The sequence below is a fragment of the Sceloporus occidentalis genome, unplaced genomic scaffold, assembly GCF_023333645.1.
Source record: "Sceloporus occidentalis isolate IW3139 unplaced genomic scaffold, rSceOcc1.0.p SCAF_1, whole genome shotgun sequence".
NCBI lineage: Eukaryota > Metazoa > Chordata > Lepidosauria > Squamata > Phrynosomatidae > Sceloporus > Sceloporus occidentalis.
The window spans coordinates 179,387,922-179,489,205 of NW_028316981.1; the positions used below are offsets into that span (position 1 = coordinate 179,387,922).

General features: G+C 44.9%; 1 protein-coding gene across 1 annotated transcript; it reads left to right on the forward strand.

The window, feature by feature from the left end:
- Window positions 1–20,545: 20,545 nt before the first annotated feature.
- On the forward strand, window positions 20,546–90,941 carry KCND1 (potassium voltage-gated channel subfamily D member 1). Its single transcript, XM_089484419.1, has 6 exons — window positions 20,546–22,089; window positions 70,501–70,663; window positions 70,796–70,879; window positions 72,631–72,726; window positions 74,560–74,807; window positions 84,795–90,941. The coding sequence occupies exons 1-6, from the start codon at window positions 20,975–20,977 to the stop codon at window positions 85,012–85,014; spliced, it is 1,926 nt and encodes a 641-aa protein (XP_089340545.1). The 5' UTR covers window positions 20,546–20,974; the 3' UTR covers window positions 85,015–90,941.
- The last annotated feature ends 10,343 nt before the right edge of the window (window positions 90,942–101,284 follow it).

The following is a 101,284-nucleotide window of genomic DNA, read 5'->3' on the forward strand; positions in this document are numbered from 1 at the left end:
GCTCTGATACCTTTAGGGCATTTAGACCAGGCTGTTGTATATACAGTTGTTCCTCCATATTCGCTAGGGTTAGGGGAACAAGACCCCCGTGAATATGGAAAAACCGCAAATAACAAAAACACCACGTTTTTACCTGAAGGACACCTCTCTAGGAATCTCTAGGTCCTCCAGTGCAACTCTGTGGTCAATGTCCAACATACACTGACCATAGAATGGCACTGGAGTAGCTACAAATGGTCTTTCAGTGCAACTTTTAGTTAAAGTTGACCACAGAGTTGCACTGGAGGACCTAGACAGTCCTAGAGAGGACATATTAATGAAATCCCTGAATAATCAAATCCACAAATATCAAAGCCGCAAATATGGAGGGATGACTGTATTAGACATCCTATTGGAAGATGCCACAGGCATGAGGGATCATATGGCCTTCTAGATCTCATTGGACTGCAGTTCCCAGCATTCTCTACGACTGGCAGTGTTAGATTCATAAAATCATAGAGTTGGAAGAGATCACAAGGGCCATCCAGCCCAACCTCTTGCCATGCAGGAAATCACAATGAAGGCATCCCTGACAAATGGCCATCCAGCCTCCGTTTAAAAGCCTCTAAAGCAGGAAATGGTCAAACATCCTACTGACAGGAAGTTCTTCCTAATGTTGAGGTGGAATCTCTCTTCCTGATGTTTGAATCCATTGCTCTAGGTCCAGTTCTTTGGAGCTGCAGAAAACAAGCTTGCTCCATCTTCTGTCTGAAATCTCTTCAAATATTTAGGGCTATCATATCACATCTTAACCGTATCCTCTCCAGGTCTTTCCTGGGATCTGCTTGGGAGTTGCACTGTCCCAATTTGGCAGTTGACAATCCCAATTAATCCTCTGTCACACTTTTTAAATGTCCCAGTTTCTCTCTCCTCCTCCCACTTTCCCTCTTTGTCTTACTTCAGTTACTGTAAACTGAGCTCAAAGTGCAAATGTAATTAGGACTGGATTCAGCACGAGGGAGAGGAGAAGGGCAGAATCTTGTTCTTCCCAGAAGGCTTAGGCAAAAGCAAACTGCTGCAGTCTCTCCTCACTTGTGTGTTCTTCCTCAATAATAACTTTTGTCCTCCTGTCCACACTTTGATGTTACTTGGCCACATGAGTTCCAATGTTCATCTGTGAAATGTTGAAGGGTAGAGGCTCATAGGATTCTCACCTGCTCCAGTGAGATGCAGCCCTGTTCTCTTTCACCTTCTTTCTCTCCAGGTGCACATTTGTGTGTTCCTACCTTTAAAAAGGAGAGCAATTTGGGGTGGGGTGGAAGATGGGGCGATAATAATAAGCCTTCTGCCTGCACTGGTTGTTTTTCTGGGGCGCATCTCTCCCAAGCACTGACATATCAGGGTCACTGTCACCCACCTGTCGCTGAGGCTGGCTTTGAAGGATCCAGATTAAAGAGCGGTGGCTGTCACAGATTCTGAGCTAATTGAAAGATGACGTGGGCACGGCAGGGTGGGAAGGAGAGGGAGGAAGGATGCTACCTCTTTGTAGAAGAGTAGTTGGGAGTAGTGAATGGGGGGAGGAGGCTGGCTTCAGCCCAGTCCTATTTTGGGAAGGTGGGAGTGCTTTGAGTGGGCTGGAGAATAAGAGCACAAAGGGGAGGGAGGTTATCTAGAGGATCATTAGAGAGAATGCAACAAGAGCAGCACATCATTTGTTCCAAAACAAAATCATGATAACCAAAATCTACTCCAAGGCTCGGCATGCTACAGTGGCAAGGAAGCTGTGGCCCTCCAGATATTGTCTGACTGCAACTTCCTAGCCAGGACAGCCCATGGTGGTGTGTGTGCCTGATGAAGGTTGTATCCAACAACAACTGAGGGACGACGGTACACTTCCCATCCCTCCTATCTAGGCTGCTGGAAGGTTCCATCTTGTCCCCAGGTTCTTTAGCGTCTACTTGAAACTGCTCAGAGAGATGAGCTCAAAGATTTGAAGTAGGATATCCTCTTATCAAATGATTTGTTGCTATGTGCCGCCAAGTTGAGTCTGACCTATCGCGAACCTATCGGGGGGGTTTCCTAAGCAAGTTGTGTTCAGATGGATTTGGCATTGCCTTTTTCTGAGATTGAGAGAGAGTGACTTGCACTAAAAGTTACTTAGGGAACTCCATGGCTGAGCGGCAATTTAAACCAGTTCTCCCCAAGTCTTAGGGCCCAAACAGACAGACCAAAATAAAGCTGTTTTGGGTCACTTTGGAAGTATGCTGTTTAAATGACACACACATCTTAAGAGGCCAGAAGCTGCACCAAAGCTGCACTCCAGTTCTTAGGACTAGAACACAGCATTGGTGCAGCTTCCAGACTCTTAGGACACATGCATCATTTAAACAGCATACCTCCAAAGTTACCCGAAGCAGCTTTATTTTGACCTGTCTGTCAGGCCCTTAGTCCATCACACAAACTGTTACACCACATGCATTTCTCCTTCTCATTTTTCAGCACTGGGCAGAGGACATCTTCATTTTTTGAGAGAGGAGCAACACCCCTTGAGGATGTACTCAATTCACTACTAAAAATGTACACATCACACTAAGAACGAACATTCCTTTCCCACTGTCTGATCCTGGGCAGGCAGTGGAGTTTTGGAGGAGTTCTAGAGTAAGGATGAAACTACTAAAGTGTAAGCCATATAAAAAAGAAGTTATTATCTTACACTGGTTTGTTGGGATGCAGTTCTTCACAAATTTTTTTTCTCAAAAGAGGCAACAAGCAATTTTAGCAAGTTTCTTCCTGTTGCAAAATAAATTTAAAAACACAATTTTTGAAAACTATTCACAATTCAGGATTTGTTTTATGCAAAATTCACATGTGGTTGTTTGCTGCACAAAATAATCACGTGCAAGTTTCTGATATAGAATTTGAATCAATGATAGCATTTTCTGCACAAGTAACAAAACTTTCTGTGCAGAAAACAATATTTCTCTCCAGAAATATTCTTTGTGCCAAAAATGGTCTGCACCGTTATGCAAATTTTGAATAAAATCAGTCCTGAAATGAGAAGATTCTTATCAGTTCAGGATCTTTCTCAGCGGGATGTCTAACCATTAAAAATATGTTTTTCAACCATATGTTAAGTATTTTTTCCCTTTCTACTGGTCTGCTATATAAATGCTTGATTATACTGGAGATCTAGGAAGATCTTTCAGTCTATGTTGGAAGGATTTTAATTTCATCTTGAAGCCAACAGGTTCACAAATGGAGTTGGAGTTCCTGAAATATCTACTTATGGATACAGACACAGGTACCTTTTGCCAGCTCCATCTAATAGGGCCGCCCCTCCAGTGAGACTAAGTAAGGTACTCACTTCAAGCAGCAGCTTTGAGGTGTCATGAAAAAGGCAGCAAATTGTTAGTTACTTCATTGATATTTGTTCAGCCAGGGATGAGAGAGGTGAGAAAAATCAGAATCTAGCTTCAGTCATCCATGACCAAGCTTCAAGTTGGATTTCTGCCGTACATTCTATGTTGAGCTGCCATTAAACACAGTCCAGAAAATGGTCCAGAATGCTATTTGTGATCACTGATGACTGATCACACTGTGCAAGTTTTGTCACAGCTTAATCAGTTAAAAGTGTGTTTTTGTACTCCCTTCTCAGTGTTGTTTTTGGCCTTCAAATTCTATAAAACCTGAGACCAGTGTCACTAGTCAGGACCAATTTGAGGTTTACATTTAGTTTTTCAGGCCCCCATCATTGAATCCCATCTAGACCAACTTTTCAAGCCCATATCTGGACCAACCTGAGAGCTGCATTCAGTTTTTTGGGCCTCTATCATTGAATTTTTGCCAAAATTAAGTGGAGTTGCTGGGGACAAGGGGCTTGTCTCCATGGGCCATTTGCTTCAGTTTCCTCCTGTCCTGATGTCCTCCAGTTAGACAATTCAGGGCCAAAGGCTCAGTTTGAGTGTGGACTGTCCCCACATGGGAAGGACAGCCCTGCAGTGAACCCAGGTCATTCCTTCCTTGATCTGCTTTTTAAAAACTCGCCACTTGCTTTGGATCTTCCCAGAAAATCTGGAGCACTCTGGAGTGACACTAGGCAGCTGTCTACATAGCATACCATGGTGCTGCCCACCAGCAGCAGTGTGAGTTCCTCCTCTGAGATCACAATAAGGTGCCCACCCATGTAACTGATGCTGGGCACATCATTTCTGCCCTCAGTCGGAGCAACTTGCACCAGCAGTTGGGAAACTGATTGGCACAGTGAGATACTGTGTAGATAGCTGCCTGGTACTGCTGTGGAGTGCCCAGATAACAGGGAGAAATTGTGCAGCTTCAGGGCCAGAATAATCCAGAGGCAGCCCAGAATATTCTGGCCAGTGTAGACTCACCCTAGACAGAGAAGGAGAGGCCTCTTCATCTCTGAGAGCCCTCAGTGATCCAAATTTTTGCCATCTCTGCCTGGGTTTCTGGTAAATGTCTTGATACACTTCAATCCAGAACTTGTACCCAGGGCTTATGTTGAGATTCAGTTTTCAGTGCCAGAGCTGAGTCCAGCTTATAGAAAGTTGTAATGAAGAAAAATATCTGTTGACAGGCAAAATTCCTTCACTCCGGCCTACATCAGCCGAACCTGAGCACAGCTGCTGAATCAGAGTGCTGTTGGATCATGTTGTTGTTCCGTTATTAACTGCCTTCGAGTCAATCACGACTCATGGCAACTCTGTAGATGAAGCATCTCCAAGATCCCCACTTCTCTGCTTAGGTCCTGTAGATTTAGGCTTATGACCTCCCTGGTTGAGTCCATCCATCTGGCACGTGTTCTTCCTCTCTTTCCACTACCTTCTACCTTTCCTAGCATTATTGTTTTTTCTAGTGAGTCATGCTTTCTTGTGATGTGGCCAAAGTACAACAGCCTCAGTCTACTCATCTTGGCCTTAATTTGATCATCTTGGCTTCCAGGGAGAGTCCAAGTTTGATCTGTTCAAGGATCCATTTGTTTGTCTTTTTAGCTGTCCATGGTATCCTCAGCAGTCTTCTCCAACAACACATCTTAAATGAGTTGATTCTCTATCTAGCTATCTGCTTTCTTTACTGTCCAACTCTCACATTTGTACATGGTAAAGGGGAATACAGTGGCTTGGACAATTCTGACGTTAGTGACCAGTTGTACACCTTTACACTTTAGGATCTTGTCCAGTTCTTTCACAGATGACCTTCCCATTCCTAGCCTCCTTCTTATTTCTTGACTGCAGTTCCCGCTCTGATCCAAGTATGGGAAATCTTTAACTATTTAAGTTTCTTCACCGTCTTGGTTGAATTTGTGTCGATCCTCCATGATCATTATTTTTGTTTTCATTATGTTCAGCGGTAAGTCTGCTTTAGCACTTTCTTCTTTGGCCTTCCTTAGTAATTGTTTCAAGTCTATTATATTTTCCGCTAATAGTATGGTGTCATCCACATATTTGTCCCCTCACCTGTCTATTCTTCCCCGCCTATGTTTCTGCCTATTTTTTGTTGTTTAATGTTTTTAATGTTTTTAATTGTTTTTATACTATTACTGTTTAATTCTGTTTTAGTACTGGGAATGGGGGGGAGGGTAGGTCTAGGGTTTGATTTTTTAACTCTATTGTAATCTGATGTATTTTATTGTTGTAACCCGCCCGGATTCTTTGTGATTGGGCGGGCTAGAAATAAACATATTATTATTATTATTACATATCTTAGATTGTTGTTGTTCCTCCTATCTTCACTTGTCTTTCTTTTGAGTCTAAACCTGCTTTTCGTATGATATTTTCTGCATACATTTTGAACAGGCAGGATGATAAAATATAGCCTTGCCTCACCCCTTTGCCAATTGGGAACCATTCTGTTTCTTCATATTCTGTTATAACAAAATTGTCCTAAGTACATATTTCTCATCAGGACTATCAAATATATTGGCACTCCCATGTTTTAAGACCATTGCACAGTTTTTTATGATCTATGCGGTCAAAGGTTTTGCTATAGTCTATAAAGTACATGCTGATTTTCTCTGGAATTCCTTGGTGTGCTCCATTAACCATTGTATATTTGCAGTGTGGTTCTAGTGCCTCTGCCTTTCCTGAACTCTGCTTGGACTTCTGGGATTTCTCCATCCATGTATGATTGAAGTCTGTGTTACAGAATATTAAGCATAATTTTGCTTGTATAGGAGATTGGTGTTATGGATCTTAGTAAAGGTTAATTTGGTCCTGCCAGAATAAGGTTCATGTTTTAGTGGAATCCTTAGCAAAGTGTTTTTGTTGGACCCTCTCCTACGTCCGTTCTCACCCTCCCCAAGCAGACACCAAGCTTGGTCATGTTCCTCATCTCATCTTCTGTCTGAGGTAGTTGCCTCACTGTCTCAGGGCAGGACTGGCAGAGAGGGATGATTAATAGCAAACCACAAGATCTTCCTATAGACAGAAGTGGTACAACCCACTCTGCTTCTTCATTTTGTATGTTGCATGTTGTGTAAACTGATCCAAAGGTAATCAACTAAGCACCATAACCACATCTTCTGTAAGCAAACTGCATAAACTCACCATGAGTTTGATTCAACCTTAGCTCTGTATGGAGATGCCTGATTCAGAGCATTACCTCTCTTTTTAAGACCAAACCACCTTGTTGATCCTAAATCACACTGCCTATGTACTGAGATCTGTAGTCCTGGTTGGGATATGACTCTAGCATTTCTTCAAGGACTATAATCCTGTATTCTGGATTAGCACCTTTCTAACCTTGATGGGGCTACCTTCCCTGACTCAGCCAGCATCTCCTAATAGCTGTTGTTATTGTGGCAGTGTTGGTTGTTTCTCCTCTTTTCCTTTCTTTTTTTTGAGGGGAGGGGGGAGGGTTGCCTTTGGTTGTATGCCAGCCTTGGAACTGGGAGGGTGGGGTTGGCTTCTGGCCAGTGTAATGAACAGCTCTTAGCCAGAACCTGTATTGATCGCTGCTAAGTGCTGGTTGTTCCCTTATTGCTGATTCAGAGGTTGATTCATGCTGGAATGTCCAGCTCAAGAGGAGGAATGGGGGGGGGGGGGGTCAGATGGGGAAGGCCGCTGCCGTTGCTAGAATGGCTAGTGATGTAGCCCATCGGCTGGCTTCTTAAGGAGTTCCCCAGCTCAAGTGGAAGCTAATGAATCAGACAGTCCAGAGGAAAATCTTAGGCCTGTGTTCAAAGGGAGAGAGCATAAACAAAGTAGGCATTTTGAGGATTAATGCGAGATCACTGGCCATCTCTGAATTGGGCAGCTCTTTAATCAAAGGGGGAAGACTTGTGGCCTCCAGATATTTGGGAGCTTATACTTCACACAGCCCTTTACACTGGCCATGTACCATAGAGCTAATAGGAAGTTTGGCTTAAAACATCTGTAAGGACCAAGGTCCTCTCTGCCCCACCTTGGCCTAGCTTAGCAAAAGCTACAAGAAGAATTCTGAGGTCAGTTATGTTTTCTGAAACGCAAGGAATGCATTTCCACGGCCACTGATATGTAATGGCTTTTGTCATGAGTGTGCTGCTTTCTCGGTTGGTGTATTCACATCATTTATTGTTGTGCCTTTGGTTTTGCTTACTCTCACACTCCATGGTAGATTTTCTAGTCTTAAAGCAGCAGAAAGCACCCATTCTTTCATGCGTACTATTTGTCTCACACGTCCACTGCACAATGCGATTGTCAGTCGTAAAGGCTGTGTACTTGTTGAATCATTATTTTTTACAGCTTTTAAAAATTAAAATGATGACGAGGGTGATAAGAACACACAAGACATCATCTTCTAATGCATACATTCTAAATTTGAACTTAGGCAAACAAACAGTATGATCAAATATGATCCTGAAGCTTATAATTCCAAAATGTGACAAAACACATTTCTAAGTACCCTTTTGAGACACTTTATTCTCTCTTGCTTTTGTACAGTCAGTAATTTCCCTCAAATAGCAACCTCCACATCCCAAACCTTTTCTTAAAATGAATCTGACAAGGGAGAAGCTTCGTTGGATATCATGCAGTAAAATTTTTGGCTGCTGTCAGCAAATTAATAATCATCTTTAAATCAGACATTTCTACACAGCTTTTAAATAACTCGAAAGCACCTTTAGCAGATCCATTAGTATTTTATACTCTTTTAAAATCTCAATATGATGCTAAATCAAAGAGCAGTATGATTTAATTTTCCTACAATAATAAAATAAGACTGACTATATGCACATTATTTTATTAACTGCCAAATCATTCCTGTTTTTTGAGTGGGGGCTTTTGGGAAGGGGTTCCACCTATATCTTTTAACAGAGCCAGACATATGCAAATGCAAAATGCAAAAAGGAAAAACAATATAATTTTTCCATGTTAGTTGTATTATATCTGTAGCAGAAAAGTTCCATCTCCTTAGTTTCTACATGTTTTGCCACCCATAGGAACAGGAGATCTCACTGAATGAAAGCTGCCAAGCCTAGTATATTTGGTTGTTGCAAGATGGGATCCGAAAGAACTAGTAGTGATGATTTAGTGCACCAAGACAGGTGGTTTGGCACAAAATCCATTATTTGGGGCTCTCATGATTTATAGGTAGACTGGAACACTCGATGGCTGTGTCCTTGTTTAGTGGACAGAATTCAGATGATCCACATATATTTTTTTCTGCTTAGGCTGAACATTAGCAAAGTCATAGTAGTGGGTGCTGGTGGCAGCAAAAAGGGAGGGCGTGATGGTTTTGTTCCTGTACTTGGACCAACAGCATGTTATGCAGAAATCAAGCAAGTAAAGCTTTTCTGTGTGACTTTTCCCTCATTCATGCCCGGAAAAGCTTCACCTGCTGAATTCACCTGCCAGAAGAGATTCAACAGCTCACTACGCTGTCTGAATTTAAAACAGCATTAAAGACCAGTCTCTTCCAGCAGGCCTATCCAGATGGTTTTTAAACTGTACATTTTAAAAAATGAATTTCTAAATGGGGACTGTGTTAATGTGTACGTGGCTTGTTTGTTCTTTTAAACTGATGTCTGTTTTGAATGGATGTTGTGTATTTTTTAGTCTGTTGTCATTCCCAGCTTTGATCCATGGGGAGAGGCGGGTAAAAATTAATAATATTGAAAGTAATAATAATAATAATAATGTGCCAACTTTCTTTTCGGTTGCTGAAAAGTTGTGAGAGTCTTCAGAGGCAGCAAAAAAAGGCGCAATCTTATGTGTTGCTTGAGTTTTGACCCCAAAGAGATGAGGCCTAATAGAAATGTGGATACATTATGAGGAAAGTTGTTTGGATATGTCTGCCAAAGCGGCTCACGCAGGGGAACTCTTGGCTCTCCAGCTCTGTGGACTTCTGCTTCCAGAAGCCTCAGCCAATACGGCCAATGGCAAGGTATTAGAGGCAGGGAGTTCTAGTTCAATCATCCCGAGGGTTCTTCCGTCCTTCTCCTGCAGACCTGTTTCTAGACTGCAAGTAGGGCTTCATAAATATCTTGGTGCTTCAGAGGAAAGTTGAAGATGAAACTTTGCTATACTGTATTAGGGAGACAAGGCACAGTCCCTGTATTAGGGAGGCGTTAGCTACAGGAATAGATGTGCTATTCTCTGGAGTTTTTGCCTGGGGCAAAATAATTATATAACTTGTCTGAACTGAATATATCTGAAACATTAAAAGGCAGGGCTGGCTTTGCAATTAGGCTGAGGTAGATACCTTAGGCAGCAGATCTGTGGGTGACCTTCCCTTTGCCCCTAAAGCTATTTTTCCACTTTGGGTGCAGTAGTGGGCAACCTTAGACCCTGAGGCCAAATCTGGCCCTTCTGAAGTCCTAATCTAGCATTCTGGGATTCCCCAGGTGGATTCCTTTCACATTGTACAGTTATGGTACTTTGATCCCACTTTAACTTCTATGGCTTTATTTTATTGTTATGCCATTTATTGTAGCACACCTTTCTTGAGGAAGCAGTAGAACTCCCTGGCAGTGAATTCTGAATACCTCATGAAACTACAGATCCCAGGTTTTCACAGGCTGGAACCATGGTAATTAAAGTGGGGTTACACGAAGCATGAAGGAGATGCAAAACATTGCTTTGTTTCCCAAATTTTGTATTTGAGATGTCCTCCAGATAACGTCAGGAACGTATTGTATCCTTACTTCCATGTTTATGAAAACCTTCTAACGCACAGCTTGTTTCTCATAGAAACATATTTGCAATCTGGGTTTATAATTTTTATAAACTACAGATTTTGATGCTGGTTATCCTGAGAACTTGATACCATCATCCTCACTAAAGAATTGCAGGGTTGTTGCAATTATTGTATTTGTTTTATCACATGTTAATGCAGTTTTGAACATATCTCATTTTTCCTGAGAGATTTTCTTCCTTGTGCCAAATTCTTATCTCTTCTGACCCAAAGGCGCCATGATACATAAATAAGAATAAATTGTGTAAGTTTCCGTGTAACTTGGCTCCTGATAAAGATTTTGTGGAAAGCTGGAAATGGGTTCGGTGACCATCATTGAACTTGGTCTTAGCTAAATTAAATGGATGCATTCCAGATCTATTTGTTAGCTGGCACATAAGTAACCAAGGTATTTTCATATAGACATCTTATGAATATGTTCTGAAACTGTTCTTTACAATTCTGGGCTTCATGTGTTTGTATGTTAGAAAAATGTGACACTTATAATTTTGTTGTTGATGTTGTTGTTTTTGTTGTTGTTGTTGCATGCCTTCAAGTCATTTCTGACTTTTGGCAACCCTAAGGTTTTCTTGGCAGAATTTCTCAGAGAGGTTTTTCCTTTGCCTTCCTCTAATGTTGAGAGAGGATGACTTGTCCAAGGCCACCCAGTAGGTTTCCATGGCTGAGCAGGGATTCAAACTCTGGTCTCCAGAGTCGTAATCCAATGTTACCCAAAAAGGTGGAGTGGGCGACTGGGGGTCCTCACCAACTGTGTCAGTATCTCCTTAAATGCTGGAGGAATTGTATTCCTCAGAGGAGGCCTACAAGAGATTGAGTAACCAATAGGACCTTTCCATTTGTGTATACTAGTACTAACTTCTGGAAGACTCCAAGGTTAATTAAATAATAATGTTTTATTTAGAAATATGCAAGAGAGCACATATACAGTGCCATTTCAATCTGAAATGCCATATAAGGCTAACAGACATGGAGGTATGGAAATTGGATAGCAGAGGCTTAGGTTGTAGAGAGGGTGATATTCACCAGTCCTATGATGGACGCGGTGGCTTGGAGGTTAAGATGCTGACTCTGATGAGCACAAATTCAGCAAATCGGCAGTTTGAAATCCAAGCGCCGCACAACAGAGTGAGCTCCCATCCCTAGTCCAGCTTCTGATAACCTAGCGGTTCAAAAGCATGTAAAAGTACAAGTGGATAAATAGGTACCGCTTCAGTGGGAAGGTAACAGTGTTCCATGCAGTCATGCTGGCCACATGATAACAGAGTCATCTTTGGCAACGCTGGCTCCCACGGCTAAGTAACAGAGATAAGCATTCATGGCTAGACAATCATGTCAAAAGGGAAACCCTTAGTTTTATTGTTATAGAAGCATAGAAAGCGTGGTGTGGCTCGGACAGTGTCCGAGGGCAATACCGGAATAGGCAGCTCTGTCTGGACAGAGCTCCAGTGGTTGCTCACCTCAATCACAATCTGGATATGTGTGGGGTGGATATTTATACCCTACCTGGTATAAGAAGTACTTAACATTTTCACACAAAGTACAAAGAGTTTGAGTGCCTTCTCATATGATTGACAGAATGGCGCAATTTTGGTTGATGGTCTTAACTTTGGATTACAGTGATTAGAGCTAGGACAACCCCCCTCCCAAAATGGATAGATAAGGAAGTTTGCTAGGAACACAGCAGTGGGGAGGTAAGAGGTATGGATTTGCTTGCCTTAGTGCAATGAGACCTCTTTGGTCTCCAGTGCAAGAGGATATGTGAACAGCCTGGAGGCATGGCAGAGCAAACATATGGCAGTTTATCTCCCCCACCTTCCCAGAGCCCCTAATGCCCTTGCCCACCACCCCCCAAAAAGTCTAAAATAGCTGGAAGAGACATTACATCAGGTCCAGCACAGCAAAATGTATGTGTGTTTCCCCCTTGAGGGGGTGCAGCAGATAAAATAGCCTCCCCACCTCACAGTTGCCCACCCCTGATATAGTTAGATCTTTAGCACCTTGAGAGCCTCAGCTTCCTACTGTTTTAAAGGGACAAGATTTTGTTGGGCTTTTAAGAACTATGTAAATGGCAGAAATCAACAGGTAATTTTTGCCCCCATGCTGAGAGTGAATAGTCTGCCTGTTGATTCCTAGCTGTCCGGCAGGTGTCAAATGTGTAAAGTGATTCCTTCTGTCAACCTGAATTATTTCTACAGTGCGGATGCAACCTCTATTGGAAGCAGAGGAGAGGATACGCAGCTAGCAGCACTCACTTCCTTGCATGGTTATTTATGCATAATAATAATAATAATAATAATAATATATTTAATAATAATAATAAATTTTATTTGTACTTCCTGCCTCTTCCTGCAGATCGAGGTGGGATTACAGCAAAGAATAAAAACCACAATACAATACAAAATACAATATTATCTAAAAATACAGTCAGTAAAACAACAATATTACTACCAATCATAAAAAGGCCAAATTGTTGTCAATTTATATCCCGCCTCTCTGCCCATGACAATCGAGGCAGTTTACATATTAAAAAATACATACAACGCAGTCAGGGAGATGCTGAACTTTTCCTCCTCTTTTGCGGAAGAAGAGAGCCTGCGTGGTATAGTGGTTTGAGTGTTGGTAACTCTGAAGACCAAGATTCGGATCCCCGCTAAGCCATAAAAGTCTGCTGTGTAACATTGGGCAAGTCTTATTCTCTCAGCCTCAGAGGAGGACAGTGGTGGCAACCCCACTCTGATGAAACTTGCCAAGAAAACCACACTTTAGGGTTGTTATAAACTGGAAAGAACTTGAAGGCACACAACAACAAAACAGCAAAGCTTCACCATAAGCTCTGAAGGTGGCGTGGGTGAGTCTTCTTGGCCCACAAGGAGGGCAGAAGTGGCCAGGGTGACCAAAGATCCTCCTTTTCCAGGACATGTCCTGGGAAAGGAGGGCATCTAGTCAACATGGACAAGATGGTCTTTTTGGCATCATGCAGTTCTTTATGCAAGGTGACTAGATTTCATAACTGCAAAGAAGGACAAGGTAGGATATTACAAAATAAAAGCTAAAAACACCAATATAAATATAAATTCATTTCATATGGTTTATTTACAGCTATATCACACACACTGTGTTTTATTATGGGCCCAACTGTATTTTTCGGATGAATCTTTCTTAATTAAAATGAACTCTGAACAAGATAAAGGCTTAATGCTGAAACTAAGGGGGGAAAACCTTTCAACATTTGTGTGGTGTCCTTAAGCAGTCTATTGCTGTCCTTTCCCCCTGATTAAAAAAACGTGCCCAAGCTCTGGGTGCGAGTTTTGTCTGCTCTTAGGGAAAAAGAATCCATCCTATCCCCTTATTTGCAGAAAGTACAGGCTGCGAAGCAGACACATTTCTTGAAGGGGGACAGGAAACATGATGCTACTTAATGGGCTTCTTAGTCATGCTCAAAATGGAGGACGTTTTGGAATTCTTCCTGGAAAGCAGGTTGAAATGGAGGACATGTTGTGGAAAAGGAAGACTTCTGGTCACCCTGTCTCTGAACCACATGGTTTACAGTCTGGAGTGCTGCCCCTCTTACAGCTTTCCAGATAATGGATCTTTTTCCTGCTGTAACTTAATCCATCATCCCCAAGGCCTCCAACTTAGATACTGAGCTGCTGGCTCTTGTCCCTGATTCTTACAATGGCCACCACTTCTTCTTGAACTGACATCTAGTTCATACAGTCAGGAAAACTGAGTGGTAATCCTTACACTAAAGGCATCAGATTCTGTCTGATCTTGGAAGCTAAGCAGGTTTAGCTCTGATTTGTACTTGGATGGAAGACCACCAAGGAATACTAGGTGCTGTTGGCTACATTTCAGAGGAAGGGACTGGGAGAACCTCCTCTGAGCATTATTTACCTAAAAAAACCTCTGAAATTCAAGGGGTTGCCATAAGTTCACAGCTAACTTGAAGGCTCATACACACATGCTGCTTTGAGCTTCAGGTGGAAAGGGGAAAGTGCATGATTTAATGCTCTCCTCCATGAATGGACAGAGGCAGCCCCACATACACTCAAAGAAAACATGCAGTGGGCAAAGGGATTCTTGCTATTTGTGTGTGTGTGTGTGTGTGTGTGTGTGTGTGTGTGAGAGAGAGAGAGAGAGAGAGAGAGAGAGAGAGAGAGAGATTTTCTCTTGTCATTCCACTCATGTAGTATTTAGAAATGCAGCCCTCCTTGTTCTCTCAAAGTATTAAGTGTACAGTCCAAATAAAGTGTTACCACTTGAATTATCTGGTTGTACAAACTCACCCAAAGTGTAATATGGGGAGGTCCCTAAAATTGTTGGGTGAAAAATCCATCACCCTGAGTTTAATGCATTCTAATTGGTTTTGGAAATGTAGTCCGTGCCCATAGCCAAACTCTAGCCTTGGTTTTATGATACCCGTGGCAAGAGGAAAGTCAGGTTCTTCATAGACATCCTCTTCTCTTTTTAAAAAATCAATTTCTGTTCCCAAATGCCACATCTGGATTACTTTTGTGCTACTTGCCATGCTGTGGATTACCCACCATCTTTGAGGGTGCACTTATACTGTAGAAATAGTGCTATTTAACACCACTTTAAGTGCTGTGGCTCCATCCCATCCTGGGATTAGTAGTTTTACAAGGTCTTTAGCCTTCACTGCCAAAGTATGCTGGTGCCTCACACAACTCCAAGTCCCAGGATATTGTAGGCTAGAGCCTTGACAGTTAAAGTGGCATCAAACTGCATTATTTGTACAGTGTAGATGCGCCCTTAGCCCTACAATGCATGGGTAATAATAACCCTTTGAAGATGCTGATGGCTTTTCCTTCTTGCTGTTCTGCTCTTGGAAATAGTTAAACTGAAAGCAGAGGTGAGGAATTGGTGACCCTCCAAATGCTGTTGGTTTCTAATTATCATTGGCTCCAGTCAGCATGGCCAAGGATGATGAGAGTTGTAGTCCAGCAACATCTGGACAGTGAGAGGTTCCTCATCCCAATATGAGGAAAGGAGCCACTTATGAGTCAAATGCAGGGCATGTGCTATCATTAAGCCAACAAGGCACAGGGCACAGACCTAAGAGGGACACAGTACCAACCTTTGAGGGGCACAAGATTAGCAACGTGTGTGATTTGGTGTGCCTGAAACGGAATTTTTTTTAAAGGGGCTTACGTTTTAGCAACACAGAGAATTGTGCATTAAAACATTTTCTTTTGTGTTTGAAAAAGCCCATCAAAGATTGTTGCATTATTTAGTCTTGCAATTTAAAACAAACTCAACAGTTTTGAGTTTCGTGCTTTTCATTTTTTTCTCCAAGACATCTATCTGTTTTTGAAAATTTTTAAGTTAGCAAATTTTGGAGATGGGTGCAAGTAGCTAGCCTTGCCTAGGATACAAATAGCCTGGCACCAGCACTGGATGGATGCAGCTCTTTGGGACCCAGTTTTGCATTCCTTGCAGCCCCCAGAAGATCCCCTCCTTAAAAATTCAGACTTAAGAAATGAAGCCACAGGTGCCCTGGATGGTCTTAGATAAACCATCATTCTCTCAGTGCCTGTATGGGGGAAATAACACAATCCTACCTATCAGGGTTAGTCTTACCAGAATCACAAAGGATAGGAAACAATTTGAACACTCAGCGGGTTAGGAAAAAAAATTAACATGTTAATTAGTGTTGTTGTTGTTACTATTTATTAATGTTCTCCCTCAAGTATACCATCTGTGCCTCAGATTCTGCTGACAATCTGAAGCTTTTAAAATCAGATCTCCTAGCATTTGGATTTGGCAATGTTGTTCTTTATCCTTTCTTCTCTCTCTCTCTCTCTTTCTCTGGCTCAATGATCTGACCAGTGTAATCCAGTGTGTCCACCCTTTTCTCCCCTTGTGCCAACATTTTACTTCTCTCCTTGACAAGAAACAAGTCATTATCTTCTCTTTTCGCGATGTAGGCTTTGACTGGTGTGGGCCAATAGAAGTTTCCCCAGGGAATAGTTTAACCCAGTTCCCTTGCACTCAGGATGGTTCCCTTAGAAAATGCGCTCTGGGGTGACAAGAGAGATGAATGGGAAGGACCCACATGAACACCTCTCTCCCTTGTGAGTCTTGATCAGAGATTTATTTCTTTTTTCTTCAAGGCTGAAGCTGTTTCTTTGTTTCAAGTTCCATGTTTGTGTGAAAATTAAAAACACATCCAAATTGCTCAGATGAATAAAGACACAAGGACTTCTAATCAGACAAGAAGGGATCGCTGTTGGGTCAGTCGCAGTTAAATGTGTCTCTTTGAAACCTAGCCATTTGTGATGAGATGTTGGACTCTTTGTTAAAAAGGAACTAAATGGTTTCCAGGTTGGTAGAACTGCATGAAAAGCAATTCCACCAAAGGAAGAACTTCCTGAGAGAAAGAGCTGTTTGACAGCAGAATATACTGCTTTGGAGAGTAGTAGAGTCTCCTTCTTTGAAGGTTTTCTTAAACAAGAGATTTTGATGATGTATTCCTGCATGGCAAGGGGTGGGAATGGATGACCCTTGTGGGCTCTTCCGACTCTAGGATTCTATGAATAAAGGTGGAATTCAAAGATATAGCCAATATAGTCTGTAGAATCAGTCTGTAGAGAGATCTTGTAGCACCTTTGGGACTGACTGAAAGAAAGAAGTTGGCAGCATGAGGTTTCCTTCAGTCTACTTCCTCTAAATGTATCTGAGGAAGTAGACTGAAGTCTACGAAAGCTCATGCTGCCAACTTTTTTCTTTCAATTAGTCTCAGAGGTGCTACAAGGTCTCTCTACATATGAATAAGAGTGCTCCAGTTCTTGTAGGACCATAGAAGCAGCCCATGTCTTGAAATGCAACTTTCCTTCACACGGAGAGGTGGTAATAAGGGAACAACTTTCCTGCCAGTCCTTTTATTTTATTTAGCTTGCTGCTTTGTATCAGCCAAAGGCATCTGGGTTGTTGCTGGTTTTGAAGGCGGCAGTCCTAGCAGTTGTGGGTTTCACGGTGATGCAGACGTTCAAATGCATGTTGCTGGTGAGTTGAGATAACTGGGGCGCATCAGCCATGATGTCCCCCTTCGTGGGACAGGGGCTGTGTCTGTTTCTTTCTTTTTCCTTTTTGGCAACTGGCCGTCTCTGCTGTGTGATGTTCATTGGTGGTGATAGAGTATTGATTGATTTTGTTTGCAGAGAGCTATTTCTGTCAGGAGGCCCTCAGAGAAACATGCATCAATTAAAAAACATCAAACCGACAAAGCAGCACACTATAAAATCATAAAAAGGTCCCCACGACCATCAAAAATAATGCGTCCTTTCATTCTTGCATGTTAATTCATATTGTTCTTTAAGATCATGACTCTGGGACAGGACATACGTTTGGGGTTATTGCATTTTGGGCTAGTTGAAACTGTGGATAAAGAAGCAACATTTTTAAATATCTATCTATCGATCTATTGGTCAGTCTGTCGCAGGGTGACCAAATGTCCTAACCGCAAAGGAGGACAGGTCACCACAAAATGCAGGATATTTTTTGTGGGTTTTTTGGGCCATGTGGCCATGCTCTAGAAGAGCTTGTTTCTGATGCTCCTCTGGGCATTTGGAGGTCCTCCGGTGCGATTCAATGCCCAACCTCTTGGCTGATGGTTGGCCACTGAGTTGGGCTGGAGGACCCAAATGTTCCTAGAGAGGTGTGCTCTTAGGTTGAAAGAAAAAGAATTGGTGTTTATTTTTAAACTTGTGGTTGGGGGGGGGTGTCCTGTGCCCCTGACCCCAGAAAATATGGAGAGCATACCTGCTTCTTAGTCCTGCTGCAAATGGAGGGCCTCTTGGGGATTCCTCCTGGAGGAGAGAAGGCTGAAATGGAGGCAAAGGAGGAGCTATAGTCACTCAGGCCTGTCTGATGAGAAACTCCCTGCAAGTGGAAAACTAGCCTGTCAGGGAGGAAGGGAAGCCCAGCCTAGTCACAGACAGGGGAGCCCCAAAGCTGCAGAGAGGATGCTCTGGGAGGGAGAGCCGGAGGAGGAGGAGGAGGAGGAGAAGGGGGGAAAGGGGGCAGGAGAACCTCCTTACCCTTCTCTAAGCCCCAGGGGCACCCCATTTGAAAGCCTCTTCTCTGCTCCCCAGATCCAAGACATTTAGCCACACACACATCACCCCCACCCAGCCCTCTCCTCCTCCTCCTCCTCCTCCTCCTCCCCTTCTTCTCCTTCTCCTTCTCCCCCCCCCCCCCAGGGGGCTTTCCCCAGCCCTGCTGCCTTCCTCCTTAGCCTTCTTCCCTGGAGAAGCCCTGCTTTTCCTTGCCTGCGGATCCCCTTCTGCTTGCCTGTCTCCTTCTCTTTCTGGCGATCTTGCTCCTCTCTCTCCTGCATCCCTTTGTTTTCCATCTCTCTCTCTCTGCACCTTTTCTTCTTCCCGCCTTCTTCCTCATGGGCTGCATCCGCACTGCAGGGATAACCCACTTTGACCCCGCTTGAAGTGCCATGGCTCCATGCTGCTCTGGAATCCTGGGGATGGTCATTTGGGGGGTGGGGGCCAGAGCCAAGCCCTGCATCCTGTTGCACTCCTCCCTCGGTGCCTGCCTCGCTCTCTCTCTCTCTCTCTTTCTCTCTCTTGCGATGCAGCCCCTGGCGCCTGCCAACCCCTCCCTCCCTGCCTGCCTGCCTGCCTCCTCCTGGTTGCAGCTCTCACACACATCGCCCCACACTCCACACACGCTACGCGCCAGCGCCAGGGCAAGGCCAGGAGCAGCAGGAGGGCGAGCCATGAGCATCGGGGGCCCCGGGCACCACGGGAGACCCCTCGGCCGCCCCTGCCCCGCCTGGACCCTCCGCAGCCCCCGGGGGCCCAGCCCACCCCAAGGGACAGCAGCCCTCCCGCTGCCGCCACCGCCGCCAACGAGGGACGCAGCCAGCATCGCCCGGGAAGAGCTCCGCAAAGGTCTCCTCCTCCCTCGCCTTCCCTGCCACACACCTGCCCTTTCCACCTCTTCATTTCTTTCCCTTCTTCCTCCCTCCCTCCCTCCCTCCCTTCTCCTCTTCTTTACCTACTTCCCCCTTTCCTTCTTTCTTCTTTACCTCTTTTCCCCTTCCTTCTTTCCTTCTTTATTCCTTCCTTCCTCTTTACCTCCTTCCTAATTTTTTCCTCCTTCCCCCTTCCTTCCTTCCTCTTTACCTTCTTCCCCATTTCCTTCGTTCCTTCCTTCCTTCTTCTTTACCTCCTCCCCTTCCTTCTTTTTTATTCCTTTATTCCTTCCTTCCTTCCTTCCTTCCTCAGTTCTCCTCCTTTCCATCTCAGAGGTGGGGTGGGCCAGTGTTGTTCCTCCTTGTTGTGAGAGCCTGCTTCTTGATGCCTGCCCTGCCTGTGCCAATAGGTGCCTTCTCCCCCTCCCTCCCTCCCTCCCTGCCCCCAGCCCCCTCCCTCCAAGGGAAGACCTTCCTGGGCAATCTGGGGCCCAAAGGGTTAATGGGAAAGTTTCCTCATCCTTTGGATGCTGGATGCCCCTCTTTCTTTGGGGCTGTTTTGCCTTCTTATCTGCAGGAAGGGGGGAACCTTCTCCTCCCCTGAATGTCTTTAAACAACAAGCCACTCATTGGCTTTGGCCAGTTCTTTCATGACTAAAGCTCTCCTTTCCACAGCTCAGATGCAAAATGGTTAACAGTCACCATCCTGAAAGGAGTCCCCTGTGACTCCTGTCCCACTCTGAAGCAAGTCCTCCTTGCTTTTCCAGCAGCCCACAGTTCCCTAAAGCCTAGCTGGGGAAAGGGATGATGGCCCTGGGAGAGTTCATTCCCAGCTGCCCTCCTGGATCCCAAGTCTTGCAGGAATCGTGGGTCTCGTGATCCCGCCCTGCTTATAGGTCTCGCTTTCCTTCCAGGAATGGAGCCAGGAGCTCTCACTCCCATGCTGTAAGGTTACTCAGATTATATTATTCCATACGCTGTTTCTAATCTTCTGCTTTAGAAATTTGGCTAGTTTATAACTTCAGAACTGCAGCATTTGTCCCAACAATTGCACCCTTGTTGCATGCTGTTGTCTGTCTCTCATAGTTCTCTCTCACTCACTCTCTCTGTGTTTGTCTCTCTTTTCCTTCTCCTTCTCATTACTACAGCAGTGTGTGATCTTCCCTTGTAAAAGTGACCAGATCAACTGACTCCCTTTTCTACTCCTTCCCCATTGTATCTTCCCATCCGTTCTCTTGCTGTATCTCTCCCAGTGGGAATGAAGACTCTGAGGAGGATGTACAGCCGAGGAATACGGCAAGATACTCTTGAAGATCTCCAGAGAAGACTCTCCATTCCTCTTCATGTTGCACAGAACCACCACATGGACTGATCTGCCTGGCAATGGCGGGACTATGAAGAGCACCACTCGCATCTGCATTATCTTCTCCCCACAACCTTTACAATTTATCATAGTATTTTCAGGGCAATATCTTAATTAACTTGAATAAAAAGATGGATGTTTTTTGACTGGGAGACCTCTAGTTACATCTGGACTTGTTGAAAAACACTTGGATGTTATGGTACTGGGAAGGGTGGGGTGGATGGGATAAAAGCATCCTTCCTCATTGGGATAACATTTGCATATCCCTGGATTTTCATGCCTGAGGCAGAACTAGGTTGGATAGCCATGTCCCTATTGGGGCCCTCTGAGCCGTTGATTCTTGGTTACAACTGAGCAAAACAACAGATAAAGTCTTCCAAGGCATCCTTCCTTTGGACAATCCTTGTTTGCTGAAAAGTCTTGTGCCAGTTGGGAACACTGTTGGGTTTTTATGGTGACGGCATCTTTATAAAAGTTCTCTACCAACTCTTTGCAAGATGGCTGCAGGAGTGGCAGCGTGGCTGCCTTTTGCCCGAGCGGCGGCTGTGGGCTGGCTCCCACTGGCCAAGAAGCCAATGCCCAAGCCTCCTCCAGACAAGAAACGCCGCACCGATGAGATTTTGGTGGTCAACGTCAGTGGGAAACGCTTCCAGACTTGGAAGAATACCTTGGACCGTTATCCGGATACCCTGCTGGGCAGCTCGGAGAAAGAATTCTTCTATGATGAAGACAGCACGGAGTACTTCTTTGATCGCGACCCGGAGATGTTCCGCCACATCCTCAACTTCTATCGCACAGGCAGGCTCCACTACCCCCGCCATGAGTGTATCCAGGCCTTCGATGAAGAGCTGTCCTTCTATGGCATCATCCCAGAGCTCATCGGTGACTGCTGCTTGGAGGAGTACCGGGACCGCAAAAAAGAGAATGCGGAACGGCTTGCGGAGGATGAAGAGGCTGAGATTGCCACTGACACGGGTTTGCCGCCAGACAGCACGTTCCGCCAACGGCTCTGGAGAGCATTCGAGAACCCACACACCAGCACTATGGCTCTGGTCTTCTATTATGTGACCGGGTTTTTCATCGCTGTCTCGGTCATTGCCAATGTGGTGGAAACCATTCCATGCCGGCCACCTCCCGGGAGGAAGAGGAATCAACCCTGTGGAGAACGGTTCCCCAATGCTTTCTTCTGCATGGACACTGCCTGTGTCCTCATCTTCACCTTTGAGTATCTCATGAGGCTCTTTGCGGCCCCAAGCCGATTCAAGTTCATGAAGAGCGTGATGAGCATCATCGATGTGGTGGCCATCATGCCCTACTACATTGGACTCGTGATGCCAGAAAATGAAAATGTCAGCGGGGCCTTTGTAACTCTGAGAGTCTTCCGGGTTTTCCGTATCTTCAAGTTCTCCCGCCACTCTCAAGGACTGAGGATCCTGGGCTACACCCTCAAGAGCTGTGCCTCAGAGCTGGGCTTCCTCCTCTTCTCCCTCACCATGGCCATCATCATCTTTGCCACTGTTATGTTCTATGCTGAGAAGGGCACTAAGGAGACCAACTTCACCAGCATCCCTGCTGCCTTCTGGTACACAATCGTCACTATGACCACACTTGGGTGAGTTGTGCACATCCGCAACGTGCTCCCAAGAGGCTGGGCCTCTGCTCCCAACACCATCACCCAAGTCTCCTTTGCTCTGCTCCCTGGGAGGACTTCTCTAACCACTTTTCCTTAAAGGACCTGATTTCTAGATTCCTCTATGGCCACCCTGGTTTCCCCCATTTTGAAAGTACCCTGATGCAAACTTGCCCTAAAAGTTTTTTTTTTAAAATTCTATATAGCTGTGGGGTATGGTGGGGACTCCTTGACCCTTTAGATGTTTGGGGCTTCAATTCCCAGAAGTCACTCAGTATGGACCGGTAATAGATTGTGGGAATTGTAGTCCAGCAAACATCGGGGCGGGGGGGACACTCTGCTCTCTGTTTTTCATGAAATGTTGGGATTTTGTCTTGTTTTCAACTGGAAATCATATCCAAGTAGTCATGCCTTGAAACCACACATGGGCAAAAAGGACCATGCTCAAATGTGCCAGAGATATCTCTTTCTGTCTCCCTAGGTTGATTTTAAATGCAAGTCTCCTGATAATTGGCCCTGCTTATCTTTTCCCCAGACTCACAACTTCCACAAAGTGAGGGAAGCAGAGTGCCAGTACCAAAGAGAAGAGTGGCCTTGCCTCCTGATATCTGGATGGTTCTGAAAGCTTTTTGTAGTATTGTCTTGAAAGGAGCAAGGCAAAACATGTTGGGAGTCTTGAGGCAAGGTATAAAGACACCCAGAAGGAAGATGGTGAGGATCTGAGTGGGGCCTGTTGGTTTCAGGAGTTACAATTAGAAAAGAGGATGGAGGGAACAGGGGAGGGAGAAAGAAGATGGCAAAGTTAAGGTTTTCATTAAGGTGTGTGGGAAGGTATGGAACTTTTTTTTTTGTCTAGTATGAGTGAGAACTTTATCCTGCATTTCCCAGAATCACATCTCCTCCAGTGAACTGCTCAGATCTCATTTTTGGAAGGCATTCTGACATGCTTAGACTGCAAGCATTTGCTGCGTAATTCTGTAGCACTATGTTCAGCTTTTTTCCTCTGAAATGCTGAATTCAGAAATAGTAATTTTAGGAGTGCATCATCATGCTGAAAATCAAAATCTCTTCGTGTGTGTGCACACATACACATATCTGATCTTCATAAATTGGTATGGGAATTCTGGTGTTTGAAAATGTTGGCTGTCGTGAGGGGTTTGTTTTCTTGGACCAAATTATTGCCTCTCATTTTGTTTGGATTCTGTTGGATGTCATCCATGGCATCAGGACAAGAGTAGAAAATATGGTAGCGCAATAGATTTCTACATAATGTTTCAGTTCCAGAATACAGTAGGGTTATCCTCTCCCCCTCCCCACTACATAAGGTTACTATAAGTTGTTGCAGTTGCTGGTATCATCATTTATATTTATTAATTGATTTGATTTGATTTATATCCCACTTTTCTCCCAGAACTGGGACCCAAGGAGGCTCACTGCTGATTTAAAATAGCTACAAATAAAAGCACAATCAATTACAGTCTTAAAACACAATTAAACCACCTGGAGTATTAAAAGACAGATAAGGTTAAGAACTGCATAAAAAGCACAATCATTAGAAAATAGAAAAATTTGAAAGCAGTGCACCTAACTATTGAAAGTCCTGTCTTCAGCAGTCACCCAATCGAAAACCTGACTGAACAGGGAGTCCTTTGCCTCCAGGCACTTTGTCGGTTGTCTTTGCCCCCAAAAATCTACATTACAGTATTAATGTAGACAATCTGAGGAAACAGCAGAAAGAGTGGAGCAAAATTAATAAGGGATTAAGTTAGGACTGGAAGAATGCTGTAGAAGTAGTGGTGTTTTAGGCTCCTGATCAGTTTTTGGAAGGGTTTGTTAGAAGCCTTGGGCTCTGCCCCCTGGGATTATTAGCAAAGAGCCTCTGTGTTTCTCATCTATTAATAATCATAATTTGTGGCGTCCATTTATGCAGGGCCTGAAAATGGATTCCCAGATGCACCTGGATGTTTTATGGTCAGGGTGCTGTGGTGCTCAGGGTTGCATCAAAGTTGGCAAGATTTAAAATCTATCTGAGGAAGGTTATGAAAGTGTACTAACAGTATGGAAGGCTTTGATTTCCGTTTGTTTCGTTCCCTTCCTTTCGAGGATAGAGTGCATGATGGGTTCTCCATTTTATCCTTTCAACAACTCTGTGAGGTAGATTTAGCCTGAATGAGCACAGCTGGCCCTTCAAAAAGTTGCAGTGGTAGCTGTGTTGGCAATAAAATCCCAAATCCATGGTGATATCATCAAAAGGCACAAAAAGCATTGTGCCTGATATGGAAACAGTCTGTCTTCTTCATCAGGCAAAGATGATAATTAAGCTGGCCCAAAGTGAGCCTTCCATCATGCAGGGTTTCAAGCTCAGATTTGCTCCACTAGAGACCAATATTCTCAGCATGATGAGCCACGTTGGCTTGAAAGGGACTCAGTGCTGTTTCAGGGCAGTCAGGTGGAAAATGTGAGTGGGGAAAATGTGGGAAATATGTGTGTTGACCGAAAGAGAGAGGATATATGACTCCAGGTTATAGTAAGATTTAGCAAGTCCCTTTCTGTCTCTAGGTGAGAAAAAAAGAGGTTCTAGATTCTAGAAAGTAACAGTTGGGGCCTGTCCATCAGGTTGCCACATCAAACCTGCTATATGCTGGAAATTTTTACAACCCAGACCATTACCCCCACCCACCTACTCACAAGGCAGCACTTAACACCCCCCTTCACCTTACCAACCACATCCCCTGAGCTACCAGGCTCCTGTCTCAGGAACCAGAGGCCTAGCAACTCTGTGGGTATCATTTCCTTTCCTCATTCTTTACCATTGCTCTAGCCACTTGTAACTCTATGGGGCGGTTGTGAATTTGCCTCCTTTTGCTCCTTTGGGTCAGCCTGAACCTTCCTGAAGAGCCATGAGGAACAAACAAAACTATACCTGGGCCTATACCTGGACATTGTGTTGACACAAGTGGGCATGGCACCAAGGACTGCAGGCTAGGAGTCCCAGCAGTGATGCAGTGTAGTCTGCACACATTTTTGTTAGAGGATTTAACTGAAAAGTCTGCATGTGATGTTATGTGGCTATGCTGGAGTCTCATGTAGATTTCAAGCTTGGTTCTGCCTTTACATACTGATGAGCTGCTATTCACCTGCATATCTCCAGGTGTCCTGAATTCTTTGCTGCCACTCTTAGTACTTTTTTCCATGCCATCAATTGCTTGGCATATTTTTGTTTTGCTCAAGAGCAGCCAGTCTCTTGTCTCCCTACATAGCAGGAATGGTGAATGCAAGATCCTTCAGATATTAATGGACTGCAGCTCCCATCAGTCCTAGTCAGAATGGCTAATGAGGAGGCATGATGGCACAGTGGTTAAATGCCTGTACTACAGCCACTCACTCACAAACCACAAGGTGGTGAGTTCAATACCAGCCAGGGGCTTCAGGTTGACTCAGCCTGGCATCCTTCTGTAGGTTGCTAAAATGAGCACCCAGCTTGTTGGGGGCAATTAGCTTACACTGTGTAAACCACTTAGTACAGTAAGCAGTATAGAAATGCATTTGCTATGATGGGAACTGCAGTCTGGGTAATACCTAGAGGACCACAGTTACTCACCCCACCTGCAAAGTTTCAATCCTACTCTGCCATATCTCCCTATTTAGTATGAAACCTTGAAGGTTATCGCATCAGTGCCTGAAACGTTTCTGTTCTGTTCCCAAAACGTTTCAAGATGTAACGTTATGGGAACGGATATTATCGCATTCGAAAATGTAAAGCGTTCCGAGAACGTAACGGGAACACAATTTACCGCATTTGTCCTTATAGGAAGCGTGATAAGTATGAGAACGTTTCAATATTTGCACATGCGTATTTGTAACAGTGTATTCTTGTTCATGAGTACCACATACACAGAACAAAAGGCTTTTACTGGGAGCTATTTGTGCAAACACAACCTAATCTTTTTATATACAAGATACATATAGACACACACACACACACACATATAGTCCGCAATCTATCTATACAATATATATATATATATATATATATATATATATATATATATAATGCATATATATGTATATATTGTGTGTAATATATTTATATTATATATAATATATATTTTGTATATATTACATATTTAAAATATGTATATTGTATATATATTGTATGTATACTTTTAGACACACACACACACACACACATATATATATATATATATAAATGTTATACATATACATAAACATAGGGTTGCCATCCCTGGGGACCTCAAAACTGGGAAAATGTAGGACAATGTTTTAAAATGTAGGACTTTTAAAAAAAAATTCCTGGCCAGGAAATTTTAAAAAGAAGGTCCTACATTTTTAAACCTTGTCCAGGGCCAGGCTGGAGCTGGGGAGACAGCCTCTCTCAAGTCCCAGCCAGGCTTTGGAGGACTCTGCAGTCGAAGAGCCCCATCCAGGGCCAGGCTAGAGCTGGGGAGACAGCCTCTCTCAAGCTCCAGCCAGGCTTTGGAGGACTCTGCAGTCGAAGAGCCCCATCCAGGGCCAGGCTAGAGCTGGGGAGACAGCCTCTCTCAAGCTCCAGCCAGGCTTTGGAGGACTCTGCAGTCGAGGAGCCCCATCCAGGGCCAGGCTAGAGCTTGGGAAACAGAATGCAGGGAGGGAAGTCCTTTCAGCCAATCACAACAAGGCAGAACATGGGAACGGAAGTAAGACCGGATTACATTACCGCTCTGACATTTCTTGGACCGTTTTAAAAACGTTTCCACAAGCTTGGATCACTTTCTCATCCGTTCCCTCCGAGGAACACATATGGAACACTTTGAGGGGTATGTAGAACGTGATGGGAACCCGATGGGGACAAAAACGTGCGGTAAAGTTGAAAGTGTTCCGTTCCAATCGGGTTCCAAAAATGTTCTCGGAACGCGATGCGATAAACTCCCTTGTCTGGCCATCCATCATCTCATTCCTCCACAGCAAGGGCAGAAATCATGAGGCCTCCAGATATTGTTAGACTGCAACTCCCAAATGATCCCAGCTACCACAGCCTATCCTCTGGGAGTTGCTGTCCAACAACATCAAGAGGACCCTATAATTGCCACCCTCATTCTATAATATTAAGCTCTCTGCTGTATCGCCTGCTGTTTTTCAGCGTCATTACAGAAACTAGCTAACTCCCTCACTGCCTTACCCCATAATTTGAAGAGAAGACAGAGGGAACAATTGGGAGGAAGAGATTTAGTTGGAATCCAAGACAAATGTCAAGGAAAGAGAACTGCCACCATGGATAGTCCTTCCATGAAGAAATGGCCTCAGGTGGCAGATATTGGGAGAAGAATGCAACAGCGGGGTACTGGAACAGGGACCAGTGTTCCACACAGCCTGGCCAGTTTCCTTCAAACTAGTCTGTTTCCCTCAGGTTCAGTTCCATTATCAGCAATAAATAAGACTGAACTGCTATTCGGTACTTGGAATGGAAACAAGCACCCTTGTGCTTTTTTGCCTCAGTCACCAAAATATCTTGCTGTGGACAGAAGGCTCTCCAGAAGCCACTGCTTCTGACATGGTCTGCAATCCCAGATACCCAGGTTGGTTGTAGTATTCAGTAGCGAGGAAGTTTCAGTTTGTACATGGTCAGAGTCACTTTTAGAATGACTTCACTGGTGCCAGGAATGAATCCCACCCTTTCAAACAAGTGCTAGAACTATGCTTTGGCAAATACTCCCTCAGAATTAATCCTTACAGGGACGAGGGCAAGATTTTAGCTGAGTACCAGCTGGCCTTGGTGTGCGTTATATGCCTGCCTCTGCTCAGGGAATGAGTGATCATTTTCGCAGATCACTGGAGAAATGAGGAAAGTGGGGTGTTATTTATTATCTTAGCACTTGGAACTACCAGATCCTGCTTGAGGCTGAGAGTCTGGATGACAGATGAGCTGACAGAGTAGCTGGAGCTGGCTTCCGATCTTTCATGCCCCAGAGACTTAGCAAACTTATGGGACAGCCAGAAATACTATGGGTCTGTAGGGCCAAAGGACATGTGTAAAAAGAAGGGACATTTTGGCAGATGCTTTTTTTCTCCTCCAATCTAGTGAGTTAGCATTGCTCTGCAGTGGTGTTTTCAACAGATAAATGGGTGCCTCTGGAGCTGAGACAAATACCAAGCTTGGGTTGGGGATATACTCTGGAAAAATGTGGGTACACAGGAAAGGAGGCAATGTCTGCGACTGAAGGCTGGGCCTTTGGATTGTCAGGAGCCTGTTTTTGGGGTGGAGGGGAGCTGAAAAACAGGTGGTGACTGGTTGGGATAGAAAGAAGAATCATCTTTCTTTTACACAGAGCCCTGTCCAAACTTAATGAGAATCCACTGGTTGCTGTAACATTTCCCTGGTGTCAGCAGCTGAGCTAGCAAGAACTCCTCTTTAGCTTCTCCTCTCTCCCCATCCTCTTTCATACCTCCCTGGCTCCCACCAGGCCACTGCCGAGAACTACAGTCCCTAGTAAATCCAAACCCTGATTCCCAACTCCTTTTCTCATTCTCTGCCAGGCTTAAAAGTTGGAGCCCTGGATCTGGCATTCTACCTCTCCTATCGCCTCCTGAAGTCCAGCAGTTCCCGTTATTGGGAAGCTTAATTACCCGCCTAGTTCCCATCCGCTCAATTAAGTTTTAATAACTTGCTTGTATGTGTGCCAAGGAGGCACCCGCTGTCGGCAACTCCTTGCACCCCCCCCCCCTTCCCAGCACTGATGAGCTGCCCATGTAAATACACCCTAAAGCACATTAACAAATGGCAGGCAGCTTATGTCTCCTGTGGATCTTTCCTTTCTGCACAAAGGGGCAGAAAGGTGTCTTAGCCAGTTTCTCCCCACGGAACTGAGTCAGAAAAACGGGGGGTTCTGGGAATCCTATTCTGTAACTATCCTTCTGCACCCAGAATAAAGGTTCTTCTGTTCCTCACTGCAATCTCCACTGGCTGTTCTCCAACTGCCCTCATGGAGCTCTTCCCTTGCTTTTATGCTGGGTGATTGTGGACTGGTCTTTGGCAGTTGGATACCTTTTAAGCGGCAGAATATTAACATTGGCTCACTATTACCAAGACAACCACAGCTTTAGCCTAACAGTGTTACTTCCTGCTTCTTTATCTAAGTGAGGCATTTGCCTCTCACCTGCTTCCTCTACTCTTAAACTTCCCAAATGCATCTGAGGAAGTAGACTGAAGTCTGCGAAAGCTCACACTGCCAATTTCTTTTTCAGTTAATCTCAAAAGTGCTACAAGATTTTTCTATGTACTGATTCGACAGACTAACATGGATATATCTTTGAATTCTTAAACTTCCCTGTGAGTCCCTAATTCATATCCTCCAACTGTCCTGATTTGGTAGAGACATTCCCAAATAATCCTCTGTCGTCCCACTTTTTCAGCTGTTTTCAAAATGTCCCAGTTTCTCTCTGCTCCTCCCACTTTCCCCCTTTGTCCTCTACTTACTTCATTTAATGCAAACTGAGTTCAAAATGCACTAATAGTTTGCACCTAGTTGATTCCACAGGGAGGAGAGGAATGGAGAGGATTCTTGTGCTTCCAAGTAGGCCCAAGCAAAAGCAAATACAGTGGGTCTTTGGGGTTGGTTTCCAGGACCCATTGTGGATACTAAAATCTGTGAATGCTTAAGTCCCATTATATATAAAATGGCATAATAAAATGGTGTCCCTTGTGGTAAAATAAAGGCTTACTTTTTGGATTTTTAAAAAAATATTTGCAAGCCATGGATGGTTGAATCTGGGGATGAGAATCTGTTGATATGGAGGGCCGACTGAAGCTTGTCTGATCTTCCACATTTGCTGCTTTGACCACACTTAGATGTTATTTGGCCATATGTGCCCCGGTTTTCATCTGTGAAATGTTGGAGGATATGCTAACAGTCATTGCTTCACCAAATTATACCTCTCCATTTCCGCCCTTCAGCAAAATGGTAGTGTACAGTAGTAGGACTGCTGTGTAGAGTGTTTTATAACTGGGTTCAAAATCCACCATCCTTGAATCTAGAGCACGTTTGGTAGAACTTAATTTTCCTGCCAGAAAACCTGAGAGCCACCAACAGAGATTGGCACAAAAGATAAATGCCTTTAGATTTTTTAAAAAATTCCAGGTATTTGTTTTGTGTTTTGGATCTCACAGCTCTCCATACAAAAGACAGTCTTGATTGATCCCAAGTTGCACATTTCAGTAGTATAGTTCTGGGAGACATAGGGAGCAATTCTGTGGTTGCTGTTCTTAAACAATTAGAAATAAAAAAATCTTTTCTGATCTACTGCAAAGCAACCAGCAGGGACGTAGCCAAGGGGAGGGGGGGTCTTGGGTCTGGACCCCCCCTTCCATTAGAAAAATGAATGGTGTGTGCTGTTGCGCCGCCACACTCAAGCCCCATTATAATGGTTGCACTTAGTCTGCCCCCCCCTTCCTAAAATCCTAGCTACATCCCTGCACCCAGAGATCCAAAAGTAGATCTAGCTCTGTCTTCTGCCCACCCCTCTCTTAAGGTCACTGCACTGGATAAGTCAATGTCTCATTGTCTCTGCTCTCCATTTGTAAAAGGGGAATAGTACTGAATGACTTCACAGTATGAATGTTAACCTTTAATGCAATAAATAAGGTAAAGCACTTACGAGTGCTGCCTGCAGCCAAACAATTGGCTGGTTAATTTGAATCAATACATGACACTGATCTGCTATCTCTAGACCTTGCTGCCCATCTGCTTGCTTGCCAGGGCACTGTGTTGTTTTGCAGTGAAAGAAGTTTCCTTTCTCTCTGATCTGGCCTTTGTTCACCTCCCTCCAAGCCCTGGCTTTCGACAGAATCCCGCAATCACCTGAGGCAGCAGGTGCTAGTGAGGCACATGGATCTGTTCTAAGGTTAATTCAGGTTTTAAAGGATCTAAATAATGTGCTCAATGAATTTGGGGCAGAGGACTCAGCAATGGAAACTAAAATCTGGCATTGATTTACGACCTCTCTGACATGGCAGCCAAGCCACCAGCTGCCTCTGATGGCATTCTCTTACCTGTTCTTCTTGTACTGCACAGCTAGTTGTCTCTGTTGGAGAACAAAGCAGAGCATGCCATGCAACCTGTCCTCTGGCCTTCTAAGCTAATTGGCTACCTGTCCTGTAGTGGGCACTACTCTCTCATTGCCACTGTTCAACTTCCAGTCCAGCACCTGTAGTTGCCTTGGATCCCATCCTGGCAGAAAGGCAGAGTATAAATCCAGTAAATATAAATAAATGTTCCCTGAATGTGAGTGGTGCCATCATTTTCTCTTTGGCCTCAGACAACATCTTGGGCTGTCCTTTTCACCATCACAGTTTTGACAGGTATCTGCTTTTCAACGGAGGCCACTTCTTTTTCTGCTATCTTGACTCTTGCATAGTCTCCCTTAGCTGTTCAGAAGCCCTCACCCCCAAGTTCTGTCAATAGCATATAGACTTTCTTGCCCGTAGAAGAAGGGGCCCGTGTGGCCTCCAGATCTTCTGGGACTGCAGCTCCCAGCAGCACTAGGCAGCACAACCAATGATGAAGAATCCTGGGCATTGAAGTTCCAACAATATGTGGAGGACTTTATGGTTCCTATGCTGCCTTAGAAAGTACAAGTTTGCAGAAATGCTCTCTTTTCATTGGCCACCTTTCCTGTGTTCCCTTTCCTGCTCTTTCAGTCCATTGCATAATTTTCTGTCAGGCTTATAGTATTTGGGCTTCCTAACCCCTAGCTTCTAATTTTTGGAAAACCTCTTTCTATTACATTCATCTTTCTAGTCCTCAGTCTTGCTCAGCTAGCCTGTGCCAAGGACAAAATCTCTTCACACGTGGCAATATAAATCAAAGACTGCACTGGGGAGCAGCAGTCTTCTGTGTAAACAGTCCCTTGCCTCAGAGCGCTGGCTGCATCAGCAGAGGCTGGCAGGGAAAAAGGCCTTCCTCAAGGCACAACTAGCTGTTCCTACCCCCCCTCTGCCCCCATGTAGCTCCATCTCAGCCTCAAGCCATACCTTTGAACCAAAACCACACCTTAAAATTTTCCCCCCTCCCTTTTCATCTGCGGCTTCTCTGCGGCAATTTTCACCTGCTGGGACACTATGTTAAGGGTGATTCCAACACTGGGCTTCCCCCAGTCCAGATGCAGACCGGTCAGCAATTCTGAACATTTTTCTCGTTGCTGAGTAATTTCTCTTTATGGCCCAAGTCACTTAATGTGTAACCAAAGGGAGAGGAATGAAATAAATAAATTTCCAGGCAGTAAAGAAGCGTCAGTAGGAATTGAATTATTTATGGCAGGGTTGGGGAGAGAGAACTGGCTGCCACTGAAAATGGCATTCTGATCAAACACTTACAATGTAAAGGGCTGCCTGAGGACAGGGAATAGACTAGAAACAGACAAGGGATGAAGATGGGCAAAGGGGGAGCCCAGGAATTGTTGGGAAGGGGGGCGGGTTTAGGGAAGGATGAAGTGGAACTAAAGCTACAGTTAAACCCAAAGCAGTTAACAGTGACATTTACTGTTGTGTGCCTTCAAGTTGTTTCTGACTTATGGTGACCCAAAGGCAAATCTATCATGGGTTTTTCTGGGGCTGAGAGCATGTGACTTGCCCAAACTCACCCAGTGGGTTTCCATGGCCTAAAGGGGCTTCGAACCCTGATCTCTAGTCTCCTGAGTCCGACACTCATACCACTACATAGTGGCTCTTTAACAGCGAGGTCTCTTCCAGCTCTATGATTCTGAGTGCTATATTCTCCAACATTTGCACAGATGAAAATTGAGAAACATGTGGTCAAGCATCTTCAGAATGTAGTGAAGAGGGCGAACATTATTAATTAGAAAGAACACACTTGGTTTTCTTGTGCCTGAGCCTACTGGGAAGGGCAAGATTCTGCCCCTTCATCTCCTTTCCTCTCCTGTTGAGTTTATTGGGTGCAAAATACTTGAACTTAGTTTGCAGCAATTGAAGAAATTTGAAGTAAACACAGGGAAAATTGGGGGAAGGAGAGAGAAACTGGGACATTTTAAAAGCAGCTGAAAATCGGGGACAACAAAAGATTAATCAGAACTGTCCCTATTAAATTGGGATAACTGGAATGTATGAACTGACCATTCAGGTGTTGTTGGACTGCAGCTGCCGTCAGCACTCACCAGCACAACCTTTGGAAAGGGTTAATGGAAGCTGCTGTCCAACAACCTCTGGAGACCTCATAGTTGCCAGCCCCTGTGTTAAATCATGTTCATAGAGAGTGTGGCTACTGAAGCCTTTAAAAGTCAACAAACGAAAGATCCAGCCAGTTCCACCCACCTGCCAATGTGCAGAGGGTTTGTCCTGGCTCCGTTTTGGCTCTCCAGCTTCTTCCATAGATTCTTCCTCTCAGGCTTTGCCCAGCACTGGCTTTGCCCCAGAAAGCCAATATTTCTGAAATCAAAAGCTGCCCATCCAATATTGGCAGAACCCTTGTTTTTCCAGCATTTAAAAATGCAGGCATAAGATCCATTAAAACTAGACGTTACTGTATATGAAATTGTTTGGAAATAGCCAGCTACCCTACCCTAGTACTGACTGCAGCAGTATCAGCTGGCAACCCCTCCATCCCTCCCTCTTCCAGCTACCAGATTGCTCCTAAAGCCAAACAAAATGGAAATGTCCAGCTTTGGACTGGACAGAATTTATTGTCCAATTAGGACAGAAGTCACAGGTTGCATTGAAAAAGTGACTGATCCCTGCAACCTGTTTTTAGTGCTAGGGCATCCATGAATAATAAAAGGTGATAGATATGTGAAGTGCATTCTCTCCCCCAGCTATCATAGAGAGTGTGGCTATGATGCACACTCTACAGTGTAGATACAAGGTGCATCTACACTGTAGAAATAATGCAGTTTGTCACCACTTTAAGTCTTGTAGCTGCATCCTATGAAGTTTTGGGGTTTGTGGTTTTACAAGGTCTTTAGCCTTCTCTGCCAAAAAGACCTGGTGCCTCGCAAAACTACAAATACCAGGAGGTTGCAGGATGGGGCCATGGCAGTTGAAGTGGTATCAAACTATGTTTTCTACAGTGCGACTGGGTGACCTTGAGCACATCACATGCTCTCAGCCTCAGGGGAAGGCAGTGGGCAAATCTCCTATGAACAAATCTTGCCAAGAAAACCTTGTGATAGGTTTGCCTTAGGCCAGGTCACCCTAAGTCGAAAATGACTTGGAGGCATACAACAGCTGGACCCACAGTTAGACTTACCTGGTGGAGAAAACCTCCTAGTCTGACTGCTGCCAGGGCTGTTCATAGTCTGTACTTATTAAATGCAAATTCTGTAACAAAATAACCCAAAATTCTGTACCACAAAAAGTAGATCTATCATTTCTATCAAATCATGTTTGTCTCCCATCACCACCTGTTTTGAATAGTATATTTTACACTTGCGAGTCATAGGTATTGGAGCAGTGTGGAATAGTGAAGCTTCTGATTCCTAAGTATTTTATCCAGCACCCACTGGGTTTTAGCAGAGGTGTCAGTAAAAACTAGAGATGTTTCCTGTCCATCTAATGGTTGCAAAAGCAGGAATTTCAGCAAGCGTTGCATGTCACCTAGTTGTGTGATAAGCCACACCTGCTAAAATCCTTGTTCTACACAACCATCAAAGCTACAATGAAAGCCATCTTCAGTTTTCAATATGGCAACCCAAGGTGTCAGAGATTTAACAGGCTTTGTATCCATAAGGACTAGAAACATTTATTTTGCCATGAAAGCTGAGATTCTCAGGGAAATGTACTATGTGTTCACAACCACATTTTGTGGGTCTCCTGCATTCCCATAAAATCATGGCATGAAACACAGGCCTGACTTTGGGGACAGATTTGAGCAGGGGCATGACTCTGTGTAGAAATTAATCTCTGTCAGAATTTTGTAATTGTGGAGCTGCGGTTGGGGATGTGTGCCCTTGAAGTATGATGCCAGCTATTGAGGTCAAGATGAAGCGAGGGCTCTTAGCCGATTGTGAAGAAGAAGCAATATCACCAGAACTTGCGGAGGAGGGAATTCATAATCTCTGAGAGAGCACCAGGCTTGCAGGGCCTTGTGGTTAGAGACAGAGGTGAAGGGCAATGGGGGCAGCAGGCCTTGAAGAAAGAGTTTAGTTCCTTTTAACTTGACCTTTGGCTATCCTGAGCCCTAATCTTATTTGCTGAATCACTAACCCTGTCATCCTTTGAATGCTGTGTTAGCTGCCAGGTTGTAGAGTCACTGGGCAGGACTCTGAAGTCCCTCATAAGTAGCCACCTCCACAGCAGGCCAAACTGATCGTTCATCATGATCCAGTACTCCGAGGTCTCCAACTGTCTCCCTTGGGGCTCCTTAGACAGAAATCTTTCCTGACAGTGCCAGTTCTGGACTCTCAACCTCTGGCCCTTGAGACAGTATGGTGCATGTAATCTGTCACTGGGCTACAGCTAACCTTGGCCCTAAGGAGCACAGCATTTGCCTGTGTTTGCAGGTGTTTATGGGCCTGTGCCAGTCAGGCAGTATGAGGCGGCTGCTTCAAGCAGAAGATCTGCATTGTCACAGAAGGGCAGCAAATGTTACCTAGCTATTTAATGTATTATTGTCTCCTTAGAGTCTGGAAGTGGGGAGAGCTGCTGGTGAAATTTTCCACTCCAAGTTCCAAAGTAATCTGACTGGCGCTGGATATTGTGTTCCTTGATTTTGGGGTCTAGAATGAACACCATTTGCCCTTATGATTTAGGCAGAAAAATGTCTTGGCCCTAGCCTGATACCTACGTAGAGTTTGGTCCTATAATTTAACAGTTTTAAAGAGGATCATGCCCATAGAATTCCACATATCCTTGCCACACTAATACAGTGGGTGCTTGGTATCTCTGGGGTTTGGTTCCAGGACCCCCTCATAGATACCAAAAGCCATGGAGTCTCAAGTCTCATGATATACAGTGGCATAATAAAATGGTGACCATTATATAAAATGGCAAAATCAAAGTTTGTCTTTTGGAATTTATATATATTTTAGTATGTCCAAGCCATGGATGAGTGACTCCATAGATAAAGAATCTGTGGACACAGAGGGCTGACTGTATTACTAGGGTGCAGGAGTAACCTAAAACATTTAGGTGTGGAAATCTAAAAGACACACCTGTCATAAAGAAATGTCTGCAAAATGAATGAGAGATGTGCAAGGGCACATTTCAATGGGCTGAAACAGAAGGTTGTTGCTGTTGACTGATATGTTTCCCCTTTACTGCCCTCTCTAATTTATTCATGTGTTTGTTACATTTAGATTCCACTTTCCTCAGTGAGTTCATGATGGTGCCCATGGTGGTCCCCTCTCCCATTTGAACCTCACAACAACCCTGTGAGGTAGGCTGAGAAGTGTGCTTTCTTCTGCAGCAGCAACATTTGTAACATTGCAATGTAAATGTGTGTGCGTGCCTTCAAGTCGCCTGAATTTTATAGGGCTTTCTTCGGGAAGGAATACTCAGAGGTGGTTTTGTTAGTTCCTTCCTTTAAAATATAGCCAACAGCACCCAGGGTTTGTTAGTGGTTTCCTATCCAAATACTAACCAGAGCTGACCAAGTTAGCATGAAGCAAACTCCTCAGACCACATGCTGCTCCCTTAGCTCTAAAAACATAAAATAAAAATACTTTCATTCTACACTTGGGTGACTTATATATTTGGGATCTATTTGACATTCAGGCCAGTCAGTGCTGACTGACTCAGTGAAAGCTTAACCTAAACTTATTCAGATGTTCATGAGGACTTATGCTTGCATTTATGGGCATAAGATAACTACTACAGAGCGAATCAGGCCTTTATAGGTTCCTTCAGAAACAAGTTGCCAAGATGAGGGAAGACAGCTGATCAGGGACTCTTTATATCAGCTAGTAGCAACAGATTGGTCTTTTCGCATCACCCAACTCATTGACACCTAGGTGGGTTGAAGCCAGACATAGGTCCAAAACACACTGCAGAAATAATCCAGTTTGAGACCCACTTAACTGCCCTGGCTCAGTGCTAGGGAATCCTGGGAATGGTAATTTTGTGAGACATTGAGCCTTCTCTGTCAGACAGCTCTGCTGCTACAATAAACTACAATTCTCAGGATTCCCTAGCACTGAATTAGGTCTCAAACTGGATTATTTCTACGGTGTGTTTTGGACCATAGCCATATTGGTTGGCAGTCTCAGTATGCAAAGGGATCTTGTAGCACCTTTGAGACTAATTCAGTGGAAGATGTTGTAGCATAAGCTTTTGTAGACTTGGGGGCTCAATAGACCACTCCTTTGAAGCAGCTTGCAGTCACCCCTTTTCTTGCCGGATCAGGGCAGTGGTGACTACACACTGTGGAAAGGGCACTCTAGCTGCAGCAGCAGTGGCTTTTTGACGCTTCTTCGGCGTAGCACATGTAAAGGCTGCACTGAAGATGCAGCGTGATGCCGCCTGCTGTCTGGTCAGGTGGGCGGCATGGGGGTGGAGTCGATGCGGCTGGTGTTCGTACACCACACCCCCATGTCCCCCCACATCAGTATATAACACCAGTCTGTTGAGCCCCTCAGTCTAAAATTTACTCAGATGCATGGAGTGAATGTCCTGGGCACCAGTTAACTCTGTGCATCTGAGGAACTAGACCAAGTAAACCAAATCTACAAAAACATATGCTACCAACATCTTTTGCTCAGTCTCAAAGATGCTACCAGATTCCTTGGCATACTCATTGACAGTTAGTGTCACCTGTCTCTCTCAATGAAAAGCAAGCTGAGCTCAAAGGGGTATCTGAACCTTTGGGGAAAAGAAGCTCAGCCAACTACATTGTTCCCCTTCAAAATATCCTACAACTGTTTTCTTTTATTCGTCACAGCTACTGTCATCGCTTGCTTTCTGTGTAGAACTAAACTCACATGTTTGAGCCAAGGACAATGGCTTGCTCTGTTGGCACTTCTCAGAAGATTCTAGTAGCTGTTTAAAAATGTCTTGAGCCAAGTATTGTCTTAATTTTAATTTCATAACATAACATAATGTGTCTAGTGAAAGTTTTCTATGGAGCTGCATTTTGTCAATGAAATTTCCCTTGAAAAAGAATGAAATACAGTGGGATATGGAATACTTGGTTACTTCCATACATATTTTGAGCACATTACAGAATCTTCTGTTTAAGCAGAGCTCAGTGTTATCACCCTCCTTTCTAGATCTTTTGTAGTTCATCTGCTCTCTACTTGTGATTCTGGCTGCATCTACATTGCAGTTTGATACTGCTTTAGTTGCCATGTCTCAGTGTTATGCAATGTTGTGATTTGTATTTTTGTAAGATCATAAGCCTTCTCTGTAAGAGCACTCTGGTGCCACAACAAACGACAGACCCACGATTCCATAGGATGGAGCCATGACAGCTGAACTGGTGTCAAACTGAATTAATTCTGCAGTGTGACAGCAGCCTTTATCTGTGATGATGATATTCCTGAAGAGGATTGGTGGGAAAGGAGATTTTCCTTTAAGCAGAGGAGTGAGGCTGCTTTATTTCAGTGTGCTATAAATGAAGTGATTCTCACTTTTTGAGTGAAATCTAAATAAAGACTTTGTAGTAGCATATGTATCAAAGTACAGTGGGCTCTTGATATCTGCTGGGGCTTTGTTCCAGGAACCTCCATGGATACCAAAATCTGTGTTTGCTCAACAACTATTATATACAATGGGATAGTAAAATGTTGTCCCTTATAAAAAATGGAAAAATCAAACTTTGATTTTTGGAATTTATAGATGTTTAACATATTTTTCAAACCATTGAATCAGTGGATAAGGAATCTGTAGATATGGAGGGCCGACTTTAATCTCAACAGTGTTGGTAGCACAGCTCTAATTAAATTCATATGTAATCTCCAGATACTGTTACACTGCATTGTTACACTGCCTTGAGTCCCATTTGTAGGAGAAAGTCCAGATATAAATTCAATGAATCAGTCAATAACAGGAAGCATAGTCGATGATGAGGGCTGAAATATCTGGAGGTCCACACATCTCCATTTCCTGCTATATTGCACCATGTTTGCAAAGGAACTACTGGAACTTATAGAGACAAGGAGGGAACCCAGAGCTCAGGAACAAGATAGAGGGAAGAGGTGAGCTGAGCAGGCAATGGACTGGCTGAGAAGAAGTTGAGGCACAGGCAGGTGGTGATGAAGAAGACCTGGGGAAATGGGCGAAGGAGAAAGGAACCTGGAGCAAGATGTGGGAAGGGACTCTGAAGGAACCTCAGAGCTCCTCTGGTTATTTATTTATTTGACTTTATATCCAACCTTTCTCCCAGAATGGGAATCATTTAAGGATGGCTGTATGCCAGGGAGTGGGAGGATTGGAGACAGAACTACTCTCCCAGAGGGGTAGCCACCCATGTTTGAAGGTAGCCAAAACCAGCAAGGAGCCTTGTGGTTTCCAACAGATTTAGTGCTATATATAGAGTTGCTAGAGTAAAAACTGGAGATGATTCCTATTCCTTTAATGATTGTTTAGAAGAGAGAATTCATTTTTAAATGTATTTATTTATTTAGTAGAAGAGGGGATTTCAGCAAGTGTTGCTTGTTTTCTGGTGGCATAACAAACAATGCCTGTTGAAATTCCTCTTTTATCCAACTGTTAAAAGTACAGAGGCCCTCTCTAGTTTTCTTTCTGGCCACTCTAAGGAAGAACAGCTTGCCTTAACATAGTGTCCCACAACTATGTTGTGCCATAACTCCTCTCATTCCCAAACAGCATGGCCTTTGGGCCTATGGCAGTGCTTATGCTTCTTCAACAAGTTTGTAAGGCTGCAACTCTGTACCATTTAGATTGAAAAGTATCTGCCAAAATTAATGGCGTAAGTCCCACAGAAAGAAAAGTCAACTTAAGCCAGAACTTCACAGTAAGCATCAATATTCAGGCTTCCATAGAAATTTGTCCTGTCTCAACCTGAGTATTACATTTGGGATCCATGTTGGAATTCTTGTAATTGATCTTAAAAATTTGGTTTGTGCTACTTTGAATGAGTTGTAATCATTAAGCGTGTACACCTGACAGCCATACAGCATCTAGGAAATTATTTTGCTGACGAATACTTGGATGGCTGCGGGGACATATTGGCCACCTTTAGAATAGAAAAAGGAAAGAAGTGCTTTGGTACTTCTTTGGGCACTTGCGATGGCATGCTTCGTTTACAGATTCCATGATCCTGCTGACTGGAAGGTTATCCCTAAGTATTTGTATGAGGTAACCCGATCTATTTGATGGCCGTCGATCTGCCACTTATGTTTGGTCTTTTTCTTATTAAATACCATAACCTTTGTTCTGTTGTAGTTTATAGTCAACAGTTCATCTTTACAGTAGGTAGCAAGAACGCTTAAGAGGCGTCTCAGACCTATTCTTGTCTGCGATAGAAGCGCCAGATCATCGGCATATAATAGCACAGTTATCGGCCTATCTGCTAAACGAGGGGGGTGAGATTTTATCGATTCTAAGTGATGAACTAAAAAGTTGATATAGAAGTTGAATAAGATGGGGGCTAGTATGCAGCCCTGTCTTACTCCAACATAGGTGGGTATTTTTCTTGTTAAATGTCCGGCAGGGGTACATCGGACTTTCATATAGGTTTTTTCGTAAAGCTTCTTCATAAGCACCACCTATCTCTTATCGATACTATGAGATTCCAGTTTTTTCCAAAGATTTTCCCTTGAGATTGAATCGAAAGCTTGCTTGAAGTCTATGAATGCGGTATGAAGATCTTCATTAGCTGGTGTACCATTTACCTGGGAGTAAGTGCCATTGAACTCAGTAGGGGCTTAATTCCAGGTATATATGGATAGGATTAGTTCTGTTAGGTTTGTTTAAGGATTTACTAATAGAGATCCTGGCCAAGAAATAGAGATGGTGAAAGATAGGTGAGAGAGTAGGCAGAAAGGTGGGGAAAAAAAGTAAATTCACATATTGGTTTTATTTATTTATGGCCTTTTATTTGCCTTGTGGTCTATTCTGTTGCTTCTGCCAGATTTTGCACTATGTCTGAGTTCCCATAGAAATGTGCTGTAGACAGCAAGGCTGCCTAAAGACATTTTGCTGCCTGAGACAAAGAAGAAAAGGGCCTCCCTTCTCATTTCATGAACAAAAGTAGACTGGAGTTGTAATTGAATTTATGTCAACTCTGACAGTTAGATAATGTCCTCCACCACACCTGAGCAGCCAGTTAATTCAAATGAGACAGACCTGGTTAAATGTCATACATGGCCCGCTCCCTGAATGGAAGGAAACAGCTGCAAGGGCCACGGTGTATCCACACTGCACCATTATAGTGTTATGATAGCACTTTCACTGTCATGACTCCTTGCTATGAAATCCTGGGATTTAGTGAGTTACTTAGAATTCTGTGCTAGAGAACTCTGTGGTGGTTGTTAAAGGAAATAGGGACTAGAATTGTCTTGAGCAGAAAAGTCTATGTACTACAAATTCCAAGATTCCGTAGGATGGAGCCATAGCATCATAGGAGCATGGCGTCAAAGTGCTGTAACTGTGCAATGTGGATACACTCCTGAAGGAACAGCCAGGAAGGTACTCTGCTGCCCCACAACATCCACTGCTTGAGAAAGGTCTCTCACTATTACCCAATGATAGTGCCAGACCTATACAGAACTTTCCCTAATTTATACGCTACAAGATCAAAATAGCCCCCGGATTAAACAAAGAAGCCCTTCACTGTCAGCCTTACCTGTTAAAATTGACCTCTGCTGGCTAAACAACTCAATGGCTTTAGTGAATTGCTCTGCAGATTTAAGCCCATTAAGGCCTGCAGCCCTTTCTACTTGCCAAGCCAGGATAGTACGAAAGTGCCTTGCCACTCCACTACTGCGTCCTGGGCAGTCTCTGTGTTTCTGACTCATCCTTAGGCAAAGATGCGGGAAAATAGACTCTTTCTGAGCTCCATGTGAAACAATGGAGACACACACACACATACTGACAAACCAAATCATTTCTAGACATATACACACACTCACGCCTGCCCCCAAATCTTAGCTCCTAGTGGCAGATGCTGCCGCTACCAATCCAGCAGGGGCTCCACGGACTTCCGCAGCCCCCAGCTGAACCATGGGCCCTGGCAGCATTGTGTGTGGACGTGCCAGCAATGCTTGCCCAAAGCTGCTTGTTTTTGAGTCCCCCTCCCCTGCCTGACAGCCCTGGATTGGAGGCCTATGGATCCCGTCAGTCAAGAACCCTTGGCTCTGCTACCCATTACTCTTTCGCCCCCTGTGCTGTGGCAATCTGCAACACAAGGTTACTGCATCCTCTTTCCACTGGAGCGGAAATGCTGTGAGCTGGTACCTAGGGATTATATGAATATTTCATGCCATCCGTATTTATAATCTGTGCCAGCAAAATATATCCTTCTCCAATGTGGAGAGGAGGGATCCGTGGTGTACATTTTACCTCCCTTGTATCACTCCCGCTTCCTCTCACCCTTGCAGAAGTCTGCAGAGGCAAAAGAGATCAAGTTAGGTCATGAGTTTCTAATTGCCAATTTGTCTTTGCTTTGATTTTAATCCCCGGCCATCCAGAGAGGCAAAGACTGAAGTCTAAATGGTATGAACGGGGAGCCTTCTGTCACTTTGGAGGATGTGGCGGCTCAAAACTTTTTTTTGCTGCCCAAACCTGCGGTGTGCTTCAGCAGCCCAAAGGGTACACCCAGGAACAAGGGATGCACGTTGTTCAAGTCCCACTCCCAACGCCATTTGTAGCATTGCAAAAGACCTTGGGCTGCACCTATTGGGTCACAAATTGTTCCACTGAAGCCCTCTAATACATTACCCTTTGGATTGGTTGTGGAGTCAGAAGCTGATACTTCCTATAGGAAAAAAAACAATGTACCATGGGTATTCCCATACTTGAAGCTCATCTTTCAGAGGCTGTGATAGTTCAAGAATGGGAACCATGTTGCTGCTAGAAGGGCTACAAGAGATCCCAAGAATTGGTCCTGATAGGACCGTTCTCCTAGACCAAGGATGGGGGAACCTGTGGCCCTCCAGACGGTGTTGGACTTCAGTTCCCATCAACCTCAGACACACAGTCTGTGGTGCTCATAGATAATGGGAGTTGTAATGGGGGCTTTACAGTAGGTTTCCTACTCAAGTTCTAGATTCTAGAACATTAAGATTTAATTTCCTGCTTGTTTTCCATGTTGCAATGTGTTGCCAAAATCTAGTGGTAGTTTCAAAGAGAGGCATGGACCACTAAAATAGCCTTGCAGGCTACATGTTGCCCAGTCCACCTCTCATCTCCATTCAAGGAGCTGAGACCCACAGGTTAATCATAATTTGAGCAGTGCTATGCCCAGTCTTTTGAAAGGGATCAGGGCTTGGACAAGATGCCTTCAGTATCCCCCTCCACCATCACTGAGTGGATCCCTCTCCTCCTTGTCTCTGTCATTACTCTGTCATCTGTGTGCCTTCTCTCTTTTTGGACACTGTTTGGAGAGCTTAGAAAAGTTACTTTTAGGCTACAGCTTTTGAGCCAGAATCCCTTCAGCTTGTAATAACTTTTCCAAGCTCTGCAAAAGTACACTGGCGACAAGGGTCAAAGCAAGTGGAGGTTGCTGCTGCTCATAGTGCAGACAGACAGGTAGCAGCTGCAAGGCAGAATATGGGCAGAACACAGGATCTGAGGTTTAGCAATGAGCCCTCACAATGGATTGGGCCTTGGCAGGTGTCCAGTATATCAGACCCCTGATACCAATCCTGAGCCTGACTTGTGTTCATCAAATCTTTTAGCACCTCTCACCTCCACCCCCCACCCCCCAAAAAGCAGGGAGACTGAAAGATGGTGGGATACAGAAAGGAAGAGAATGAGAATTTCTGTGCTAGGATTTTTAGTTCTCTCCTATCTGACATAACTTTTCCTCTGCCCGGTAGCCCCTCCAAATAATCATGCACACTCACATGCATACACGGAACTATGATTTCTAGGGCTCCCTTGGGAGAAGGGATGACTGTTCAACCAACTAGTTTGTCTGCAGTGCAGATATGCCCTGAGAAAGGCAGAGAGAAGGAATAAAAGAAAGAGAAGAGAGTGAAGGGTATATGTGGTTATGTTCCCCCCCCCCCCTAATTGGATCCCATTTCCAAATTGAGCTTGAAAGTGGGGCCTGATTCCCCAAAACCAGATACCTCCTACAATGCCCACATTTTATGTTTGAGCGACTTTCTTTTACAGGTGCCACAAGATTCTTCACTCTCATTATGCTGTAGTGTTACCAAAGTCCTTCCCTAAACTACCTACTACCTATCTCCCTTCTTTCCTTCTTTTTCTTTCCTTCTCTTTTCCTTTCATCTTTCTTTCTTTCTTTTGTTATGTTGCAAAAAGACCTCTTGCTGCTCAAAGTCCAGGCAAACTACCTGATTTTCTGGAATCTAGACTCAGAAACCATGCAGAACTAGGAAGCCAGTTAAGATTAGCAGCTTTAGACATTTAGATCTGTTGTCATGAACAGGTCTATAGTACCTTTTTAAAAATTGCCATTGACAATGAATAAGGGATGGCTTTGAATGCCTGCAGTCCCAGTACAGTGTTTTGTTGTACTATATATGATGCAGAGCTTGAAAGAGTTACATCTTTTGAGGGCTGCACTTCCCCAGATGCCCCAGGCAGTGTGACCTCTGAATCTAGAAACTCTGCACATGAATGACTTTTCAGAGTTTGCTTTTATCATATACTGGGTCTCCCATTTTCTGCTTTGCAAGCAGGCCCTGGTGAGGTTGGTGTCCATATGATTCATTTTATCTGGGATGGTTTACAGTTCGGCTCTCCTGCATTGGAGTGTTTGCTGATACTGCAGAGGCAGAGCAACTGAGAATCTCTTAAAGTTATCTACTCACATATGGTCTCTCCCAACCAACAGTTTGAAACCTACTCTCCATGGCCTACTGGAAACATGTGTGCGTGCGCCTCAGATAGAGCAGCAAATGGCATTTATCCATCTGCATTGGACCAGGTTATTTGGGAACATGAGGCAGAAAGCCCAAAAGATCTCTCTCCCTGCCCTGATAGTAATAAATAAATAATACAGTCTTTGCCCCATTCCTGACAGTTAAAGCTTACTGTCTGAGGTAGCCACCTCACTCTGCCCAATGGCAAGGACTATGTCATGATTCTACTCAACCTACTCACTGAACATAAGCATGTAGCCATCATTTGGGTGCCTTTTATAGGCCCATGTTACCATGCAGGGGCATACAAGAACTGGCCTTTTGAGGCATGCTTTCTTTTCTTGTCACAATTACATTAATTCATTGTTTATTACATTTTTATCTCAATTATTCCTCAAAAGAAACTAGTGTCCTCTTTTGCTTTTTAACTCATTTAATCTGACGATAAACCTGTAAAATAGGTTAGGCTGAGAGACAGTGTCTAATCTAGAGGCCCTTTCACACTATACATTTGGTTCAACTTCATCTGCCATGGATGCATTCTAAGCAATCCTGATGTTTGTAGCTTGGTCAGAGGCACCAAACATACTGATAATTCTAAGTACAGTACCTCCTTCCTACACTGCAAATTCATATTGCCATGTCTCTTAAAGTGGGGTCATTGTGGTATAATCACTCAGTGTGGAAAGGGACTAGTCAGGGTTATTTGGAACTTTTTAGCCGGGGGGGGGGGGGGGGCTTGAACACAGCTCTCTTTTTCTCATCTGACACTCTGAGCCAGCCTTTCCCAAAATGGTGCCCTTCAGATGTGTTGACCAACCACTCATGTTATGGCTAGTATGGAATCTTCACATCTGGAAAGCACTGGGTTTGGGAAGAGTGTTTTCATCTCTGTGCCACAGACTCCCTCTGGGGAATCCAGATGTTGTTGGACTTCGGTTCCTATCAAAGTCAGGCAGGGATGGTTGACACTATAACCCAGCAACATCTGGAAGGCCACAAATTCCTCAACCTTGTTCTCTAACTCTTGCATCTTCACTATACAGTAGGTGACCGCCAACCTTAACCAATGTTTGTGCTACCTTGTTTTCCAATTCTGTCTGCAAACTGTGCTGAGGTTCAGGTCTGAAGCATTTTATGGCAGCAGAAATGTGATGCAGGATCTAGTGTGTGAAAAACGTTTGCTGAGAGGAAGTGAGAGTCGGCCCAGCACTTAAGAGATGGAGCCAGGCCTCTGCCCAAGTCACCACACTGCTTGCATTGCGGTTTGAGATTTAAGCAAATCAAGAGCCCTTAATTTCCAAGAGGCTCATTTCTTCACTTATGTCTTCTGTGAAATGCCTCTCTTAATAGTATAAACAAATTAGGAGCATATTGAACACCAGCAAATTTAGCTCAGAAGGCAGGAGAAGAATTGCTTCCCTCAATTGTTAATGAGATAGTTTTGTCTGGAACTATTGCAAGAACAAAGACCCAAATCAGCTCAAGAAAAAGAATTTCAGGAGCAAGAGTAGACTGATGAGTCCATGGTGGTTTCTTTTGTCCTGAAAAAGAGGTGTGTTTGTGTGTTCCTGGATGTGATTTTAATAAGTTAGGATGTTAGGTAGCTTTTTTCTCTAGAGCACAATTGCAGAAAAAGACAAAAACAACAGCCACAACAAAGATTCTTAAGGCACTGGGTACTTTAAAGGCTAGCCAGTTTTATCATAGCATCAGTTTTCATGGATGAGTACAGTGGACAATTGCCAAAGGGAGAAGCCATGTTAGTCTATCACAAGTAGGAACAAAAAAGAGTCCTGTGGCACTTGAAAAGACTAACAAATGCCTTTATGGCAGGGAACAATGTCCAGAATCTTATGGCGTAATAATATTGGTCAGTCTTTAAAGTATCATCGCTCTTCCTGGTTTTTGCTGCAGTGGCTTTCTTTCTGTAAGTTATTGACTAATTGTGCTCAATATAATTTTCTTTTTGGATGGATTTATTGGGGTATGTTTTGATCCTTCTCCAGGTTTCATGCTGGCAATATGTGGGTGCAGGAAATAATTTCCCTGAGGGAGGATAAGTTAATGGTCCTTCCCTTCCCCGGATTCATCAGTTTTCTTGGCAAATAGTTTGGCTCACTTCTTCAAGTCATGTAGAGGTATGGAGCTTGAGAGTATTTTCTTTCAGGGAGCTGATTCTTTGGTTATGGCAATGGCTGTTTGGAATTGTGTAGACTCATTATGTCAGGAATAGCTTGGCGTTGCACTCAGTGACCTTTCAGTTTTTAATATTTTAAATGTATTTGATTCTAAAATGATAATGATGTTATTTTATTACTTCCTGATGTAGAGGTGCACACAACCTCAGTCTTGTGGGGATCTCTTTTATGTTTTTACTGGAGTTGAAAGAGGGCCTGATGCAATATGTTGGCCCAGAGAGTAGAACATGATGCAGAATGATAGCTAAAAGAGGCAAAGCCAGTTAACCATAGCACCATATGACCAACACACTGGGATAATCAGCATATACAAATAGGAATGTACATCAGAGTTAGAAAACATAAAGAGGTCTAGGATAAATCTCTGCAGCTAGCTAAGGTTGCTGCTCAATAATTGTGGCTAACCTTCTTTTAAACCAGAGGTGGAAGACATGTGGTCCTCTGTAGGTTGTTGGACTCCAACTCACATCAGCCCCAGACAGCACAGATGATGAGAGTTGTACCTCAGCAACACCTGGAGGATGTCAGCCAGTCTCTCAGCCTCAGAGAGATGCATGGCTTAGTGGTTAAGATGCCAATTCTGGTGATCAGAAGATCAGAAGGTTGGCAGTCCGAGGCTTGAGTGCTGCATGATGGGGTGAGCTCTTATCACTACTCCCAGCTTCTGCCAATCTAGCAGTTTGAAAGCATGCAAACACAAGTAGATAGATAGGTACCACTTAAGTGGGAAGGTAACAGCATTCAGTGCAGTCACGCTGGCCACATGACCACCAGAGCAGTCCTCAGACAACACTGGCTCTTGACTTAGAAACAGAGATGGGCACCACACCTTACAGTTGGTTATGACTAGACATTCATGTCAAGGGACTACCTTTACCTTTACCTAACCAGAGACAGGGCAACAGTTGCAACAGAAGCAACAATTTGCCACACAGCTAGGATCCTGGCAGGCACATCTCTGTTTCCTCTGTTTTTAAATTATACATTACCTTGGGCCCCAGTTTTGGAAGAAAGGTGGGATACAAGGAAACAAATAATGACAACAACACCATAACCTTGATGTTGCTGTTGTTGTGTGCCTTCAAATCATTTCCAACTTATGGCAACCCTAAGGCAACCTTATAATGGGTTTTTCCTGGCAAAGAGAGTGTGATTTGCCAAAGGTCACCCAGTGGGTTTCATGACCAAGCTGGGAATCAAACCCTGATTCCTGGAGTCCAATACTCAAACCACTATGCCATGCTGTCTCTGTATCACCATCATAGGATGAGGGCAGAATTCATAATATCCTATGGCCATGAGACAGTTTATACCTGAAAAACAGTATAAATGTAAATGTTAACATGTTTTAATAGAATGAGCTAGAGCAGCCGTTTTCCAATTGATTGTATTGTAGTGGTGATTGTATTTAGTTTTGCCAACCAGTGGTGTGGTGCTAAATATTGAAGTCTAGGTGCTCTGTGTCCCCAAGGACAGTTTAAAAGTGCAAGCAACTTTGTAGATCTGTATCAACACATGAGTTCTAGCAATTTTCATTACTAGCACCTTTTTAGAGCCAATAGGTCTGAATTGCTCATTCAGGATCAAACCACCTTGAAATACTTTGCATAATAAGAGGAATAGCAGCTGACGATAATATATCATTGCTGAGCAAATTAATTCTGCCCACCTCCCCTGCGACTGTGACAAATGCAGCCAAAGTTAGAGGAAACAGGAACATCTTGCTTAATCCCCTTTGCTTAACCTACAAGCCTGAGTGCTTCACCTCTGTGGGTCTGCGCTCCTCCATGTGCCACTGTTGCCAGAAGAAAACCAGCCTGTGCTGATCTTCTACCTTCAGCAGCAGCTCAACACGCAAGAATTGGCAGGTGAAGCCTCCGGGCTGGGGAGCATGGAGGTGAACAGAGGCTGTTTTAGAAAAGTTGGCCAGCCTTCTTCCCAAAGAGATCTTGAATATCTGTAATTAAAGCTGGGCTCATCCTTGTTGGGTCTTTCTCTTTGCACAGATGCCTTTGCCGGTTCCCTTTCTCTTACGAGCATTTGATTTATCCCTGCTCCCATTAAATTAGTAATGTCATTTCTGAGCGTATTTTATTACATAATAGCAGATCACTTTAGTTAGATTAATGATGTTGCTATATAAGCTATTTAGCTTTCTGCAATCTTCCAGCACCAGTCACTGTCCCAAGAGAAGGTGCCCTGCTGGCTCACCGAAGAGCAAAAAGGACTTGCTGAGCCTCGGCCAGATCAATCCTCCTTTCAGAACAGTCTCCTGTATCTGAGAGTAAAGTGAGATATAACAAGAGATAAAAGCTTTGGGCCTTCAAGCGTAGGTCTGGCCAAGTGTGGGTAGCAGGCTGTGGAGCAATGGGTGAGGCAGTGGTGTCAGCTCCCTCCTCTTGTACAGATGACAAATCTTCCTCCTTCCCCAACCCCAAATGCCCACCATCCCAAATCACAAACAATTCATTGGGAACAATTAAGAACTGAGGCCATGGACTAAACCCAAAATGAGTTCTGACTTGAAGAGATCCATTGAAATGAATGGGACTTGTTAGTCACAACTAAAGCCCCTTTCATTTCAGTGGCCCTCCTCTAGGTAGGACTAATGTTGGAGTTAAACAATGACAGCAGCAACAACAACAAAGGACATGTTCATGGGTGCTATCTATACTGTAAAAATAAAGCAATTTGATACCACTTTAACAGCCATGGCTCTGTCCTACAGAATCCTAGGATTTGTAGTTTTTAGAGGCACCAGCACTCTTTGGCAGAGAAGGCTAGAGATTTTGTCCAACTACAAAGTCCATGATTCCATAAGATGGAGCTACAGCACTTAAAGTGGTGTCAAAGTGCATTATTTCTACAGTGCAGATCAACCCTATATCTCCTTGTTGCTTTATCTTGACAACAGCCTTGTGACATAAGTTAAATTGAGGGTGTGTGACTGACCTCAGGTCATCTAGAAAGTTTCATGGCTCAGCAAAGCCTTCAACTTGGATATGATTTGCAGGTTTTGGTTAAAAAAAACATATTAAAAGTGATCTGCAATGTGATTCTCCCTTCATTTGCAACAGCCAGCTTCAATAGGGATGGCTATACCTAGCATGGAAAGGACCGTGTTGCCATGTAGGTGTCAGAGATGTCCTGGCTCTTCCGCTGCTGAGATGGAGGAAGCTCTCCCATCTGGAACATTTCTGTATAAAGTCAAGAAATGATCCAGACAAGAGTTAGAGCTCATCCACAATGGCCAAATATGTCAGGCCACAATTTGTCGTTGTGTGCTTTCATGTCGTTTCTGACTTCTGGCGACCCTAAGGCAAACTTATCATGGAGTATTCTTGGCAAAATATGTTCAAAAGGGGTTTGCCTTTGGCTCTGAATCTGAGAGTGTGTGACTTGTCCAAGGTTAACCAGTTGGTTTCTATGGCCGATTGGGGATTTGTACCTTGGTCTGCAGAGGTGTAGTTCAATACTCAAACCATGACACCACGCTGGTTCTACTTCTGTAATTACCACTGCTGTTTCAAAGATCCAGATGATGCTTTGTAATCCTAGGACATTTCAGGCTTCCCACCATCCTTCACAGAGTCTTCTTGTTCCTTCCAGCAGGGTGTTTGTTGGTGTTGTTTTTAAAACATACTTTCTGGCCTTCCAGTCTTCTCCTTTTCATTCCCTTTACCTTTCTTCTGCATGTTTCAGTTTTGATCTGCACAGTGCTCTCTGTATGTGTTTGTGTGTGTGTGCATGTGGCCACAGACACGCACAAGAGCAGAGGAGAAATGAAAAAGGGATGGGGGAAAGATGCAACACTGTTGTAGCAAGGGGAGGCAGTCGAAAGAGGAAAAGTGGGGTGAGCAAAAGAAATCGACAGGATTCCCTGTTTAGTTTAAAGTGTGAGAAGATTCTCTTGTTGCCTGAGGAGGATTGGTGTTTGCAGTCTTCCTCAGCACAATATTTAATAAGGAAGAGGAGACCACACATTTTCATTAGAAAAAAAAAATATGCATGTGGAAATGGAGAGAAGCAGCCCAAAATGACATTAAAATAGCTGATTGAATAGGCACTAGTTGCCTGTCTGGATGAACCTGCAGAAGAAAAAGAATTCTGTGTTTCCCCCTCCATTCTCCATATATGGTGCTTGGAAAAGTTTCTTCTTGAACTGCCACTCCCACAGTCCCCTGCCAGCATTGCATTTACCTTTTGTGACTATAATACCCCAAATCCCCCAGCCAGCATACCTAGTGTCCAGGCTGGCTGGGGATGCTGGGAGTTGTAGACCAAAAAAGCTGCTTTTCCAAGCAGTGCAAAGTGGCTCCCTGATTATCCCCAGCATAACCTTTACAAACTTCCCTTGAGAAATATTTGCTTATCTTTGGAGTGTAAGATTTTCTCACTCTGAGAACTGCAGATGGACAGGTTTCTTGGGATTGCGCCTTAACTCAGCGTGACTCTCCACCCGTTGCTACCATTGCCTGACGGTGTGCTTTAATGGAGATAAAGTAAGCATAAGGCTAGTTCTCTGACAGTTCTTGGCAATGGGCCATCCCAAGTCTAAGCCTTTCTGGCCTACAGTAATATTGGCATCCATGTTCTGAACTGATATAGCGCCTGACTCACAGCTGTAAATGTGCTTTGAGTATTTGCGATTTAATAGATTTCAGGGGACAGCTGTGATAATCAAACATGAAGGCTTGGACAGCTCCGAGCTCCCGGCCCCTGCTTCCTCCATCTGGGTGAGCTATAGATGGGGCTGAATATAAAATATGTAGTAATGATGTATAAAAAAGAGGTCCTGCTTCCTCCACCTTTTCAAAGGTAATTCAAATGAAGCTCCTCTGAGTGACTTCTCCTCCACAATGTACTCTGTTCAATATATATTTACTTAATTTGCAATATTTGGTGTATCTAACCTGAAAGGGAGACTCATTGAATGAAACAGAGTTTTTGTTCCAAGCAGATATGCATACCATCAGGAAGCATGTGTGCTTCTGCTTATTATGAGGACAGGTGCCAAAGGCATATGGCCATCCCAACTAGTTGAGACTGTCCCTGCATTGTCCCTGAGTTGCAGGATTTTATCAGCTGCTACCGATTCTTCATCAAAGTTATTCCACAGCCATGAGGGCTAGATGCTTGGACTGAATGAATATTGAGATTCTTAAAGTGGTAAATTTGTCTGCCTTTTATTTTGCACAGATCTGGCTACAGGCCATTCTTGAAATATTTTACTTTATTCCCATCTATAGCTCTCAATCTACCTCCAGCTATTTCGAATTGGGCATAATGTGAGAAAAGAGAGAGGTGTGGGGAGTATTCTCCCTCTCTTATGGTACTATAACCTGAGGCTATCCTATGAAGCTGAATGGTGACAGAATCAGGACAATACCTTTGCCTTCAAGTTCTAATGTGGGTGCTGTAACCCAGTCCTACTCAGAGCAGTGGTCCTTGGACCAGTGCTGGTCCTGAACCATCTTCTGCCAGTTCCTGGAGAATTTCCAGGAAAGAAACAAAGAAATACAGCCAGTGGACACAAATATGGTGCTAGTCGCTGGAGGGGGGTGGAATTGCTGGCTTCCTACATCAGCCATTTTAAGAAGCACTCTTCAATCCCACCTACCCTCGTCTCCATTATTGAGGGATGTGGAGTACAAGCATGTTGGCTTCTTCCTCATCTATTCCATTGCCATTGCACTGCATGAGTTGGGAGGGTGCTGTAAACTTGTAGGTACTGAATGTGGTTGAGATTCCTGGTCTTTCAAGGTTTTGGTTATGTGTGGAGCTTCCTTCCTTCCTTCCTTCCTTCCTTCCTTCCTTCCTTCCTTCCTTCCTTCCTATAGTACTACTGAACCCACACTTAAAACTATAGACTTCACTCTCACAAGACGTAGTGACAGCCCACCAACTCTGCTGGATCCAGAGCCAACTCAGAGCTCCAGTGCACTTTTTGAATAATTCAGAAAAGGGAATACAAATGTTTTAGCGGAGAAGTGTTTTGAACACAAAGCATTACTGCAGTTATCTGAATCCATAATGTGTCTCTGAAATGCAAAACACTTTAGTTCAATAATGTCTTGTGCTGTAATGGCGTAATTTGAATTGCTCATTAGGTGTAGGTTTTCTGAATTTACTGCCAATCCAAGAACAAGGCAAACAAAAAACAAACAAGGTAATATCTGGCATTGGTCATACTGTTATAATGGTTATTTGTTGTTGGCCCGTCCCCAGTTCACACATGGCTTATATAATGTGGTAGGCATTTCCCTGAAACTCACCAACACAACAGAAAACATGGATGATTTGCCAATGAAGTAAGGTTTATTGATGTTTTTCTTTGCCAGTTTGACTTATGGGAGTTCTATGAGCCTGGGTCACCAACAAGCCTTGTTCAGGTCTTGAAAACTCAAAGCCATGGATTCCTTGACTAGTCAACCCACTTGTAGTGCTGTCTTCCTCTTCCCCTATTCCCTTCTTGCAGCCTTATCATGCAGAGGCAGTATTATCATGTTTTCAAATGAGTCATGTTGTCTGATGCCAAGTCCAAAGTGTTGTAGCCCAAGCTTAGTCAAGTTGACTTCTAATGACAGTTCAGACTTGATTTAGTCTGGGACCCAATTATTGCCACAGAACACCCTCCAGGCACCATATTTTAAATGAGTTGATCTTCTTTCCATCAGCTTCCTTCACTGTCCAGCTTTCACAACCATGCATAGAAATCAGAAATAGTATGGCATGAATGATTCTGACTTTGGTATGTAATGATATATATTTACACTCGAGTAGTGGTTCTCAAATGATGGGGCAGGATTCTCAGGAATGGTGCAAAAGTTGCTCAAATGGGGGCACGAGATTTGGAGGTTCTGATTTCTCTTACTCCTCCCAAACTTTTTATGTGTGAAATATTTTATGTGTTGAGTTAAATATTGAATTTACTTTAATGCAATATTCTAATTTGAATAATGCTATTTCCTTATAAAATGTTAAAATATGAATATACATGGATATGTGAATGAAAATACACACACTAAAAAAAACAAAATGTTTTTATTCATATACTATATCAAGTGGGGGGCATGCACTGTCCGCATGTAGATGTAAAGGGCTATGAGTTGTCTCATCCACAGAGTCACCATGAGTCCAACCTAGACAATGAGGAAATCAAAATAGTTAAAGCGTTCCCGTACCTAAGATCAAACATTGATCAGAATGGAAACTATGGTCAACAAATCAGAAGAAGACTAGGAATGGGAAGGCAGTCATGAAAGAACTAGACAAAATCCTAAAGAGCAGTGGAGGATAGAGGAGTTATGAGATGTCTCATCCACAGAGTCGCCATGAGTCGGGTTCGAACTCAGGGGCAATGAACAACAACAAATAATCTGCCTACATTTGACTACACATCTCATCACAAGCAGGCCCTTGAAAATGTATTCTTGCTTTTAAATGCATGTCATGCCTTGCTGGATCAATGCAAGAATCACCTAGTGTCCTAGCCTAATATTATTTGCAAGAATCCCAGGGAACAAGCAGTGGCCATGCTGGGGGGGGGGGGGGAGATTCTGGGAGCTGTCCTTTTTTCAAGCTGTAGTGTGACTCTACTGCAGAAGCTGTGAGGAAATCACACCTCCAAAGTAAACAAGGAGAGAGGAGACCCCAAATGATCTGCATAGGGGTTAATCATGGTCTATTGCTTGCTGTTCAGCATTTTTTGTGAAGGACTCGGATGAAAGAGCAGGGAACAGCCTTATCAAATGCAGAGCCATGGCAAAGCTGGCATTGATTGCATTACATTGGGGAGGTCAGGATTAGAATCCAGAATGAGTTTGGGTGGATTGACGAGACAGCCTTGTCATCAAGAAGATGAAATTCAGGGCAAGATTAATATAAAGTGCTGTGAGGAAAGCAAAGCCAAAAGAGATGCTGGAGGAGGTGAAGGTGGGAGGGAGGGAGAGCTACGTGTTGAAAAGCAAATCAACAGAGCTTTTTGTTTTGTTTTGTTTTGTATTGTATTAAAGAGAATAGTGCCATGGATCAGGCCTGCCAGGATATTGTACCATTTGACTCAAGAGGCCTTAACTTTCAATCCTAGAGAGGCAGTATAGGGTAACGGTCAGAATATAAGATTAGATGTCCATTGATATGGGTTCAAATCCTTACCAGCTCATGAAATGACCTTGTACAAATCATTATCTCTCAACCTAATCTATCTCTCAGGGTTATTGTGAGGATAAATGGGGAGTGGCATAGAACACATTAACATTTACCTGAATTCTTTAAAGGATGCTTGATGTGTGTGTGTGCATCACTCCTTTGAAAAGTTAGAGCATGGTGTGCTAAGGAAAATATATTCTGCAGATGTTCAGATGTGTATTTCTTTAGTGTGAGTTTATTTATTAATTATTACACCAATATCCTGGCTTTCCTCCAAGGGGCTTAAGGCTGAGGCATAAATAAATGGTCTCTTCACTTTGGCAATTTGATAGGTAGCTTAGGCTGCCAGACAATGATTGGCCCAGGGACTATTCTTGACTCAGGTTTAGGTTAAAGAACAAATTATGAAGACTTTGGCAATAAGAGCCCACATGGGTACATATGGGACATGATTAACAGATCTGTGAAGTACATGATGGGGCCATAGCTCAGTGGCACACAACGTACTCTGTGCAGAAGGTCCCATGTTTGATGCCAGACCTCTCTTTAAAAATAAATAAAAGTGTGTACTGCAGAGGGTCAGGATGGGAATGATTTCTGCCTGTGACAGAGTCACAGATGGAAAAGATTTCTGCCTCTGTCCTGCTGGACAGTAACTGCCATCCATGGGGTTGGCAGAAGTCATATTTGCTGTTAGATCTCTGGATGATTTGCAGTAGATTGGCAAGGATTCTCACTCCTGGTTGCTTATCAAGAGCAATGACAAAATGATGCCGCTCCCTCTTAATTATACTCTTAATTATACTGTTGAACTTAAAAAAACTCTAGGGAACCAGCAGGAGATTTTTGAGTGGATATGCTGAGTTTAGTTCTGGGACTAAAATACATGCACACATGCGTCCCTGGGCTCAGAATTTGATAATATTAAATTTATGTTTTAGTTCCCAGGCTCTGATTGATAGATGTTGGGCCTCTAGTAGTTTGAGAAGATAGGAAGGGAATTTTGCTTGCTTCAAACCTGCTCAACCAGAAAGCTTGACAAGGCGGAGAAAGAGACCAAGGCTGCATCTGCACCGCAGAAATAATGCAGTTTGACACCACTTTAACAGTCATGACTCAGTGCTGTGGAATCCTGGGATTTGTAGTGTCACCAAACTAAAAATCCCAGAATTCCATTGCATTGAGCCATGGTAGTTAAAGCAGTGTCAAACTGCATTATTTCTGCAGTGCAGATGCAGCCTGAGCCTGTATAAAGCAGCTTCTACTTTCTAGATGTTGTTGGAAGGCAAGTCCCAGCTTTCCCAGAACGCTGGGAACAGGCTGATGGGCTTTGCAATGACACAATCTACAGAGGGCCATAGGAGTCTAACACTGCTATAAACTAAATTCCCAAAATTCCGCAGCCAGCATAGCCATTGGCCTTTGGTGGCCATGCTGGTTGGGGTGCTCTGCCCCATATAATAGCTCTACCCAAGACTTGTCAACATAATCCAGAATGAAGCAACAGAGAAGTCAGAGAGGGAAATCTTTGACCTTCAGTATTTTTGGACTCCAACTCCCGTAATCCCTTACCAAAGGCTGGGCAGGGCTGGGTGGGGAGCTGTAGCCCCAAAAGGTCCAAAGGTTTCTCATACCTGGCCTAGGAGGAAGGTAGAAGACAGGGGCCTGTATCGTTTCAGGACTTGCTAGATTTCAGGTTAGCGGTTTCCCGCATCAGGATGAACACAATTTAAAGAAAGATGTAAATGAACCAGAGATCAGAGAAAAGCCACAGAGATGATAAAGGATTTGGAAAGCAGCACTCATGGGGAAAAGATGAAAGAAGAGTTCTTGTTTAGCAATGAGACTCAGGAGCAAAAGGGGGAAGCGTCTAATTGTTTTCTGATATGCAAAATAGATATGAAGAGTCAAGATCTAGGGCTAAGGCTAGGCCACTCTGCTCCTCCTCATCTCTGACTCTGGTGGGCTGGGGAGGGGGCAAGGATGGATTGAAGGTTTGGTGCTCTAAAATATAAGACATATTGTAAACCAGACATTTCTAGGGCTCTGTGCTAGAATTTAGTCTTAATGCCAGGACTCAAAATCTAGAGAAAATGCAGTAATGATGAAGTGGAGAATGATTCTGACCATGTGCAGAGTACAGTAACTTTACCTTACTTCAAGTTGACCAAAAGATGGAAATTGTGGAGAAGTATGAAGTCACTTGATTCAACGATTGCTCAGGCCACTCTCAATTTGGCTACTAATGGTTGTCAGCGACTTGGGTCCAAAACACACTACAGAAATAATCCAGTTTGAGACCGCTTTAACTGCCCTGACTCTATGTTTGGGAACTGTAGGAACTGTAGCTTTGTGAAACATTTGGTCTTCTCTGTCAGAGAGCTCTGGTGTCCCAACAAACTACCATTCCCAGAATTCCATACTATGGAGCCAGGGCAGTTAAAGCGACCTCAAACCAGATTATTCCTGCGGTGTGTTTCGCACATTCAATCCCAGGTATCTTCTAGGGCTAGGTAAGTCTCCTGAAACCTTGGAGTGCCACTGCCAGTCAATATGTAGACCAGGAATGGGGAATGTATGGCTCTCCAGACGTTGAACTACAACTCCTCTGATTATGGTGGTTGATGAGATCTGAAGTTCAACAACACCTGAAAGACTACATGTTACTCCCATGCCTGGTGTAGATAATGCCAAGCCAAATGGATTAATGCTGGGTGCATCTACACTGTAGAGATACTGCAGGTTGGTATCACTTTAATGGTCATGGCTCCATCCCACAGAATTCAGGGATTTCTAGTTTTGTGAGGCACCACCACACTTCGGCAAATAAATCAAATCCCAGGGTTCCATAGACTGTAGCTGGAGCACTTAAAGTGTGACAAACTGCATTCTACCTACAGTGTAGATGCACCCTCAGATAAAGTAGCTGCTGACAATGCTATTTTGCCTACATCTTTGCAGGGGAAAATATATAAGGGACCAAGCAGAAATTCAATGGAATGTCTATGGTCAAGGCTGTTTAAGATTACTTAGATATTTTGTACTTGTATAGAAACCAGAGTATACATATACACACAAGATACAACCATACAGAGTGCACACATACACACAAAATACAAGCAAAATCTAACATGGTCTCCTGTTAGATGCAGTATTTCTCTTCAAAATAGTAATGGTAACTAGAAAAATGTGTCTGTCCCATATCCTATCACTAACGCTTTTGAAGTGAGAAAGGCACATCGAGATGCCTTTTACAAATTCCTAAAGGGAAAAGACATTCATAGAGGGTAGATCTTTTAATCTATATTAGCAATAATATGGAGCAAAATGGTGCCTCCACATCCAAAGTCAGTCTACCTGTGAGTATCAGTACTGGGCTTAAGGAGGAATCTGGCTGGTTGACAGCTGGTGGTGCTGGAAATGAAAGGGTGGATGAGACATGATTTTGATGTGATCCATCAGTTCAATACTTATGTTTGAAAATGGATAGGCAGCCTTTACACCCCAGTGCGAGGTGTGTGCATTGTTTGACAGTTCTCAACATGGCGGACAGTTTGCTGCCTAAGGCAAAGAACAATAAACTGTGTGGCCCACACACCTCTGTCATCCAAGAGAAAGAAAAGGCAAGGTGCTCAGGAGGAACAGCTAGGGGCTTCCTGCCATTGCCCTGCCAGCTTCTGCCAGGGATCCCAGAACTGTTTTAAGGTGGTAGTGGTGGTGGTGGTGGGGGGATTCGACATTGGTAGGCAGGTTGTTATCCATTTTTACTACTTGCAGGTACTGTGGACCCATGGTATCTGCCTGGGGGTTGGTTCCAGGACCCCCCGTGGATACCAAAATCTGTGGATGCTCTAGTCCTATTAAATACAGTGGCATAGTAAAATGGTGTCCCTTATATACAGTGACAAAATTGAGGTTTGTTTTTCAGAATCTATATATTTAAAAAATATTTTCAAGCCATGGATGCTTGAATCTATGGATAAAAAAAAAAATCTGTGGATAGGGAGGGCTGACTGTACTTTCAGGATGAGGACAAATTACTTTTCCCAGCCATTACCACTGAAACAGCCTTAAATATGAAGACTCTTGCAAGCACTGTGTGTACTTAGAAGTGCCCTTTATGTCTTCAGTGTAGCTTACTTCCAAGTAAGTGTGTAGGATAGATGTGACTGCAACCTATTCTTAGAAGGGCTCAGTAACAATCCCTGCGTTACTGTCTCTTAGTGCTTGATCATTTACTAAATGTTTGATTGAGCATTCCTGAGAAGGCTCAACTACACAAAAATCTTGATGGACCAATTTTGCCAGACTGTTTCATTCTAGTCTTGGTGGGGGCCGATGCCTGTCTTGCCCCCCTATTCCAGGGTCGATGGCTTCTGTTATGTCAGACATTTACACCTCTCTGCCTAAGGGTAGCACTGGCCAAGCCACTCCCATACAAAGTGTCTTATGAGAAAAAGCCACTGAAGAGTTTCAGAACCATAAAATGTTCGCAAGTGCCTTTTCATCCTGTTCTCTCCCTTTCCTCATCAGACAGCATGCATGTGGGCAAAGTACTAAAATAACCTGGGGAACTATAGAGGATTGGATGAGATCTCCAGCATTTCATTCATTTGTTCGTTCATTCATTCCAGTCCCTGCTGTGTCTTAATATTCAATTACCTGTTTCCTCTACTCCCTTGCCCAGCATTGCTCCCATTAATGATCTCCCAAGGGCCCGTCCGTCAAGAGAGAACCAAGGAGTTATTAAGGCCATAATTCTTGGAACCTGCTGTTCCCCGACAGGAGCCGTAGATGCGCAGCCCGTAAGTCAACGCACTTGTTGCATGCTGCTCGCTCCACCATAGGCTCAGAATGATAACAGGAATGTTGTCCCAGAGAAAGAGGCTCAGCTGGGTAAGGAAAGCTTGGGATCATTTTAATTTTTGGATCACTGTTCCCAGAATTCCCCCAGCAGCATGGTCAGTGGCCAAATTTGCTGTGGGATTCTAGGAGTTACAATCCAAAGGGGGACTTTTCAAGCTGTCAGTTAGACGGGGAAGAATGAAGCCTGGAGAACCAAGGGAACCATGGTGGCTTGTGTTCAGAGCCCTAGCCTCCATCAAAGCCACACACTGGAATGAGGGTCCTTTGTAGATATAGCCAGTTAATGTCCTATTATTATGGGTCAGAGGTTGGAATGGTATACTTTTTAAAAGAATTATTTGTTGCTCATTGCTGTTGCATATTTGTTTGTTTGTTTCAAAGTATAGGCAAACCTCAGTTAAGAAAGTCTGCATTTACACTGCAGAAATAATGCAGTTTGACAGCACTTTAACTACCATGGCTCCATGCTATGGAATACTGGGATTTGTAGTTCTGTGAGATATTTAGCCTTCTCTGTCAGGGAGCTCCAGAGGATTCCATAGGATGGAGCCATGACAGTTAAAGCAGTGTCAAATCGACATTAATTCTCCAGTGTGGCAGAAGCCAAAGCTTCTGAAAAGTGAAGCTCCTTTTTACAAAGTCTTTTCATGCCTGCTCAACCCCACCTTTTCTTCTTTGTCCTTTAGCTGGAAGGTTTTTAGCTGCATCAGCATTGAGATGGTGACAAAGGAGGGCTAGAGAAACACAACCCAGTGTCAGGTTGGAGCAGCATGTCTGCAGTTAGCTATTCAGTAAGCATGAGATGGAAAAGAATTGTGTTCTACTGTAAGCAGTCCTACTGTAGCTGTGTGTACTTGCCTATAGCAGGCAAGGTAAACAGCAGCTGCTGCAAGACGTCTTTGGTGAGCCTGCATGAACAGAGAGGAAAAGGGAGAGCAGATAAGCCTGCCTCACTAGCCTCTAGTGACTAGTTTCCTGGGGTTTTTATTTATTAAAGAACAGGAGATGACGAATACTTTTCTGGCATTATCTTAGGGTGCATCTACGCTGTAGAAATAATGCATTTTGATATCACTTTAAGTGCTGTCACTCCACCCTAGGGAATCCTGGAATTTGTAGCAATACAAAGTCCTTAGCCTTCTCTGCTGGTGCTGGTGCCTCACAAAACTACAAACCCCAGGAGCCTGTAGGATGGAGCCATGGCAGTTAAAGTGGTGACAAACTGTGTTATTTCTACAGTGTAGGTGCATCCTTAATCTGTTTTTTAAATTGTTGTTGTTGCATGGCCAAAATTCCCTTAAAATTACTGTCCTGGCAATGTTTTCAGAGTAATAAGTGCTGTTTGTTATAGTAATAAGCAAACGCTGCCTTGGCATTACATTATTTCACAAAAGCAACATCATTATGTCTTCATTAGCCTGCAAAAGTAACCTGTTATTGATAGTGCCATTACTTGTGATGTGTTGGCTTAAATCCAATTGTTAGCCCGCACCAGAGACTTCGAATATATCTACACTGCCTAATTCTAGCACTTTAACTGCCATGCCTGTGTCCTATGGAATCCTAGGATTTGTGGTTTCATGAGAGACTTAGATTTCTCTGCCACAAAATGCTAATGCTATAGGTTAGGGGAGTGCAGTAGAGACCTCAATAAACTACAAATCCTAAGATTTCATAGGAAGAAGCTGAAGCAGTTAAATTGGGATCAAACTACTACAATTGTACAGTGTGGATACACCATTCTTGAATGAATGGGAATCTGGTAAGTCAAGACTGATTCAGTGTTTGATTACTTTAGTGACTCTAGTTGGAACTAACAACTGGATTTAGACAGTTACTTTCAAGCTGTCAGGGCCAAGCCAAGACATTTTACTGCCTGAGGCAAAGGTCAAGATAGCACTCCCCCTTCCTCACCCCCAGTTTAATATATAGAAGTGGACTGGACTGACTGGCAGTTAAAACTTATTTCCACCCAGGGAACCAGGTCACATTCCCCATTCTGCTCCAGAGAAGAGGAGGCTAGTTTATATGTTCAGGACAGGTTTTGCATCATACCCAGCTCTATCTCCAAGGAAAAGGAATGCTGGGGAGGGAGCTCACAATGGGCATATCTACATGGGCCAAATGAACTGGTTTTCCCTCATCCTTGCCACAACCTCATCATCTCCAGGGACACCTTGAGCTGAGAACCCAAGAACTATCCTGCCAGCTGTTTTTCTGCCCTTAACAGCAGTGTGATCCAGAGCCCGAAAAAAGTTACTTTTTGGAACTTCACTTGCCAAAATCCCCCAGCCAAATTCAACTGTGGTCTGCCTTCATGATCAGAGGCCACTTCAGCATCAGATATGGGTCATCCCTGCCTTAAACCACATTTAAAACTCTTATCTTTCAATCCAGATGTTCCAGGAAAATGCAGAGCACTCCAGAGCCATGCTAGACAGCTGTCTACACACACTTCCAACTGTGCTGCCCACTACCCCCATCGCTGGCATAAGTTGCTCCCTCTGAGGCCACAACGAGGCACCCAACCATACGATCAATGCTGGGCATCTTGCATTCAACCTCAGAAAAAGTGACTCACACCAGCGGTGGCAGCATCGAATGGCACAGTGGGATGCATGTGCAGACAGATGCTCAGTCTTGCTCCAGGTAATGGGGTGCAAATTGGGGGGCACCTTGGAGTATTCTGGTCAGTGTAGACCCATCCCAGGAATGGTTGAGAAGGGCTACCACTTCTCTCCCACCTTCCAGTATGTGCCACACCAGAGACAGTGTCCTCAGTCTGCCTAATAGTAGGGCTGGTCCTGTACATTTAACTGAGTTTTCACTGGCAGGATTAAAAGATGGGCATCAACTCTGAGAGTTGATGTGGAGCAAAAGGAAGTGGGAAAACTTTGGCGGAGCAGCTTGAAAGGAGCAATTATTATTCTAAATTTGTTTGACCCCTTTTAAAGAAGATCTTCTTTAGGGATCAATAGCTTTAGGCTAGTAGACCAAGGAATGTACCCTCCAGAGTGAACTGTTTTAACTAGCATGCCAGCCTCCCCCCCAAAAAAGATATGCAAATGCCCTTTGTCCTTGGGGAAGATAGTTTTCAAAATGAGTTGGGCTGTCTTCAAATAAAAATGTAATTGCTATTTTCAAATCCCAGACCCAAATGTTGATTATTATTTTTGTTCCTTTTGGGGCAGGGTGAGCAGTGGCAAGAGATGAATAGCGTTAGTAACATAATATCCTTATTAGGACTAAGCAGTGTTCCCAATGAAATATGCTACTTGTGGAGGGATGGGAGATTGCATAGAACTCTGCCTTGGTCTGGCTATTCAAGAGAAATTAGATCCACAGACTGCACTGAAAACACAACTTTTGGCCTTCATGAAGATATTATTTGACAACCTGTGTGAAGTTTATTCTTATGACCAACATGGTTACCTGGTTTTGATTCTTTCCAGACAATATTTTCTCTAAATTTCTGATAGATATTGAATTAGGCTAGATACTGTTTCAGATAAAAAAAGCCTCACTCAATGAGATGTTGCTGTTATTTCAGACTATTTTCTACCCAAAACTGGAGTAAAGAGCACCTCACATTCCCTTCCTTCTCTAATAGAGACTGAGATTCTGATATCATCTCCTGGGACACCTTGAGCTGAGAACCCAAGAACTATCCTTCCAGCTGTTTTCCTGCCCTTAACAGCAATGTGAACCTGCCAGAAACCTCCAGCCACAAACCGGAAACATTCCATGCTCTGCTGTAAGATGCAGGAATCAGCAAGTAAAGTTGAACACAGTTCAGTGTTTGCAGATCATTAATTTTAGAGGGTCATGCAGAGGGCCAGTGTAGTGGCTTGAACATTGGATTACAACTCTGGATGCCAGGGTTCAAATCCCCACTCAGCCATAGGAACCCACTAGGTGACCTTGGGTGAGTCACATTCTCTCAGACTCAGAGGAAGGCAAAAGAAACCCCTTCTGAACAAATATTGACAAGAAAACCCTGTGATAGTCTTGTCCTGGGGTTGCCATAAATCAACATGTCCTGCTTTCCTAATACAGATCTAGGTCTGACTGTCCACTCAATTGCCATTTCAAGCAAAAATCAGAATCCTATGCCAAAGTGATGCCCATTTTCTAGTTAGAATTCCAACATCAAAAGCGTTTTAATGTTCCTAAGGTTCTGAATACATTGTACTTTTTATTTTAAAATATTTCAAATGTTTGCTTTGAATCCTTTCTCCTACTCTCATGAGATGGGAGCCATGGAAAATACTTTAAATTTCATGCTCAGGGTCAGCCTGTCTTTAGGCAGAGAGAGATTGTGCCACATTCTGGTTTCTGTGGGGCTAACTAGAACCAAATATTGTAAACACAGTCACAATTTAAATCCCAATATATATATTAGTAATAATACAGTAAATTAGATATTAAATGTAAGACATATACACTGTCCCCAAGATTCCATGCATCCAATGAGGCGCCAGGACTCGATTACAAGACTCTTCTGCCTATGCTGCTCAGAGGAATTGCAATATTTGGATGCAATCTTAAAGCCCTCAATGAAAAATATAAAAATAGATGACAATGCAACATAGAAATTTCACTATGAAGAATTTCCCCTTTTTTCCCCTCCTGAATTAGTAACTGAAAATCCCACAATCTTATTCTAGGTGAAAAGGGACTACTCCTTGGTCCTGGCAACCACATTCCTCTCCAGTTCTCTCTTTCTGAACTCAACTAATAAATGCAGACCTTTCCTTGGGGCTTTCCCTCCCACTGGGCCAAATCAATAGTTCACAGGGGAGCCATTCAGATGTTGCTTTTTTTAGTGCGACAATGGGGAATCATCTCACTCACGCATTCCGGGTTTGCTATTCACACTATGGAACTGCATTGATGCACATCTCTGCACATTCCGTCACTCACACGTGCAAGCATTCAAATAAAGATGGAGTCAACAATGCGAATGCATTCAGAACACATTCAAGGCATGCCATGTTTAATCCTGGGTCTGTTTGCACCAGTTATCTACACTACTGATGATGTGGATCTTTTTTTAAAAAATTGGAGGGGGGGGACCCAATATTGATTATCCCCGATTGTGATTTTTTGGCAGAACCCCCCCCCAACTTAATTTGGCGTTTTCAGATGATTCTTATCATTGTGTGAAAAACGGAGATTCAACCTGAATTCATCCTTGATCATTTTCACAGTGTGAATAACCCCAGGGATTACAAAATGTCTGCTTCAGGTCCTAGATTTTGGGTATCACAGAAGGGCAGCACGTTCTCAGTTCTTCTTTGAGTCACATATATGGGTTACTTTTCCCAGAAGAGCTGGTCAAAACTTTCTAGAGCTAGATTTAGCATTTTGGCTGGAGCCCCACGCCTTCTCAATTTATGTGTGCATTGTGGCTCATGCCCAAACTGTTCTATCCCATTCCAGTGCACAGCCAGCAACGCATACCCTTTCTTGTTGTTGTTGTTGTTGTTGTTGTGTGCCTTCAAGTCTTTTCTGACTTATGGTGACCCTAAGGCCATATCAGGGGTTTCTTGGCAGGATTTGTTCAGATGAAGTTTGCCATTGCTTTCTCCTGAGGCTGACAGCATGTGACTTGCACAAGGTCACCCAGTGGGTTTTATGGCCAAGCTGGGAATTGAACCCTGGTCTTCAGAGTTATATTCCAGCACTTTGCTACTATGCCACACTAGTAAGGACAGTCCCAATTCACCTTCAGTGGTCCCAATTTTTCAACTGCTTTTAAAAATGTCCTGGTTTCTGTTGGAAGATTTTTTGCATTCTCTCTTCCCCTCCTCAGATACATAGGGTTTTCCTGCATGCAAACTCTGCATTGCCCTACAGTTTCTCTTTTTCTCCCACTTTCCCCCTTTGTCCTAGGTTTAGTTCAGTTACTGCAAACAGTTTACATGCGTCCCTCCCCATTTGTGGACTTCCCGTTCACAGTTTTGAGTTTCCATGGATAGGGACAGCATGCAGCAGCGCACTTGGAAGCACCGCCATTATAGTCAATGGAGCTTGACTATCCATGTTTTTTCTTGTTCGCGGACTGGTGGCGGTCTGGAACGCATCCCCTGCAAACTTCACCAAATTAATTTAGCAGAAGGGGAGGAGAAGATGGGAGTGGCATCTTATATTTGTTTGTTTGTTTGTTTATTGTATTTATTTGTAGCCTGCTTTTTCCCAAAACTGGGACCCAGAGCGGCTCACAGTGTTAAAAGAACAGTACAATTAAAACATACAAAAGTAATACATTCAAATAGAATTAAATGATTACAATATTAAAAGAGATTACTAGTTAAAAGAATAAAATACAGTACAGTTTAAAAAGGTAAAAGTGTTTGCAACACTTTAAAACAACACAACACCCCAACCCGTTCTTCAAAAACTTTTAAAAGCCTATCTGCATAAGAAGGCATCTTGCCCAGAGGCTCAGGCAATAGCAAATTGTTGCATCTTCTCCTAGCTTGTCTGTTTTTCTGTATTAATATTTGCCATCAGATCATAGTCTGATGTTGCTTAGCCACACACATTCCGGTTTTTCATCTGTGAAATGTTTGAAGATACAGCAACTTAGGAGATACAACAGCTTAGGTTGTGCCACTGAACGATTGTTATTTAGTATGAATGTTTTTTTCTACTTAGTTCGTCTTTCTTCATTTCTCCCATCATTTTTGTTATTGTCCCTCTCTTCACATTTTTGCTTGTCACTGTCTTCTGTTGTCATATGCATAGGGGCCTATGGTCTCTAAACTATACTTTAAGAGGTGCTTGGAATGCACAGGAAAGTTTCTGGTTACTAATGGTATTTAATCTTGGGTAACTGCCCAGGAGAATCCCACATTGTCAGGAAGTGTGCACACTGCCAGATTTAGTAGGCCAGCACTTCAGAATTGGGCAGCACGTCTCAAGGCCTTTGCCCTGGAAGATGCTATTGGAACGCCCACACTCCAAGAAAGGCCTGCAGAGATCAACTAATTTATTTTTGATCTTTTTGATCTTTACCACCATGGATGGATGGTGGAGAAGGAACTGTTTGAAATGCCAAAACAACTTGATTATCCTAGTATCCAAAATCCACAAAACAGTCATACCTTTATTGACCTACCAATATGTACAAAATACATGTTGCAAACTTTCAAACTTCACTGGCTTCTTCATCGAGCAAAGGCATTAAAAATCAAATAGGAGAAAGGGGGGAAAAAAGACGAGTTGGAGCCATAGGCCTACATTTTGTCAAAATGATGTTATGGTTGTTCTCAGTAGCATCACTGGGGTTGGCATCACCTGGTGCGGTCACTCATGGTGTCACAGTTCCCATTGACCTCCATCCATAGCACACCCATACAGAATCCTTAGTAATGTTTTTGTATTGATGTTACTCATAAATCGTAATTCCTGTATATCACTGAATGTAATAGTGATTGTTGTGACATAAACAACTAACAAAATTAAAATTATGTTTTCAAACTACAATACCATATGCACAGCCTAAATGTATTTCCAGGTACATATTTTCATGTGGTTAAAGTGAAAATTTCGTAAGATGTGATGTTTTAAAAGAAAAAATTAAAAGAATAAAAAATCTTTAAAATGTTTAAAATTGTTTTTTCATCCAAATTTTATTTTTTATTTTTTAAAAAAATCTAAATCCTCTCCTTTCTCATCCCATTGAGGCCTGCCCCATTCACACCATCTCTTCAGCATTTTTAAAGGGCTGAAGGTGAATGCCATAGGCCATTTCTGCCACAAGGCAGATATTTAGGAAGCAATGATATCACCCCTCCTTAAGTTGTCACCTAATGCGGCCAGCACCCCCTGCACATCCCTAATGATGTCCCTGGTTGTTCTCAGTTAAGATGGAAAAGAGGGATATCTTAACTTACCATCTTAACTGAGAACAACAACAGTGGGATCTCAATATCCGTGGACCTGCCATCCACAGATATGAACATCTGCAGATGACAAGCCTGCATTGTTCCCTAATGGTGGAACAGCCACATGCATGCGCTGCCATTGGGGACACTGTGAGCTTGAGCATCCATGGCGGGGCATCCGGAACAGATCTCCCACATGCCATCTACAGATATGAACATCTGCAGATGGCAAGCCTGCATTGTTCCCTAATGGTGGAACAGCTGCATGCATGCGCTGCCATTGGGGACACAGTGGGCTTGAGCATCCACGGCAGGGCATCCGGAATGGATCTCCCACAGATATTGATGTCCCACTGTATAACATCATCTTGACAAAATGTAAGCCTATGACTCCAACATTGTCCCTTTTCCCCTTTCTTTCTCCTGTTTGATTTTTAATGCCTTTGCCTGATGAAGAAGCCAGTAGAACTTTGAAAGCTTGCATGTGCATTTTGTACATTTTATTTGGCCCAGGAAAGGTATCACTGTTTTGTGGATTTTGGACATTATTGTATTTTGTATGGCCAGAGTGGCTGCCCCTAGATATGTTTTCTTGATTGTCCTAAGGTATTATGCAGCTTGCCTTGGGTGCATATTGAATGTCATTTCTGCTCTGCCACAGGTAGCAAAATATCTTGAGAAACCCTATCCATAGTGAAAATCGTCAGCCCAATCCTGGTTCTTGTGATTTTCCCCCCCAGCAGGCATTGCTCACATGTGTTCAAGCTTGTCTGTGGACAGATGAAAGATGGACTGAAAAAGCAAAAAAGAGAGAATATGTGTGTGAGAGAGGGAGAGGGAGAAAGAGAAAATGGAATGAAGAAAGTTCAGTTATATGCTAAATGTGAAATTCCATGCTTATGTAATCCTTATGCAACTCATGAAAGACAAACTATGTGTTAGAATTGCTGTGACTTATTCTTGGTTGTCCCCCAGTGTCTTTAATAGCAACCTGCCATGCAGGTTAAGATTTTCACAGCTCGAAGGACAAAGAGATCGGGAAATCCTCATTTGCTTTTGTGTTAAGCTGCTGTTCCCAGCGCATGAGGAGGGCTGGTGAAAACTCTGACATCTATGATTCTGTGATTTTATTCCATCCAAAATTTCACACAAATCACCACCTTCCTCCTCCATCATGACCACGGCCTACTAATTTTGCAATATGCTAAATGCAGAGAGGAGTTGAGAAGATACAGCTGATAGGTTGTGAATGCAATTGGGAGAACTAGCTCTACTGTTACACAGAATAAGGTGGCTGCTTGAGGCAGCAGGTTTGGGGTTTTGGAAAAGGACATCAGATTGTCACTTTTTTGTTTTTGTTTTTGTTTACTTTGTTCCTCTGTTTTTTACAGCCTGGGATGAGGAGATGTGCTTTGTGGGATTTCTTGCCAAAATAACGTACTTTTGCTATGATACACTTTGACTTAGTGGATATTTTGATCGGTTGGGTGTCATTTCACTCTCTAGCTGTTGTGATTTGGCAGCAATTGTCACGATTAATCCTCTGTCGTCCCACTTTTTCAGCTGCTTTTAAAATGTCCCAGTGTCTTTCTCCTCTTCCCACTTTCCTCCTTTGTCCTGCAGTTGCTGCAAACTGAGTTCAGAGTGCAAAAGTAGTCTGTATTCAGTTAGCTCAGAGGGAAAGGGAGAGGAGAGAAAGTAGCTGAATCCGGCCCTTCACAGTAGACTCAAGCAAAAGAAGACTGCTAGAGCCTCCCCTCGCTTGTCTGTTCTTCCTCATCGCTTTTGCCATCTTGAGCCCACTTTGATGTTGCTTGGCCACATACGTCCCCAGTTTTCGTCTGTGAAATGCTGGAGGATATGAAACTTATGCTATAACTCCAAAGCAGCATAGCTCCAGCCGTTCTCCAGCTATGCTGGCTGTCGGATTCTTGCAGCTGTAGTATATAAAAAAGGAATTTCCCCAAGTTCTGGCTTTAGGAAATTGTTCAGTTCTGTGTACTGTGGGACAGAAGAGACTGCCTTGTATGCATGAATAATTGGGTGTGTCTGCACTGCAGAAATAAAACAGTTTGACACCACTTTAACCAGCATGATTCAATGCTGTGGAATTCTGAAATTTGTACTTTTGTGAGATATTTCGCCTTCCCTGTCAGAGAGCTCTGGTGCCTCAGCAAACTACAAACCCTCAGATTACATAGCATTGAGCCATAGAAGTTACAGAGGTGTCACACTGCTTCATTTCTGCAGTGTAGCAGCAGCCATTGCCAGTTGGATCAGGGCAGGGAATACACCAAGGGCTACAGTAATTGCCATATCCCTTCCAGCTACGGTGACATGGTCCCAAGCACCATTGCAGGGAAGATCTTTGGATCCATCTGCTCTCTAAGTGGGGTGCTGGTCATCGCCCTCCCTGTTCCTGTCATCGTTTCCAACTTCAGCCGGATCTACCACCAGAACCAGCGGGCAGATAAGCGGCGAGCTCAGCAGGTAGTTGGGGAAGAAGGGGGAAGGAAAGAAAAGGCAAGGGGCAACAGGCACAGCAACCAGGGGAGGGCTCCTTGTCTCACTCTCATTCCATACACGGTTCTCTCTGTCTCTCTCTCCTCCCCTCCTCTGCAGAAAGTTCGCCTGGCCCGGATCCGGCTGGCCAAAAGTGGCACGACTAATGCTTTCCTTCAGTACAAACAGAATGGAGGCCTTGAGGTATGGACACTCTACTGTTGATTCACTTTGACAAATGCATCTTCTTGCACCCTTGGCCCCTTTGGAATGATTGTATTATTTCTTTAGCTCAGGAACTTGCAACCTTGGATCCCCTTCAGTGAGTCCAGAAATTTTGTGGAAACACAAAGGAATAGTCTTTTCTTCCATTTGCAGTCACCTCTCTATATCCACAGATTCTTTACCCACGAATTCAACCATCCATGGCTTGAGAATATTAAAAAAAAAATCATATACATTCCAAAAGCCAAACCTTGATTTTGCATTGTATTTAATGGTACCTGAGCACCCATGGATTTTGGTATCCATGGGGGTCCTGGAACCAAACCCAAGCAGATACCAAGGGCAAACTGTACTTCCTGTTATTTTGAAAATGTTTGGGGAAGGCATCATTTTAATCAGATTCCTAGGAGTTCTGTGACTCAAAAAAAAGGGTGAATAATTACTGCCTTAGTTGATCTGAGTTACCTTGGAAAGTCAGGATATAAGCATAAAATGAAAATTCCTGCTCCTCCTTCCTCTCTTGCCCCATCACTAGTGCCCACAACTTCTGTTGCTGCAGTCCAGAGTAGTTGGCCTCCTAACCTTCACGTTCTTGAGAGACTCCAGCAAGGTTGGGGATCCTTTCCTTGGTTGGGGACCACTTTACCTTGGTCTTATGAGTAACCTGTCAGAGACTAGATGCCCTCTGGATGGGCCTAAAAAAGGCAGTGATGGACAGACCGAGATCCCAAAGTGATTGGAGCCATCTCCCTTTCTTTCTCTTGCACTTCCAGCACCATCCTCTTCTTTGAGCTGCCTGCTTTTCCCCCTCATCTTCCTGCCCATCCTGTGGGCTTTGAACTTAGTGAGGATCTGAACTGACTGCTCACAGACAGTTTTCAAAATGAAGGGATTGAGAATGTGTGACACTCCAGATATAGGCAAGGGCTGCTGGGAATTGTAGCCTAGCACCATGTGAGGTACTACATGTTCCTTGTGCTTGACCTAACATGTTCTAGATATAGGGAAATCAGATGTAGGTTTTCTCTGCTTTAACCTCAATACTTTTGACCTCCCTTCCAAACAAAATATCTTGTTACTGCTGCTGCGCTACTGGCTTATCACAAACATACAATCCCAGTTTATTCTAGGCAGGCTTTGGAAATTTGCATTAACTGCTATATCCTTCGCCTTCTAATGACTTTGCCATGTCATTTTTCTTGTCTGGTTTGAATGGATTGTTCTTTTTAAAAAATTAATTTGTAAATTGCTGTGGTATATAAATATAAATATTTTAAAGTGAATAAAATAAACATCTCACTGGGTTTTCCTGAACTTTTCTGGAAAATATCCGTTCTAAACAAATGTTTAGCATCCTGGCCTCTGCTTCATACTGAGCGCGGCACATTGTGTGTTGTAATGCCTCCACCCCACCTCACCTCATCCATCACTTTGCAAAACAACATAGAAAAGTATAGACACACTAGCTACTACCCACTTGCAGTGAGATATAATACGATCCTAACAGAATATTTTTAATGTGCTGATTGGCTCTAAAGCTGGCTTACATACATGTGAATTCTATTTGCTCACTTATGGTTACATGCCCAATGAGTGTCCTGATGCAGAGGCACATTGGTATTCAAGACAGAGTTGCCAATTTAGAAATCAAATGAGAGTGTGTGTCTGTGTTTTGTGTGTGTTGTTGTCTAATTCAATCCATCAGTGCTCATTTCCCTTTTCTCCCACAGGACAGAGATCCAGATGCACATGCTTTGGCTGTGCGCAACCGCTCAGCCTTTGAGCAGCAACACCATCACTTGTTGCACTGCCTTGAGAAAACTACTGTGAGTAGCAAGACATGGGGGGGGGGGGAAACAAAGGTGGGACTGGGGCAAAATGAGTGGAGGGCAGATTGGATTTGGTGATTGCAAGGGGCTTTTAGGCTGGGCAATGGGACTGACTTGCTTTCCATCTTATGCAACCTCAGATAGTTTTAAAAACTGAAGTGGTCTCTTCTAGCATTCTGGAAAGTAAAATCTGTCCAACTCATTTCCCACTCTGGGCATGTAACATTTTCATCAACTAAGTTGGAGTTAAATGACAAGCTATTCTTTCATTAAAGTTGTAGTCTGATGCATGCACACCTGAGACCAAGCCTTGCTGAACACAGTGAGACTTGTTGTTGTTGTATCCCTTAGGGTTGCTATACATCACAAATGACTTGATTTCTGATGTATGTCAATCCTAAGGCAACTCTAATATGGTGTTTTCTTGCCAAGATTGGTTCAGAATAGATTTGCTATTGCCTTCCTCTGAGGCTGAGGGCATGTGGCTTGTCTGAGGTCACTTGTAGGTTTCCATGGGCAAGAGAGGATTTGAACCCTGGTTTCTTAGAGCCCTTTAATAATGTAATAGTGAACACAGTGGTGATGTAGCAGACATTCAGTGCTTCCACTAAGAACAAGATCTGTCTGACAATCCAGTCAGCTCTTCCAAGGGTGGTGGTAACACTGTCTTGTTAGCCTCCAAAAGGAAGACTTCAGATGGCTGTAGCTCCTTGATGGGACAACTGTCACCTATAATTATCCAAATTATCCAATAATTTGGTAAATCAGATGCTTTGGTTTTCATCCCCCAGAAATCCCCGCATTATAGTGTGGGATCTGTAATCCACAAAAGCTCCTAACCCCAGTCGTAGAGAAAGCTTGAGCCAGCAGCCTTTGCTTGGCGCTGTCCAAGGTCCTGTTTTCATCTGCCTTCCGATGAAGTGGGTTTTTGCCTGCCTTGACCAAGATCAACTTACTTGATTTAACCTTGCCTACATAGGCACTATGCCTAAATATCCTGAAGGCACCAGACCCCATCTAATCTTGGAAGCTAAGCAGAGTCATCCCTGGATGGGAAACTGCCAAGGAATATTTGTAGGTGCTGTGGGCTATATTGCAGAGCCAGTGGCAAACCACCACTGAGTGTTCCTTACCCAAGAAAACCTTGCGAAATGTATGGGGTGGCCATAAGTCAACAGGCAAGTAGAAGGTACGTGCACGCACACACACACACACACACACACACACACACAGACAGGCACTGCTAAGGCTCTGGGCTGGCAGTGGTGGGGCTAGGGTGAAAGGGAAGGCTTGATGAAAATCCCGCCAGTTTACTAGATCTCCCTATGAACCACCTATACAAGTTTAAACCTATCTGTAGTCATAAAGATTAGAATTTTTTTGCTTTTTTAGTAAAAGACGAAAAATCCAAACTTGATATTCTTGGAGCAGTAAATTTTGCATCAGAGTCAAGATTTCTCATTTGGACATTGTAACTATATATGTGCAGCATATGCACAGCCACAATGGCTTCCCTCAGTTGGATAATGTGACAGAAGAGCTGCTGCTGCTCCTGTTCACTTGTATTCCACCTCTGATCCAAAAAGGGAACCTACAAACAAATGCAGTTAAAAACACAAAGAGATAAGTTAAAATAGACCCTAAAAAGTATGTTTAAAATGCAATGCATGTAAAACCAATCTGTCTAAAAGGGAAAAGACAGAAATAAGTAAAATGGCATATGATTAAAGAGCCAGAATGTGCATGGCATGGGGACAAGGTGTAAGAAAGGGGGTACTCATACCAACATTGTTTTCTCCTTTTCTCTGCCAAATTTCTCGCTCTGTGCAGAGTCATGAGTTTACTGATGAACACTCCTACAGTGAGTTCTGCCTGACCGAACCCCTGGGCTACCGGACCAGCCGCAGCACCTCTCTCTCTTCCCAGCAAGGCAGCAAAGGTGGCCTCAGCACTTCCTGCTGCCCTCGCCGCACCAAACGCCGCACCACCCGCCTGACCAACTCCACCATGACAGTGAGCCGTGCCAGTGCTCAGGAGCTGGATACAATAAACAGCCAAAAAAGTGCTGCCCCCCAGAGGTGAGGACTGTGTTTAAATGTCCCATCACGTCTTGCTCTTGGGAAAGGCACTTCTGCTTGGGTCGTTCCTGTTCTGTGAGACAGAATGAACATTTGCCCATCTCTGTTCTATACTGGGGATTGTACAGAAAGGTAAGGAGAAGGAATTCATAGGACAGAAAACTCTGCTACAAAAAGTGGCCTCTGCAAGCTGATCTATGAAAAATGTAGGTAAGATACTAGGACTTAAAAAAAGAACTCTAGTCAGTGTGTCAGAATCTGGAATAGTCTTTCAAATACAGTGGAGGAACAAAAAATATATCAGTGCTTGGAAAATTTACTTTTTGTATGCTGTAGTCTTAAGTATTTCAGATCCAGAAAACCTTGTGATAGGTCCACCTTTGGCTTGCCATAACTTGGAAATGGCTTGAAGGCACACAACAACAACAAATAAGAGGAAGGAACTGGCAAAACCACTTCTGAGGATCCCTTATCTGAGAAAACACTATGAAATTCATGGGGTTGCCATAAGCAGACAGGTGACTTAAGGCACAGACAAACACAGTACATACTGCCACTAAGTAGTATTTCCTGACTCACCATCACCACTTATAGAATCACAGGGATGGAAGAGACCCCAAAGGCCATCCAGTCCAACCCCATTCTGTTATGCAGGAACTCACAGTCAAAGCACCTCTGACAGATGGCCATCCAGCCTCTGTTTAAAGATCTGCAAAGGAGTGTGTTCCACTGTCAGGAAGTTGCTCCTAATGTTGCAGTGGAATTTCTTTTCCTGTAACTGCCCTTCCCAAGAGGTGAACAAAATTTCATACGGACACCATAACCATCAGATCATCATAACGTATCATCAAACTGAAACTACATTACAGCCCATTAAAACTGAGCAGCAGCAATAATAATCATCTACAGGCATCAAACGTCCCATTGCTGCTTCCTCTTCCTTCCTCTCCTATAACTGCTCATCCATCCGGTAAATGTTACTGGATTTGTTTCACTGCCGAGTTGCTCTGTTTGGACCTAGGAGGTAGCTAAGCTGTAAGTACAGCCACATCTGTTGTGTCATTAACAATTAATTTTTAAAAAGAGACATTCAGCCAGTTTAGCAAAAGATGCTGTCTTCATTCTATAGTAGCAGGACTGGAGTCACTGGAAGCAGGCCGCAGGAAGAGAAGAGCTTTCCGCAATATGCTGGAGAGCCCCAGCAGTGATCCTTGGCATAGGAATAGGAAGGTTATGTAACTGCATAAGAAATGTTCTGATTTTGATTTGTGAACTCACAGTGAATACGATTTGATAGGTTAGGCTGAGAGATAGTGACTAACCCAAAGTCACCCCAAAGACTTCACTAGGGTGGCACAGGCCACACCAGATGACACCTTAAGGGCAAGTGACACTACTCCTTCCTAAACACCTCCCTAGGGCAAGTGACATCACTCTTCCCTAAACAGAAATGGGCTGTGGTGCTCGCCTGCATCCCTTTAAAATGCTGAAGAGATGGGTTGAATGGGGTGAGGCTCAGTGAAAGGAGGAAGGAGACATCCCAAAGTTTTTTAAATTTAAGCTCCAAGGAGATGGACATGATTTCTACTCAAGTGCGCTTAAAGCTGCAGAACCTCCTGTTCCAAACAGCACTGTTTTTTATCCAGACTGCAGTCCAGAATGGAGGACACTCTCCTTGTCAGGATTTGCGTCTAGTTTGTATTTTTCATTAAGGGCTTTAAGGCTGCAGCCAAATGTTACAATTCTCCTGAATAGCACAGGCAGAAAAGTCCTACAACCCAGTCCTTTCCTGGCACCTCATTGGATGCAAGGAACTTTGGAGACAGTGTATTTATCTTACATTTAATATCTAACTTGGTGTGTTATTACCAAAAATACACTGGGATTTAAATTGTGATTGCAACATTCAATTCCAGTTAGCCCCATAGATACCAGAATTGGATACAACCTCCCTCTGCATAAAGATAAGGCTGACCATGAGGGTGAACTTTCAAGTATTTTCCATGGGTCCCCATCCTGATGAGAGTAGGAATAAGGATGCAAAGCAATCATTAGAAATGTTTTAAAAGAAAAAGTATGATTTATTGGGATTGCTGAATTGTAGGATTTCTTACTGGAAAATGGGCATGGCTTTAGCACAGGATTCTAGTTATTTGAGTGTAGAGCCAGACCCAGATCTGCATTGGGAAAGAAAGACTCACTACATGTTGTTGTTGCTGTGACTTCAAGTCATTTCCGAGTTATGGCAATCCTAAGGCAACCATATCATCTTATTTTCTTGACAAGATTTGTTCAGAGTGGATTTGTCTTTGCCTTCTATTGAGGCTGAGAGAGTGTGATTTGCCCAAAGTTACCCATTGGTTTTCCATGACCGAGGAGGGATTTGAACTCTGGTCTTCAGAGTTGTAGTCCAACACTCAAACCATGCTGGCTTACTTACTAAGATATAAATCCCAATCCTTACCCTTACAGCTGCTGTTTACTCCTTTTTTTTTTTTTAAACTCTGCATAACAGCTAGTGTGGTAAAGAAGATCCACAAACCTTCTCATCCTCAACAGCACAGGGTTTCTTGACAAATTGGGGCACCTCCCCGAGGAAGCGGATAACCACTATGACCTTCTTTTATTAAATTTGGAACTTTTTTGCTAAAACAATTGTGCAGAAAACTTTTTTGTATGCAACCTCCCTTGTTTTTCCTTCCACAAGATATAAGGATTTCTGCATAGAAATGTTGTTTTGATTTGAAACCAAGTAGACTGTTTGATTGGATTTTAAACCATTTTTTATTATGACATGCAGAGGTAACTATGTTGGCCATTTAGCAAATTCAAACAAAAATCTACCAAACAGTGATACTTTTATTGGCCAACCGAAATGCACAACGTACTTGTTGCAAGCTTTTGAAGCTCCCTGGCTTCTTCTTCAAGCAAGGTGTTCCAAACAAAACAGGAAGCCATGTTTTCTCATGTTTTGTTTGTAACACCTTGCATGAAGAAGAAGCCATGGAGCTTCAAATGTTTGCAATAAATATATTGTGTATTTCAGTTGGCCAATAAAGGTATCACTGTTTGGTAGATTTTTGTTTGTTTTATTTAATTGTTTAATTGGATTGGAAATAAATGGTTTGATATGGTTTGAAATTTCATTTGCTTGACTATTTCATCCAAAATAACAAAGTAGACTGTTTTCCATACAACGGTGTTGATTTTTCAAATGCCAAAGTGCAACAACTCCCTGAAAACAATGTGAAGTCGAAGGCTTTCATGGCTGGCATCCATAGAGCACTCATGATCTTGCCAGCAGGGAGAGAACTTGACAAATTATTTTTTTACATATGAGAATGAGGGTGCATCTACACTGTAGAAATAATGCAGTTTGACACAATTTTAACTGCTGTGGCTCAATCCTACAGAAGCCTGGGATTTGTAGTTTTGTGAAGCACCAACAGAGAGGCCTAAAGACCTTATAAAATTACAAATCCCAGGATTCCATAGGATGGAGCTACAACATGTAAAAGTGATGTGAAACTGCATTATTTTTATGGTGTAGGTGTACCCTGAAATATGCAAACATTTACATCCCTAACAATAACTTCCCACTGGGCGAGCTTGGGTAAGTCACACTCTCTCAGCCTCACATAATGGCAATGGCAAACCCCCTCTGAAGACACTTGCCAAGAAAACCCTATGATAGTGTTCCCTTCAGGTCGCCATAAGTCACAAATGACTTGGAGGCACACAACAACATCAATAAACTTCTAACATCACATACAGTTTGGGCCTTTAATTAGATGCCTTTATTCCAATCCACTCCCTGTAATTGATCTGTGATGGCCTCTCTTCCTGGCTGCAACCGACTAGAACGGCAAGTTCTTAAAGGCTTTGCGGAAAGGAAAGTGGGAAGAGTTGGTAGACATCCCAAAAAAACTAATTACAGCTCCTTGGGGAGTCCCTACTCCAGTTTTGGGGACCACAGATCTCCAATAGGGCCTTTTTTTACCATGATCTTGGGATCAACATGAGTCTGCAAGGTGGTTCTGTTGCAGCAGAAGGGAGAGAAGGCAAATGCTGTTTTGGAGTGGCTTGCCAAAAGCCAGATAGTTTTCTTACAGAGGGGCGGGGGCAGTAATAATAAGCCCCCCTGGAGTGTAGATTTAGATTTGCGGTCCACGGTTGGAGAATGATTCAGAGGAGAAGTGAGCTGGCAGAGGGTTTTGAATGAATGATGCATGAGGAAAAGCTGAAGGAGAGCTGGACATGACCGGCTCAGAGGAAAGGAGATTAAGGTAGTGGTGGGGTTTGAAGTCATGAAAGCCATTTCAGACGTCTGAAAGAGATGTCACAAAAAGGGAGGATGACAGACAGCTTAGTGGCATCCCTTGGGAAAGGATGAGATGAGCCAGTTGCAACAAATCAGGCAGAGCGTGAGCCTCTAGAAGTGTTTCCTGGCTGCAAGGATGGACGGGCAATGGAGCAAGCGGGAGAGTTAAGATAAGCATGCATTGGGGAGATTTCCTTTTTACGTCGGAGGAGTTTTGTGGTTTGCACAGGGTGACCTTTGGAGTGCATTACAGCTCTCTGACAGAGCAAAGGCAAGGCATTTTACTGCCCAAGATGGAGAGTTAAGTGCCTCCTCCATCCCCTGCCACAAGTCAGGGTTCAGAGCTCTAAGAAGCAGCTAAGTTGTTTTGGCACACAAGGCAATAATTCCACAAGCACCTCTCCTCCATCGTTGCTGAGCTTGGAAATAACTAGTTACAAATAACTAGTTACTTGTCATCAACTCCTCTCCCCCAAGAACAAATGTGTAAAGTACCTACATTATACAACCATTGTAACTTAACAAGGGATATATTCACTCTTTTTATGGCGCAACTGTTAATGTTTCAGCTATTTTCATATTTACATGGGAGTAGCCTCACTAATGGGTGGAAGAGGACCATTACATGCAGTGTTGCCAACAAGCCTCAATGATATTCCCCGGAATGTTTTACCAAAATCCCCGGAATTCCCTAATATTTACCGGAATATTCAGTCAAAATCCCCAGAAAGAAATTAATTAATTTCCCCAGATTCCAGGCAATTCCCCAGAAATTGGCAACAATGATTACATGTTTCTGTCTCTGGCTTGTGCTTCTGCCTTGCACTCTTTTATGAGCATTGAGGCAACATTGCAGAGAACAATATATTCTGCACCACAGACTGGCAGCATTCAGATTTATAGGTTCTTGTGGGTTTTTGGGCTATGTAGCCGTGTTCTGGAAGAGTTTATTCCAGACATTTTGCCTGCAACTGATGCAGGCAAAATGTTAGGAATAAACTCTTCCAGAACACGGCCACAACTGCATTCTTAGCAATAGAATTAGAAGAATAACAATATCAATAACTTCAGAATTTGCCATTATTTCATGACTCCCAAAATCTGTAGAGGCAACAAAATTTACCACGTCAAGAGAATTAAATAATTGTCTGCAGATAAATTGTTGGAAACCTCCATACTGTGTTGACCAAGGGTACATCTGCACTGTGGAAACAATCCAGTTTGACACCACTTTAACCAACATGGCTCAATGCTATGGAATCCTGGGATTTGTAGTTTGATGTGGCACCAGAGCTCTCTGTCAGAGAAGGCTAAATGTCTCACAGAAGTACAATTTCCAGAATTCCATGGCATGCAGCCATGACAGTTAAAGCGGTGTCAAACTGGATTATTTCTGCAGTGTAGTTGGAACCTAAGGGTGCATTTACACTGAAGAAATTGGTGCAGTTTGACACCACTTTACGCACTGTAGATCCATCCTTTGAAATCCTGGGATTTGTAGTTTTCCACAGTCTTTAGCTTTCTCTGCCAAAGAGTGCTCATGCCTCAAAAACCCCAAGATTCTGTAGCATAGAGCCATGGCCATTAAAGTGGTGTCAAACTGCATTATTTCTACAGTGTAGATGCTCCCAAAGTTGCTCTGAGGCCCCTAGGTGTTTTTCCTACTACTGGAGGTTTAATCCTAGTTAAGAAACAAGCACAGGTTCTGCGAAGAAGAAACGTAGAATACAGCAGTTGGGGAACAAAGCTGCACACAGTGTCTGTGGACACAAGAGCCAGGCGCTGAGCTGGACAGAGGTGTTGAAGGGCTTGATGAGAACAGATCTGGAAAATAGCATAGAAAACAAGCTGGATGAATGAATGGGGCCTCAGAGAAAGATGGACAACAGGCAGATGAAGTGGAAAAGCTGAAAAAAGAAAGATAGGAAAATAGGTTGAGGATCTAGAGGTGAAAGGAGCTGTGCAAGAGACGGAAAGAGACAAGGGAACCAGGGGTGCAATAAACTGAAACTTCATATATAAAGTATGAAAATATGCCAATTTTAGTATTCTAGTATTATTGAATTAAGCTGTTTCCTTGCATCAATCACTCCTCTGGGACACTTTTTTTAAAAGGGGAAGCATGGAATCTGCTGCCCTCTTCTGGGAGAAGAAATTTAATGTCACACATTAAATCCAGAGTCAAACTTTTATTGTAGCAACTATGCACTGACTTCGTAGTATGAAAAGGAGAGCTGGATAGGCAACGAGCCTTACCCTTTTCAGGTCAGTCCTTTGATTCTTTAGTGGCAGAGCACACTAGTGGCATATCTAGGCAGTGAACCAAACCAAGTTTGCTGACTCCTATCCCAGTTACATTTATTTTTATTATTTTAAAAAGAAAAAATACTGGAGCTCAAGAAATACAAACTGTATTTTGTGTCCAAGAAGCACTTTCATCATGCATTATAAAATACATCCCATTATTCCCTCCCTCTTAAAACAATACCATAAAGAAATACCATTAAAACAATCATAACAGTCAATCAGCGACAGAGAGATGGGCAATTTTGATGTGTGGGCAAAAACAGGACCTTTGCCCATCTCTAATCTCTGTGGATCTGCTCAAAGACACTCATCACCAGCAGGGCTATAGCTATATTGGGGGGCAAAATGAGGGTACAGTGGACCTTCCACATTTGCTGCGGTTAGGGGCACAGGACCCCTGTGAAAGTGGGGGAAAGCACATTTAAAAAATAATTCCTTTTTTTATTATTATTATTTATTGGTTTTAACATGATTATTTATATTAATAACCCATGTGTATTACATATTATTCTCCTAATACATAACATTTATAGTTTTTCGAATTACCATGCGTAATTATTAAACACAATCTTCCCATAATTATATATAATCCAATACATCAAATTTACATATACTGTTTTTGCGACCCATAAATTATTCCATGTATTCAATCCAGTATTTAAGTACTGGAGCCCATTCTTTTTCTCTTTTTTCCTTTTCTTCATTCTTAATTAATGCAGTCAGAATGTCCATATCCTTGTACTCTATTACTTTTTGCAACCAGTCCTCTGTTCTTGGAATATATTCTGTTTTCCAATTTTTCGCTAGTAATGTCCTTGCAGCAGTGATCATATAAAGTGTGATTCTCCAGAGAAACCCTTCTGGAGAAACCCTCCTTTTTTTTTTTACCTGAGACAATACCACTCTATGAATCTGTAGGTTGTCCAGCACAATCCTGTGGTCAACATCTGCTGGATGCTGACCACAGAATTGCCCTGGAGGACCTACAAATGCCTAGAGAAGTGCTCTCTCTCTCTCTTTCTCTCTCTGTCTCTCTCTCGGAATCTCTAGGTCCCCCAGCACAATTCTGTGATCACGCTGGAGATCCTAAAGATTCATAGAGAGGCCATATTAATCAAATCTGCAAAAGTCAAAACCACAAATGTGGAGGGACAACTGAATTCTCCCCCAAATAAGAATTGTGCCCTGCCCCGTTAAATTTCATGTCATTCCCCAAATCTATAGCATTGCAGAGAGTGACCTGGTTTCCACCTTGCAGGTATAAAGCAGTTTGACACTATTTTAACTGTCATGATGCTATCTTGTGGAATCCTAGGATTTGTAGTTTGCTGAGGTATTTAGCCTGGTCTGTCAAGAAAGCTCTGGTGCCTATCACACCCTACTTGGAGGGAGGTCCTTGTTATCTTTGGTCTTGCAGACCACAGAAGCACTTTCAGTGCAAAAAGAGGCATGACAACCTGCACCTCTCTCTGCACAGGCTGGAAGGAAATGACACTTGGGGTGTGGCCAGACTGCAGAATTAAAGCAGTTTGACACCACTTTAACTGCCCTGACTATTCTTCAGAATCCTGAATTTGTAGCTTGATTAGGTGTCAGAGCTCTCTGGCAAAGCACACTGAATAAACTCACCAAACTATAAATCTGAGGATTTCTGAAGATAAAGTCATCAGAAGTAAAACTCCTTTATTTCTGCAGCATGACTACTCCCTCAAGAGACAACGAAACATGTTCACATTCAGAACTCCGTTCCATCAGCAGATCCAAGCATCCCAAATTGAAGTTTGAATTGAATCATAGAATTGGAAGAGACCACAAGGGCCATGCAGTCCAACCTCATTCTGCCATGCAGGAACTCTCAATCAAAGCATACCCAACAGATGGCCATCCAGCCTCTGTTTAAAGACCTCCAAAGAAGGAAGATTAGGGGAAGACTGCCCCATGTTGTTGCTTGGAACATCTATTTCCCCTCTCATTGCAATTGGGACTTCAGCTAAACTCAAAGGGGATGAGGGAATCCAAGAGCTGCAGGGAATGACAGGTTATGTCATAGCCTGCATCTGCACTGTCGAATTAATGCAGTTTGATATTGCTTTAACTGCCATGGCTCAGTGCTATAGAATGATAGGGTTTGTAGTTTTGTGAGACATTTAGCCTTCTCTCTTGGAGAGCTCTGATGGCTCAACAAACTCCAGATGCAAAGGATTCCATAGCATTCAGTTAAAATGGTGTCTGCATTAATGCTGCAATGTGACAGCAGCCATAGGCCTGTCCAAATCCCAGTGCTTCCAGCTTCTGAACCCCTGGCTCCACTGTGCCACTGTCTTCATACTGGAAATTATCAAGGAGCTGAATCTGGAGTGGGGGACTCCAGACTCCTTCTCTAAACATATCATTTCTCTTGGCGTGAGAAAAATGGCTTGTGGAACAAGTTTGAACCATAATGGTCTATAAAACAAATTTGTACTAGAACTTCTCCGCTATGTCTATAAAATATAGTGTAAAGCATATGACGTATTTACCAATAAATATGTGCTTGTAAATGCACTGCTAAATGATTGGTGATGAGCAATGTGTCAAAAAGATGGGACAGAGGATGAAGAATGGGCATGAGAGTAGCCTCAGAGGGTCCCTCTGCTATTCCTCACACAGAAAGAATTACTGAGGGTATGTAGTTCAAAGCATGTGATTTCCTCAGAGGGTTGAAAGTCAGAGCCTTTTAAATTAATTTCAATATTTAAAAAGGCTTTGAGTTTCAATCCTTCCCTTGGGAAACCATATTTTTCCTGACTGAAAGATATAAATCATGAACTATTTTATAATTGTGTGCAGAAAAAAATTAATAAGGATAGATTCCTCCCATTAGTGGGAGGAAATGAACATGCCTTCGCACTATTCTCCCGATATTTGGATATTATTGGATATGAATTCTGAAAAGCAAACCTTGATGTTGCCATTTTGTATAAGGAACATCATTTTATTATCCATTGTATTTAATGGGACTTGAACATCCACAAATTTTGGTATCCACGGGGTGTGTGTCCTCGAACCAAACCCCAGCTGTAATACTCTGTAACCAAACCCCACTGCAATATTCTTCCCTGTCCTGCTCTAACTTATATGGCCCTTGTAATTTACCAGTGTGGAGAATAGCTGGAGGTCCGTCCCTGATGCAAGAGTGACACACTTTGTATATGATCCAGAACACCCTTTTACATCTGTCTCAGGTGTCCCAGGTTTATCTCCATGGCCTGACAAAATGGCAGTCAGGACCAAGGAGTCTGGGGAATGGGAAACAAAGGCTAGATGTCCAACCCACTTTTTTCGCTTCTCTTGTCTCCCCATGTCTTCCCCCTTTGCAGCCGCTCCAACCTGAATGCCAAGACTCATGACAACTTGAAGCTGAACTGTGACACCCCGGACTTCACCGCAGCCATCATCTGCATCCCCACCCCTCCTGCCAACACGCCTGATGAGAGCCGCCCTCCTTCGCCTGGAGGAGGCTCCGGTGGACCCCTGCGCAATTCCAGCCTCTCCACCCCATACATCCTCCATGAGACTGTCAAGATCTCCTCCTTGTAAGAGGAGACTGGGATGGGGCGGGCTGCTTCCTCCGTCCTTCCTCTCCCCAAAGTCACCGCTGACCCTTGGGGTCCTGATCTGGAGTTCTCTCTGCACAGGCCTCCCACCCTGCCCTCCAGCTGCAGCCTGAGGGAGATCCATTGGGGTGTCACACAGTTTTCTTTTCTTTTTTCGAGGCAGCGTCGGTGGCCACCACCAAGAGGAGCTGGCGCTCCAAAGCTTCCAATGCCTGCCTGGCTCCCCCACCCTCACCCCTACAATCAAAGCCATATATGAGAGGGGAGAAGGGTGCCAGATGCTATGCAACCACAGGGGCAGAGAAACGGAGGCAGGGAAAAACTGGTGCCCCACTGAAGGAGCATACCCCAAACAGTGGAGGAAGACAGAACACTAAAGGCAATTTCATTCCACCAATTGTCTCCTGCACTGGGAAACAGGGCAAGGGCTTAGGGTGAGCTGAGATTCCTGTGTGGGTTTTGTTGCCTTCTCACTCTGGAACGGAGCCAGGGTTAGGGATCTGAAGAGTGGCAGGGACAGGAAGTGAGGCCCTTGGCTTTGGAAGAGAACAGAAGGGACTGCAATAGTGGGAGTGCAAGACTCTGGCGTGAACATGGCCAGGAGAGATGGTCTTGTGCCATAGTCTACTTTTAATAAGGAAAAGAGGGCTCTCTAGATGGAGGCTCTCTTTGATAATGCCCCTCAGCACTATCCGGGAAGTAGTGCTGTGAGATTAGAATTGGGAACTCTGGAGCTTATTCCAGCTGAGGACAAGGTAGCCTATGGCGAAAAGAGGGGAGAAAAACAAACAAAATGAATCCACTAAGCTTCCAACCATTTTCCTCCCCATCTTCTGCCTCTCCTGGCTGAGACAAAGACATTACTTGGGGCAAATGGTGCCCTATACGCCTCTTTCTCTCCTCTCTTGGCCTTCCTTTTCCTCCTCCTTCTAGTACCTGCTCTGTCTCTAGGAATCTGCACTTTAAAACAAACAACAACAACAAACCCCAGTCTATTACACCAAAACGCAACACCTCATAGGAATCTCGTGCATCACGCCTTCCCCACCCTGACCACACAGAGAGAGAGAGACACATACACCTCCCCCTTCCACCACATAGCATCTAGACTGTGCATGTGTACGATACCTCCTCCGAGAGCGGGGAATCCCGAGTCCACAGCTACAGAGCATTTCAAGCATGTGTAGCTGGCACCCCCGTTCTCAGCCACCCCACCCCAGACTAAAGATAACGCTGTGAAGAACTGATACCAAACCTGTGGAGCAAGGACATGGCTTCTGCCGCCACCATCCTCCTCCTCCTCCAGACACCTCTCTTCCTACCACCCCAGTTACTATAAATAGTGAGCGAGTGAGTGAGAGAGAGACTGTCTTCTTGAGAACTAACCTTTCATTGTCACTGGAGACGGAAGGTGAATATGGCAGAAAGCGGGAGAAGAACTTTGGTGCAATGACAGCAGGTACCGTTCTAGGTATCAGGCGAGTCACTTGTGCCATAGCATGCCTCAAACTGGCCGGCTCTCAGCATCCTGGAGAAGGTGCCTCTCTCCACAGGAATGGCATTTTGGTTTTGCTCTGCTCTCCCTCTTGGTCTTCTCTTCTTTTGCAAAGTATCCTGATTTAAGCATGGCTTATTTCTTAATTATTTTTTTTAAAAGAACAGGGGCAGCTGAGAGTTACTGTTGAAATAAGTCATTGCTTGCATCAAGGATAGGAAAACTGTGCCCTTCCCAAGGCTGTGTTTGGACTTCCAACCACCATCAGCCCATGGCCATCAGGCATAATGGGGATTATAGTTCAACAATACCTTAATAGTCACAGGTTCTCTATCTCTGACTTGGGTCCAGTGGAAGGGAACACAACCAGGTGTGCTTGAACTACAGTCCCCGTAATGACTTGACCATTGGCCTGTGGGCTGGGGCTGATGAAAGTTCTGATCCAAAACATCCTGGCTTCGTTTAACACAAGGTTGCTAAATTCTAGTCTAGCAGGTTAGAAAGGAGAGCTGGCAGAGAGTTCATATCCTTATTTGGAAAAAATAATAGCACATTTTGTGATAAGCATATAATATGATGCCTGGGGACCCAAATTCCTATGTTTGAGAGTCTAGCAAAGGAGTGGTAAGTGGAATCTAAGTAGGTACTGAAGACTACTATCCTTGATCAGCTCCACAGTTAAGCATATTGGCTATCATCCCTTTTTCCATTGATCAGAGCTTTGATTTAATTGCAGCAATTAAAGTGAAGCAATAGCTCCACCTGCTGGGTAGTTAAAGAAATGCTCATAAATGGCTTCATCACCCTTTTGTGCTGATTACAGTATTGAAGTCTGATGCCTTTTGAACAAAACCATAGAGGGTGCATCAGTAAAGCTGGAGGAGGTGACAATATCTCCTAAGAAGGCTGAGTAGGTGGTTTTAAAGGACTGCTGCAGAAGCTGCACAGGGTAGAGAGGAAACCAGCCAAGCTAAAAGAACATTCCTTTTAGTGGAAGAAAACATTCCATTGTGAATTTCTGTACTGCAGAAAGTGGGGGAAATCCCATGCTATCCTAGCGCCCCATCGGATTAGTACTATGGACATTTAGCCAAAAGCAAAACTCACTCAGCTGTGTAGAGTGTGTTTTCAAGTGAATTTTTGTCAAAATTTAAACCTTTGTTAATTTGTCGGGCTTCCAGTTACAGAACTGGGAAACCAATACCAACCCCAAGCAAATTCCACTTTTTAAGCAGAGAGCTAAGGATGCATTCCCTTGAGCTGTTTTATTTCTGGAACAATATTGAATGTATCCCTAAAGGTAGTAGCACTCACCCTTTGACACATTCTTCAGTAGTCAAATATGAAACTGTTCCTGAAGGATCAATGCATAGATTACTTATTCTCCCTATGCAAGATTCAACTGAAAAAAAAACAAGTTGGGAGAATATAATTATTTCTGAATGCATCTCTGTTTACAGCTAACATAACATCCTAAAGCCACACATCCCAAAACTCCTGAAAGATTAACTGGATTTTCCCAGGTTCCTGAAACTAATAGCAATATCCCCAGATTTCAAAATATGCAAAGGGCAAATGCTGCCCTCCTTCCATGTTTGGGAAAGCGAGATAAAAATTGACTTCTGTAAGGTGAGAGGGTTCTCTTCCTTCCCATTTACACCTAAACTGCTCAGTGGAATAAACTGGGCATCCAGACTACTCAATAGATGCAGCAGATTGGTCTTGGTCAGAGAAAGGATCCATCACCTTTGGTAGGTAGAGATCCCACTTTGGTAGGTAGAGTGCCACCACCATCACTGGGAGGCCTGTTTTGGGGAACATCTGGGACTGGTTGATTTTTGCACATTATGTATCATCTATTCTGGTCAGCCAACTTTCAGTTAATGGAAAAGGTGGTAATCCCAGGCTTGGTCATGGATCCATGGCCCTCTGAAGTGCATGATTTAAACTATAGCCATTGCTAGGAGATATGGCATAGTTGTGACTGCCTGGTGCCTCTCTGCAAACAATGGGGATGGGGACAGTATGGCTCTCCTGATGTAATTGAACTGCAACTCCCAGCATTCTTCAACTGCGGCAATGCCTAGCTAGTGCTGATGGGAACTGCAAGCCTGCAACATCTGAAGAGCTGCATCTACCTCTCCCCAATCCTGAGTTTAGGAAGTTCTCATGTTCCCTGGCTTTTGCTATTCCTCTCTGGTTTGTTCCTCCTTATGTATCCAGCCCAGTCTGCCTAATGGGGTGAAGGAGAAGATGGTTCCTTCCCCATCCCAAGCGAGGTGGGATTGCCAGCTGAATCTTTAACCCTGGCAAAAGGAGAGCATTCCCCACCATTTCAAGGGCAGTGGCAAAGAGCGTACAGGGCAGGTCACATGGCATTGGCACGCACAATTCTGCCTGCTTCCTAGCACATGGCACTTGCTCCCACCTGGAGTAATTGTTTCATCATATCTAATAACTGGCCCGGCCTTGCTGTGCATTATCCAAAAAGATGTTGAAGAGTCAAGCTGTCTGAGGTGGTGGGTTCTGACCATACCTAAAGAGCCAACTCCTAGCAACCCAAAGATGAACGTATCACAGGGTTGTCCTGGCAAGATTTGTTCAAGGGGGGCTGTCTTTGCCATCCTCTAAGCCTGAGAGAGAGTAACTTACTTAGAGTCACTCAGTGGGTTTCCATGGCTGAGCAGGGAGTCAAACCCTGGTCCAATACTCAAACCACTTCACCCCACTGGTTCTCCCAAGGAACTATAGGCACATCAAATGTCAACTGCAACTGCTATAGTCTCTTGCCAGTGGCAGTGCTGTGTGAGGCTTCTGGGAGCTGAAGTCCAATACATCTGGAAAGCTAAAGCGTCCCCACTCTTGAACTAGACCCCTGATCTGATCTAATAAGACTCTCCTTGATGTTCATGCTTATCCTTTCTTCATTTCAGCAGAGTTGCATAGGAATCTTTCAGTGGGGTGTGGCTGGTATGAGTTTGTAGGAGAGGGCAAATATTTTAGCGTCAGATGCTAAATCATTTTGGTACAGGATAGAGGACAGTGAGAGAATATCCTTATTTTTGCCATGAGGAGGACATTATTCCCTGGGCTCCATAATGAAGTAACTTAAAAACTCACCAGCCTCCCTCCCTTTAATTCCACTTTATCCCTTGCTCTTGCCTAGATCTAGCTTTGTTAATCAAGTTCTAGTCATTAAATGACACCTAGGCAAGTGCCATCCCTTTATGTCCAGTCTACAAGAGGCTCAAAAGGCTGATTCACATAAGTGAGTACAGACGTGCTATATGGCAAGTTGGAAAGCCCTTCAGGTGATGACTCAGGATAGTTGTAAGAGATTTCCCTTCCTTAAGCCAGATCTGACCAACAAACATATGGCTAATATTTGGGGCTCCCTGCAAGACTAAGGCTGCTGCCACACTGCAGACTTAATGCAGTTTGACACCATTTTAACTGTAATGGCTCAATGTTATGGGTTCATGGGATCTGTAGTTTTTTTGTAGCACCAGAGCACTCTGACAGAAGTCAAATAGCTTGTGAAACTACAAATCTCAGAATTCCATAGCATTGAGCCATGGCATCTTCAGTGTAGATGCAGCCTAGCATACTACACCCTGTGCCCACTGTTTGTTTCAGAGCACTCTGCAGTGGGCAAGGAGATATAATGCTGACTGTCAAACTGGGCAACTCTGGGTGTGTTACAGAGTTGTTGCATACCTGGCAACAATGCACCAGGATCATGTTATTTTCTGTATCACTTTGTGCCGCAGGCCTTCTGGTGATAGTGGTGCATGTGTATATGTGGTGGGCAAACACCTCCCTGCATGTAGAAATGTTGCATGTCAGGGAACAGACTAGGCTGAACCTCTTTCTCTGACAGATTAATTTTTTGCATGTAGGAAGTTTTTTTAAGGAGCATTTATATACACAAAACAAAGCCATGTGCAGTCTGAAGTGCTACATTCCAGGAAAAAAAAAACATTGCCACTCAGTTCTGCTAAGTATATACATTATATTGAGCCCAACCCTTACTATGACCAAACTGGAGCTTTGGCTGAACAATGTTAAAAGAAAAGCGTGAGGTCTGGGGAAGGAGTGGCATAGGTTCCTCATGCCAATGTTCTATGCGCGACTTTAGTCAAGTCACTTCAACTCAGGTTCCTGTTGTTTGTGTACAAATATAATAAAATTGACCCAAACGGAGGGGAGATGTCTGCAAAAAATGTGTGCAAGCAGACCAAGAGAGAGGCAACGGATGCCAAGGGTGTTTGGGAGGGGTGCTGGCCTTGGAGGAATAGTGATGTAACTTTATGTATAATATCCAGTGGGAGAGAAAGCGTGAGTGTGTGTGTGAGAGAGAAGCTGCTCAAAGGAGGTGGACGCTGCTGTAGTTCTGTGCCAATTAAAACAAATGGAATGAGAGCTCAAACAAAAGCCATGCGTTATGTTCTTCATTCTAGTTTCTTGGGAAGTTTTTGAGGAGTGGGTAACACTCATGGGAACTTGTGGGCCTCCTATTTCAATGTTGTTGTTAAAAAATACCCTGTTGTATTATGAGAATGGCATGGATTGTTTCCCAGAAAAGAGGGGGGCAAGTACACCCCAATTCCTGTTAAATAAATCATGGTATGGGTGGATTCATATTAATGAGGCCAGGAATGGGAAACTAGTGCGCACATGCATGCTTACACACACACACACAAACAATCAGCAAAAAATTGGGAGTGGGAGATAGGGCCCAAACAGTGGGTGAGCTCCAACTGCCTTCCTCGAAGAGGACCAGCCCTCCCTTCAGCCACCATCTGGAAGGGGAGAGAGAGGCAGGTGAGCTCCAACTGCCTTCTTCGAAGAAGACCAGCCCTCCCTTCAGCCACCATCTTGAAGGGAGAGAGAGGGACAGGTGAGCTCCAACTGCCTTGCCTGGAAGAAGACCAGCCCTCCCTTCAGCCACCATCTTGAAGGGAGAGAGAGGGGCAGGCGAGCACCAACTGCCTTGCCTGGAAAAAGACAAGCCCTCCCTTCAGCCACCATCTTAAAGGGAGAGAGAGGGACAGGCGAGCTCCAACTGCCATGCCTGGAAGAAGACAAGCCCTCCCTTCAGCCACCATCTGGAAGGGAGAGAGAGGGACAGGCGAGCTCCAACTGCCATGCCTAGAAGAAGACGAGCCCTCCCTTCAGCCACCATCTTGAAGGGAGAGAGAGGGACAGGCGAGGTCCAACTGCCTTGCCTGGAAGAAGACAAGCCCTCCCTTCAGCCACCATCTTGAAGGGAGAGAGAGGGGCAGGCGAGCACCAACTGCCTTGCCTGGAAAAAGACAAGCCCTCCCTTCAGCCACCATCTTAAAGGGAGAGAGAGGGACAGGTGAGGTCCAACTGCCTTGCCTGGAAGAAGACAAGCCCTCCCTTCAGCCACCATCTTGAAGGGAGAGAGAGGGACAGGCGAGCTCCAACTGCCATGCCTGGAAAAAGACAAGCCCTCCCTTCAGCCACCATCTTGAAGGGAGAGAGAGGGACAGGCGAGCTCCAACTGCCATGCCTGGAAGAAGACAAGCCCTCCCTTCAGCCACCATCTGGAAGGGGAGAGAGAGAGGCAGGTGAGCTCCAACTGCCTTGCCTGGAAGAAGACAAGCCCTCCCTTCAGCCACCATCTTGAAGGGAGAGAGAGGGGCAGGCGAGGTCCAACTGTCTTGCCTGGAAGAAGACAAGCCCTCCCTTCAGCCACCATCTTGAAGGGAGAGAGAGGGGCAGGCGAGCTCCAACTGCCTTGCCTGGAAGAAGTCAAGCCCTCCCTTCAGCCACCATCTTGAAGGGAGAGAGAGGGGCAGGCGAGCTCCAACTGCCTTGCCTGGAAGAAGACAAGCCCTCCCTTCAGCTACCATCTTGAAGGGAGAGAGAGGGGCAGGCGAGCTCCAACTGCCTTGCCTGGAAGAAGTCAAGCCCTCCCTTCAGCCACCATCTTGAAGGGAGAGAGAGGGACAGGCGAGCTCCAACTGCCATGCCTGGAAGAAGACAAGCCCTCCCTTCAGCCACCATCTGGAAGGGGAGAGAGAGGGGCAGGCGAGCTCCAACTGTCTTGCCTGGAAGAAGACAAGCCCTCCCTTCAGCCACCATCTTGAAGGGAGAGAGAGGGGCAGGCGAGCTCCAACTGCCTTGCCTGGAAGAAGACAAGCCCTCCCTTCAGCTACCATCTTGAAGGGAGAGAGAGGGGCAGGCGAGCTCCAACTGCCTTGCCTGAAAGAAGACGAGCCCTCCCTTCAGCCACCATCTTGAAGGGAGAGAGAGGGACAGGCGAGCTCCAACTGCCTTGCCTGGAAGAAGACGAGCCCTCCCTTCAGCCACCATCTTGAAGGGAGAGAGAGGGACAGGCGAGCTCCAACTGCCATGCCTAGAAGAAGACGAGCCCTCCCTTCAGCCACCATCTTGAAGGGAGAGAGAGGGACAGGCGAGGTCCAACTGCCTTGCCTGGAAGAAGACAAGCCCTCCCTTCAGCTACCATCTTGAAGGGAGAGAGAGGGGCAGGCGAGGTCCAACTGCCTTGCCTGGAAGAAGACAAGCCCTCCCTTCAACCACCATCTTGAAGGGAGAGAGAGGGGCAGGCGAGGTCCAACTGCCTTGCCTGGAAGAAGACAAGCCCTCCCTTCAGCCACCATCTTGAAGGGAGAGAGAGGGGCAGGCGAGGTCCAACTGCCTTGCCTGGAAGAAGACAAGCCCTCCCTTCAACCACCATCTTGAAGGGAGAGAGAGGGGCAGGCGAGGTCCAACTGCCTTGCCTGGAAGAAGACAAGCCCTCCCTTCAGCCACCATCTTGAAGGGAGAGAGAGGGGCAGGCGAGCTCCAACTGCCTTGCCTGGAAGAAGACAAGCCCTCCCTTCAGCCACCATCTTGAAGGGAGAGAGAGGGACAGGCGAGGTCCAACTGCCTTGCCTGGAAGAAGACAAGCCCTCCCTTCAGCCACCATCTTGAAGGGAGAGAGAGGGACAGGCGAGGTCCAACTGCCTTGCCTGAAAGAAGACAAGCCCTCCCTTCAGCCACCATCTTGAAGGGAGAGAGAGGGGCAGGCGAGGTCCAACTGCCTTGCCTGGAAGAAGACAAGCCCTCCCTTCAGCCACCATCTTGAAGGGAGAGAGAGGGACAGGCGAGGTCCAACTGCCTTGCCTGGAAGAAGACAAGCCCTCCCTTCAGCCACCATCTTGAAGGGAGAGAGAGGGACAGGCGAGGTCCAACTGCCTTGCCTGGAAGAAGACAAGCCCTCCCTTCAGCCACCATCTTGAAGGGAGAGAGAGGGACAGGCGAGGTCCAACTGCCTTGCCTGGAAGAAGACAAGCCCTCCCTTCAGCCACCATCTTGAAGGGAGAGAGAGGGACAGGCGAGGTCCAACTGCCTTGCCTGGAAGAAGACAAGCCCTTCCTTCAGCCACCATCTTGAAGGGAGAGAGAGGGACAGGCGAGGTCCAACTGCCTTGCCTGGAAGAAGACAAGCCCTCCCTTCAGCCACCATCTTGAAGGGAGAGAGAGGGACAGGCGAGGTCCAACTGCCTTGCCTGGAAGAAGACAAGCCCTCCCTTCAGCCACCATCTTGAAGGGAGAGAGAGGGACAGGCGAGGTCCAGCTGCCTTGCCTGGAAGAAGACAAGCCCTCCCTTCAGCTACCATCTTGAAGGGAGAGAGAGGGACAGGTGAGGTCCAACTGCCTTGCCTGGAAGAAGACAAGCCCTCCCTTCAGCTACCATCTTGAAGGGAGAGAGAGGGACAGGCGAGCTCCAACTGCCTTGCCTGGAAGAAGACAAGCCCTCCCTTCAGCCACCATCTGGAAGGGAGAGAGAGGGGCAGGCGAGCTCCAACTGCCTTGCCTGGAAGAAGACAAGCCCTCCCTTCAGCCACCATCTGGAAGGGGAGAGAGAGGGGCAGGCGAGCACGAACTGCCTTGCCTGGAAGAAGACAAGCCCTCCCTTCAGCCACCATCTAGAAGGGGAGAGAGAGGGGCAGGCGAGCTCCAACTGCCTTGCCTGGAAGAAGACAAGCCCTCCCTTCAGCTACCATCTTGAAGGGAGAGAGAGGGGCAGGCGAGCTCCAACTGCCTTCCTTGAAGAGGACCAGCCCTACCTTCAGCCACCATCTTGAAGGGAGAGAGAGGGGCAGGCGAGGTCCAACTGTCTTGCCTGGAAGAAGTCAAGCCCTCCCTTCAGCCACCATCTTGAAGGGAGAGAGAGGCAGGCGAGCTCCAACTGCCTTCCTCGAAGAGGGCCAGCCCTCCCTTCAGCCACCATCTTGAAGGGAGAGAGAGGGGCAGGCGAGCTCCAACTGCCTTGCCTGGAAGAAGACAAGCCCTTCCTTCAGCCACCATCTTGAAGGGAGAGAGAGGGGCAGGCGAGCTCCAACTGCCATGCCTGGAAGAAGACAAGCCCTCCCTTCAGCCACCATCTGGAAGGGGAGAGAGAGGGGCAGGCGAGGTCCAACTGCCATGCCTGGAAGAAGACAAGCCCTCCCTTCAGCCACCATCTGGAAGGGGAGAGAGAGGGGCAGGCGAGGTCCAACTGCCATGCCTGGAAGAAGACAAGCCCTCCCTTCAGCCACCATCTGGAAGGGGAGAGAGAGGGGCAGGCGAGGTCCAACTGCCTTGCCTGGAAGAAGACCAGCCCTCCCTTCAGCCACCATCTTGAAGGGAGAGAGAGGGGCAGGCGAGGTCCAACTGCCTTGCCTGGAAGAAGACAAGCCCTCCCTTCAGCCACCATCTTGAAGGGAGAGAGAGGGGCAGGCGAGCTCCAACTGCCTTGCCTGGAAGAAGACAAGCCGTCCCTTCAGCCACCATCTTGAAGGGGAGAGAGAGGGGCAGGCGAGCACCAACTGCCTTGCCTGGAAGAAGTCAAGCCCTCCCTTCAGCCACCATCTTGAAGGGGAGAGAGAGGGGCAGGCGAGCACCAACTGCCTTGCCTGGAAGAAGACAAGCCCTCCCTTCAGCCACCATCTTGAAGGGAGAGAGAGGGGCAGGCGAGCTCCAACTGCCTTGCCTGGAAGAAGACAAGCCCTCCCTTCAGCTACCATCTGGAAGGGGAGAGAGAGGGGCAGGCGAGCACCAACTGCCTTGCCTGGAAGAAGACAAGCCCTCCCTTCAGCCACCATCTTGAAGGGAGAGAGAGGGACAGGCGAGGTCCAACTGCCTTGCCTGGAAGAAGACAAGCCCTCCCTTCAGCTACCATCTTGCAGGGAGAGAGAGGGACAGGCGAGCTCCAACTGCCTTGCCTGGAAGAAGACAAGCCCTCCCTTCAGCTACCATCTTGAAGGGAGAGAGAGGGACAGGTGAGCTCCAACTGCCTTGCCTGGAAGAAGACAAGCCCTCCCTTCAGCCACCATCTTGAAGGGAGAGAGAGGGACAGGCGAGGTCCAACTGCCATGCCTGGAAGAAGACAAGCCCTCCCTTCAGCCACCATCTTGAAGGGAGAGAGAGGGGCAGGTGAGCTCCAACTGCCTTGCCTGGAAGAAGACAAGCCCTCCCTTCAGCTACCATCTGGAAGGGGAGAGAGAGGGGCAGGCGAGCACCAACTGCCTTGCCTGGAAGAAGACAAGCCCTCCCTTCAGCCACCATCTTGAAGGGAGAGAGAGGGGCAGGCAAGCTCCAACTCCCTTGCCTGGAAGAAGACAAGCCCTCCCTTCAGCCACCATCTGGAAGGGAGAGAGAGGGGCAGGCGAGCTCCAACTGCCTTGCCTGGAAGAAGACAAGCCCTCCCTTCAGCCACCATCTTGAAGGGAGAGAGAGGGGCAGGCGAGCTCCAACTGCCTTGCCTGGAAGAAGACAAGCCCTCCCTTCAGCCACCATCTGGAAGGGGAGAGAGAGGCAGGCGAGCTCCAACTGCCTTGCCTGGAAGAAGACAAGCCCTCCCTTCAGCCACCATCTTGAAGGGAGAGAGAGGGACAGGCGAGGTCCAACTGCCTTGCCTGGAAGAAGACAAGCCCTCCCTTCAGCTACCATCTGGAAGGGGAGAGAGAGGGGCAGGCGAGCACCAACTGCCTTGCCTGGAAGAAGACAAGCCCTCCCTTCAGCTACCATCTTGAAGGGAGAGAGAGGGACAGGCGAGCTCCAACTGCCTTGCCTGGAAGAAGACAAGCCCTCCCTTCAGCTACCATCTGGATGGGGAGAGAGAGGGGCAGGCGAGCACCAACTGCCTTGCCTGGAAGAAGACAAGCCCTCCCTTCAGCCACCATCTGGAAGGGGAGAGAGAGGGACAGGCAAGCTCCAACTGCCTTGCCTGGAAGAAGACAAGCCCTCCCTTCAGCTACCATCTGGAAGGGGAGAGAGAGGGGCAGGCGAGCACCAACTGCCTTGCCTGGAAGAAGACAAGCCCTCCCTTCAGCCACCATCTTGAAGGGAGAGAGAGGGACAGGCGAGCTCCAACTGCCTTGCCTGGAAGAAGACAAGCCCTCCCTTCAGCTACCATCTGGAAGGGGAGAGAGAGGGGCAGGCGAGCACCAACTGCCTTGCCTGGAAGAAGACAAGCCCTCCCTTCAGCCACCATCTTGAAGGGAGAGAGAGGGACAGGCGAGCTCCAACTGCCTTGCCTGGAAGAAGACAAGCCCTCCCTTCAGCTACCATCTTGAAGGGAGAGAGAGGGGCAGGCGAGCTCCAACTGCCTTGCCTGGAAAAAGACAAGCCCTCCCTTCAGCCACCATCTTGAAGGGAGAGAGAGGGGCAGGCGAGGTCCAACTGCCTTGCCTGGAAGAAGACAAGCCCTCCCTTCAGCCACCATCTTGAAGGGAGAGAGAGGGGCAGGCGAGCTCCAACTGCCTTGCCTGGAAGAAGACAAGCCTTCCCTTCAGCTACCATCTTGAAGGGAGAGAGAGGGGCAGGCGAGCTCCAACTGCCTTGCCTGGAAAAAGGCAAGCCCTCCCTTCAGCCACCATCTTGAAGGGAGAGAGAGGGGCAGGCGAGCTCCAACTGCCTTGCCTGAAAGAAGACAAGCCCTCCCTTCAGCCACCATCTTGAAGGGAGAGAGAGGGGCAGGCGAGGTCCAACTGCCTTGCCTGGAAGAAGACAAGCCCTCCCTTCAGCCACCATCTTGAAGGGAGAGAGAGGGACAGGCGAGCTCCAACTGCCTTGCCTGGAAGAAGACAAGCCTTCCCTTCAGCTAACATCTGGATGGGGAGAGAGATGGGCAGGCGAGCACCAACTGCCTTGCCTGGAAGAAGACAAGCCCTCCCTTCAGCTACCATCTGGATGGGGAGAGAGAGGGACAGGTGAGCTCCAACTGCCTTGCCTGGAAGAAGACAAGCCCTCCCTTCAGCTACCATCTGGATGGGGAGAGAGAGGGACAGGCGAGCTCCAACTGCCTTGCCTGGAAGAAGACAAGCCCTCCCTTCAGCTACCATCTTGAAGGGAGAGAGAGGGGCAGGCGAGCTCCAACTGCCTTGCCTGGAAAAAGACAAGCCCTCCCTTCAGCCACCATCTTGAAGGGAGAGAGAGGGGCAGGCGAGGTCCAACTGCCTTGCCTGGAAGAAGACAAGCCCTCCCTTCAGCCACCATCTTGAAGGGAGAGAGAGGGGCAGGCGAGCTCCAACTGCCTTGCCTGGAAGAAGACAAGCCTTCCCTTCAGCTACCATCTTGAAGGGAGAGAGAGGGGCAGGCGAGCTCCAACTGCCTTGCCTGGAAAAAGGCAAGCCCTCCCTTCAGCCACCATCTTGAAGGGAGAGAGAGGGGCAGGCGAGCTCCAACTGCCTTGCCTGAAAGAAGACAAGCCCTCCCTTCAGCCACCATCTTGAAGGGAGAGAGAGGGGCAGGCGAGCTCCAACTGCCTTGCCTGGAAGAAGACAAGCCCTCCCTTCAGCCACCATCTTGAAGGGAGAGAGAGGGACAGGCGAGCTCCAACTGCCTTGCCTGGAAGAAGACAAGCCTTCCCTTCAGCTAACATCTGGATGGGGAGAGAGATGGGCAGGCGAGCACCAACTGCCTTGCCTGGAAGAAGACAAGCCCTCCCTTCAGCTACCATCTGGATGGGGAGAGAGAGGGACAGGTGAGTTCCAACTGCCTTGCCTGGAAGAAGACAAGCCCTCCCTTCAGCCACCATCTGGAAGGGGAGAGAGAGGGACAGGCGAGCACCAACTGCCTTGCCTGGAAGAAGACAAGCCCTCCCTTCAGCTACCATCTTGAAGGGAGAGAGAGGGACAGGCGAGCTCCAACTGCCTTGCCTGGAAGAAGACAAGCCCTCCCTTCAGCTACCATCTTGAAGGGAGAGAGAGGGGCAGGCGAGCACCAACTGCCTTGCCTGGAAGAAGACAAGCCCTCCCTTCAGCCACCATCTTGAAGGGAGAGAGAGGGGCAGGCGAGCTCCAACTGCCTTGCCTGGCAGAAGACAAGCCCTCCCTTCAGCTACCATCTGGAAGGGGAGAGAGAGGGGCAGGCGAGCACCAACTGCCTTGCCTGGCAGAAGACAAGCCCTTCCTTCAGCCACCATCTTGAAGGGAGAGAGAGGGGCAGGCGAGCACCAACTGCCTTGCCTGGAAGAAGACAAGCCCTCCCTTCAGCTACCATCTGGAAGGGGAGAGAGAGGGGCAGGCGAGCACCAACTGCCTTGCCTGGAAGAAGACAAGCCCTCCCTTCAGCCACCATCTTGAAGGGAGAGAGAGGGGCAGGCGAGCTCCAACTGCCTTGCCTGGCAGAAGACAAGCCCTCCCTTCAGCTACCATCTGGAAGGGGAGAGAGAGGGGCAGGCGAGCACCAACTGCCTTGCCTGGCAGAAGACAAGCCCTTCCTTCAGCCACCATCTTGAAGGGAGAGAGAGGGGCAGGCGAGCACCAACTGCCTTGCCTGGAAGAAGACAAGCCCTCCCTTCAGCTACCATCTGGAAGGGGAGAGAGAGGGGCAGGCGAGCACCAACTGCCTTGCCTGGAAGAAGACAAGCCCTCCCTTCAGCTACCATCTTGAAGGGGAGAGAGGCAGGCGAGCTCCACCAGGCCTGCCTGGAAGAAGCAGAGCCCTCCCTCCGGTCCATCTGCCTTGGTCCAGGCCTCAGAGGGAGAGAAGAATGCTGGACCTGATCCCCTCCCCCTCACCATTCCCTTCTCCTTTTGTGTCATGTCTTTTAGATTGTAAGCCTGAGGGCAGGGAACTGTCTGGTTAAAAAATAATAAATGTAAGCCGCCCTGAGAGCCATTAGGGCTGAAGGGCGGGATATAAATACCTAAATAAATAAACAGACAGGCCAAAATAAAGCTGCTTCGGGTCACTTTGGAGGTATGCTGTTTAAATGACACACAGAAGCTGCATGGAGCGTGGTTTTGGCACTGCTTCCGGCCTCTTAGGACTCATGCAGCATTTAAACAGCATACCTCCAAAGTGACCCAAAGCAGTTTTATTTTGGCCTGTTCCATGTAATTTTGTTGTGTACCTTCAAGTTGTTTCCGACTCACAGCAACCGTGAAGCTGTGGTTTTCTTGACAAGATTTGTTCAGAGAAGGTTTGCCGCTGCCTTTCCCTGAGGCTGAAAGTGTGTGACCTGCCCCAAAATACAGCTTTTTATTTCTCACCCAGTGGGTTTGATGGCTGATCAAATCTTGGTCTCAAGTTGTAGTCCAACATTCAAACCACTATGCCACACTAGCTCTAGTGGAGTAGAATACCCCATAACCAAATGTCCTCATAAACCAGAACACCACCGCTTTGACACTAATGACCAATGGCTTTAAAGCAAGGATGGGGCATGTGTTGGCTTTTCAAATGTTGCTGACCTGTGGCTCCTGTCATTCCTGTCCAGGACTGATGGGAGTTTCAGTCCAGCAGCAACTGGAGATCAGATTCTTGTAGGAGGGCTATTAATGGGCATTGCTCATGATTACTTGGTGCCTCTGTATCTGATAGACCATCTGTGATCCTTTGACTAATAGCTGCTGTGGAGTAGTAGCTGAGAAAGGCTGTTGATTTCATCTCTGGCTGCATCTGCACTGCCGAAACAATCTGGTTTGGCACCACTTTAAGTGCCGTGGCTCAGTGCTATGGAATTCTGGGGGTTGTAGTTTGCTGTGGAACAAGAGCTCTGCAAACCACACTCCCTATATTTCCATAGCATTTTATTTATTGATGTAAAAGGACCCTACCCCAATGTTCTTACGAATAATTCAATGAAAGAAAGGTTCCTGGCACACTGTAGAATGAATGACACCACTTTGACAGCCATGCTCCAGTCTATGAAATCCAGGGATTTGTAGTTTGTTGCAGCACCTAACATAGAAGGCTAAATTTCTCATAAAACTACAAATCCCAGGATTCCATAACGTTCAGCTGTGGAAGGTAAAGCATTGCCAAACTGCATTACCTCTGCAGTGTAGATGGAGCCTAACACATTACACCCTGCGCCCACGCTTTGTTTCTGTAACACTGCAGAAATGATAACCCAGTTTGACACCACTTTGTCATGGCCCAGTGCCATGGAATTCTGGGATTTGTGGTTTATTGTGGCACCTGGGCTCTCTGACAAGAGAAAGCTAAACGTCTCACAGAACTACAAATCCCAGAATGCCATAGCATTGGGCCAGGGCAGTTAAAGCGGTATCAAACTGGATCATTTTTGCAATATAGCCTCACACTTGAGGAGGGCTTCTGAGGCAAGAGAGGCGCCACGCAAAAGGCAGCTGTAAGAACTTTGTAGACAGCCTATCAGTTTCCGCGGCCGAGATCCCTCACAGCCAATCAGAAACAGCCTTGCATGCGTCTCAGCCAATCAGAACTCAGTGAACCCTCTGCCGACCAATGAAGAGCCGGCAATTACTTCCAGG

Bases quoted from the DNA above. Each gene is read 5' to 3' on its own strand.
- KCND1 (XM_089484419.1), top strand. From the start codon at position 20,975: ATGGCTGCAGGAGTGGCAGCGTGGCTGCCTTTTGCCCGAGCGGCGGCT. The intron at 22,090-70,500 runs GTGAGTTGTGCA...TATCCCTTCCAG, and splicing joins GTCACTATGACCACACTTGG to CTACGGTGACATGGTCCCAA. The intron at 70,880-72,630 runs GTATGGACACTC...TTTCTCCCACAG, and splicing joins AACAGAATGGAGGCCTTGAG to GACAGAGATCCAGATGCACA.